Source organism: Nannobrachium achirus (assembly GCF_963921795.1).
Source record: "Nannobrachium achirus genome assembly, chromosome: 13".
Classification (NCBI taxonomy): Eukaryota; Metazoa; Chordata; class Actinopteri; order Myctophiformes; family Myctophidae; genus Nannobrachium; species Nannobrachium achirus.
Window position 1 is genome coordinate 18,733,350 of NC_137833.1, and position 143,771 is coordinate 18,877,120.

The 143,771-nt window shown below is 41.9% G+C and overlaps 2 protein-coding genes across 5 annotated transcripts; one reads left to right on the forward strand and one right to left on the reverse strand.

Annotated features, from left to right (window-relative positions):
- Positions 1-5,691: 5,691 nt before the first annotated feature.
- cpeb3 (cytoplasmic polyadenylation element binding protein 3) lies at positions 5,692-55,038 on the reverse strand. 4 transcript variants are annotated; one of them, XM_080740543.1, is made up of 11 exons: positions 54,930-55,038; positions 51,872-52,728; positions 46,763-46,847; positions 35,921-35,977; positions 31,890-31,913; positions 29,172-29,339; positions 27,415-27,504; positions 15,565-15,683; positions 14,870-14,984; positions 13,932-14,113; positions 5,692-10,198 (listed from the first exon to the last, which is right to left on the reverse strand). In XM_080740543.1, exons 2-11 carry the CDS (start codon positions 52,715-52,717, stop codon positions 9,971-9,973), a joined length of 1,914 nt encoding a protein of 637 aa, XP_080596669.1. In that variant the 5' UTR covers positions 52,718-52,728; positions 54,930-55,038; the 3' UTR covers positions 5,692-9,970. The 4 variants fall into 4 exon arrangements, with proteins under 4 accessions (XP_080596669.1, XP_080596668.1, XP_080596667.1 ...); XM_080740542.1 differs by lacking the exon at positions 54,930-55,038 and adding an exon at positions 53,221-53,905 and having other exon boundaries at positions 46,694-46,847; XM_080740541.1 differs by lacking the exon at positions 54,930-55,038 and having other exon boundaries at positions 46,694-46,847; positions 51,872-53,198.
- Positions 55,039-55,999: 961 nt separating this feature from the next.
- marchf5 (membrane-associated ring finger (C3HC4) 5) lies at positions 56,000-100,806 on the forward strand. Its single transcript, XM_080740139.1, has 6 exons — positions 56,000-56,389; positions 78,980-79,182; positions 92,480-92,610; positions 94,619-94,802; positions 95,562-95,728; positions 97,978-100,806. The coding sequence occupies exons 1-6, from the start codon at positions 56,346-56,348 to the stop codon at positions 98,092-98,094; spliced, it is 846 nt and encodes a 281-aa protein (XP_080596265.1). The 5' UTR covers positions 56,000-56,345; the 3' UTR covers positions 98,095-100,806.
- Positions 100,807-143,771: the final 42,965 nt, after the last annotated feature.

Consider the following 143,771-nt stretch of genomic DNA (forward strand, 5'->3'; position numbering starts at 1 on the left):
AAGGTGAAAAAGAGCAACAGACTGGCCCGCAGCCAGGCATCACTGCATGCATTGCATCAATGCATCGCTGAACAGCAGAATGAGTTGTCAAGGGCATAATGTAATAGTAGGTCAGCTCTTATGAAAGATTTAGTCTGTATAATGTTATGTCACATTTCCTGCATGAAGCGTTAGTGGATTAGTGTCTGCCATAAGCAAGGGTCCAACTTGCATGCAGAATTATTAGTGTGGTTGCTATAGACAACACACTATTGTTCTCAGTCTGAGAGGTTTTTGCCACCAAAGAACCTGCTTTTTTGAAAACATTTTGACTGACTGTTATCTGGCTTGTAAGGCCGGATACCCTGGAATATGGGCCTGTCTGATTGGACAATAAATGTCCGGACAGGAGTAACATCACAATATGTAATATAAATGGCAAGATAGAATTAATCAACTTTCTAGTATAAACCCATACATTACAATCTAATGTACAGTAATTGCGACCATAGGTATGTGAACGGTCACAGCTTGACCTTATCTCTGTCTATAACGCCTGACACTGTGGTTCCCCTGACACATCACTCACATCACAGGTGACATCACGGTGATGTCAGATACTCAGAGCAGGGATCTCCATATATGGGCATAAAAGGGATTATGTGATGTCAGCTACACAGAGCAGGGATCTCCATATATGGGCATAAAAGGGCCCCACTGGCCCAATGGTTAATCCAGCCTGAGACCACTTTACTACTTGTCAGAAACCCAGGGCCACTTCTGACCACCTCTGGTTCATCTCATAGGCGGGAGAAAGAACCGGAACCGGTTCTTTGCCGGTGGAAAAGGCCCCTTAGTGTTTTGAAGTGTTTCTTTCCCCTCCTATTTCTATTATTCTAGCCTTGGAAAAAAAAGTAAATGTTAAATAAGAGACGTCTGTAAAGAGAGCCTGAGAGGTGGTATAGTGCATGGTCTAATGATAATATCATTAGACCACCTCTGAGACAAAGAACATATTATGTTCTTTGTCTCAGAGGTGCCATGTTCAAACCCCCAGACTTCCCATAGATAGATTATGCGCTACTTTAGAATTTTCTATGCAAACACATGGGTGACAAAAAATGTCTTTATGAATGCATTGGGCACTCAAATATTCTGAGTTATGGTAGCTCTGTTGGAAAAGCTTGTGACTCATCACCAGAAGTCATGGGATCAAATCCCAGTATCAGCACCTTTGAGTCTGAGCAATTGATACTGATGGCTTGATTTTTCTCTCCTTTAAAAGGCCATTGTCATTGACAATGCATTGGCCGCTTAAAGTTAATTATTTAAAAAACTATAAATTATTTCAAAGTAATAATCTCAAGCATGCATGTACACAGTAAGGTGGAATCTTTGAATTGCGAATCAAGTTGCTCGGGTAAAGTATGTAGGAACAGCGAGGTGCCAAAGTTTTCAGATTCAAGTTTTAAAAGTTAAATATCTCCAAAACTACAAAACATTTCAAAGTAAAACGTTCAAGCATGAATGTCGGCAGTTACGTGAATTATCAAAAGTATGAATGGAGTTTCTAAGTGAACATGTTTTTTTGAGGCGCACAAATCTGCCATTGAGCCCCATGTTAATTTTTCGAATTTTGTAAAGACTATATCTCTAAAACCATGAAACATTGCAAATATTCATTTTCAGGCAAACATTTCCACAGTAAGCTGAACATGATAAAGTTTGAACGGTGTTTATAGGTGTAAGTTTGTAGCTTTAGTAGCCTGCCAAAGTTTGTACTTTTTCCATTGACAATGCATTGGGCACTTAAAGTTAAATATTTCAAAAACTACAAATTATTTCAAAGTAAAAATATATGTCCACAGTAAGGTGGAATCTTTGAATTTTGAATCAAGTCGCCAAGTTAAAGTATGAAGGAACAACGAGGTGCCAAAGTTATCAGATGTGTGTTTTAAAGGTTAATTATCTCGAAAACTATACAAAACATTTCAAAGTAAAATCACACTTTAAAATTGAACCTTACTGTGGACATGCATGCTTGAGACTTTTACTTTTAAATAATTTGTAGTTTTTGAAATATTTAACTTTAAGTGCCCAATGCATTGTCAATGGAAAAAAGTACAAACTTTGGCAGTCTACTAGAGCTACAAACTTACACCTAGAAACACCGTTCAAACTTTATCATGTTCAGCTTACTGTGGAAATGTTTGCCTGAAAATGAATATTTGCAATGTTTCATGGTTTTAGAGATATAGTCTTTACAAAATTCTGAAAATTAACATGGGGCTCAATGGCAGATTTGTGCGCCTCAAAAAAACATGTTCACCTAGAAACTCCATTCATACTTTCTATAATTCACCCAACTGTGGACACACATGCTTGAACGTTTTAGTCTGAAATGTTTTGTAGTTTTGGAGATATTTAACTTTTAACCTCACTGTTCCTACATACTTTAACCGAGCAACTTGATTCACAATTAAAAAAAATCCACATTACAGTGGACATGCATTCTTGAGATTTTTACTTTGAAATAATGTGTAGTTTTTTAAATATTTAACTTTAAGCGCCCAATGCATTGTCAATGACAATGGACATTTAAAGGAGAGAAAAATTGAGCCATCAATTGCTCAGAGGCGTTGGGATTTGATCCCATTATCTTCTGTTGATGAGTCAAGAGCTCTTCCAACTAGGCCACCCGAACACACATGCCCTGGGTGCCCAGTGCATCGTCAAAGAAATTTTGAGTTACATATATATATCTTTACAAAGAACATTCTAAAGTATTCCATCATCAAACTACAGGTAGACTGGGGTTTGAATATGGAACCTCTCTGCTGAAAGTCAGATCATTAGACCACTCAGGGATGGATTAATCCCCGCAAGGGCCCCTGGTCGATCATTTTTTAGGGCTCCGCCACCCTCCACCATAACCCCCCTCCCTCCCAACGTGCACTACCCAGCTTGGATTTTAAGCCATGATGATCATCTGTGGGCTAAGAAAGCACCTGTAGACAACAGAGGAGGGGCCCACACATTTGATTTTTAATTAACGTATACATTTAATAGTAAATTGTCAATGACCACGCGGCCCAGTTCCCCCAAGGGCCCCTGGCAACGGCCCCACCGGCCCAATGGATAATCCAGCCCTGCCTACAGGCTCACAGCCACAGGAAATTGGGCTTCACCCATGACACACTGTGAGCTTTTAGGTCTATTTTGGTGTGCTGTCATATGATAGAAGTAAGCAATTTACCCCGAGTGAGAGGACATTATGCTCTCATAATGTCCGCAGTGAGGGTGTTATCGGACGAGGCGCAGCCGAGTCCGATAACACCCTCACTCAGGACATTATGAGAGCATAATGTCCGACCCCGAGTGGTAAATAGCTTTTCTACCACTTTTTCCCGTATACATGAAAGAAAACACATAGTTGTAACTTGCAAGGATCTTAAGTTACAATCATTATTGCCTATAAAACTTCCGCGAGACAGCAGATAGTTCCACAAACAACATCTTCTACTCACCAACAGATGGCGCCAACTCCATACTAATCCATGCGTCTAGCTTACAGCTAAGCTAACGTCAGTTAGAAGTACCGTTCCGGCCGTAAATAGAGGCTGTTCGCTTCCAGAAAGGCATAGGTTCAGAGAAAAGGGGCTTTAAAGTTGGCGGATTGCATTGGATCCAAATAAATCGGCGACTATAGCATGCACGTTAGTAAACATAGGACCGTTGCCACCGTCATTTGTTGGTTGGGGGAAAGGTGTTCCGACTACCTCCTGAAGTCCCCGGATGTACACTGAGGCGCATTGATCTCGGACAAGTCCGCACACAACTTTGCGGCAGTTGTCCTCTCATAACCTCCGGAATTTAGCCAATCAGAATCCAGTATTTGAACACGTGACTCGAAAAAGTGGTAGAATCTGTCTTAACGGTCACAGGCTTTTTTCTTTCTCATGCATCTGCTAAGCACCTCACTGTAGGCAGCGGTCAGAGAGCAGAGGGTTGATAGAAAGATGGAAGAGGCCATGCAAAACACCACAAGGTTTCACAGCGTCATACAACTACGTTTAATTAAGATTGAGCTTATTAGTACAGAAAAGGGGAGGGGAAAGTAAAGTGGGATCTACAAACTTTGAAGCAGTAGTAAGCATTAGCAGCGTTTGAGCTCCCATGTTTTCAAATCACAGTTATACTGCAAAAGTTCAGACAAGCATAGGTCCAAGTCAACAATCTCAAAAGCCTCATCAAGATAGAACCATTATTCAAGTCAGGAATAAAAACCTAAAAAAATAAATTAAACAAAAGCACAGATGCCTTATTAAAAAAGTACATTTCAAAAGTAGTGAGTTGTCTGTGGAAAAACAAAATATCAAGCACATTGTCAATCTTTTTTTTTGTTCACCTATTTTGAGATCACAACGAGATGACAAGACCTACAGTGTTTACCTACCCAAAGAACCTCCATGAAGCAGTAGTTAATGTACAGTATACTATCCAATTCTAGAGTTACATGACATTACATAGGTATATCTATATGATATATGATAGAGTGGAATGGCTGTTATCACCCAAATCATCTTCGCCTATTTTTTCTACAACCAGACTAAAATTGCCCTTTCATAGTTTCTATTGCGACAGTTATGTACAAGATTCTTTTTATTTATTTATAAAATACAAGAATCTAGTAAATAAATACTTTGTGGTGTGCTGTACAGCATAATACTGACACAGGAAAGAGAAAAGTCTTGGGCTAGTTTAAATCAGGTTTGATATTATTTTAGCATCAACTGCGTATAAAGTGATTGAAAAACGATGTTCTGTTGGTGACCGTTAGATGAGCCACTGTAGAGGAACTGATGATTCACTATGGAGCTATAGTTTGAGTGAGGGCTAGGGGACGGGGTTAACTCCATAAGGGCAAAAAACTAAACAAGGAATAATTGGGTGGGGGTGGGGGAGTACAGAAAAGTAAGTGAGCAAATTGGACATTTGGGAAACGAGAAATGCAGAGAAATGTGAACACGTTTAGACCAGTACCTACTTCTGGGCAATCAAGACCAGTCACGTCAAACATGTCATCCCCTTTTAGATTCAGCTATACAGTGCATTGTAACACTTAAATTCATACTTGAATACAATCACACACTGGTGCACATGGTCCCTATGTTATAACTGCAGGAAGCAAACAGACTTGATTTGAGTGATTTGAGACGTTAATGGTTGAGGACTCTTATTCAGAAGTTGCTTTTTAATATCTCACATCTAAGGAAGTTGCAACATATCTCTTGGCCACATTGTTAAGTTCCTAATTGTTATCTACTGCACAAAATGGGGATGATTTATTGTGGCATTTGTGGTAATAGAATTCACATTTGTAGTAGCAGAAGCAATGTAAAATGTAATGTTCAGCTTCCACAATTATATCACAACATACTGCATATATGCTCCATTCTGCCATTTTATTGTATTGCCCATTCATTTGTTTACATTGCCAATCACTCAACAATGGCGAACCGCCATTGTGTTGTGTGTAGATTTTTTTGTCTATCATTTTCACACTAATGTCAGCAACTTCAGCGAATTAACACATAAAGCTTAGCGTTTCAAGAATCTAGACACTTTAGTAACAATATTACAAAGGTTTTTCTTTTCAGCTTCAAAAAATTAAACAAGGTGAACAAACGAAAAAATAAACTTTTTAAAGAATTAGCATAATAAAATTAATTTATTCCAAGTAAAAATACAAAATAATATTAATGACATTGACCAGATATGAAAGTCTCCCCCAGAAATAACTATTAATGGTTGAGAAATAAGTCTGTAAAGAAAATACGAAATAAAAATGAAAATATGTAAATATGTTTAAATTATTTTATTTTTTAGCAAAACCTTCTAAAAATAATGAAAATTTCTCAGTACAAAGGCTACATTACTACTGGAAGGTACTAGCAGGTAGAGTAGGTAAATACACAGTAGAAAATGATTTTAGTGAATCACAATGCTTGCAATGAAAATAATTCTGCAATAAAGATTTATGCCTCTTTTTCTTGTTTTCTTCTTTTTTACAAACAGTACAAACAGTATTGCACATTACAACAAAGAATCAAGGTTCTTAGCCTTAAAAAATGGGACTAATTCAAGTCTTGCGTGAAGAGAAGGCCACCATTTAATTGATGCACCTTTAGGGGCTTTTGATCAAGTTACAGGTGAAACACTTGTGTATTTTTGTGTTTAAAAATAACATTCTTTTCCCTCTACCTCCAACAGTTCACTGACTCTCATAAGTCTCTATTTTTTTTTTCTTTTCCTCCTCCAACGGTGTCAGGCTAACAAATCAGGGTATGTTGCTTTTACAAAACAAAAGGAGCACACATACTTTTAGGAAACATAAAAAAGTTCTCTTAAAAAAATAATGAACAGAAGATCTCTTTCACAATTCTGGTCAGCATAGTAAATGATTGATTATAAATATACAAAAAACGAGGGAAGTATCTTCAGTTTTCTTTCTAAGCACCTGATATTTCTAAAGATCTCTTTTGGAGAACACGGATGATATTGTTTTTTCAGATCACTACCGCTTATGCCAATTCATGCTTCGCACCATGGTGTTGCACACCTAAAATAGCAGCTCTAGCAGCTCACGAGTCGCATCCGCGGCACCTTGCGAGCTTGTAGGTCAGCCATTTTTGATGGGTGACAGTTGTGTGATGAAGTATGAATCGTGCTTTATTTGGTGGTTTTGGTGATGCCGTGCCTTCACGGTATTTCAACTGGTTGGACGATCACTCTAACCTTCTCTGTAATAAAGTAGACTGTACTTTTGCTAACTACATCATTATATTAAAGTTATAAAGCTCTAGCTCCTTCAGTTGTTCTTTTTTCCAAAAATAAATTTTAAAATAAAAGCAAAATAAGCATGATAAAAAATAAAAATCAACCATCTGTTAAATCATTTCTCTCGAATAATTAAATTAATATATATATTTTTTCATCTGAATAAACGTACTTAGAAAATATCAATTTCTCTCCTAATATATTTCAAAATTGAGGTATTGCAAAAGATCATATCAGTCAGAAAGCACGCTTTTTCGTTTTTCTTTTCTTAATAACAAAAAGAATTGCTGACTGTCGAAAACTGTTCAGATACAAAGAGTAGTGCATAACAAATGTCTATCATAAAGAAGAAACAAACATAGAAAACCCATCTGGGTGGGGAAAGAAATGTCACAAAAACACCCAGAATTCACTGTCATGGGGTTACTCATTATTACTCATGGTTAGCCTCTTTTTTTTCTCTTAGTAAAAAAGTATCTTCTGCTTAGTTTCAATTAGTTATCTTTCACAAGAAACAAACAAAACGTCTATCCTAAAGCAAACAGTTTGCGACTAAAACGATAGAGGGACTGCGGGGGGTGCCATCACGGGACAATCACAGCTCACAGACAAAGGGGGGAAAACGACACACAAACTTGCAATGATGTAAGATCCAGTCGGATTGTCCATAAAACTGTTAAAACCAGTGTAACTTAGCCCCCCACCCTTCCCCCAGTTCCACTGATCAATCCCAAGCCACCCCAACTTCAGCAGCCAATACTTAAGTTTCTAGGTATTGCATTCCTAACTACCAAATGCCTCCCCATCCCACCCGCATAGCCCAACCCTCCCCCAGTCCATTGAACTGCACCCTATATACCATAGCTTTTTGATAAAAAAATATGTCCACCATTTTAGCAGGTCAATAATCTACTTCAAGCTTTGCAGGAAAAAAAATAAAAAGAATCTGGATAAATATGGTAACCCAGCTAGCACGTCATGTTCTGGCAATGTTATTCCAGCCTCCTAGCCATGTAGTGACAATGTGTGCAGGCTAAGAAGGAGCTCAGTTTGTCAACCTCAAGTCTCCAGTAGCTTCAATGTTCTGGTTTTCCATCTCGTCACTGCCTTCTTTCTTTATCAAACTTACTCCACAAAAAGTATCTACCTTGCACCTTTAGCCCCTCGTGTGAGGCTTAATTATTAGCGCAGTCTCTTCTGTGGGTAGCTGTGTGTGTGTGTGGGTGGTTTGCTTAAGTTGAATACGTGAGCTCTTTGGTTATTTTGGGGGACATGAACTTGCGTTTTGTGAACTGTGGTTATTTCTTAATTAAGCTCACATTATTCTGTCTTATATATGTGTTGGATCAGACTTTGTGCATGTAGGCCTGTTTGTGTGTGCGCGTGTGTGTGTGTGTGTGTGTGTGTGTGTGTGTGTGTGTGTGTGTGTGTGTGTGTGTGCGAAACCTACACTATCTGTGTAATGTATGTGTGTAAGAGGCTATGTTTTTACTGGTGCAATGTATGTGTGTAAGAGGCTATGTTTTTACTGGTGCAAGTGTGTGTACAAGAGAACATATATACGTGTGCATACACTAGTTATGAAGTTTCACAGGACTTCTATGTCGGACATCAACGACAGTTAAAGCGAATCACAGTTCTAGGCATACTCAGACCTAACTACGTACGGTATAAAAAAATTGCACAATTATATCAACAATCACTGCAAAAACGTACTTCACCTATCATAGACAGTTTTAAATGGTAAATCCTACATTTAATTGGATTTATGATTATTACGTTTTTTTTCTTCCCCCAATCTTCAGGATGTGTTGACCATCTTTTTAAATATTTTTTTTCTTATGCAGAAACTATCTTCTTAAACAGAAACGATCTGCTCTGGCACCCAGTGGTACCAGTGGGTCCAGCTGCTGCAACTTATTTTTTGACCCAGTCTTTTCCTATTTCTGTCCAGTTTCCGTGCTAATTTGTACGTACATCTATAGAGTGTTGTGCAAACATGGGCAGAATTGAATAGTAGACATGATACTGAAAGAATTCTATTGCATGCAGCAACCTGATTGAAATAAACATGCAGTTAGGGGCGACCCAGCCCACTCCCACCCTCCTCCATGATAGCCATCATTATTAGGGGTGCCCCCTCCCCCTATGATAGCTCGTCATCCTAAACACTGGGTGCTTCTCTAGTTTCATTGTTGTGTGTGTGTGTGTGTGTGTATGTGTGTGTGCGTTTGTTTTTTTACACCCTAGCCTGAATAAAGTACTTATGGTATCTGTTCATACCATGAATTTAGCAGCAAAGCTATTGCAGCATTACATTGACATAACACTAAAAAATAATGTTATTATAAAACATAAAGCCCTACAAATCAAAAGCAAAATAATCTGATTGCGCTTATGAGGTATTAATATCTTCAGAGTCAAAATTGAGAGGGAGTATAGCCGTGTTATTTTTACTCTGGGCGTTACTGGCCCACACTACTGGATAGTTGTTAGATCTTGCTACATCTTATGCCATCTATTTAACTTTTCTGAATGCGTTAATTTTCATTTGCCTTTGGTAATAATTTTTTACTAGGGGCAATAGACCTACAATTTTTTTCTTTTCTTTTTTTGAAAATAAGTGCATGCTCCTTTTAGACAAAAATTTAAATTATCTATTTATAGACATAGATAAAAAAACAAAAATCGATATATATATCTTTTTAAATATGGGTACGGTCCCAACTCTGTCTCATCAAGGTGGGGTCCAACAGGACGTAGTGAGCCACCAGAGCAACAGAACGGGGAGCGGTACATAACCAGGTGTTAAACATATACATACCATCCTGTGTGCGTTTAGTGAGATTTTGTGCCAAAGTGCAAATTCTAAGCTGATAGACTTTCGCAATTCACTTAAATTTCCCCCCCCTCTGTGTATTTTCAGAGAGGGGGGGAACACTGTACAATGAGTTCAGCGCCGTGTCGTTCGAGTAAAGAAAGTCCCATGTATTGGATGTCATCCTTTTTGCTGTTTCACAAGGTGGTAATGGAGGAGCAGGGTGGAGTATGTGGGGGTGGGGGTGGGGGTGCAGCACTGTCCTGGGGTGTTGGGATTGTGGGGGCCGGATGCGGGCGGGTCCTCCAGGACAGGGCTGACGCCCGGCCCCTCTCAGCTCCAGCGGAAGGACACATGTCGAGGACGGTCGCCCCCCTCCTTCACCAGTGGCTTGTGGAACTCCCGGCCGGCCCGGGAGTGGATGCTGGCCCAGCAGTACTCGCAGTAGTACTGCAGGCAGGTGACGTTGGCACAGAAGAAGGGTGCAAACTTCCCCCCGCAACGGGCACCCTGGCACTCATCGCACATCTGGTCGTCCAGGACGTACGGTTTCACCTCCACCTGAGGACAGAAACCAAAGAGCGGAAGACACGTCCTGGATTAGATGTGTTACACATGGGCACCTTATTTGTTTCTTTGTCCCAATGCCCTCTTTGCGGCATTAACTCCACTATGGAATGCAATCTCGCTCCAATTTGACAAAAAAAAGAAGAAAAAAAAAAGAAAAAAGCAATCACAGGATATCCCTGCAAATGTATTCTAGAACGCAGCTTTTATATTCTTGTCCAACTGTGAATTGATTGATTGAAACCTTTATTAATTCTCGAAAAGAGCATTAAGGTTTGCCCTCATTTGCAACACACACACACACACACACACACACACACACACACACACACACACACACACACACACACACACACACACACACACACACACACACACACACACACACACACACACACACACACACACACACACACACACTCTTAATCAACAATTAAGTCCGATACAGATATAAAACACAGAACAGGTCATTTACAGGTCATTAAATTGTCCAAGGGCATTTTTCTTTTTTGCATTAATACTAGGTTATTTCATGGAACTGGCATATCAAAATAGAAGGCAGATCCCAGTTCAGACTTAACATGTGGAGCCAGTTGTTTCAGTGGGTGTGGGTGTCTTATCACAGCTGTAGTTCCAATATAACAGCAGTAACATATGGTGGCAATTTCCCATCAATGGCCTTAAAAATAATCTGATGCCAGTACCATCTCTCCTCTCTGAGAGGGAATACCAACCTACTTTGTCAGAGGACACAATGACAAGTGTCCTTTATTTTCACCAGTAATTAATGTTAAGTGCTCAGTGATAAATTGTGTCTAGGGGTAAAAGAGTGGATGGGGCAGCATTTCTAAAAGAAAAATGACATCACCATAATCCACAAATAACAAAAAAGAAGAAACTGCTTCTGAATGGTACTGAAAGAGGCTATAGCAGAGCAGAAACAAGAGTTGCGTTGCCATGGAGAATGGAGAAGCCTCTGTGTTTGAGTAGGAGTGATTCATGCTTACCTCACTGCAGCAGCGTTTACATTATTTCACATTGAACATTGTCCTCAGCTCAATTCTACAACAACTATCGTGTTAACAGTGGTTCTCAAACATTTTCATGTCACAGATCCCCCCAATTTTATCGCGGATCCACATATTACTTTTATTGATAGCGAACAGTAGGGCATTCACCAAATATTCGAATATCAAAGTCACTATTCGACGTTGTTCACCGAAGTCGAATATTCGCTTATTTAAATTGTTATTGTTTTCTCTTAAAAAAAAAGAAAAAAAGAAAAATTAGGCTGTGACCCCCAAAATAAAAATATTTGAGCTGGGGACCCCCATCCTGACAAGCACTTGGAATTGTAGGTATTACATTTAATGTGACTCGGTTCCGCAGATACATTTTGTGAAAATAGCAGATCTACGCCTTGCAGCGCGAGGCGTTGTGAGCATGTAGATCAGCTATTTTCACAATGTTTGCCACTTGCTTACTTAATATTTGACAGTTTGGCCAGTCCTGTCGAATATTCGACTATTCAAATACTTTGAGGTCGAATAATTCGAATACTAAAAATCACTATTCGTGAATGCCCTAGTGAACAGTAGTCTGACGGGAAATGGGGAGAGAGAGATGGGGATCGGGAGTCGAACCCGCGACACGCTGTCAGGCATTAGCTGCCTAGGTGCCTGGACTGCTCTACTAGCAGTCACCCAGGAGGATCCACATTTTTAAAAGATTTAGTGCCATGGATGCCCATGACAGACGATTTGTGTTGCTAATTTTAATTTATTTTCTGATTGAGCAGCGCTTTTCTGAGTAATCAAAGACGCTTTACTAAACAGAACCAAAATAAAAACTTTATTCTGAAGAAAATATATTAAAAAGTTTGTACAGTACATTGTAATTTTTCTTAAAGCTGAGCTATAAGATAGGGTTCCTCCTGGAACATTCTCAAGGACCCCGGGGGGTCCCCAGACTCCACTTTGAAAACCACTGGCATAATACACACTTAGAGACACAGTCAGAGAGGAATGAAAGCCAGGCTATTAAATGCCGTTATCAAATGAATTTAATGAGGCCAGCCAGTAATTGAGAGAGTCCTATCATTAACTCATTAACTGCCAAAAACGTGAATCCCTTAAAAATCCCGTTGTACCACCCTGCCACGCCCGTGAATCCCGTAAAAAAAAAAAATAAAAAAAAAAAAATGTTTTTTTTTTTTTTTTTTTTTTTTGGACCCCAAAAACGTTAGTAGGCATGATAGCGATCGCGAAATTGCTTGTTTAACCCCCATACAACCCCCATACAACTCAGGTAGCAGACCTCCAAGCTCACAACAGTGTAAAACATAATGGCTGCTATCTCATGAATGCCTGAACGGATTTCCATTCGGATTTTTTTGTTTGAAAGCTGTGAGCAATGTGGACACACGTGGTGCATTATCTAGGCATGGGTGTGCATGATCCGTGCACTATGAATTACATGGAAGTCTATGGAGACGAATGGCAGTTAAAGAGTACGAAGGTATTGTTAAATGGCAGCATATGAGTTAAGAACAATTGAGAGTTAATAAATAGAATGATCTTGAACTGTTGAATGTGTTAAGCGAGGACATTGGAAGCATAAGTGGTGATTTTTACACAGCAAAGTACAGTGTGATAATTTGTGTCAAAATGGAGCCCCACCAAACAGCTGTTTAGATTTGATTCACTCCACCTTTATCTGTCTCACTCGTGATGGGTGCTAAAGGGATATGCAAGACACATACTGTAGCAGACACATCAAATCCAATCGGTGTAAAGTATTATTGTTAATGAACCGACAGCGGTGCTAACTGCTCCTACATCTGGCTTTGTCTGTGTGTACCTTTATATCCTCCTTGTCTCTGTGTACTTATGTCCCGCGTCTTTATGTATTCATGTCCCGCCCCATCCCACATTAGCCAAGCTTCACTGGACGCTTAATGACATTAACTCATAAATAGCACCGCTCACTTCACACACACTGGATGTGATTCTTTTTAGGACTAGGTGTTACTTTTCCAGACTAAATGGTGGACATCCCACTTTGTTGCTCTGTAAGGCACTTCCTTTACTGCATGATATAAATAGTTTGATTAGTCAGTGCAGTCAAAATAAACCATAAGCAGCCACTGAGGATAGATGGTGACAGCCCAGAGGAAGTTGGCGATGGGAGCATGGAGGTGTGGGGGAGGCAGGCAGCCCGCCCCTGCCTGCAGACACTATAGGCCTGCTGGCTGACAACCAGTCTCGCTTGGTCACAATTCGCCTCACTTCCACTGGCCGTCAGGCCCAGGCAAGCTAGCACAGCCCAAGTGAATATACATGTATATAGGGAACTACTATAATTAAACCAGCCCTGTGTGTCTGCAACTTGAAACATCTGTCGGGACTCCAGCAGCCCAAAAAGCCCATGGTGATTATACACACAACCAGACTTGGCCTACCGTTATTGTGGGCTGAGCCCAGTAAGCAGGCTGGAAGCTGAGCTGTAATGAAAGCTCTGATACACGCGGGAGGAGGCTCAAGTGAGAGCTTCGGTCTACTCTACAGCATGCTGTAGGAATGACTGGGAAAACCTCAACCTTGAGTCGAGACGTTGTTTCGCCGTTTTTAGGAACCCTCCCATCCCCCCAATGCCAAACCCTCCCTCTCCCTTAAGTGATTCCCCGGAGGGCGGGATGCCGCTAAGGAAAGCGCATGAACTCGCTCACCCTCTTGTCAATGTCGTTGTGCTGCAGCTGAACGAATCGGGCGCTGATGGCGGCGATGTAGCTCTGCTGATTGGAGAAGGCCACGCGGCCCGCCCCCTTCGGGTACTTGAGCTCCGGGTCAGTGTCGATTCCGGCGTAGCAGACGCCTCCGTACAGCCGGTCCATTATCATAGCCAGCTCCACTAGGGGGACGAGACGGAAGGATGAGGGGAAAGTAGAGCAACAGTAAACAGTTTATATCTTGCAATAAATACATTATTGCAAGATATAAACCACTCAACACTCTTGAGATTTGTGATCCTCTCGCACTACCTCCTGTTCTTGTTTTGCTTATTGGCACCAACTTCTAGTAGTATAAACGTGGAGGATATAAAGGTTTGAATTGGGGTTTTTGCAGGTCACACCAAAAATGTGTGTGTGTGTGTGTGTGTGTGTGGGGGGGGGGGCAGCATGGCACTATGCATCACACGACTCCATCAGTCAGCAGCACTGCACTATTCATTAGAACAGCCGTCTCCAAATGCTGATATAATTAGCAGGAGTCACATTGCAGACAAGCAAGTGATGTTTATCTCCAGAACAGAAAGATTGAGCCATCTACCATACCATGAATACTTTAACATGACCACCGGTTTTGGCCGACTTCCTGGAAACCCAGGAGGGAAGGATTACATTCTCATAGGAAGAACTTTCATTACAGCCTTTGGGGCCTTCCACACACAGTCGACCTTATGAAGCCATGTTAGAGCCGGGGTTGAAGCAGTTAACCACAAATATCACAACGTGTAGTTAGCTTGTAGATTTTCAGCGAGGACATTTTATGTAGATAAAAAAAAAAAGAATGCACTAAATACAGTGCAACTCTGTGTGTTTTACTACGTTTATAGAGGGTTGTGGTAAAAAAAAGAAAAAATATCTGCTGGTACCAGTGCCCTTACCTGCACGCAGAGGCCGTGGTACACCGCCCACAAAGATTGTCTTGCGGGGGTCCAGAGGCTGTGATCCATCCATCACAAAGTCACTGTCACTGAGGTTCCAGGGGCGAATCTGGACCTGAAGAGGAGAAGAGACCAAAAACACTGCTCAGTTAACCAGATCCTGTGCAATAAAAAATTGCCAAAAAGTTACAAAAGCGTCCCGGACCGCTGGCCTAGCGGTCTGGGCACCTAGGCTCCATTGCAGCCTGACAGCGTGGTTCGATACCGACGACCTTTGCTGCGTGTCACTCCCTGTCTCTCGCGCCCCATTTCCAGTTTATATACTCTGTACTATTAATAAAGGCAGAAAAAGCCAATAAATTGTTATAAAAGCTACAGATTATTTGAGCTTTTGAGTTTGTTGTATTTGACACTGAGTCAGGATTGACATTCAGCACAACATGAACAGAGAGAGACGGGTACAACGGGTACTGAGACAAGTTGTCTCAGTACCCGTTGTACCTATACATACACCCTATGTACAATACCTATTGTACCCGTTGTCTCAGACAACGGGTACAATAGGTACTTGACCAGGTGGGGCATGCGTTCCCCATTTGCATCGAGAAGTATCTAAGGAAAGCTGTCAGTTTATGTGGAAATACTTTAAAAAAAGCATAATCCTCACTTCATTTGACTAGAAATCTGCCACTCACAGGTTTGTCCTTGATGGTGGGGCTGGAGACACACAGGTAGAGTTTACCGTCCTCCTCAATGCAGGCGTCGATCAGAGCCTGGACTGAGCTTTCCTCTTGAAACAGCAGGAAGGCATAGCCTGACACGCACAGAGACAGAGAGAGCAAACAAAGCATTTGGTGAAAAACAACATCATTATATTCATAGTAACGACTGTAAGAGTCACACGCTTGTGGACCGCGATGCTTTTATTTCTGTCCCCTAGACAAGAAGTCAGAAATAAATGCAATGTCTATACTATGGAAGTCATAATCTTATGACCCACCGTTTGGCATTTATTTCCTTCTGGAAATTATTCATAGATTATTAAGAGAGTGCGCAGCACGCGCATGTGTGTGTCTTCTCATGGGAACAAGCTGCTTTTTCTTTATTCCTTTTCTTGCTCGACTTGCCCCGCAAGCTTCCATGTGACACATGGAACACCCAGTACCTTGCAGCCTGCGCTGACACAGCAAACTGACTAACGTAAAAAAAGAAAATAAGAACCATGCAAAATGTAAATCCCCCCCCCCCCCCAGCAGGGAAGGGGAGAGAGAGAATTATAGGAGAGTCCCTGGGCACCATTATCATCAAAAAAGAGAGACCTGTTCCCAGTGGCGATCTCTTCAATATTTTTCATTTTTGAAAAATGAAAACCAATTTGAAAGGCTGCATTCATCACATTTCTCTACAGGGGGTTTTGGATAACAATAAGGAAGTGATACATTTGGCTGGCCCAAATGAGCCAACCAGTCAAACTTGGAGAATTGATGCATGAAACAAGACCAGAGAGAATGAAAATAATGATTTTCACAGTTGCAGTTGCAGGGCAACAGACCCATATAGCCAAAAATGCTATATCATATCACTGTGCACACACATCTGAAGAGACGGTCAATTCTTCATATTGCTGTGATGACTGATGAGGCTAGCAGAACTCTGGCAACAGCTTGTGGGCTCACGAGTGCTAAAGGAATATGAGCTGTGGAATGCATACATGCGTGCACATGTGCGCCTCTCAATTCACCATCGCACACTTGGAAAAACTTGCCTGTCTGTCCAACTTTTGCTCAGGTCGTTCAAAGCTTCCCGCAAGATTTTAGAATCCCTCTACTCTCTGTCAAGTGCATACTTACTCACTCACTCACATACACACATGCAACAAAGTGAAAATGCCAAAGAGGAATGTGCAACCGTCTTGTTGCTCTCCCAGCATTCTGGAGTAGAACTACTAAAGACAAGGGGAAAAGCCTGACTCGGCAGACCCAGCCAACTGTGGTATGTGGATGTGTCTGAGTATGAACTATGAATCTGTCCAGACAATTTACAATTCAAGCATTTAGCAGACACACTCAGAGCAACTTACAAAGTTCAAGATCAGAGTAAACAATTTTTAGTTTAATGGTCAGAATGCCAATAAATCAACTAGGAGCTACATTAACTAGGTTACACCTAAACAACATGATATCTATAATTTGTGGACAAGCAAACCGTATTATGTCTAGTAATCAACATAGGTCTGCTAGCATATGCCAAAAATAGGCAACAGGGAGTGATAAAAGTACAAGAAAGGGGTGTCGTGAGGACGAGTCTGAAGAGGTGAGTTTTAAGACTGCAGCAAAAAATGGGAGTGAGTGCACTCTGCAGTCTTGACAGGGGGGCGGGGGTCATTCAACAGCTTGGGAGCCAGTAGGGAGAAGAGTCGAGGAGGCTTGAAGCATTGGTCAAAAATGAAAGCAGGACAGAGAAGGAAAAAAGATAGAGCATCAAAGGGAAATGAAAAAGCAGGTGTCCAAGCATGCATGAAGCAGATTCTGTGTGTGTGTGTGTGTGTGTGTGTGTGTGTGTGTGTGTGTGTGTGTGTGTGTGTGTGTGTGTGTGTGTGTGTGTGTGCGCGTGCGTGCGTGCGTATATGCTTGTTTTACTATATTTGTGTAAGTAGTAGAATTTGAGAAATAAGACATTGTGAGGACAAGGTTCCTGGTCCTCACAAGAGAAATGGGTCTTTCATGGTTAAAAGAGTTTTAGAGTTAGAATTTTTAAAGCTTACACTTGGTAGAAGATTCAGGTTGGGTTTAGAAAAGGATTAGGCATTCAGAGGTCAGGTTTAGACTAGAGGTTGACGTTGGAGTTACTGTATGGCTGAGTTATACGTAGTTGTGTGCTGGAGTCAACGTGTTACAGTGAGCTTGCAGTTTGGCTATTTGTGGTTGCTCTTCACCTTAGGTTCTGGGTCAAAAATGGCATTTACAAAATTGCTATCCTAAAATGTCACAAGTATAGTAATACAAACTTGTGTTTGTGTGCCTCTCTGCGTGTTATGTGTCACATGACACAGCGATGTGAGAGGCCTCTAGAGCTACTGCAGGATGCTTCTACACCCATACCATAACACTCCAGCATCTCGTCACTGTCGGGCATAGAACTTGTATCTCCAATCTTTCAATTGGTGTGTTTTTTCGTAAAGCAAACCATTGCAAAAAAACGAGTGCAAATAGCAGATCTACAAGCAAACAACACCTCGTGGTGCGAGGCGTTGTGTGCTTGTACTGTAGTTCGGCTATTTTCACTATTTTTTAACTAACAAAAAAGGGAAGGTTTTAGACATACAAGATTTCCCCCCAACAACAATGATCTGCTTCTTCATGTAAGTAGGCTTCTATCAAAGGTCAATTGCTGATGGAAAGTTTTAATCCGAACTCGAGATTACGCATTTGAAACACACAAGAAAAAAGAGACACCATTAATGTTGACGTGAACGTGAAACATGATACACAGTAATGTCTAGAGAGTTTATTTAACCTACTTAACCTAAATATGTAGGGTTGTGAGTGGTGACTGTTTTTATCTGCATGTTTTGGAGTGTGCACCTGTTACATTACATAAGACTTTGAGTAGAGCGGCTTACAAAAAGGTATGATATGATTACAATGAAAGAAGTTGTTTTCTCTCTCTTTTAAAAGAATAATGTATGAATTTTGATTCTACAAGTTCAACCACATCTAACATTTTTATTCTTATCTGGTTCTTGACTATTAAGGGCTGTACACTCCAGTCACGACAGTTATTATATCGTTCAACATCTTCTTCGTTATAGTTGTGGTGTGGACCCTGCCATCCACTAGAGTTGGAACAATGGTTAAAACTATATACTGTAGTTAAAATTATAGTGCTTGGTATGAACAGACATGTACCTCTCCTATGTTTAATTATCAGTACTGTTGCTGCTAGGGCACCTGAATTACCCTCCGGGGATCGATGTGATTATCATGTTTCAATATAATGTTGCCCAGAAATGTATATTTCACTACACAATACAAAGAGATAGCACAAAACCTTATAAAATGAGGCCCTGACAGGAAAAGATAACATGAGGATAAGATAATGAGAGACATGTTTGGAATTCAACACATCTTCACCACCACCACAAAAAACAACAAACTCACCAGACACGGTGAGTGTTAATGAAACACTTACCAAGTAGACCACATTACCACACTTTAAAGATTACAGGCCGCCACCACCCAGCTGCCTCATGAAACCTCTCAACTGTTGGGTTGGAACATAAGATGGCAAAAAAAGGCTCAGAGGGGACCAAACATAATTTGGAAATTATTTTTCTAAATTATGTACAGGTATTTATTTTCTGGATACTCCTATGTAATTGTTTCACAGTATAACACAATAATTTCAGCCCAGAAGGCAGAACTAATTTCAAAGAACCACTTTAAATGACCAAATAACTTCAGCCCTTCTGCTATTGGCTAACACAGAGCCAACTCTTTCACAAACCTGCCTCAGGAAATGGGGCTGGTGTACATCCTCATTATACTGATCGATATGCCTCGCTATGTTACGCTATAGCCCCCCCCCCCCCCCCCCCCCCCCATCTCCCTCTGGTTACTAGATTACATGAAAAGACGGTTTGTCATTGGGGAGAAGTTAACGTCCCCCTACGTCTGTAAGAATTGCAGTCACCAAAAAAAAGGCATGAAGAAATTGAGCCAGCCACACAGTCTGAGAAAGGGAACAACGTGTTATATGACCCAGGGCAGCCAAAGGAGAGAGGGAGGGAGGGAGAGAAAGAGGAGGAGAAGAGAAGAAGAAGAAGAGAGGAACGTCAAGAAGTTAGAAAGGTACAGAAGGAGTCTCACAATCGCATCAGAGGGAATGGGAGAGACTGATATGTTTTGTGACTGTGACCATTTTCAAATGCTATAAGTGCAGGTGTAGTTTAGTCCTTTACTTAACTTCTACAAGACAGCAAAATCCTGCGTGTTAAATTGACATGAATCAACTTGAAATGATGGCATTGCTCATACATTTTAATACCACCAGTCAGCTGTCCTTCCAGCCTAACCTGGCAGCTCCTGTAGAATTGCACTTTAAAACATCTGGAGGATCAGAGACCCTGCCCAGCTCTAAGGCAAGCATCAGTTAAGTCCAGGCTCAATTGCTGCAAATATCTCATCTCTGTTTTGCTTGCATACTCTCTCAAACCTCTACAACTAATCCAGAATGCTGCAGCACGCCTGTTTTTCCAAACTCCCACTTCTCTCCATTTCTGCGTCCCAACACTGGTGATGACCTAGAAGGAGGCCATGGCCATCACCCCCTACCTGCAGGATATGATCCAGCCCGTCACACCTTCCCTATTTACATACAGTACTAAATAGTACATATTATGAAGATCAGTAAACAAAGGATGTCTGCTTGACACCAGACTGTGCTACAAGTAATGTCCAACACAGTGCAAGATATAGCTAATACAAAAAAGGTAATACAAATAAAATATAACGTTCTAAAGTAAAGTACGGCCCTAATAAGTGTACATACACTGTATCAGTGGTTTGTGGTTTGGTTAAATATTCTTGGTAGTGAATGAGGCAAGAGCTGAATCGCCATTTCTGTGCCACACACCAGTGTCAAGGTATCAACCTGCATTTGCTGGTTCCATCTGACATTCAAGGTGATTTCATAACGGGTGCACAGACCATATGCTGGTGCAGTTGGTGCACAGACCATATGCTCCTTGTGAGCATGAGGTCCCGGGTTTTAATCAGACCAGCTGGCCTTGGTTTTTTGCCTCTCTACACTGATTTACCTGAAATAAAGCATACAAAATAGTCCTGTGCGATATGGACAACATCGAATATAACCACATTGTTTATATTCACACATAGGTCATCATTAAAGCTTATATAATATATAACTACTATAAGTGGGAAAACCAAATAATAGCAGTGCTATTATAATATAATCCCTTCACTGTAAACCACTTAAAACCAGGAAAATAACACTTATGCAATATCAAGAAGCCAAAATCGCAGACAATATCAAGTCCCATATCAAAATATAATATAGATATTTTGCCCATCCCTACATAATCTACATAATCCACACACACACACACACACACACACACACACACACACACACACACACACACACACACACACACACACACACACACACACACACACACACACACACACACACACACACACACACACACACACACACACACACACACACACAAACAATAGTAATTCCATTACGAGATCAGTTGCTTTTACAGTGCATGACCTGAAAAACATCTACCTAAATAGGCCAATCCTTGAATGGCCTATGTCATGACAAGCTTGTATCTCTAAAATGCATCAAACATTTACATGACTATTGATCCATGGACCCTTTCATTGGTTATATACGGTCAGAAAACTGACGATTGTACCGTGTAGTTTCGTTTCTAGAGTCATCTGTCCATTAAGTCTGACTGTAAGACTGAACCTCTAGGATGCTGATATTCTAGCACAGGGGCTTTCAACAGGGAGTCCGGAACCCCTAGGGGGTCCCCAGAGTTACTACAGGGGGTCCTCTAAATCTTTGAGTGATAGAAAAGTTTTTCTCCTTTTTTATATTAACCATGGATGCTAACCCTAACATCCATATTCTGAGAACTCTAGCCAAAAATAGCAGATCTACAAGCTCACAAGCCTCGTGTGAGCTTGTAGATCGGCCATTTTCAGCAAAGAGGTTTGGTTTAGAGGGGAAAAAGAGCAGACTAAGTACAGAGTGAAAGGTCAAGTTTATTAAGTACTGACGGTTCAAATGGTTAAATATCTGAAAACACAAATTGACATGAATCCAAAATACACTGATGATGTGCTGTCAACCGATGAAACTACAGTACATGGAATCTATGAAAAGGTTGTGGGGGTCCCTGCTTCATCACTCTTTCAACTAAGGGGTCCTTGGCCTGAAAACGTTGAAGACCCCTGCTCTAGCATTTCCTCTGTGTCTCTGAACCTCTGCTTCTTTCTCCAGCAACCTTGCGCAGTGCAGAGGCTTTACGCCACGGGAGGAGAGCGCAGGTCTGCAGTGGCTCGTGCCTGAGATTTATAGGGGCTTTGCTGCTGCTGAGCTCCCAGCACCGTCCAGGGAGGAAGGAATACATAAACTGACAACATCTTCCACCCTAAAACAATGTCGTTCATAGAGAAGTGATAGGCAGACTGTCCTCATGGGGGTCGTCGCAGCTCAACCCATTACTTCTACCAGAGCGCCGGCTGGCGGCTTCACTCGTGATAAGGAAACAACAGGTTCACTCAAGAGCCACATGCAATCTCAACAAAAACTAAATGGCTTCATTTGCCAAATTACTGACTGATCAAAATGTGGCCAAAAACATAAAAAGTTCAGTTTTGGATCACTGAAAAGACAGTGATCTACTGAATGACCTATATCACAGCAAAGCTTTCCCTAACATTATAGCAATAAAACAACAACAACTACAGTCCACAGCAATGAAACTCCTTGCAACATGCAACTATTTTCAACCATTAATTGCAAAGGCATGTTGCACGGAGTTACATTGGTGTGGACTTGAAGCAGAGCAACTCATTTCATAATGAATTAAGTATCCTATGTACATTTTCAGTAAGAGTGTACAAAAAGTAACAGATGGGAGCTCAATATTGGCTGCTAATCGTAGTTGGCATAAATCTAGGGGGTGTGATGGGCCCAGACGGGCACGCCATTGTTGTGCTGCCACTGTTGTGCCCTCTAACATGTGAAAAGCAAGTCCAATTTTGCAACATATATTACTACTTATTGTTATACTCCTAAAATGTCTCCCCTGTGATTATAACCTAATCAAAAACATCAACAACTGTGAGATGAAAGCCAGTCCTTGATGACTCCATAAACTGTGTTAGTGCACATAGTGCGGGGCCTCATTTCGTGCAAATCGGTCTAAAAGCACCAAACTTTGCACAGATGTAGCCCAGGGCTTGTTCTAATGATTTAGCTAGGGCGCCCGAGCCGACGACCTTCGGGGTCGCCACAGCAGCCAAATCAAGTTGTGCTCCCATCGACTTTCTATGGAGGAGGAAAATACCCAGAAAAAGATCTGCTTTAAGTAGGATGTGAGGGGTCTAACTAGGGGTTTGTCATGATTCAGAATCCATTGCAAGCATTTGTTTTGCACAAAAACTGTGAATCACTAAACCAGGCACCGCACTACACTAACAGTTGCAGTGCATACCTCTCTGGATTTAATAGTGACAACTAAATCCAGGTTAATCTGCTCAAATTTAAGAACTAACGTGTCTACAGATTTATACCCAAAAGTGAGGGCACAGACCCTTGAACACAACCCAGTGGCTCTGACTTCTAAGAAATAAATCAGACACTCCCAGTAGAATGTGGCGTGGAAAGACCTTATATGCTGCGCGCGTGCACGCACGCACACACACACACACACACACACACACACGAACACACACACACACACGCACACGCCTTGTGTGCGCATGCATGCACTCACACATGCAAGCCTTTTCAAAAAAAGCCTGGATATAGTTACAGAGCAGAAGATCTGGGAGAAAGTGAAAGAAGAGAGAGCAGAGACAAAGAGCAGAGAAGGAAAACCTGCAGTGGGTTGTAACTCTGCCACTAAATGTAAATACAAGGATAGCCGCCGACAGCGGCTTACATGAAGAAGTGGGGAAGGGGCTTGAGGTCAGAATGTAGGGAGTCACGGACGTCTAAAAACAAATATGGTGCCCTGAGGCATGATCCGAGTATTTCTGGAGCAAAGCCGGAGCTCGAATGAGGAGGACGAAATGAAGCTTCACTAATCATCTCAAATTGGAGAACGCACTCATTGGATATAATCCTCACACAAGGGCAGAAGGATAAACCACAGCGTGGGCAGGTGTTGTAGTAGAAAGAAATTAACCCATTTAGGCCTAGAATTATTGAATGCTTTAACCAGTGAAAAATAGCAGATATACAAGCTCACAGCGCGGCACCGAGTGTGTAGAAAAAGTCGTGAAAATGTCTGCAAATCTTTGAATATATGCATTTTCAAAGCGAACGTTTGTAACTCAAATTTTGCTTCTGGGTGGTCCATGGAACTAAATATTTTGAGATGCGGGTCCATGGCTAAATAAATATCATTTTGGGGGTCCTTCACATGAAAAGGTTTGAGAACCACTGACATAGTAGTCTCTCAAGAACAGACTAACTGAGCTCCAGTTAAGTGAAAAGGACCTTTTCTTTGACGATGGCTGGCCAGATTGCTGACATAGAAACATAGGTTTTTCAAAAAACCTTAGGATTCAAAAGACAGTTATAAAATCTGGTCAAAATTCAAATTTTCAAGATTTTTCAAAAATAGCAGATCTACAAGCTCGCAGCGCTGTGAGCTTGTATATCTGCTATTTTTCAATAGTTAAAGCATAAAATAATGATACACAATAATGTGTACCCGTTCTAAATGGGTCACTGCCATCGCTATGGGGGGCTATGTCTGGTCCTCGTAAACCAGACACTTTCACTGCCTCACCTCCTCTCGATCACAGCGTAAGCCTGATGTATAGCTTTCCGCGCAACGTGGTTGTGCGGCGACGTACGAACGAATCTCTCACTTCCACAGTAATTCAGGCGAGAGCACACACTGACCCATTAGCCTAGAACAGCCTGCAGCCTGCTTGAATCCCTCTGGTGCCCGCCCGCCCCTCAACACAACCCCCCCCCCCCCCCCATCAACATCCGCACAGGACCGACAGAAATAGCTGCCTAACATTTTGAACTGATCGCCGAGGGTGACGCCAGGACTAGGTGATACGAGCCAGTGTGTGCGGCCGGCAGCTCCATGACAACCAGCGCTCATCTGCTGGTGACATCACTGAGCCAGAGAGAGAGAGTGGATAGAAGGTTGTGAGGATAAAGCCTAAAACAGATATGGGAACTAGGCAGTGAAACTGTACTTATGTTATCACATTACAGTACTGTATGTTTGTAAGCATCTAGTAGTAGTCAAGTATATACTGTAGACTAGTATTAGACTAGTAGTAGTCTAATATAATCCTTTTTCCCCCCAGATATACACAGTTGTCAAGTCAACTATAAAAACCTGCAGGCAAGCGGCCAACAACAGTGTACATAAGGGCAAATTACGATTGATCAAATTATAAGTGCGTGATTAAACGTGACTAAAACTACAAAACAAGAATAACACCTTTCTTCTATCTCCTAATCCCATCCTGTGAGGTGACTACTGGTTCTCAAAGTGGGGTCCGGGGACCCCCAGGGGTCCTTGAGGGAGTTCCAGGGGGTACCCAGCTAAATGAGTTAGGAACCAAATGGACCCTTATGGGTATGTAACACAGAGAGTGTACAAATGGCCATTTGGTTCCATTTGCCCACTTTCAAATGGGGGTCCGTGGGCTAATAAGTGTCAATTCAGGGGTTCTTGACATGAAAAAGTTTGAGAACCACTGCAATAGTGAATGGGCTTTGCCCTGGCCCACAACGTGACTCATGCCGTAACCAAAAAAAAAAACTAAACTAAACAAAACACTTTCATACTTGTACAGAGACACATAACTGGCAGTTTAATATGGACCAGGATGGAAACTGACGACTATCTTCCATTCGGTCAAGCTTGGAAGAAGGTTTTATGAGGAGGGGTTGATGACCTCTTGATGTGATTCCCACATCTGTAAATCACCCAATAACAGCCCACGTGATGCGATGATAAAATACACACATGATCTTGCAGATGTGTGCCCTCTCTCTCTCTCTCCCAAGAGCTCTCCATGTTAGAGCTAAGAAGTCTGCCGCAGGGCGCCTGGCCAAGCTCCCTCACTAGCTCAGTGGTTCCCAAACCTTCTAGCCTGAGACCTATTTTCACTACTTCCGAAACCGTTTCTTTCTTTCTTTCTTTTTATGAAATACTTTTGCTAAATGTTTGAATCTTTTTTTTAATTCATGAAATATTTTTCATTTTGTGGGAAACCTTTTTTAAGATCTTTTGAAATAATAATAAAAAACAAAATGTAGAAAATAAAAAAAGGCATTTATTTGCGACCCATAACATGGGTCTGTAACCCAAAATGTTTGGGAAAGACTGCGCTACTGTAGCTAATGTTATGAGTTCTCACTGCACTATCGCACTTTTTATTAGACAGAAATGAGGTGGGTCTTTTAGAAGACCTACAGTATATTAAAATACTATCACATGTGTGAGATGTCAAGCGCAAGAAATGCTTTCCACGTGATCTCCACACAAGTCGGTTGCTCCTCACTACATGGCATCCATCCTCTAGTCTCCTCATGCTCATTCATTTCCCTAAAAGGATGCTGCATTTTTTCCCTCTCCCAGGCAGCTTTGGATATTAGTGGAGCCAGGCCTATTCAAAATAATCCTCCTGGGCTAAAAGAAAAAGAAGAAATAAGAGCGGTATAGAAAAATGAGAGTAGGGGAGAAACTGGCAGAGGTTTTTTTGTGTGCAATGTATTACCATCTGCTTATGGAATGTCAGATATTTCCAGGCGTGTCTTTAATAGCTTCCCTAATATGACACATTGCAGCTCCACAGGCCAGGGGGAGTCAGGCCTGGAAATGTGCTTTCACACTCAGGTATTCATTCAAACAAACACTGTTCCACAGGTCAAAGTTCAAAAGGTTTTAGTGGGCTGTGGTAGAGTATATACATACAGTTTGTGTGTGTGTGTGTGTGTGTGTGTGTGTGTGTGTGTGTGTGTGTGTTAGGGCATTCACCAAATATTCGAATATTCGAATATCAAAGTCACTATTCGACGTTGTTCACCGGAGTCGAATATTCGCTTATTTTTATTGTTTTCTCTTTAACAAATATATAGTTTATAAAGCTTGGCTAGATAGGAAGTCATAAGAATGAGTTGTCAATGCCCCTGGTGGATGAATTTGTTAATGCTCTATACCAGGGGTTCTCAAACGTTTTTAGGCTGTGACCCCCAAAATAAACATATATGAATTGGGGACCCCCACCCTGACAAGCACTCGGTTCCGCAGATAAATATTGTGAAAATAGCAGATCTACATGCTCACAACGCCTCGCGTTCGGCTATTTTCACAATGTTCGCCTCTTGCTTACTTAATATTTGCCAGTTTAGCCAGTCCTGTCGAATATTCGACTATACGAATACTTTGAGGTCGAATAATTCAAATACTAAAAATCACTATTCGTGAATGCCCTAGTGTGTGTGTGTGCGTGTGCATGTGTGTGTGCGTGTACGTGCTTGTGCACTTGCATGCACGCATCTGTTGCAAGTATCTCTGTGACCAGCCTGCAGGGGGTTACTCAAATAAGCACACCTTTATGCTTTCCCTGCGTGAGTCATGGATTCAGTGTAATATGACCTTTTGCAAAACTCAATAAAAAAGAACACCAGAAGGGATATCTATTGCTATAGGCTTTGTTATTTTTTTTACTGCTGGATCAGGTTGAACAGATTATACGATGTGCTCCAAAAATATAGAAAAGAGTGGCTTTCATTACCTTTGGGAGGGAAGTAGGACTTGCTCTCTGCTTTGTGCGGCCAATCTACCACCAGGTGACCGTAGCGGCGGAAACTGTTAGTAATTTCATCTATAAAAAGCAAGAACAAAATGAAAACATGATTACAGTCGTGTAGGGATTCATCATGGCAGTGATTCAACGGCGAGATGCGTGTGAAGTAAGTGATCTAGAAATACAGCCGTCAGTCCAAGCCAAGCTGCATGCTGTCAGAACCAAGATAGACATGGCTTCTATTTGTTGCCGTGTTCCCATTGCAGCGGTAGCTGCTGGTGCGTGGCCAGACGTATCCGATATTGACCAGGGTCACTGCGCTGTGGAAACTCATGAATATTTCAGTTGGCTACGGGCATGTGTCACACATCGATTCAGTATGTTTTGTGTGAGTGTGTGTGTGTGTGTGTGTGTGTGTGTGTGTGTGTGTGTGTGTGTGTGTGTGTGTGTGTGTGTGTGTGTGTACAACATGCAAGTCTGTGCATTTAAGTTTGCAAACGAGTAAGCCTTCCATATTATTAGGTATGCTTCACACTTTGTGGAAGTAATAATGGCCACATCTTCTATGACAATGACTGTAACATGTGTGGTAGATTTCCGATTTGGCACACTGTGTGCCTGCAAGTCCACTTTAAACCATGAAATCACGCATTAAGTAAATTAACCCAAATTGACCTAAGAAACGGGGGGTACGAGTGGTGCAGGGATAAGGTTCCTGCCCACCACCGTGGTGACTGGGGTTACATTTCTCTACGATTGCTCTGGCTTGGCCGGACGCTCCATCGAAACACAATTGGCGCGGCTGGGATGCTGGTAGAGGAGGCCGATCCGTCACTGCACTTGCTACTCGTACAGGAGGAATCGCATGTTCCTCTGCACACGTTACGCTCTTCTGGAGGAGTCGTGATTGTCTACACTCTCCCCAGGAACAACACTAGGGGTAGGCACTATGCAGTGTCAGGGACTATTATAAAAAGATGTAAAAATATATTGAATTCATGATTATTTGTGCGTCAACTTGGTAATTTGTGAAGCAATAACATCAGCACTGATGGGTGATATGGACACCTAATATACATAAAGAATAACAATGAGTAACGACGGTGCGCAATCATAGAAAGTGACAGTCGATTCCCTTCAATTGCTTCCATTAGCTTTGCTACAAAATGCTAAACACAATTCTGTGGACATTTTTCAGTAACTGTGGTGTCGATTAAAAAACAACATTCAACTATTTCACACTGGGCTGGGATGTTCCTTCAATTCATACTCTGCAACATGATGAGTCGTTTGCCGAACAAAAACAGATTTTCAAGCCAACAGCAAATTGCAAGTGGCAACTTCCAACTGCTCAGTAAAAGACTGAAGCTATATTAGGCAGTTCCTGAGCATGAACTGTAAATGTCTGAAAGTATCAGTGTTGATTTTGACAACAAATGTTGATGTAGTTTTAGTCAAAGGCATTTGAATAAGATTTAATTTAGTTTATCACATTTTAGTTGACTAAATATCAGAAGATTTTATCCAACTAAATCTACATTTGATTTAGTCAACTAACATTCGGCAGGCCATTATGCTACCGTAATGCCTGAATTATACTTAGCTTAATTTCCCCCCAAAAAAAACATGTCTCTGTTTAGTTTTCGTCAGTGAAAAAGGTAGTCGACGAAAACATTTTCGTCATAGTTGTTAGTTAGTTAATTAACACTGGCTGGTATAGACGATTTTAATATTTCCATCAGTACCTTCATCTATGTCAGGGGGCAGGCCTCCAACAAACACCTTCCTGGAGTAACGCTCCATCCTCTCTCCGTTCTGACAGCGGGTCGGCGAGTTCAGGCCCGGGGTCAAGGAAGGGTCACCGTGGCCATCGTCAAGGAAACCATCTTCAAAGGGGAACAGAGAAGAGCGACCTGGGAAGAGAGAAAACAGAGGGCGAAGGCGACCAAGAGGGTCGGAGGAGATCGTTTGGGGGGTGGGAGAGATAGAGAGAAGTAAAAATGTGCAAAGGGGAAAAGAGCAAAAGAGGAGGAGGGTATGAAAAGCACAAGTTAATACTCAAAGCCATTGTCACAGGTAATTTAAATAACAGATCTACAAGCTCACAATGGGTATCGCGATGCGTTGTGAGCTTTTTGTGAGCTTGTATCGGCTATTCTTGGCTTGTGGCACCATCATACAAAGAAGTATAAATCAGGCTTCACATTACACAATATAGAGGTTGGATATGGAGGTCACCACCAACACCATAATGAACGACTCATTCTTCCAGCAGTGGGAGATAAGTACAGTATGCCCTACCTCGAGGTTTTAGCATATCAAATCCTACACCACCTTTTACGGTGTTAGTGCAACAGCCTCTGTCATGCGGTTACCACAAGGGATTCACCATATTCACCCGGTGGACATTTTGCTCTTATGCCATACTTGGATATGTTTTTGATATTGCAGCAATGTATTATGGAAAAAAACATACATTGTTAAGTGTTTGAAGACTGGAGATCATATAATATTCAAGTATTGACTGATGGAACATTATGTCTTTTATCTTGAAAAAGGGATATCAAGTAATTAAAGATGAATTCCCCGTAAGGGTATATTTTTCACTTTTTACTATAAATAGAGGAGAAAAGCTCCAAACGAAGCCTATACTGTATAAGAGTACCACAATATCAAATTGCAAGTTAGAACTGCAACAGGCATACAGTGAAGATATCAGTATGATAATGCAGTATTGCAAACAATGTGGCAACTGCTAAACTATATGATGATGACCTCCTGACCTGTAGGCCACAGGCAGGAATGGAAGAATGGTCGTCAAATAGCAAGTGGGCAAGACGACAGCGTTCTCAACCTACTGAGAATGACCAAGCCACACCCGTGGAAGCTTCTGCATGCTATTCTACCATACAGTAGGAGCATAGCCTCCTATTTGGAGGTTGCCACAGGCTACAATGTATCACTGCTTTCCCAGGGTAGTGTTTTGCTTAATTTATAAGCCGTCGTACAATGGTGTTGCACCAAAAACAGCTCTTAACGCATCTTGACCTTCATGCGCTGAGAGCTTGTAGATTGGCTATGTTGCTGCATAACCTCGTCTTACAACAAAGTATAAATCAGGATTTTGATTGCAGTGCTGTGGGCCAGAGGTGTAAATCGGAGGGCCAGTGGTGTAATTCACCCTTTGTCAAGTCCCGCCCATTGTCCTGCCCCTCTCCACACCCATTGGTTGCTTTGACTTGGAGGGACATTCAGTGGGACATTCCATCCACTGCCATGTTAATTCAGTTGCTTCATATTGTTATTCTGTGTGCTCAATTCTAATTTCAAACTTTGTTTCAGTCAATTGGAGCTGCTCAGTGGCAGCATAGTGAATCAGCATGTTTTTAAATGTTTTTATTTCTCCACAAATTATGTTTTAGCTAATTCAACATAAAAAAGGCGGAACCAGGGCGGGACAAGGCAGATAGAGCCTGCTGGTTGGTCAGTCAGGGACCAACCAGGAGGCTAACAAAGGGTGAATTATGATGTAGAGCCATAACATGAAAATTACCTCCTTTTTCCCCTTTATCATAGTTGATGAAGCTACCATTATATGCTCACTCAGCCAGCCCCACCATATTAAAACTAAGCATATTAACCCAGGACCAACAATGCATCGTTAAAAAGAAGAAAATCACACAACACCTTTCCTCCTTGCTTGAAGAAAGACAGAATCAGTTAAAACAAAAATATATCTGAGAAGAGCTATGTGTGCAGCTCCCATATTTGCCATTCAGGACATGAATCACTTCTGAGTCACCATACTTCCTCAATGGAATGTTCAAATTATTGTTTGGGAACAGCTCTGTGTTGCTCTTTTTGGCAACACAGCTTTTTAAAAGGTTTGGATTTTGTGTTTGGCAGCATCGAGAAAGTAATGGTGGTAAAAGCACGTAAATACTACGCCAGCGCATTGTTGCATTGCGTGTTTTATATCCTAATCCGGCCCTTTTCAATAGGATTTAGAATCTGCACAATAGACAAGCAGGCAAGTGAGCATGAATGAACTCACCAATTCGAATTAACAAGCACTTGTCACAGAAATTTCGATGGACAGTAAAACAACAATGCAGGAAGCGGAATACCTCAGAATAGAGAGAAAATAAAATGTACAGCTACATTTTTTCATCTGTCACCATCAAGCAAAAGAAAGAGATTATGCAGATTGTATTGTCCCTCTCCCTTTTTTGATTCATGTGTGTGTGTGTGTGTGTGTGTGTGTGGGGGGGGGGGGGGGGGATAATTAATATGATTTCACTCAATCACAGCACAGATGAGAAAGCAAATAGTGACATCAAACTAAAGCCGCTCCCCTCGGCATTGAGGAGATGCAGAGAGAGCTACTCTCAGCTAATTGTGCTCATGCCCCAACCATGATTTATATGGCAAGCATAACTCCCAGACAAAATGCCACACGTTACCTCTTCTGCGCCCATAGCTCCTGGCTGCTTGTCAGTACAGTGGGGGACAGATGAGCAGAGGGGGATACAGACAGAGACGGAGATAGACAAGAAAAGAGAGAGAGAGATGGAAAGAGAGAAGGGAGGAGAGAGAAAGAGAGGTAGGGGAAGGCACAAGAGGGAGAGAGATACAGAGACATGTTTTTTCTTTTTTGGAAATTAAAACAGAAACATCTCCAGGCCAACAGCAAAACCACAGATGGGCCACGCCTAAGCGTCGGCAAAGGGAGGAGAAAGATTATTACAGCCTGGCATCTGCCCATGGTAAACCTGCCGCACCTGTCCCAGGAAATGCTGCATTAGGGAAAGAGGCCCGAGATGAGGTTTAGACTGGCCCAAACTTGAGGTATTCATCAGCATGATTCTGCGCCCATAACGCAGATCATAATCTTGGCTAATGAACCCAGAATGACTCATGTTCATGCCAATCTCATTGTGAATATTCATGAATGGCACGATAAAGATACACCAACCTGGGAGTTGGGGACTAAGCGAGAGCTGGTTAGTCATTAGCATGGACTTGGTAAAACATTAAAGCTAGTCTCAGGGCAGGAGGCCATACCAGGCCAAGAGTAAGTGGAAACTTCCAGCAAGATGAGAGTCAAGTCAGGTACAAGTACTGTATAAAAGAATAATTAAAACAAACAAACAAAAAAATAACTATGGGGTCTGGGAAGTGGAGGGGATAACGCATAGGCCAATAGGCGACTATTTTCCTTTCCTTTTTTTAAACTTTATTTAACCAGTCACTAATAACATATTCGTATAGCAATGGTGGCCTAGCATGGAGAAGAAAACAGTAGAGAGGCCATGTTTTCCTAGATTTGTGGATACCAATTTACATAATCTGGGGCAAAGGTACACCAAGGCAGATAAGATTATCTGATAACATGTTTGTAGACTAGAGCTATTGTAAAATAAACAAATGTGATTTATTGGCAATTTAAGTTGTACAGCACTTAGGATTTTCACACAATTACATTAGCAAGTGGTTTGTTCAACAAAATAACTTTGCTTAAAGGAGCGCTTAACCCTTATCTTCATTTGTCACCACTAATGCTTATTATAAGATGCCACCATTTCTGCCTGAGGTTGGCTGTGGACAGTTAAAAAACATGCCTACCGATTACATCATCATGGTAATTCAAAACAAGATTTCACATTATTTTTGTATTGATGCAAGAACAATGGCTTCTATTTCACCATTCTAACTTTCCAGGAAGATGAAGGCAGTAGTTTCCGTTAGCTTTGAATCCCCACTGATGTTGTCATTGGTAGGCAGGTTTCTGAACTACCAGCAGCCCACAAATTATGCTATCTTATAATGAGCATTAGGGGCACCAATAGACCATATTCACACAGCGGCAAAATGACAACATGGCTGCCATATGAAGATGGTTATATTATATGAAGATATGGTTGAAAATGGGCGAAGTACTCCTTTATACTTTGCAGGAAAGATGGTAGCATATTGTGAAGGGATTGAACGTTTACCTAATGTCTCCACTCACAAAAAAAAAAGGAAAAGGATAAATTGCTGTCTTGCTGTGCCTCAAACCAAAGAGGCAAGATGTTCCATAACAGGCCACAATCCCAACAAACTGTGGGGGTTCTTTATGCAGAGGACAGAGGACCCACTCGCTCCTCACAGTCATGAGTCACAGAACAGACTGCTCCCAAAACCAATATGGGCCCTCCATTGTGATAACACCATTGTGCATCTCACCCCCTGGCTCTCTCTGGAAGGAGATATTGTCTGTGAGCCTCTCCTCTCTCTCTCACTAGGTTTTCATTAAGATGATATGGCTCCCCAGTCCAAACCAGGGCAGTCTGATGCTCTGCAGCTTTACCCTCTCGCCGTCTCGCCGCGCCAGCTGAGACAAAGGTGCTTAGCAACCGGGGCACGACAGAGAAGCAAGTGTGTTGGGAAAGTGTCAGATGCCCTGGTGAAAAGAAAACATAGCCAAGGGGGGACAGAATGAGACGAGAGCTGCGAAGGGGGAGGCTTTGAACTTGTACTGCGTCAGAGTGAGAGAGTGACAGACAGACAGCAAGACAGACACGCTGAAAGAAGCAGAGTGATAACTCCCGGATAACTGGGAATTATACTGTAAGTTTGTATATTGCTCTGCATGGCTTCAAAGCACTGTCACACCACGAGGAGGACAGGAGGCTACTACTGCCCTAGAAATCCAAACTCTGCCTAGAGGACACCTTCAGCCACATAAACACATGGCTACTGCTACACCCTCATCTCTCCAGAGAACATAGACCTCTCAACATGGAGCGCTCACCGACTACAGAGTTTGAGCGCTTCAAAGTCAATGGGGCGAGATGAAGGTGAAATATTAAGGAGAGCTTCTCAGTTTATGGGCAGATCTATGTAAGCAGGTCTCAGAACGGGCTGTCTGATTTTAGGTCCGATTGTGACATCACTATGGGGCTGTTAAGTCTGACATCATTTTGTAGGCAGAGGAGAACTTTTGGGGCCAAAAGGCCCCAGCGCCCGTTAATCTTTTTACTATTTTTACTATTTACTAATTTTTCTTCTCTTTGTTGTTGAAAGGAAAGTGGTAGAATTATACTTTAGTCGTTATTTTTGTCTCGGATCTGTTGAAATAGCGAGGGACAGATATTGATAATAAATCTGCTTGGAGGTCTGACTACAAAATGATGTCACGGCTTAAAAGCCCCATTGGGACCTACTGCTGTGGTGAGTGAGGGTTGGGGAGTGGTGGGCAGGCCTGAGAAGGAGGCAGGAGGAGCTGGGAGAGGGTTGGGGAGGGGTGGGCAGGCCTGCTGAGCAGGAGGTGGGGAGGAGTGTGGGGCCAAAACTGGCTCAATAGCGCAGTCCTCCCACTCAGGACAAGGTGGTACTGCAGCTGAAAATGCTCTGAAAGCCAGGCAGAAATGACAGGGGCTCTGTATTCAGGAGTGGTAATTTAGCCTCAAACCTTTTGAAAAACGTTTTTTTGGGACACAAACAATGTTATATACATTATTTTTTTAAATGCATGGTGTAGAACCTTTAATGATGAAATCAAAGCTTTGCTGTGCCAACACACCGTGAGCTACAGCTGAGAGAGCCAACTGTGACAGACTTCAGAGATGGGGGTAGATCTGTGCCTGCTTGACTGTGATCCCATGACGAGATAGTTTATCGTCAATCTGAGACACACTCTCTGGTGGTGGTTGGAGGTAAACGGTGAAAAGAACAAACAGAGACAGCAGCCAACGATACACGAGGAGGGTTGGGATCTACACTACTCCCTCATTTCCCCTTCTCCTCGACATTGGAAGATCAAACATGGCGAGTTAAGATAACTGAAAGAGGACCGCGAGCTTCATAGCAGATGTGTGATGATTATCAACCATCTGTTCCAGATAGCCTCAATCCTTCATTGAGATTTACTACTGATATAGATACAACCTCTAGTGTATGTTGCCAATTTTCATCACTACTTCTTCTGTGATGGATTAAGCCTAATTATTGCAACTCACGTCAACACTTTGTTTTTGTTTTTTTAACCAAAGCATATGCATTTATGGTACTTCATACAGCATTTGTGGACTTGGTGTGTACACAATGTCTCCCAGACCTACATTAGGGTTAACTAGCCTCACCAGACTCGCTCTCTAGCTCTCTGTGGCTGTTTGTCATCTGCTGGCCAGAGGAACAGTGGAGAAATCTTGTCTTACAGGTCGGGGTATTTTTAGAAGTGCCATTCAAGGGTCAGCTCAGCTGTGTTCTCCCTTTGCTAAGAGGTCTGCATCGGAGGGTTATTTATGGTGTCAGTGGGGCCAAAACCTGGCAGGGAATCTGAAGCTTTGCAAAGGGTGGGCATTGGTGCCCACTATGTATTAGCATCGGAGCCTTTTATCAAAGAATGTCTCCAGAGGTATGGGTGTTGGAAAGATGAAACCTTGACCTGTAAAAGCAAAGCAATCAAAACATACAACTTGATTGGATATTACAATGAAACTGAACTTACTATTCAATGGCATTATGTGATCTGCTCCAGGATGGTGAAAGTTCAGGCCCATACGCCCTGTAACAAAGAAAATTTAAGTTGATTTGCAAAGGGAGGAAACAGACTCAAAACAACCTGTTGACAGAGAACTCATTTCATTTTAGGCATTGCAGACAAAATGCTAGCTAACAGGAAATGTTTAAGAATAAGATGAATGAATGAATGGCTTTTCATTCATCCATTCAGTCTTCTTTCACAACACACTCAACACACCGATACATAAACAAAAGGAGTGTGGATTTTGACAGTGTGCATTCTCTCTAGGGCAACAATGTGTGCACACATCACAAAGCCATGTCTGTTGTTTTACTTCCTGGAGGTGCTGGCCTGTCCTCTTCTTCACCAAAGTAATTCCTGGTGCCCCAGTCTCCACCGTCCTACCCATACAAACAAGCAGAACAAACTATGCCAGCAATCCAGGATGTAAAAATCCTACCTAGTCGAGGACCAGTGTTGATTTGACTGCAGCTTTTGACTGAGTTTTAGCACTAGTCTTTTGAATAAATTCGACTAGTTTTAGTCGACTAACATGAATTTTGTCAGGCTTGAAGCTGAAAATAGCCGATCTGTTGATTTGTTGACGAAATTGTCAATATATTTATAACTTAGTTTTTATGTAGTTTTTGTCAGTGAAAAAAGGTAGTCGACTAACATTTTTCGGCATAGTTTTAGGTCGACGAAATCAACACTGTTCAGGACAAAATATTGCCATCTGCCACCCTTGACAGCTATACATTTTAGAGGGCCCTGCTTTGAGAAATGTCTGAAGTGGCTTTTAAACAAACACATGGCACCTAAGCGACTCTATCTGAGTCAATGATATATATTTTAGACATTTGCATTCATTTGAGCAACCAAACCACTAATCCATATAAACGGGATACATTTCACATTCATTTCCCAACAGTCCTTGGCAGCTAACAAAAGTTTGGTTCACCCACCCAGACACAGCTTTGATCAGCTAATTCATCCTCCGGTGTAATTACTCAACAGTCACAGCCAGGGCAGGTGTCTGGGATAGACACCATGTCTTACCACACTGTGTTGTGTGTATGCCTATATATAGCGTCAACTGTGAGAGACAGAGCGGCTGTTTTGTGTGTGTGTGTGTGTGTGTGTGTGTGTGTGTGTGTGTGTGTGTGTGTGTGTGTGTGTGTGTGGTTAGCTGCTGTGGTGCAAACTATGAACATGACATGTCAAAAGTTTCAAAACTCGGCTACAGTAGACAGAGGACATAGGCCTCCTCCTCTCATACAAAACAGCAGTGGAACTAGCGGTCTCTACAGCTCAACAGATGTTGATTTCCTCATTCCTCTCAGCCAGAAATAATCCAGGGAACAGTGGGGCTTAGGGGTAGACGCAACGCAAGCAAGGCTGTACACACACACACACACACACACACACACACACACACACACACACACGTACAGAGGTGCAGCACGTGACAATGTTTCAGTGTCACCCTGTGTCTCTCCCTCTGTAGTTCCCAGATGGCCATCATGAGTTAACAGAGTATTTTATTGGGTCAGTCAGTCAGGCCAGGCTGGCTTGACTCTGTAGAAACCATCGGTTCCATGTCCTGTGGGCTGCTAACGGAGGATTCATCAACTCACCGGAAAGTGCTAGAACCAATCACTTCTCTTTTTCTCACCCACCTCCCATTTTCATCTAACATCCAAGTCAGGTTTCTCCAACCACACTGGGGAATTTGCCTCACATACTGTGTGTTATTGGACAAGGTGTATATTTATTGTATGCTTTTAGTAAATTCTTGATCCAGATGGCTAAACGAATGCAACCATAATGAAAGCTTTGTTTCACAATTACATTACAGACAACTATGAAGGGTATAAGGCACTATTATACCTTATACCCTATTCACAAGATTTGTGTTCTAGAATAATCTGATAAGAAACAAGACCCATAAAGGCAATGCTAGTTTACACCCAACTGCAGCAAACTGGTTTATTGCATATTTTTTCCCAGCCATTGTTTACTGGCCTGCTCTAGCCCATGCCACCATAGGCTATTGTTTTATTTTCACCAGTCTTTCTAGCTCTACTGAGAATTATCGAAAAGCCAAAAAATATTCACCCAGTATCATAAATAAAGTGCAACTCGCCCACTTTCACCAGAAGTTAACCATGGGTTTCAGCTATGTTCGGTTATTGTGCTATATTAGTTAAAAGATTTTTTTTTCAAGCATTTCTCTCTCTTGAACCTTTTATTTTTTGGCTTCTGTGACATCATACATGTATAAAGTACTTGTTGTCAGTCAAATCAAAACAAAAAATATATAAAAAATGACTTTCTCTGGGTTTTTTATGAAGACATAAAGTCTAGTGTGAAAATCACTATATTTGCTGCTCCGGTAGTTTGGCGAGTGCACAGTGCACGCAATGTGCGCGCACACGCACTCTCACGCAGCACGCCCATAGCTCAGTCACACACATGCGCATCGTGTGTGTGCATGCACGCGCACATGGAAGAAAAACAGTGTGAAACACAGTGTTTCTGTGCTAAAAATAGAGGAAATCTGATGCAAAAACTCACTAAAGGACAAGTTATTATCAATCTTGTCGGCGACCCGCCTGTTGGTGGTCCTAAAACACCATCGTTCACTGGATTATAAACTTTTTCGTCGTGTGTAGCAGATGAATCGTTTCACTGGCCGCTATGCAGCTCCGAGATGAGGTTCCTCGCTGAATCGGGAGCCTGGGGGAAAGCTCCGCCGTCGCGATTATCGCGAACACTTCTTACCTTTTGTGAACATCCTATCCAAAAAGTAAAGGTCCTATGTCGGTCTTTCATCTGTTTACTTCCCTTGCGTGGAAGAAAATCGAAGCAGCGTTTTGAAATAAAGACTTTATATCGCTCATTTTGTCAGACAGTCCCATGTTTTTAGAGGTGGCCTCGTGGCCACGTGGTATGAACACAATGAAAATGAGTGGGGAAAATAATGCACTGGCTGACAAAAGGAGCGATTTAAACTCTGTATTTCAACATGCTGCTTCGATTTTCTTCAACGCTTGAGAAGTAAACCGATGAGAGACTGGTATGGGACCTTTACTTTTTGGATATAATGTTCACAAAAGGTAAGAAGTGTTCCTGATGGCGGAGCTGTCCCGCAACGGACCGATTGTGGAGGAGAAAAGTGATGAACTCATCTCGGAGCTGCATTACGCAGGGAAAGCTCAAATGCATACACGGGTACACGTGTGGATTACTGGATGGATCTTTGTGGATGTTTTTTTCCTCGTCTTAAAATGTAATACACCAAGCAAGGTAAGGGGCCAAGGACTGTGTTTTAGATATTTCATCCCCTGCCCCTCTAACATTCTCTGCACGTCCCTGGCCCTGACAGCAGCCGTTTGGTCTCGTGTTGACCCCCGCCTTTGTGTTTGAGCTGGAGCGCTTGTAATACACTGTATTTTGGGGAAATGACCAGTGTGAAGAATTCAGATTTTGTGATGGTGTGACTTATTTATAATGATTTAATATTTTGCTTTGTAAATATGGTAGAAGTCCCAAACTTTGTCACAGGGTGGGGAAGAGTGTCAGCTAGGGGTACTTTCTGTTAAGCACTTTTCTCGTCAATCTACATCGCTGGCCTAGCTGCCTAATTGATGAGTCTCGTCAATCTATGTGTGTGGCATTAAATGAGTTAAGGAGTGACATATACAGTAAGGTTAATTTTCCATGCAGCATGAATGCTCCTTGTATGGACATTTTGGCCTTAGTGTGGCGCTAGAGTTAAGGCCATGGGGTCACCAGTAGGCCTAGCTGCCTAATTGATGAGTCTTGTCAATCTATGTGTGTGGCATTAAATGAGTTAAGGAGTGACATATACAGTAAGGTTAATTTTCCATGCAGCATGAATGCTCCTTGTATGGACATTTTGGCCTTAGTGTGGCGCTAGAGTTAAGGCCATGGGGTCACCAGTAGGGCTAATGAATGTAAACAGAAAATATCATGACAATCCAGTTATCCTCTTTTGGAGTGAAGTGTTGGACGGATGGACAGACAGACTTATCCTTGAAGCTCTGTCTCCAGCAGGGCTAAAAAACACTCATACATTGAAGTGACCACCCCCTTAAGTGACCACTTCAATGGGTGAGGGGGGGCATTAACGGAAGCAACACCACTATCTTGTAAATAGCTGTAGTCCTGTGATTGTCTTTGCATCTAAATCAGCCCTTTTAGTGACGGAGGGAGACAGTTGCCATCCTGAAGCCTTAAAATAGCTCTTCAAATAGCTCTGGGCTTGTGCCATCTGCTTCCCTCCAGGGTTCAGCAGCGTGGCCTGTGGGGGCCAGGGTGGCGTGCTTCTGCCCGTTTGCTCTAGTGACATTTCCTCGACTGGAGGCCGAGGCTATTCTCAACCCTCCCTGTGATCACTGCACAAGTGAGCTTGGCCTCCAGAGTAGACATGCCATCCACTTTCCCTCAGCGCCGAGCCAACATTGCCTTCCTTCCACGCGTCTGATCATTTGCAGACTGGCAAACGGCCTCTGTGACCACTTCACAGTGAAATGTGGTTTTATTGTGCATGGTGGAGAGAGACTGGATGAAGAGGCTTGCTTTTTCTCAACATATACTGTCAAGCCAAGCTTTCTTAAAACTGGAGAGCCAGGATACCCTTGTAGGAGGGTGTAAAAAGGTCTAGGCAAGGGTCTAATAATAAGAGAGCTCAAGAACCCAGTATAAAAGGGGTTGAAATGATATAGATATATGAATATTATGGGCGGGTAAATAAGCCATAAAGCAATCTAAGCTACATGATGAGAAAGAGGAGTGGTCATTTCTTCAGAGCTGAAGCATTGCATTAGCATTGGATACAAGAAGCCCTGTTCTTAAGTTGTTAAACTTTTACTAGATCTCCCAATCTCTGATGACTGCTTCACACCTGGAGTTCTCCATGACTCTGCCCAGGCCACGTTCTGCTCCCTCTGTTCCACATTACAGCACATACTAAAGCTTCCCCGAAACTGTGCTGTGGAAAAAAAAGCAGCCTTGATTATTAGAAGAGGGCAGGCGTGCCAGCAGAGAGGTGTGGAAATGTTATCCCTGTAGACAATCCCTCTTCCAACCCCAGAACATCACACTCTAGCTCGCTACTGTAAAAATAAGAGAGGCAATTATCAACACTGTAGCAATAAAGCCAGCTCTCTCCACCGCAATGATATGGTCCGACACTGTGGTGGAGAAGTCCAAAAGTGTCGGCAACTTGTCGGCAAGAGATGCTTGCTGTCGATATCGACGTGTCGGAACCCATTGAACTGAGCATGTTCGGTCGTTTGCCCGACCTCGGTAGCCGTCGATATCTGTGTGGTGATGGTGAGGGAGGATATACTGACTACTGGAGCAGAAGCAAGCTTAAATAAGCTAGAGACATTTGCCCATCGCGTATTTTAACTAGATACCATATTCTCAATCTCAACTCTCAATTCCTATAGCAATTGATCAACTCCAAAGCAAAGCTAGCGCAGTGTTTTGTTTTGGTGAGAGAAAACTCTGGTGTTGCCAATTCTGTGAGTGAAACAAGTGACCAGGTCTATGAAAACAAGCACAGACGCGACCAGTTTCACCACTTGAGCCCTACATACTGATACAACTACACTTCTGAAACCTACACTTCAGAAACAAGCCCAAACAAAAGCAATCCGCAAATATAAATATTTACCAGCGACTTTACAGAAAAAACAAACCCAAAGTTGCTTATAATAAGCAGACTTGGCAACACTGGCAGGCTGACAGACCAGCGTTGGAGTTGGAAAGAGTCTCTTGGAGTTGGAAAGATGTAATATGTTTGGTGTAGTCACCTTTAGAGGAGCAATGTGTTTTTCACAAGCCCAGTGCATTACTGACTAGAGCTGAGTGAGACAGGCAGAACCTGGTCAGGGGAATAGCCTTGTGTTCCTATCTTTCAGTGTGGCCTACTTATAGTATTCTTCATAAACTCTGCCTAAAATGAGATTTTTTATGACAGGATGAGCCAAAGTTCATAACTGGCAGACATGTCAAAATAATGTAAAATGATAAACTGTACAAAGAAAGAAACACTTGGATACAATTGAATGCAGGATACAATTGAATACATTAGTAGGTTGACACATTTTATACTATAAGAGAAATGAGGCCAAAGTTTTATATTGACCATGCACTGGGCTCTGGGCTGGTAATAAATATGGCTAAAACAAGCTGTTTATGTTATGAATAACATCTCTTAGCTTGGGAGATGCTGTCAAACTGTGATTTTTTCAGCGACAAAACAAGTCCCGACTTGTTCTTTTGAGCTGGACATGGATCAGCTTATGTCATGCTGGCAGGAGTCATAGTTTTACCACCATAACAAAAACACGCTCTACTAGCAGTCCATTGGTTGCAGGGTGTGATTTAACCTTTCACACTGCCAACAAACACATCACCTTATCTTTACCAAGTCATTACTGTTTAAAGTACAGGGGCATCTTTGGCTGTCCATGATCACCTCAGGAGCCGTTAATGACACGTGTCTAAAGGTTAAAGAGGTCAAGTCCAGTGGGTCAGGAACCCTCAAGCACAACCAGCTGCTTTTGGGGATTGACCTTTCACCTCAAGTCAAGCCACAGAGGCCACCTTCTGACCCTGGCACAAGCAAAGAGTCTATACACTGACTGGTGTCTCTCCTCCTCCAAAACATGTAGGGTTGTTCCTGGTGGGAGCGTAGCGTTGTTCCGACGTGTCATAATTAGTGCCATTAGTCTGACGCTGGTGAATGCTAAACTGGTGAATGCTAACCCTAAGCCTTAGTCGGACTAACGGGACGTCGGACGTCAGACTTTCCCGTTCGTGATGCAACTTTGTGAAACAAAACATGCCTCTCATCTAAACCATAATCTTACTGTAGATGTTAATTGATGCATATACCGTACCTCAAACTTAACTTGGGGTTATACTTATGATTTAAAAAAAAGAAAAATCCTTATTTGCTGCAAAAAGGTGTGACTAATTCTTGATCCAACTAATCTAGTTCTACAAGGTTTTGAGAGATTCTAGAGAAATTAGCACAACATAGACTTCTAAGGTTTAACCACCCTCGTCTAATCTGCCTCCAACATGTGCAGTGCTTGCATTTCATGTTTTCCACCTGATAAAAAGCGTGCTTGTCAACTCTAATCCACTGACCGATGTTCCTGTCAACAAGCACACAAAGGCAAACACCATCACCATTTGCTGTCCTTTGACTACCGACTTAAATCAGGGTTTATACCATATGTATGAGAATTGAGAAGACCATCGTAAATTAAACCAACCTAAACTATAAGAATACCCCCACCACACACAAAATATAGTACAGTTACACTGCTTGTACCAAACAAAAGTCATTAGCTTTCTTAGAACAAATGATAGTTGTTGCCAACTTACAGTACAGGAAACTGAAATTGATTAACTTGATTATAAATCACCTGAAATTGAGCAGTACAACCATGTTAAACAAACCTGTCGTACATCTAAAGCAGTGGTTCCCAAACTTGAGCCAAAATTTAAATTACAAATTAGACATACGCCCGGGACCCAAACTAGTGAAAATAGTAGATCTACAAGCTCACAACACGTCGTGAGAGCTTAATGTAGATTGTCTATTTTCACTACTTAATTATTATATTTTATTTATGGAATTTCTTAGATGTGTTTGCTTGTTTTTATTGAAAATGTATACAATTCTTTAATTTCAAAAAATAAAATTATATATTTCAAAAGGTTTTCCATCTTTTGATAATATACATTTTATTTTTGGTAGGAAAAGATGATTGGATGATTGGAAGTCGTGGCCCATAAAAATTGGTCTGTGACCCAAAAATGGGTCGCGACCCACTGTTTGGGAAACAGTGATCTAAAGAGACAACGCAATGGAATAAGTAATGGACGCATGGGGAGATCATGTGACAGTCACCAGATGACGGACGCGCACATGTGTAACTGTGAAAATAAGACAAAGGGTTGGGGTGAGTTCATCCATCAAGTCCAAACGGGGACCTCGTTTTCACACTTTGAGGGTCTTGATGATTTAATGACACTTTTAAGAGATTGTGTGTAAGGAAGTAGGCGTGAGCTGCTGATGAAATAGAGCGGTTGAATGTATGGCTGCTAAAAGCTGAGAAAAACACTTGGCAAGGAACCTGTGACAGCTCTGACAAGAGTGTTAGATGAAAGCTCTTTGTGCGGAATGTCACAGTTGATTTGCATGTCAGAAACTATTTGTATATGTGCCGTCCAAGTGTGTGTGTGTGTGTGTGTGTGTGTGTGTGTGTGTGTGTGTGTCCGTTCTAGGGGAGGATCTGTGGTCTTTATGCGTGTGCATGCGTGTGTACATGCGTGTGCACACGAGGTGGGAATGGGTGGGTGCTAACTCTACACACGTGAGCTCAGCTGACCCAGTTCAGACACTCCATGCACTCACTCCCAGTGTGTGGCACTGCAGAAAGAGCCTGTTTGTTTAGGACCCCCCCCCCCCCCCTCCCCCTTTCCAGCATTCACCCCTCCAAAACAACGCAGCGGTTCCCTGTGCATACCATTCCGACTGGATTAATGAGTATTTAGGAGAGGATTGCGAAAATTAAGTGTCACCCTCACCCCACCACATACCCACACACAACACACTTTCAACCAACTCCTCCCTAAACAAACTGAGGAAAACAAGTTCAATCTAAAGATCCCTGCCAATCTTCCTGTCTGAAACAAGACTGAGGGACCCCACCAGTTCTCAAGTCTGATCACACAACGCATATCCACAGCCTCAACAAACGTTCACCCAACTCCTCCCTAAACAAACTGAGGAAAACAGGTTGTGTCTAAAGATCCCTCACCATCTCCCTGTCTGAACCAAGTTAGAGGGACCCCCACCAATTCTCAAGTCTGGTCACACAACGCTGCAAAAAAAGAAAACAAGCCCAAACATAGAAGAACTCGTAAAACACTCGAGGAGGAACAACTATTCTGGTCACAATGAGAAGTATGCAAGAAATGCCTCCGATGGAAGATTGGTGGGCAGGGCTCATTTGTTTGGGGAACATGCATTGCTTTGCCTGCTAGTCCAGTTGGTTACTATGGGAGACCACCTGAAAATGACAAGAAGTAATTTTCTTATGACAAAACGTTATGGGCAAAAACCAAGGACTGAATGAAGGCCAGGCCCAAGGTGTGGGGTAAGCCGATTAGCTGACTGACTACTAGCGTGGAGAGCAGGGTGGAACCTGGGCTGTGGAACTTAAGGCTCAATCTATCCATCGATAAATAAATAAAGGAAATTCCAGTACAAGACTTCCAGCAGCCTAAAGTCCTGTCCATACTTTGACCAAAATGTTCGTTGAGTTGGACTTTCCGACGTGCAAATTTCCGAACTCCCATTCGGTCTAATGCTTTTCAGAAGTCGCGAGTGACGTCATTTTGTAGTCGAACCGGACCTTTTGACCAAAAAGGGCGGTTTCGGTCAAAGTAGGACAGGCCTTTATGCTGTTTACATGATGAGGCAGGAATTAAGACCCAAGCCAGCCCCGTCCCCACCCATACCTTTCACCATCCCTCTTTTATTATCTATACTTTTTCTTCCTCTATCCACCACTCTACAACCGAATGGCAAAGGTTTCACAGGAGACTCAGGCCCCTCTCCGGGACTGACCAGAATGACATTTTTTTTTCCTGTTTAAAACAATGCTCTCTGTACACACGACTGGAACAACAGACCCTACGCATGAGAAAGCAGCAGGGCTCTGTTCATTCTATACCCCCTCCACTGCTTCTCCCTAACCCAGTCTTTCCATTGTTGAGCGACTGTAAAAACAACACACCGACCTGACAGGGGTGCGTTTAGCCAATTGGATCCAACGTTTTTACAACAGGCACGTGACCTATACGGGCAAAATATTAGCTTAAGGGGTCCGACATACACTGGATGGATGCCCTCAAAAGTGGTGTGAAGAAAGATTCCATTACTCATCTTTGCTGAAACCCTCCATTGTCCTTGAGTAGGACTAACAAAAAAAAGTATTCAAAAGGTGCTACAGTTTGCTTGCCACTGCCTCTGATTAAATGTTTCATGGGCATTAGGATAGAGACATAAGTCAGAAATTTGTTTTCAGCTCACGCACACACAATGATGCTGCTTCTAGCTTGTACGTGTTAAGACCACTAGTTTAGGGATAAATTGTACCATTAGGGCTTACATCAGTAGGTTTTCATTGTATTAGTTTTAAACCAATATATTGAAATGCACTATACCAGACAATCACTCAGCATTCATCGCGTTAATGTTCATAACAACATACTGGTCCAGTTAATATTAAAAAAACAAGTTATAGTCACATCGCTTCATTTTAGCAGAAGGAAATTGAGAAATAACAGAGGTAAATACATGCAAGTTGGCAATTAAGATCACACTAGTGTACACACACACACACACACACACACACACACACACACACACACACACACACACACACACACACACACACACACACACACACACACACACACACACACACACACACACACACACACACACACACACACACACAAAGATTTTGCAGGTAAGGCCAATGTTAATTACTGATTTTATGTTGCATAAAATTATGATCCATACTGTATTGGTAGAGGGGGCAAATAGAGCAAAAGAATAAAAGGTACCAAGAGATGATGCGCCCATAGAAGCCATAACAACCCAAATAAGTGTGGACATATATAAATATTCCTAACCTGCAAAATGATTCCTCCATATAATATCAGCGATTGTCATTGGTGGGCCACCAGCAGGGTGTGGTTTACCTTTGTCATGGTCAGTCCTTATCATATCCATTAAGGAATTCTCCAAAGAGTGCAAGCTAAATGCATCAAAGGGCCGATTCCGGTCCTGCAACACAAGAAGAAAACAGAAAGCAGATTGAGGTTCAGAGTCATTCTGGTGGTTGATGGCGCAAAACATACCTGAGAGAGTGTGTTCTTTACTGTGATTATGGGTTCTTCGCGGAGTGGGTGGCTTAGATACATAACTGTCACACCCATAATCACAGAACAGAAGACCCATCTCACATATTATGGCATTTATTTAATGGTCACAAACCACAGTATACCTGGTTTTGCTAAAAAAAAGAAGAGAAAGATAGCTTTGTAGCTCCCTTGTTGGCAGCTGGCATAGGAGCTAGCTGTATAACAAAATACATTTTCTTTAATGAAGGGCAAACTATGGTATCCCAAGAATCATCCTTGCATTTTTGAGCTGCTGACTATTGGCAGTTATAGAGCAACGTCAAAGGGTTTGTATTGTCCAACTCGAATATATGCACCGTGAAGATGACTGTGCATTTGCACAAGCATATATATTTAATATTAAATTGTTTTTTAATCAAGTAAATCAACTGTTTTTTTTGTGTGTTTTTAATCCCCATTAAAGACTATGTCTAGGCCTATAGTCCCTGTCCTTGCCAACCCCTACTTATGTGACATCGTCAGCCGCATAATTTCATCCGAGTTTCACCGGGAGGATGAGATGGGTGCAGAGGAACATGTAGTACCTCTGCTATGTTCGCTCCCTGCTGCTGAACAGTCATCTGACCAATCAGTAGGAGTCGCTAGTGCAGCAACAGAGAACGCCCTCCCCTGCTGCCGCTGCGCGTTTAATATCGTGTTTGTCAGTGGTATGACCAACAGATGACCTTATACAAACCCCTAGATCTGCATCAATTTCAGCCATGGGAAAAATGCATAATGCACATGCATATACCATAAATTTGTCGTTTGAAATTCTGGTTGGTTACCTTGCTCAAGGGCAGATCAGTGTAGCCAGCACACTGCATGTACCAACAGCACCCTGCTAAGCAGACAGGAACAAACTGCCACTCTAAACTCAACCAATCTAGGCCAATACAAATTAGGAGTTTGAAAGCAGACATTAGTCAAGCTTTGCTAAATTAGATGTTCAGCCTTGGGGAGGACACTGTAAAAAGATTGTGAGCATCTGGGACATCTCTAGTTTTTTGGACAGAGTGTCACTTGTCATACAATGAACTGGACAGTGGCCGTCAGCGTCAGTGGCTGGATTTAATCAAAATTGCGGTGGTCAGTGTTATTTGTATGGAACCGCATATCACTTCACAGCCCAAGTAAAAAGTAAAAACTCAGAGTGTGTGTTGTGTATATATAAATATTAGGGCTGGGATGCGATTAAAAATTAATCTAATCTTTAATCTAATTAATTACAGGCTCTGTGATTAATTAATCGCAATTAATCGCACATTGATATTTGATCTGAGAAGCATTTTTTTTCAAGTAAAACACATTTTGTTGTACGAGTGAATCAACCAGTGAGTTTTTTTAATCTAAATTTCGCATCCACTGGGCCAAGCAAAGCGCTCTGATCGGCTACTTCTCCCTTTGCGTTTGTTGTCTCTTCTTGTTTGGTGCATCGCTATGATCGGTATGCCCGAAACTGAAGGTTCTGTGGTGCAAAAACTAAGTGCGATTAAAATGCGTTAATTTTTTTAATCGCGTTAATTTTCTGTAATTAATTAATCGCAAGTAATCAGTTAAAGTCCCAGCCTTAATAAATATATATACATGTGTCTAAAATTCATTTCACTTTACTGTTTGACAAAGCCTCTGCTCATCCCTCTGATCATCCTCAGATTCTCCCCCCCCCCCTTCTTTTATTACGTGGGTTGTGAAGGGATGCTAAGGGGTTCCATGTGACAAGCTCCTAGTACCGTTGAGTGCCATTAGGTATGCGTTTGAATCTGTAATTTACAGTACCACTCTCAACCAATTTCCTGGTTCTGTGATGCCAAGACAGGTCCATTTGAACCCAGGGGTCGATACAGAAAGTCAATGCAATCAATGTCGGCGTTATATATTCAGTTTGGAGTTACACCACCCGCTGTTGATTACATATTTGGAACTCTAGCATTGGCAAATGAATGAATAAGAATGGCATTTGTGCCAAAGGTAAAGACTGCGAGAAAGTATAGCTGGCATGTCTGACAATGAGAGCCAGAGCTAGGTGCTAGCCTTGGCAGCTGTGTCCTGTGTCCACTGCCCTCGTTGGGGCCACATTGTTTGCACACCAGGGCTATTGTTGTGCATTCGGCTGAGCATTCAAAAGTGTTATTCCCCCACTCTGGACCCGGCAGTGCGGCATAGATAAAAATCTGCCCACTTGGTACAAATGGCAAACACTTAAAACGCTGAGCTTTTCATTCCCCCCTCCTGTCAGACACACACGCATAAACGCAGAACGAGGATGGGAGATGATGGCTTACTCATGGTGAAATCACCTGAGGATGACCACGTTATGTACTGACCATAAACCATGCAGCCCCCTTCTTGTTAGAGATTTTACTGTTGTTAATACACCACATATGTAAGAGGCACAGCATGTGGACTGCAGGTTGAGATCAGCCTGTCTTGAAGGCTCCTGAGTCCCTATGCTTTAATTCATCTTTCATGAGAATGCATTTAGGAGAAAAAGCACATGATTGAGAGCAGGCTTAAACAAGACAAATGTGTTTGATTTGTTTAATAATGTATAAGAGAATCAAGAGTCGAGGGGAAAGTCATAATTGGGTTAGTGCAGACCCTGGATTTATCGGTTATATATTGCCTGTGAAAATTGAGCATTGAACATAATTAAGCAGCAGTGAATAAAAAAAGAGAACCCATCTTGGTAAAGTGCATATTTTGTTCAAGCAATTAGAACGACTGCATAATTTGACACATACTGCACTGTGTTTCTGTTTATAGATTGCACCCCAGTGCAAAAAGTGAAGCAAAAAAGAAACGAGACAAGCAACCATAGTGTGCATGTTACTCCTGACACATTGAAAATGCAAATTATCCTTTTTACGTCTTCAAACTTGACAATACTCCTGCCATTTGCATAACCATCAGACTACATTTGACTGCAGAACCTGCCTGTCACTCAGCTAGCTAAACTGCCAACTTCCGATCTGATATGAAGCGATAGGGATCACCGGAGTGTGCACAACAATTGCCCCTGCCGTCATGTCAAATGAGGGTGTCTCCCGAGATGTTCATGTGACTTTGTTTTTTAAGCCTCACATGAACATGCTAAGTTGAATTCCACACATTCCTGGCACTTTAAGCAGCAGCCAACAACAGGCGAGTTCAAGCACATGTGAGAGCACATGGTAGTTAAAGATCTGCAGCGTTCATCTGTCGACTTTGAAAGAATCTTGGGTGGGGATCTACAGTATCCACGGCAGATACACCTGGCACCAGTTGTCTACTTGTCAGGGTGGTTTACTTCATTTCTCTGGCTTGCTCAGCTCAGCTATTTTGCCTGAGTTTCCCTTCAGCAAATACTGTAGGCCACTCTATACAGCCTGACATGTGGCCCTCTGACCTTGTGTCCTGGTGATAACTAGCTCTGTGAGCCGGCCAAGGCAAGAGAAAATAGATTGAGGCTCACCAGAGGAAACGGAGTAGTAAAAAGGAGAGGCAGACTGACACACACAATCATTATCTCCGCAAAAGAAAAAAGGGGGCTATATGCTTCAAGCTGGCTGGAATTTCACCCAGCACCGGGGCAGCGTTTCTCTGGCACATGCTGTCCTCTCTGCAAGTTTAATGTTTTGGCTCACACGCTGTAGTCCAGGGCTTCCTTTTAAACGGTTGAACAATACTGCTCTTTATTAAGCCGGTGACCTAAGAGGGTACCGTCAACAAACTAGCTTATTTTTTAAGATGGTTTGTTTCCAGGAAAACAGTCCATGACTAAACATATGGGGGATACACATGACTGATCATGTGAAATCATATGGAGAGACTCTGTGTGTGTGTGTGTGTGTGTGTGTGTGTGTGTGTGTGTGTGTGTGTGTGTGTGTGTGTGTGTGTGTGTGTGTGTGTGTGTGTGTGAGAGAGAGAGACTGATATGGTCTGTATAATTCTTAGTGTGGGCTGTGGGAACATACCGACTAAAACAAATTAACTGAAAATAATATCCTCCTGTGTTGCCCACAACAGAACCCACTGTATAATTTTACACATCCTAAATCCAAGTTGAAATATTCTACTTTCAAGGTGTGTTTAATAATAATCTTCCATTATAATAATCAGATGATAACAATGGCAGCATCTACACCACGTTTCATTGATTGCGGGGCATGGCAATGTTACATTTTGCTGGTCATTAATCGAAGTATCATGACAGCGAGAAGCACAGCAGCATACTGAAGATCATGTTTAAAAGCCGCCCACTTTTGCTGAACAAGCCAATCAACGTAGAGCATCGTGTCCTTTAAACCCCCAGAGAGTGAGCTGGCATCAATAAAGAGAACAACATTTAACCGTTTCAAGCAATAATAATAAACCGTGCAAAACTGCTGGTATGAACATAAGACGTGGCCAGTGTGTTTTGAATATGCAACTCGTTTTACAATGTAGGCATATATAGCATAATACATTTTTATAGATGACTTCCTGGTCAATCGATTTTGACTGCAAATCAAATAAGTGTTGACAGCTGTTGGCGTAGAGATTAATCACGTTTGGAAATGTGTATCGCCCACAAGTCCAGTGAGTCTAATCGACTGAAGATTTATTTTATATAGGTCCATCTTTGCCGTGGTGGTAATCATAATGTTTAAGTATGAAGGAAACATCCACCTATTCGAAAATGGCTCTGAAGGTCATGTCCTATGCTACTAAAAACATCGAAAGTTTTGTCTTTTTTTTTAAGAATCTGTACGGTGGATTGCTATGCTATATAAATCAACTAAAAGACAACCTCTTTTTAGTGCATTATATCATAGCCCATTTAAAAAAAATAGATCAGCATCAAAACAACAATTTAGCTGTAGGCCTACAACATTATGTCGGCATATTATAGCGAGGCCGTAAAGCTTTATATGAGCATAAGGTTACCTGAAAAGGCAGTATATTGTTGCCGTTGTCCGTCCTAAAGCCGCTGTCCTCCATCCAGGACTTGGGGGTGAGGGGACCAGCTCTCGGGAATTTGGGGGGCGCTATAACGTTGCTAGAATAGGGCTTTTTCATAGGGGAGATGGGGTTCAGAGGAGAAGGCACCCCGACGCCGACGGCTCTCCGCGGGTCCCTTCCTGCCTGCAGACCGCTCCAGGGGTTGGAGGCTGTGCTCCACGCGGCGTTTTGGTGATTATTCCAAGCGGACGACGAGCCAGAGGAAGACGAACCCTTGCCGTTCATGATGGTCTGATAAGCGTTCCTCTGCGGGAAGGGGCCTTGGTTCGGGCTAACGGGGGATCTCCTCTGCTGGGGCTGCTGGGGCTGCTGCTGCTGCTGGGCTTGCTGCTGCTGTTGATGCTGAGACTGAGCCAAGCCGAGCTGAGGCGAGAAATTACCTCCGAACACGGGGTTGACGTGGTGGTGGGGGAAGTTCTGGAAAAGCATCGTCCCGTTCACCGACGGTATTCCTTGAAAAAAACTATCGTCCACGGCGTTCGTGGTGGTTCCGGTGGACCAAGTGCTTCCGAACGACGGGGAGAGGGTGCCACCGGTCTCCTGCGGCTGATGAAAACTCAAACCCGGCAGGATCGGTGACTCCATCGGCACTTTCTCCTTGCTGTTCGGCGCTGAAGCTGCTTGGCTGTTGGTCACGCTCGACGGACTCTCCTCCGATGAAGGGGGTTCCGATGAGGGGGTCGGGGTAGAGGGAGGGTCTACGTTTTTTGGATCTTGCTGATGATGATGAGGCTGGGCTTTGTTTTTGTCCATCAGTAAATCATCCTGCATGGTTTGCTGAGCTGAAATGGAGAAGGCAGGATAGGTCGAGTTATTATGTGGGATATCGCCGGGTTGGTATAGTTGAACGAAGACAACTTCATGGATATATAGCCCAATAATATAGGCTATCCTTCCTATTATAGGGAACCAGGTAATGGCAAGGCAAATGCGTTATATCACCAATTTAACCGGGGAGGGTAAAATCAGCCTAATAAAGTGCTTCATAAATGTCCACAAGCTGTTAGCAGGCTATTTAACTCATTCTGCTCTGTGCTACACAGGACGAATGCGGAGCAGCACACGGTACCGACGATATTCACTAGAATTCGCCACGTCTCGTTTTCCCCTCACACAGCACAGGAACTCGGAACAGCTAGTAGACAGTATGTGAAACCGATTCTGTTTTGCCCCAAGAAAGATCCTCCCCTCAATCAATTTGCATACGTCAATAAATAGGCAACAGCTGTCCTTCGACAAGGTTAAATGCGTACTGTTCTACCTCCTTGACCCACCTCGCCAGGCACAAGGTGTCAGATCCGTTTCAACAAACTGACAGCCAGCCACTACGGTGTAATTCGCCTCACTTCTGCCTTCGCTACGACATGCAGAAGTAGTAGGCTATGTGACGCACTTGTCGGTGCGCCGGTGCAGTGTTGGAAAAAGTACTCACGTTTTTTACTCAAGTAAAAGTATCAATACCATCAGGTAGAAATACCCTGTTGCAAGTAAAAGTCTGGAATTCAAAATGTACTTGAGTAAAATCAGAAAAGTATTGGTATCAATATGTGAAGTACAAAAAAGCAACTAGTAACTAAGGTTTTCAAATAAATGTGGTGGAGTTGAGTAAAAGTACAATATTTGCCTCTGAGATGTAGTGGAGTAGAAGTAAATGTAGGCCTACTGAAAATTGGAAATACTCCACTAAAGTAAAAAAAATACCTCACAATTGTACTTAAGTAAATGTACTTAGTTGCTTTGCTTTATTATATTGAGAAGAGCTCTATTATTGTAGTGGCTTCTTCATTTGCAAACTAGATAATGTCCACAGTCAGTCCACACCGTCAGAGGTGTTGATCTAATAGAAGCTGCATTTTATAACGGCAGTGTGAGAAATTCGATATCCAAGACCAGTAGGCTAGGATATAACTGAAAGCTCCACCCTGTATGTCCACCCTGTATGTGTGTGTGTGTGGTCATTTAACCTACTTTACATGTTAGACACATTTATATTGGCCTGCCTAAATTGAACGTTTAGCTTGGTAATTCAATGTAATCTCAATGGAAACCAGCTTTAAAGATACAGGAGACGCTCCAAGCAAAGCTTTGAAAGCTTTAAAGCTGGTTTCCATTGAGATTACATTGAATTACCAAGCTAAACGTTCAACTATATATCTGTAGTGTGAATGAGGCATTAGCCATCTACCATGCAAATATTGCATTTTAAATTTCGTATTGATCTAAATCAATCGATAACATCCGTTTTATGTAATTTCACTGAATGAATATGCAGTAAGGCGATACATCCACCAATTGCAAGTAGTGGATAACCTACATTAAAATGTAATATAGCCTACCACATTATGCCATGTTTGATCATGAGCACATGAGGCTACACATGCGTTGTCGTCTAAAGCAGTAATAGCTACACTTCTCACTGCGTAGGCTACAGAGATATAAAAAATATACAATAAGTAAACCTTATAATAACAATGATGGCCACCGTCGCATTGAAACAGGCTACGTATAAAGTTAGTTGTTGGCCTATTAACGGAACCTGGGCTGCAGTTAACATGCAGCCTAAACATTGTATATGCTACCAACATGCATGCAATAGCATAATATCATTTACAAATATTCCGTATAGGCTAATAAGACTCCCTTTCGTATGGCAAAATGTAGTTCTAAATGACAGCTAACGGATAGGCTATAATACGAGTGGACTTTAAAGATAACAGCAATTGTTTTCTCTTCGAAGCGCTGCCTTTTTTCCAAGGTCATCAAGAAGTCTAATAACCCCAGTGGGTTTTTACTCGTCCTATTCCAAAGATATTGCCTCATTCTGACCATCCAGACGCCTGTTCTTCGCGGTGATCAAGAATAATACATTCATAAAGCTGCCTCGTCTTGAAATCCCTTTAATCCATAATGTCCTCCACACACAAACGAGAAAACAGCATGCACACACTCAAAACAGTGTCGCCTTTTCTGCAATGGACATTACCTTTATCGTTCACCTTTTTGGACTCTGTAAATAAAGCTATTTCTGTTTGCCTCGTCTGGGTTTTTTGAGATATGACAAACTACCCTTGTGCCGAGGTAGTCAGCAGTTGCCTCAACAGCTGATTGACTGTGGCGCATGGATGATGCAGTGGAGGCGATAGGGAGTTGTAGTTCAGTTCCTCTGCGTGCCATAGTCGTCACAGGCTATTCTTGAAAACTGGATATGGATAATGATAATGAGTATAATAGGCCCTAATAACTGTTGTCGACCATACCACCATACTAATATCATAATATAACATGAAATAGCCTAATATGTCACTGTCAGTCCTGTTAAGGAGTGAGATTTTCTCTTTCATTCTTTTTTGTCTCATTCAATTCTTTATCTCAGTCTCTCTCTCCCCCCTCCTCCCACGCGTGCCCACACAGACGCGCACGCACACACACACACACACACACACACACACACACACACACACACACACACACACACACACACACACACACAGACACACACTCCAGAATAAAAGCTATTGAGTGACAGAGACAGACAGACAGACAGACAGACAGACAGACAGACAGACAGACAGACAGAGGGGCTAATTGACAGTGACACTACGTCTACTAGGCTGTCAATACAATTTAACATCATGTCTATCTTGTTGCATACATTTAACAGAAATTAAGATGGGTTTACTTTGCAATCATAATAAGAGGGTACAATTTTGCATCCGACCAGAATACCAGGACTGGTAAAAAAGAAAGACAGTGTGTAACATCATTAAACATCTTACCGCAATAAGAAGTGTTCTGTAGGCTAGCCATATGTGTATCTTCATCATGATGGTTTAAGAAGCCTTTTTAGTACGTCTCGACAGACCCGTCAGAGCGCTTCGGAACATTAATTTGATATTTTTGGCCACATGAGGTAGGGAAACACAACGCATCGTGACTACATATCCCATGGTGCCATGGGCGAACGCGTGGTCCTTCGCCCTGTGACGACCGTTCTTGTTGTGATGATGTCAGCACGCAGCCCGCCTCTCGTCTGAGCGTTACGTATCAGTCAATGGAAGAAGTCAAGCAAGCGGTCAAACCCAAACCGATGCGTTTTGTATTAACGACAGTGTAAATGGACGTAAACGAGGTCCTTGCTTGAAACAATACACAAGTCATCGATAACGATAATTGCTCTTTTACGCTATCATGACAGCACAGAGATATTCTTTATAGATGTCGTTACGTGGCTGCTAGCTTGCAGCTGACGCTCCGTGTCAACACTAAAGGCCTCAGGCTCCCTACTAGCAACACTGCTAGCCGCCGAGTTGAGAGCGATCTCAGCTTCAACTACGGGTATTGTTTTCGAACCTTTAATTCAAACTGCTCCGTTCAAGTGGTTACTGGGTTCTCTGCGGTTATGGCGGAACAGGATGCAGAGGCAATGCAGCAGAATTTGGACAGGTGAGTTGAATTTGGGAGGCCAACTATGTAGCTAACGTTAGCTAGCCGTAGAGCTTGCTACTGTAAGCTAACGTTAGTGTACACATGTGTTTGTCAAACTTTGTCATGTCAAGGACCCCCAGTTTGACATGCATTAGGCGACGGACCCCCACTTGGTATTTCTATCTATGGGACCCCAATTTTTATAGTAAAATCAATCGTACTTTAACTCTTGTTTTCTAATGGAACCAATTGGAGGTCCATTGGTTCCATTTGTACACTTGAGTTTCAGACCCTGTCACCCATAAGGGTCCATTTGGTTCCTAACTGTCATTTAGCTGGGGACCCCCTGCACGGAACGCCCCCAAGGACCCCCTTGGGGTCCCCGGACCACACTTTGAGAACCAATGAATACAGGACGATGTTTGGTATTAGACAAATCACCTTATGTTGACAGCTGCAAGGGGGACAATAACATAATAGTGGTGATGTAAACACGTTCTTTAAACTTAAACATGAAAATGTGAATTATATGCTTAAGTCAGCAAGAGGGACTTGATGCTTGGAATTCTTTGTCAGATGTAATCAAATATGTATCTGAAACAACAGAATGTTGGAAATGTTTATGTAATGTTTATGTAAGGAACAATAGTATTACTTAATTTGTTTCAACACAGATATTAATTATGCTTGATATTCTTATTCATGTAACTTATGCCCAACTGAGTGTTTTGTCTAAATTGGCACGTTCATTGTTTATGAATAACTAGTTTATAGAAAGGGTACATTCAGATTCTGTATGGGTGGACTTTGAAGTTTGAACACTTCTTGTATAACGTACAATCATAGTGCAGCAGACCCTTTACATTTGGTTGGGTAAACGAACAGCTGAAGTTTGTAGTTGTGTTTCATTTAGGTGTTGCTGTGATTTCACAGCAGACCTTAAAGCATTCTCAACTTTTTCCACAGCATGTACAACTCCGGTACAGTTTGCTTCATCCAGGCACCCATACACGCCTTTAGCCGTAAATTGCAACACTAGATTTTTTTTTATAATCGGATGAATCTAGGGTTGCAATACCTCCCATAGGGATCCAATGCATCAAAACAGTTTTTTGCTATCTGATTGTGTTAAACGACTTCAAACTCACCAATATTGTGGCTCTATGGAAAGCTTGGAATTTAGTCTTGCTATCTGCAAAGTGTTTGTTTCTGAAAAATCCACCGTATAATTGTTATGATTTATTTTCTGTCAAGAATTCCGAGCAGACATGGTTTATTTTCTAAGTGCTGAACTTCGGAAGCGCTCGTCTTCTATAACGCCATGTCCCGCTGCCTCCTGCATAATGTGACATTTAGAACCAGGTGGTCACAGGACCGTTGAGGGATTTTCCACGAGCGCTTCCAAACTCCAGGACTTAGAAAAAATGATCACCTGAACCAAATTTCTTGGATAGAAAGTAGCTCCTAACATGTCTACTGTGGATTTTTCTGAAACAAACACTTTGCAGATAGCAAGAGTAAATTCCAAGCTTTCCATAGAGCCACAATATTGGTGAGTTTGAAGTCGTTTAACACAATCAGATAGCAAAAAACTGTTTTGATGCATTGGATCCCTATGGGAGGTATTGCAACCCTAGATTCATCCGATTATAAAAAAATCTAGTGTTGCAATTTGCGGCTAACACGCCTTAATGAAGCGCCCACCACAATAGACCTGGCATTCAAATGATAATTCTGAGACCCTTGTCAGAAGAGTTTTGCCTATAAGCTCTATTACAAATTTTGATTTATATGGTTTTTCTGGTAACCGGTACAGTGCACAGTGGGCCCCTGGTATTTCTGGGCACCTTTTCTTTTTCCCTCGCAGAACACTGGGCACCTCTGGGCCCTGGGCCAAGTAATCCACAACACAGGGCACCTTTTGGTGAGAGCAGTGGGCACCAGAGTGGCCGAATAATCTGGAACCCTGGGCACATTTTTGGAAGAACAGGGCACCTGAGGTGGATTTACATGTATTTGGGGAAAACAGGACACTACAAGACGTCTTTACTATAATTGTCAAGATTTGTTTTTTTATCCTTTAAGTAGTGTTCATTTAATTTGGCAATATTGTGTTTTTTCCTATCATCTATACTATAATTTTGCGAATGTCTGTCTGAGTGAGTGTCTGTCTGTCTGTCTGAAACAGCGTTTCTCCTCAGTGGCTGGAGCAATTGATCTGAAATCGCATCACCATAAGCATATGAACACACCTGATATAACTGTGAAGCCCGTTTGTCACTTTCACAAATCGTATGCTGTATATTAGCATTTTTATGCTGTATCTACTATCTATTCTGCATCTAGCATGAGGCACATCTATTCTGCATCTAGCTTGAGGCAAAATGTTTAACCAGCTCTGTGTGTGTGTGTGTGTGTGTGTGTGTGTGTGTATGTGTGCAGGCAGGCGGGTGTGTGTGCAGGCGGGTGGGTGGGTGGGCGGGCGGGCTGGGGGGGGGGGGGGAAACAGTATCTCTGTAGCCATTAAACGAAACGGGTTTCTTACATTGATGCTCCTACATCATGCAAGCACCAGTTAAAGTTACTTTTCATCCCTCATATACTTCGTGCACAGTGCACATCCCATAACCTACACACTGCACATCATTTCGGAGCTCATATCTTTGAACGGGTAAGGGCTAGTAAAGTTAATGTATGTAATCTCCCCTGTGTTAACCTGTTTTTCTTTCCTACACTGCCCTTGCGCCCTATTCTGTTAAATACATTTTTATACTTGTAGCCGATCGACAAGCTCACAACGTGTTGCAAGCTTGTAGATCTATCTGCTACTTCTGGCAAAGAGATTTGGCGTAGAAGGAAACTACGCAGACTGAATACAGTTGCAAGTCAGATCTGTTTTAAGTGGTGGAGAAATGTATTGAACGTTGGAATGTTCAATGTTAGGCTTGAATAATAGAAACAAAATTCCCTGCATTCTCAATTTGTGAATGTTGCAAGTTGTCATGACGCAAACAATGCCAAACACTAGGTTATACAGTCATATTCTTTCAGACTCAACCGTTTGATGGAATGTGGCCACTTAAGAAACAACGCATTGCGCTGTGACGAGTTGTGAGCTTGTAGATCAACTATTTTCCTTCTGTGACACAGTGCTGAACTAAGTATAAATTACAAGCGCTTGAGCGAAGGAAGGAGCACTTTATATTGTGGAGTTGTTTGTGATAGGTGGGAATAAATTGTGTTTTATTATGTATGGGTTATTTATTTGCTTCAACGAAGGGAGTTCATTGAGCCTATAGTATGTATGATCACATTATTTGGTGTCATGTCAGTCATAGTAGTCCTGGGGCCCAGTCGTTTTTGGAGCCCAGAAATACCAGGTGCCCAGGCAGAAAGTTTAGGTGTCCACTGGACCTATATCCGGTTTCACCTATTAAAATGATGATCTGACATTTGACGGGAGCAAAGATTAAGATCAATCACTTGTAGAGTATTTGGTACAAGACTACAAGCGGCGACAAAGTAACATGCTACAAGTAATTTTCAATGGAAGCCAGTGACTTGACACCCTGAACCTATGAGATGTGCTGAAGCACGTTTACCTTAATTCACACCAGCTGTCAGTGTGTTGACAGTAGTCCACATTTATCAGCTAAATTAATCCATTGTTCACAAACAAGCTGTGAATGACGTGCAACATGTCCATCTGTATTCCGCCCCAACTCCTCTGCTGTCTGGGCAGAGAGCAGCTGCGACTGAAACGGCCATGATTGTTTATTTATGATCTACTACTGCTAGCTCATACCCTTTTATATTATTTTATGTGCATTAGGGCTGTCCTCGACGCAGGATTTATCAAGTCGACTCGAGTCGCGGGGGTTAATCCGACGCGTCGACGAATCGTTTGTGTAAAAAGAAAAAAGAAAAGTTGTGCTTTAATTTTTTTTTTTTACGTTGTGCTTTAATGACTGGAGAGGAGGCGCGACCGCGACGCATTGATAGAGTACCGGTACAACAGCTGTTGTAAACCACATATGATTTGTGGATTCTCTGCTTTGAAAACTGTCTGGTTGTAATGATTTTATGCCTCTCCAAGGCTAAAGGAACAGGGCTAAAGCGCTAGCATGGTAACGATTTAGCCCCGTTCCTTCAGGAGGAAAAACAACACCAAAGTAGGCTAAAGGTAACAATAATGTATCACTGCGTCGATGTAGAACAGCACACGGCTGCATCGCAATGCAAGCAAATTGTCGTAATCTAAAACCTTTTAAGAAGTCCTCTACTCCACCGCAGTCCTCCACCACAGAGCCACACTCAGTGGCAGTGAGTGAAAGTGAAAGCGCATCGATTTGCGCTGCTGCTTGTTGGTCAGCTTTAACAACTAGAATAACAACACGTCGACGCATTTCCTTTCAAAGCGGTTAACTTCAAAATAAGAGCTGCTTGTTATATGAACAAGGCAACTTTCAAGTCACGTGAACTGGTTTTATTTTTAAGTCTAGTTGCAAGCAGTAGGAAGTATGGACTAAATAGGAAGAACATGACAGTCCAGCGCTCTCATACCGCACCGGTGTGATAAAAAATAATATATTTTTGATGGCTCGACTCAAACAATTGGCGTCGATTCCGGGGGCTTAAAACGACGCGTCGATTCGTCGATTTTTAGAGGACAGGCCTAATGTGCATACATAAATCTGTTACTGTTGAAAGCAGTGTTGGGCAGTAACTGTATAAGTAACGTGCTACTGTAATAATACTGTTTCCAAAGAATATATAACCAATTACTGTAAGGTTTTGAGTATTATATTAGTTACAATTTCCCCAAAAATAACTTGTTACAATTTTCAGAGACCTAGAGCAAGTAGTATGATTTGCATCTTGCATCATGATTTCGATTTTGTCTTGAGCTATCCTGCGATGCAGTGACGGGCTACAAGCCTTAAAGGGTTATCCCCACAAAGTGTCCACACTGGACGCTAGCATCCACTCCCATCCACTTCCAATTGAGAAAGATATCTTTTATCTTTATCTTGCCCAGTGGGAATGACCCTTTAGACATGAGTGGGGTGAGTTTGACTCATGTTCCCTCCCCAAGGAATAAGGAGTTGCAATGTCATCCCTAATCTTGTTTTTTAAGTCCATAAAATGAATAAATATGTCAGAGATATGTTCAATCTCTCCGTACCCATGATAAGCCAGAACAGCTATGTGTGCTCGTTCCGCCTGCATCGTTCCATTTTCATGCCACGGCAGCTTTCATATTCCTGATTTATACTTGGCAGGGTTTCCTGCAGCACTTTACAGGCCAGGCGCCCCGCCCGGCCAGAAAACCCCCCCGCCCCCCCAAGGGTATTTAAAAATTAAAAAAAGAAAAAAAAGTTTTTTTGAAAAAAAAGTTTTTGGACCTCCAACAATGTACTAGGCATGATCGCGATCGCGAAATTGCATGTTTAACCCCCATCCAGGCATGCAAACTTGTAGCTTTTCGGCGAAAATTGCCGTTTTGAATCCAAATTGGTCATTTGTGTGAATCGTGCCATCAGAGCAGCAGTGAGAAGAGGAGCGTTTATTTCTTATTCTCTGCTCCGCCCGTTTAGTCAGTACAATAGTGTTGAAAGTGGATGGGGAAGTTGGTCGGTTTTATTTTGTAACAAATCAAGCGCTCCCTTCTCTTGCATGCGACGTCAACTGCAGGCAGCGCTCAGAATGAGCCCAGCCAGCCACTGCACTGCGAGCCACAGAGCAGTGCGCTCAAACTTAAAATTGCAAAGCTTGCAAAGTTGCTGTAGCCTGTAGTGTGGTGTACTGTCTGTAGTTGTACAGCCAGTGACTGTGGACTTACGGTTTTTGATTCGCTTGCATCGCGGTCGTGTGCTAGTCTGCATCGATGCGTGACGTTATATAATCAATTATATCCTTGTTGATTTTACTCGACGATGATGCGCTAGCTACATGCTAACGCTAATGCCTTGACCTGGGAGCGATTCGCTGTTATGCCTCCGTTCTTTCTGCCTACAGAGACTAGTCACAAAAAGTCTCTCAAGAACAGACTAACTGAGCTCCAGTTACAAGTGAAAAGGATCAACCTTTTATTTGACGATGACTAGATTGCAAAAAGTCAGCCAGGAGAATCCACTAAATAAATCATCTGTGATTTATAACACTGTTTCCCAAACCCTGGGTCGGGACCCATTTGTGTGTCGTTGACACATTTTTTGGGTCCCATCATTTTTGGTTTCCTAATTTCACGAATAAAAAAATACAAATGATCTAAGAAATTATCTTAGAAAACAAATAGGCCTATTTAAGAAGTAGTGGAAATAGCTGATCTACAAGCTCACAGTGCGCATTGTGTCTCTGTCTATGACTGTCTATTAAAGACAAGTCCCTAAATATTAGGATACTCTTATAACTATATCCACTAGACCTTACCCGTTCGAAGATATGTGCTCCAAAATATGTGCAGAGTGTGGGTTGTGGGGAAAGTTACTGTAACTGGTGCGTGCGTGAGAATATGTGGGAGCATATGTGGGAGCATCATAATGTAAGGCATAATGTATGCGCTTGCTCCACAGTTTTTTCATACCCGTTGGAAGATGAGAGAGAGAGAGAGAGAGAGAGAGAGAGAGAGAGAGTTTCATACCCGTTGGAAGATGAGAGAGAGAGAGAGAGAGAGAGAGAGAGCACATTCCTAACTGTGAGAGAGAGGGGTGTGTGTGTGGGGCTACAGATCCCATGGCCTGGAGGAACGGACCGTAACCCTGACAACAGACTAAGAAAACGCTAATAAACAGCTTTAATTTGGGAGAAATGAAATTCGGGCTCCGTCAGCGTTGGTATAATGCTAATGGCCAATACCATGTGAACTTTGGGATCAGTTGCTGAAGCGAGGGAATAGATAAACGTAGATAAGCGTGAGCGTTAGAGCGTGAGTGAGTTTGGAAAATTATATGTTTGATAGGCTATATTATATTTTATTGTAGATTCAATGTTGAATAAATGTGGATGATAGCAAGTAGTTGTGTTTTCCATCATCATGGGCACATTCATGTGTTTTTATAGGGCAAAAATAAGAATTAATATTAAAAATTAAGTGAATTAATTACTCGAATTAATTAATTAATTATCAAAAATTTTCACGCGTGCGCCATGAGATCCCCCCCTGGTCGAGACTTTTTCCTGCAGGAAACCCTGCTTGGTTCCGAACCGAGCATAGCTGATCTACAAGCTCACAACACATCGTGCTGCCACTGCAACACGTGAGCTTGTAGATCAGCTATTTTGTCATTTAAAGAAAGTCTTTGTTTAGCAGTCCACAATTTGTAGACGGTAGACAGCTTTGAACAGCTCAACTTATCGCCTTGTCTGCAGCGCAGAGTGACAATTCGATTGGACGAACAGTTTCCGAGAACGGAAAAAACACAAATATCTGTCTGACCGCGGGTGTGTGGAGGATGAACTGAATTGCTGTGTGTTTGGAGTGTGTCACTGTCGCTGTGTATGCACCGGTTTCCCTGATTTGCCAACCTGACCTGTCGGCTTCATAGATTGGTGAAGCTTCAGGTAAGGTGTGTGCAACTTAGCCAACTTTGGTCAACCTGACCCTTAACTCTCTGGCTGAGCTTTGCTTCCTTTGTGCAGTGTCACCATTGTAAATGGCAGCACGTGCAATGGAACAGAAAGTACGAGAGCTGTGGTCATGGTGAAAGAAGCAAGCGAAAGCAAGCGAAAGCAAGCGAAAGCAGCGGCGCGATGCAAAATGTAATATGCGTGAAACTGACAACGGGGACGAGTACATCAGATAACCGGAGTATTGCACAATGGGTGGGGCGCGTATTCTCAACTTGTATCGTTCCCAAACTGCATGGCCCAGGGTAGTCTCGTCTTAGTAAATACAAGCATCCTAATAAATGAACATAAACAAACCGCTTCACAAGAACACTGTTGGACTTTGGTGTAACTAAGATATTCGCGAGGGTACATATTGAAAGAACCGTGATCAGTATTTCTGGATTTTTCATGCCGTGAGGTCCATTTTGTGACTGACAGGGAGAAACATTTCCTGTCCCCCGGTGGGAGGAGAAATGGGATAAGAGGAAGGTGATTGGTTGAATTCTACTGCACTCCCATGTGGGTCTCGTACAGTCATCTAAGACGTATCTATGATGTATCACTCCATATTTGGTGAAGGTTTTAGACCGAACCAACCTCCATTGACTACTATAATGTTTGAGCGGTGCTAACCGCTCCTATGTCTTGCTTTGTGTGTCCCTATGTCCATAGTACGTCCGATGTCCCTATGTCCGTAGTACCAGACTAACGTCACACAAGACTAACATCATAGAAAGTATGCAGAGGCCGACATCATCACAGCTGATGTCACGGACAGAACGGCCCACCCATACAAGGAGATATGCACGTGTGTCGTGTTTGATACCATGCGAAGTGAGCACTGCAATTCTTTTTAAATATTTCAGAACATATAAAGGTCCAGCTGTTTAGTGTTTGCAAAAAAGAAGTCATGGACAGACAAACACAGACACTCCTACCTGAACTACAGAGCCATGTGGTAAACTGTTTGTTGTACATAAAGAGATTTTTAAATGTATTTTTGTGACTGATGGATGAGGTATTATTTTGCCCAAGAGTACTACTGTAGTATAATATACTGGGAAAATTAACAATTCTGTCTCAGTGGGGTTACTGTCTGGGGTATAACACGGATGCAATTGCTGCATTAGGTGCAACTGCACAAGTGTGCCATTTCCCCCAAAATAGATTTTGGCATTTGATAAAGCATGCCAAGCAAACAGAAATAGGGCCTACCCTTAGCACTTGACTCTGTGCTTTCTGTCAATATCGAACTTTGGACTTTGAGTGGATTTCTCAACACAGTGGCAGACCACCAACAAGGAAAGAAGGGGTATGCATGACTGCATGCTTCATGAAACGTGCTATTGCTGTGCAGTGTGTGCACCAGTGTCATGTGGCTGGTCTCAGAGCAGTGGCAATAACCCTGACAGTGTTTGAAGAACAGATAGCTGCAAGATGTGTGTCATGTTCCCCCGGTTCTAGAGGGCTGCATAACCAGACTATCAATGACAAACATAAGGCTCCACAAGCTCTTATCTGTGCTGCCATGAGCAGCTAGCTACCCCCCCCCCCCCCCCCCCTGCAATGCAGTGTTTAAGAAATGCAGGAGGGAGACACATTTTAATCCTCACAGACTATTTCATTGGCTCTCTTGGAGCAGCTCCTTGTTTTACTCTCCTCCCATCGTGTTTGATTGCCAAATTATCTTTAACCTAGGATATATTTATAGACATGGATAGATATATCCATGGAGATACGATAGTAATATGATTCGTTGCCTAATTCAAAATAATAATAATAATAATCCCAAGTCTCAAAGTGACCTGTTGATAATTGTATGACCACCATGAGTACATTTTATAGGCTTGCATTTCTCAATATGAACGTGGATTCAAATTATGAAAGCATACATAACCTAGGTATTTGTTACATGTAGTTGTCTACATTTTTCTATTCATAGTGTGTTGATTTAACATTTTCAGGCAACTCCTGTGACAGTGGAAATGGAAGGGTTGTTTTGGATAAATGGGATCTGACCCGCCAACCAACCAAACAGTCAAATAGAAAACTGACAAGTCCCTGTCTGCTGTCTTCACTTTTTCCATACAGGTTTTCATAATACTCGAGGGCCACATCAGAGCTTAATATGTTGTTTAAGTACACCTAGAAGATTTAAGATTCTTAGAAGTAGATTAATATGTTGTTTAAGTACACTTAGAAGATTTAAGATTCTTTGAAGAAGCCTCAGTCCCCTGATTATTCTAAGGCAGTGGTTCTCAAAGTGGATTCCAGGGACTCTCTGGTTTCCTTTATGGGGGTCTACATTGAACCATACAAGTCTGTAACTCTTGACAGTGAATTAGGTGGAGACCTTGACATTTATGAGAAACACTGTTTCTGTCCTCTGCTCTGACTAAGAATTGGCTTTGTTTTGTTAATAAAGCTTTCATGCAAATGTTTTGTTTTGGCCTCGTTGTCATGGAGTTTAGGCAGATGATACCACCCTAGTGGGTATGGAGGCTGCTGGCTCTGGGTGGTTCTGATTATTGAATTGAGTCGGGCTGGACCAGGCTGGGGTTGAGCAGCGTGAGCCAGACATGGAAAACCTTCCTCTAAGACATTTGTGGGCCAGGATCCGGTGCTTGTGCTTTTGTGCTGGAGGAACCTCCAGTTTTCCCACAGTCACGTGACCGCTGCTGAGTGAAAGGAGCCTTTGTGGAGTGGCTTAGGCCCTTCTTAAAGAACGGGAGCCTGACTTGTGAGACGATTAGAAAGTAGCTGTGCTGTCACACTCATCTTTATACACAACGCCAATCACACAGTTTCTGGCCATTCTGTTTGAGCCCCCACACTATGTCCCCCCCATGTATCTCATCATGATGTCATTTGTGCACTCTTCCTCTTTTGAGTTCAAATGTGCTGCTAGTCTAGAGCAGAATTGAAACTAGACTAGGTGGCCGGGATTTTAGATAACCTTATAATCCCCAGCTGATGGCTACTCAGATGGTCATGACGAGCACTCTGGGAAGCAGTTAGGGGTTATGTGTCTTGCTCAGGGACACCTACAAAGGCTGAGGCGGTAGGCAAACCGGTGACCTTATTACAGTCAGCCTCTATATACACTAAGCTACGGCTTGGCTTCCCCAAATATACCGTACTGTTATATATGTGGGCCACGTGTGATTGATTGGATGCATGCTCTTATGTTTCCTCACTGCTTTGGTGCAGGGCTTGGTGTGACCCAATAGCTAAATGGTTAGGTCACACACTACATGGGGTCTAATGCCTGAAAGCGAGTCCCCAGTTCAGTTCATGGGCAGATGGACCACACACTGTGTACACCTATAACTCATTCTCTGCTAAAGATGTATACCTTTAAGCCTGGCATGGCAGAATTGTTTCTAAAAAAGAATGCCCTTGGCATTCAGAGTGAAGACGCTTTAGCATTGGGTAAATTAGAACTCATTGTGGAAACAAGGCTGTGCTGTACCGCTTCTAGCTCCAGTGGCCGGCAGTAAACCTCATGTTCTTTCAAGTAATTTCAGTAGAAATATGGATTTTATAGCAGCATATTTTTTTCTAGGCATTGATTTTATTTTGGGTGACACCATGACGGATTCTGTGAATCGTCAACACCGTTTTGTGGCATGCGGCTTATCAGTCTGAGTGTCCTGTTAGTGTTTAGTATGGCCAAGGCGACATGGTAGAGCTGGAAAAGATTAAGGTTTCGCATGGAGGATAGCGTTTCGATTTTGTTGTATTGGGCCCTGTCAAGCAGCAGGGCTTGGTTACTGCAACAGGAGCCAGTGAATCTACCGGAGAACCCAGTGGTTTTTGTTCTCCACTGCCGTGCTCCCGCTGAGACTCTGTCCACTCTTCCAATCAGCACCTCGTCCTTCCATTTCACTTCTCTCTCGTACCTCTTGTCTCACATTGTTCAGCTCGGTCTATTCCATCAGCCACTCGACAAGGCTAATGGTGTTACAGACTTGCTTGGTAATAGATGTGCTTTGGTACACGAACGAGAAGAAATGTTCTCGTCGGGTGTAAAATAATAGACCAATCCCCAATCACATACACACCCATTGTAACTGTTACAATGGGTGTGTATGTGATTGGGGATTGGTCCATTGCAAACAACAATCATTTTTGCTTCCCCATAGTACCTGATGTAGCCTAGCCATAATCTGGGGTAAAATATGGAAGTACATGTTTATATATTATTTCAAGCATCATCGCAAACAGGGCAGGATTCACAAAGATGAGATGAGGAGAGAAGAGGGCAAAACAGCAGGTAGTAGCAGAAGGGATGAGGTTGGTGTGAGGGCAGTAGATGGGAGGGGGGGTTAAGTTTCCATCTAGAGACTCGAGTTCACCACGTAGGTCTGCCCCGAGGCCCTACGCTGGCCGTGTCACCTGAGCACTTCGACCCCTAGGCTTCTCTCCTGCATCGTCATGTTTTATTCAGTGCCAGAGGAGTATTGGAAAATCAGCCGCCGCAGGCTGGGCAGGGCAACCTGAGCAAACAATCCAAGCCAAATGTCTGCAGCCCTTCCTGGAGGGTCCTGTCGACTCCCCTGCAGCAGTGCCAGTAATGGAGCACACCTAGAGCTGTGGACAGCTGACAGAAGGCCAGAGATTTGACATCCATTATTTAGATGTGGAAGCGTGCAGAATGAATTATGCATGTTTTATTACTCACTTCAGCCTTGTCCTGCCTCTTCTCAATCTTGCTCACATATTTTGCTGTGGTTGATGTAGATGATAGTGGGAGGAACCAGGACATCAAGAAAATTAGTGAAAGTGGATGTGGAAAGTTGATATGGCTATAAACCAATGTAAACTAGAAGAAAAGGCCTACAGGGCTTCTCCATTCAGAGCATACTTATTGTTGTTTGTATAAAGGCAGGAAATTGAACAGTTGGCTGCGGATATGCTTTTTTCTTTTTTGTACAAACACATTCCCAAACCTTTCTCATTCTTAGACATAGGGTTCAGCTCTATTGATATATCAGAGCCTTGACTGGACAGAGTCTTAAACTAACCTGTAGCATACTTCTGATTAGTGAATCCTGGATAGACTCACAAGGTTAAATGTGGGTTAACTCATATGCTGCCATTTAACAATACCTTCGTACTCTTTAACTGCCATTCGTCTCCATAGACTTCCATGTAATTCATAGTGCACGGATCATGCACACCCATGCCTAGATAATGCACCACATTGTGTCCACACAGCTTTCAAACAAAAAAATCCGAATGGAAATCCGTTCAGGCATTCATGAGATAGCAGCCATTATGTTTTACACTGTTGTGAGCTTGGAGGTCTGCTACCTGAGTTGTATGGGGGTTGTATGGGGGTTAAACAAGCAATTTCGCGATCGCTATCATGCCTACTAACGTTTTTGGGGTCCAAAAAATTTTTTTTGAAAAAAAAAAATATATATTTTTTTTTTTATTTTTTTATTTTTTTTATTTACGGGATTCACGGGCGTGGCAGGGTGGTACAACGGGATTTTTAAGGGATTCACGTTTTTGGCAGTTAATGAGTTAATGTCCTCACAAAAATACTGTGATGGAAGTGCTCTTTCTTAACACTTCGCCAGCCGAAATAGAATGGCTTGTTGGTAGATAAGATTAGCCGTGAAATTTTTATTATTATATTATGATCTGAACAGCATTCATTTTACAAGATCCATCAGCGCATTATCATGTATTCTCCATCCCCCCACCCCCTTCACGATTCCCCGTTGAAATCTCACCACGATCAGCAGTGAAATTCCTCAATCTGCATTGGCATAGAGTGGAGGTTTTGGCCGAGGCATCTTCTACTCGTGCGTTTCGCGTGCGCGATCCGTTCACGTAAATGTGGGCGCAAATAATCCAAGTATGACTCTACTGTCAATGTGAACATTTTCGCTAGCTTAGCCCCTAGCACTCCAGCTATGCTAACGCTAACGTCTAAACCATAAATGGATGGGAGCTGGGAAGCTATAGCAGGGAAAGGACCTGACGTCACTTCCGCTTCATGTCAGAGGAGACATGCGCTATCGATGGACGAGCGGTGACTAGGGAAGGTTAGACGATCGGCGATTTTCGGATAAAAATCATTTATTTCGTTTTTAATGACCCAGTACGGTAAATTACAGCCCGGCTGAGACTCCTTGCTTAGATGTCCGGTATAAAACGGTTTTAATATGGGAATCTCCATACGGCTGTCAAAGTGTTAATGAGGCAGACCGGTACTAAAGTGAGGTCGGTGTGTGTCTGTCTGTGAGTGTGCGTACGTACGCGTGGCTTCCTAGATGATATTGCCTATAAACTTGGATAATCTTTTCGGGTTTATTAACATAAACATCCAATTGTAACCAAATTCCAAAATGTGTGGGAGAACCCTTTGCCACCATCTTGCCTGGCTTTATTGAATTCATGCCAAGGGGTTTATGGGAGGTGTGTAGATTAATCATTGCTTCATTCGGCTTTTGAAATGCCAACTGTTCAAGGTTCAGTGTAATTATGGAAATAAGAAGTTAAATGTCACACGTGGATAGCCAGGCCCAAAGTGGTTTGAAAACAGTAGTCCCTCAACCAACAGATCTCCTAGCAACAGGCAGGTAAGGCATATCTGAATGAGAATGGAGCTTAAAGCGGGATATCTTGACATTTTAGATTTTAGCCGTGGATTTTCACTTACCGGACCTTGTCACATTCATATGTCTTTCGCCGAAAATAACTGTTCTACAAGCTCACAATGTGTTGTTACGACGTGTTGTGAGCGTGTAGATCTGAGTATAAATTACGCATTAGTCTAATTTAAACCAATAGGGCACAGCTAAAATCTTAGAAGCAAAATGAAAATGACCTACTAAATGTCAAGGTGTCCCTTAAAGCAACAAAAGTCCCAAGACATTGAGCGAGAGTCCAAGACAAGTCATCAATATGGCCCCTCGGCTTCTGCCTTTTATCAATTATTCAAGACTTAACCTATGAATATATTTTTTGGTTATCGGCATGTAGCAGCCTTCATTAGAAATATCGCTGGTTCCAGATTCTTGAGCTCCGCCATGTGGAGTGAGACATGGGTGGTGAAACTATCCAGCCAATCCTGCGCTGGCTATTAATTATGGAACAGCAATATAATGTCACAGTCCGAGACATACTGCAGTTAGGTCAGGGTACTAGGGATATTTAATATCCTCCCGAGATGTTGGGATGGACACAGAGGAATTGGTTTTAATTTGTTGCCAAGGCTCCTGCTCCCACAACTGAAAACCAATTAGTCAGTAAGAACATGGGAGACTCTTTTGTGAAGGGGATGCGCTTAACTTTAGGGTAAGAGGTGCTCTGATCGGCCTGCCACCGATTTCAAGTTGGCGATATTAAAAATCTCTCTGCATCTATCGGCAGTTTACCCGATCAGGAAAACCAATCTTTTATGACTGAGCTTCACCGTTTAAGTGATATAAAAGTCATTCAAATATATAATACAATATTACTTTGCAGCTTTTTGACATGCTCCCCTCCCTCTCACCAGGGCCGACTTAATGCAAGGCCTCTTTAGGTACTGCAGCACAGGGCATCAAGCGGGGGGGGTTTATCAAACGGCGGGGAGAAAGAAGACTCAAGTATCACCACAAAAGTGCTGATAATCGAGCAGCAGCGGTGCACGCATCCATGTTGCTGTGGGGTTTTTCCTCTAGGCAGAAATGTAAAGAGGAAATAACCATTGAAACTGTTTCATATATACAGAATTCATATGTAGCATATTGATAAATGTGTTTTTATGAAAATGGGTGTGGCATATTGGCAGGTCCTTCATTGAGATGATTTTCTTGTCAGAGCAGAGGAATAAACCACACCATGGGACATGTAGAATGGGTCTTTTATAGTAAATTTCTTTCATTAAAGACATTTTGTAAAATTATTTTACAAAATTGTTTGTATGCTGCTGTCAAGTATAAAAGTGGTATTTGGCAAGACAGAGAAAACAAAACAATCATAAAACGGTGCATCTATGGCATACATTGTCTTGGTATATGAGTGAGCAAGCAAGCTTTCAGTCAGCAGTGAGAGAGATATAAATATGATAAAATATGTCCTGGCTCTGTTCCAGGATAACACATCAGTCTGGATGTCATATACTAGAGAGACTCTGTCCCCTCGGTCTGATGAGGTAGACTCTGCTTCCACTGTATAGTCTAGCAGTGGTCTATTACACTATTACTCCTTCAAGGCGCAGAGGTGAACTGTTGAATTTTGAGTTGGAGAAACTGCAATAATGTCATTTATAATAGTGTTTCTCCCAGGATGGAGTTGTAACTGTGGCGGGCTGAGCTCCTCTCACTCGTGAAAATATTAATGTTTTATTTGGATTTGTCCTGTTTTTGGGGGTTTTATGGTGTATTTATTTAACCTAAATGTAACACAATCAATAACAAAATTGTTCCTTTCCCTCCACACGCTGTGGAGACAAATCAAATAGCCCCCTAAACCATAACCAAAACATTGGCGCACACACAGTGGTTATGCCACAGAAACTTCAGAACAAATAGGCATATAGGCTACGCAGTGTATGGAAATGCTCAGATTATCAAAACATCAGTCAGCGAAGTCAGCGTTGCACTCGGTCGGTTTCTTCAGCTTGCGTGGTAAGTCTGGTAAGCTGTTACCATAGGGGGGCCGTTTCACAGGAGACCCATAGACCCAGGAGAGCACGAAAACAATAACAATAATTCGTTGCATGCCGGTATGACGCAACTACAAGCTCACAAAGCGCCTCATATTAAAAATATATTCTTTTTCTAAAAATCAAGCTGTGGCAGCCAAAATCAAGGCGGGCTGCCACAGTAAAATGCATATAGGCCTAAGGGGAAACACTGCTTAAGGCAATGTCATGCAAACATCGCTTTCTGACGAAGTCTGACTCTGATGGTTCAAACATTGGTAATCAGTGGTCTGGGACTCAAATCCGGTCTCTAGTTGTGATAAAGGGTTTTTTTTGGGGGTGGGGTTATGTGACCTGCAGTAAAAGCACTTAGACATTCTTTGCTTGCTGTCCAGATGGCCATTGGACTGTTTGTTTGAGTTTGTCTGTTTGTATCGAGCAGTTCCTGCGGCGCTCTCAGATGTGCTTGACGAAGCATTCAGCATTACCGCTTGTTTGCCTATAGAGTTTTCATATTGATCTGGACAGATTTTGTAATTATTTTTATGCAGAGTCATTTGCCTACAGTTCTGCTGCAGTTCCATCTGGGCCATTCATTGAACAGTTATTCAAAAGACTTTGACTATTACCACCACTATCGTACTACAAATTGGCCTCTCCGATGCTTTCCCCTAAGAAAGTACTCCGTCTCACTCTCCACCTTGTGTTTTTGAAGAGATGACTTTGTTTTGATAACTGCCTGCTGTTTACCCCCAGGGGGACAAGTAACTTCTCCTCTCTTCTCTTCTCTTTTTTCCCCCCCAATTGCTTTATAGAAAATACAGTTATAGATGTTCTATCTTCTTTAAGATTTAAGGGAGATTTAAGTATGTATCCTTCATTTCCTCCTAAACCATATTTGAAACAAACTATGGTCATGTGTTGAAGCCAAGGCTGTGTTTTTGGTAAACCCATACCTTGTCTGTCGGTCTTCCTCGTCTCTGGTCCAAAGAAAGGCTTTCTCTCCTGTCCGAGAGTTTTTCACCTTACCCTGTATTTAGAAATGCAGAGGCTCTCTATAATCTCATCAGTCCCCTTTTTTGTTTTCCTTTCCTGATAACGCTTCATTTTCAAGTATTCAGGTGTTGGTTCACTGTAAACGAAAAAAAGATTTGAATGGTTTTCACACATGACGGTTGGTGTTATCTGTGTTATCCTTTCACAAATGTAGCGCGCAACAGAGGAGAATATCCATTTCAGATGTATTATCAAGGTAAATAATTAGGCTACGTATACACGAAGGTGATACCGAGTCGTAATCCAAAATGATTACTGTACATATGGAATCGCCTCATGAAATGCATGTAGACCACTGAAAATGCAACAAAACCACAAAGCGCAAAAAAGAGAGGAGAAGAGCGTGTTTATTTTCTTTTGTTTTTTTAATATATATATATATATATATATCCAGTGTCCACTTGTTGCTGACTGGGGCAGTTTAGGAGGGAGCTGTACTATCTCACTCAGTAGCAGGAACGCAACGCTGATTGGGGCCAACATGTATGTTTGTTGGGGGGTGGGGCTCAGCGAGGTTGTGCCATAATGTCATCTTTATGGAAATATGCGTATTGGGTTGTACAGACGGAGACGCGAAGCTGGCGTCTTCAGATTTATTCACTCTGGGAGCCGGCCAGCGACGGGTTCCAAAACGCCGTCTCTGTGTGTCAGAAAGGTGCCAAACCATTAAGAACATATGGGTGGGTGACGTGACGTAACGTTTTCGCTGTCCTCGGTGTCAAACATGTATAAATAAAAAATATATTTGTCAAAAACCTTCTGAATATTGTGCAGGACATTAAGCTTTATGTGAACTTACTCAAGATTAAAGCATTTCATTCCTCATTTCTTCAGAATGTTCAACCAAACATGGCAAAACTCATATGGTGTGACTGTCCTGACCTTGTTTCTCAAAGTGGGAACTTGAATAAAACTAAGAAAAAGAATTGCTAAAAATCATTTGAAAATGAATTTAGGCTAAAAAAATGTCTATTTGTGAGCCTATATCTTTTCAAAGTCAAAGCATAATGTTTTCAGTCATTTCTGATCAAAAACATTTTGTCCCCCAAACCAAAATCATTTGGTGTGACACTAGTTTGGACAAATTAAACAGGCAATTATTTGGACACCTATTGGCTAGAGAGGTCCTTCTTCTGTAAGGCTATTCAGCACTCCCAGCACAACTGCAAGACAGGTGTCTGAGGTGAGTTATGATTTTAACATTTTCATGAAATGCCATCTTGTTGAAACTTTGACAAACTCACCACTTTGGATGTCTGTTGGTGTGACACCTTTTCATTAAAAAAAGCTTAAGTTATTTGAAGTTTTGGTCATATTTCCATGTAGATCTAGGTTGCTTTGTTATAGCTAGCATGCTGTTAGCATGCTAATGTGTACATAGTAGCCTCAAGGTAAACCTAAATGCAGAAAAACGTAATATGGTGTGACACTTAATCATAATGGTGTGACATCTGCTTGTCACGCCATATGACTTGATTGTCACACCATATGATTTATACTGTATTTAACTACAGATATAACAATAAATAACAAAGTTCCATGTTTCTTTTGTACATTTAAACATTTGTTTTAAACATTTCTACATAAAATGTAATTTAGCTTCATTCAGTGATACTTCAAATTCATCAGACAGAGCAGAAACCCCTTCACAGAAACCTTAACATATTGTTTCAATCTAAACAATATTTTCTCTTTGTCTTAAACTATACATTCCATTTTCTTTTGTCAGCTGGAAAATGACAAGTGCTGAGAGAACGAGAAAGTACAGGGAGAAACTAAACAATGACCCAGCAAGGAGAGAGGAGCCAAAGGGGCGAGACTGCATTTTCTACGAAGAGCAGGAGGTTGTCTGTGGCATAGCAGAACCGCAACAAAGGCAGCCGGTTTGCTACCCTCACCAAATACGACTGGCTGATGTACAATACAGTCTAAATGTATAATCTAATCTGATCTAATACTTTTGTACTTTCACTCACTGGACTGGACAGTGGACAGTGTTAAGGTAGGACCCGAGACAAAACTAGCAAAAATAGCTGATCTACAAGCTCTCAACACGTTGTGCTGCGAGAGCTTGTAGATCAGCTATTTTTGGAGTTGCGCAACCCAGCACTCTATAGCTAGTGGAGATGTGGCGTAATGTCATGATTCCTAATTACATTTGCTCAACACAAAATGCTGTGTTCAAGTTCAGGAGACTTCGGAAAAAAGCAATTTACCTGAATGCTGAGTTCTGTTTCCACTAATTGGTGTTAATAAAATGTTGCCTTGGCTCCAAGTGTGGCTATGCGCCTTATTGTCTCTTTAGGATCCTTCTGCCGTGGGCCGGCAGAAGACTTAGGTGTGCGTAGCATTCCTGTGCACATCCTCATCATCCATCTACTACTACAATTCTTTCTTATCCCATGTTAAAGCCCTACAATAATATCCTGTTCAGAAATATTAAGGCCATGTTATCCTGGGTAATTGTTTAATCAATCAGTAAAGTTCAGTACTCACTAATAGGTAGGTTAAAACACAGTTTGCTTTGACACATGAAGATATGATCATACGGTGTGACACTAAATAATTTGGTGTGACATTCCAAATAGTGAAAAATCATACCTTTATTAATGATTAAACCAAAAAAATGTTTATGGATTACATAGAGAATATTATCAGGAAGAGTCACAAATATTTGTGTAATTTTAGAGAAAGTTTTGACAGAATACATTTAAAATATGTTGTAAGATCATGAACATGGGCCTCACACAGAGTGTCGATTATGAAAAAAATATACAGATATAATTAATTTTCAAAAAACTATAGTGGATCACTGGTTAGTTATGATAAAGGACTTTGATAAAGTGAGTAACTTAAGAAAGATGTACTCCATTTTCATTTTATAAACAATTATTTTCATGTCACACCATATGACGATTTTAGGCACAAGTACAACAAACTGCTGAATAAAGTCTGATTCCAATAAAATATCTAAAAACAAAATGTATTTCCATAAGGTTGAGAGTGAGTAGAACAAAAGTAAATAACTTTTATGCCTGCATTTTAAAGTTTTTTTAAAAACACATTTTTTGGGGCGTCACGTCACTGACCCATATGCAAATAGTTTGATAAGGCGAGGTTAGGTGTCTTGGTTGTAGACGTACATGTTGGCTACTTCCACTTAAATATAACAGCATGGGAGATGCAAGGAGATGGAGATGGAGATGCAAGGATCAAATGCAATCTTTTTAAAATGTATTTCATTCCACAGAACATGACAGATTACGACAGACAGATCTTTACTATGGTAGTAGGCTTAATGTAGACAATACACCCTTTGTTAGCCTTCTGGTTGGTCCCTGACTGACAAACCAGCAGGCTCTTATCTGCCTTGTCCTGCCCTGGTTACGCCTTTTTTATGTTGAATTTGCTCAAATATAATTTTTGGACAAATAGAACATTTAAAAACATGCTGACTCACTATACTGCCACTGAGCAGCTCCATTTTACTGAAACCAAGTTTGAAATTAGAATTAAACACACAGAATAACAATATGAAGCAACTGAATTAAAATGGTAGTGGATGGAGTGTCCCACCGAGTGTCCTACCAAGACACAGCAACCAATGGGTGCGAAGAGGGGTGGGACCACGGGCGGGACTTGAAAAAGGGTGAATTAGCTACTTTTAATCTAAATAAGCCGTCCTCAGAGCTGGAAAATAACATTGGTCTGTGTACAGAGTGGGCAGGGAAGTGTCAGGGGTAGGGATGGGGGCGGTAACCGCCGTACCGCGGTATACCGAGGCCTACCGCGGTGTCAGGGTCCTTACCGCGGTCAAAATAGTCTATTTTTTATTGAAAACAAGCTAGTTTTAAAACGGGGGAGAGGCGAGGACCGCATGCGCTCAATGCCGCTCTGCTCTGGGCCGCGTACCACAGGTTTGGAACGTCTATGGTTTGGAAGCCACATACGTCACTCGACTCGGAGACAGTCTACACAGACACAGCAGCAGCCTCGTAGTAGGGAGCACGGAGAAGCGTAAACTTTCTCTGACTGTAATCCACACAACACAAGTATGTTAATACATACCTTGTGTTGTGGCAGTAGTACCTTGTGGCATTTTGTTTTTTATTCATACGGATTACAGGCGGAGCGCGGACCGCGTGGACTAAAAGCGAAAATGAAACTATCTTTTACTTTTCCCACCGCGTCGCGCCGACATGCCCGTTGTGCCCCGTCGCCGATTTTATAACCTTTTCTGTCAAGTCTTGTCACTAAAACCTGTTTATATCAGCACTCAATCGCTGCGATTTCAGACGTGAGTTAATCACTGTACACGATCTGATTACCCGTCTCCGTCTCTCTTCTGGTTTGTTCACACACAGCAGTCTGTGTCTTAAAAGCCCAAGTAGCTACCGTTACTATGGTAACCCGACAGTGCAGATCTAAAAGCTCAGAACGCGTTGCGGATGCGACGCGTTGTGAGCTTGTAGACCTGCTCCTTTCAAAGCCAAACCTGCTGTGCTGTACGGGGAAGTATAACTCGGGCAGTCAGGCTGTGGAGAGGCGACTTTTGGGAAGACGGTTGCAATATTTTGGCTTATCGCCGAACCTTAATTAATAGATACGGGGTGCGGTAATTACCGCAATACCGGCGGTAAATGGGAAGACGGTAATCGCGGTAACAAAATGTCGATACCGCCCCACGCCTAGTCAGGGGTAGTTTGTTGTCTGATTACTACAGTAGGAAAGAGTTGTTTGTTTTATTTAAGAGCCATTGAATTGATCAGTGACGACTATTTTCAACTCAAGGTGAATAAAAATCTGAATGAACTGGTTTTCAATTATCTTATCTCTCTCCAAACACCTCAGGTGTAGGGAAGGCTCCTCTCTCCTCGACAATATCGTGATCAACAACTGCCACTCGCGCAATGTAAATTCATTGGACTATGACCGGGTCCATTCACACATTGAGCTGTTTCAGGCTCAATCGAATATAACATGGGAGCTGCCAGATACTGAGTTCATACATAACAGCTCATACACCGTTCAATGCCTGGGAAAGTCTCGAAATGTTACAGTGCATGTGTCAATGAGGCTTTTGATAGACCCTTCCTAACACATAAAAATGCACAAAATGGCAACCAGTCACTGAAGCATACTTTCAAAAGGCGTAGGCTGTGCATACCTTGTGTGCGCACGCACACAATCCTTAGGGTTATTTGTATCCATTTTCAGAGGGTGTCACAAATGCATTCGTACACCATTAGAGTTAAAGTATTAACATTGAGAATCTTTCTGTGTTTTGAGTTCAGGAGCTGCTGGGTGTGCTTTGCCACAGACGAGGATGACCGCACGGCAGAGTGGGTACGTCCCTGCCGCTGTCGTGGCTCCACCAAGTGGGTCCACCAGACGTGCCTACAGCGCTGGGTCGACGAGAAGCAGCGTGGCAACAGCACGCACCGTGTGGCCTGCCCACAGTGCAATGCAGAGTACCTCATCGTCTTCCCCAAACTAGGTAGGTTACATCCAAGTCGGAAATAGCAAAACACGCCATCTCTAGTTTACTTCCTGTGTCCGCATGAGGTGGACACCTTTTTTAGGAGGCGGAAGCAGGTTTGGAGATTATTGAATAGACTTAAGAAATGAATAGACTATTCATTTGCAATGGGGGAGTGAACGTGAACACAGCTTCTGAACCAGTCTTTAGCTCATGGTCACTGAACTAAATATTGGACCCGATTGTCACAAGCTACACAATCTTCCTAACATTTTCATACAAAAATGGAGACACAAATTCAGAGAAAATCTACTTATTATCAACCATTCTATGTCCTAGCAACACACTCTCGCGGGATCTAGCACCAGTAAACAAACGGGACATTGGCCAGATTTGCCCTCTTAGGGGGCTATTTGTAGGTTTTTTGTGTACCATGTCGCACTCTAGTGGCTCCAACCAGGATGCCATATCTTGTTATATTAAAAATCTTTGGTTACATCTCACAACATGGAAACTGGGGCTGGTGCAGCTGAAATGAAATGGGTGGGGAGAGAAAACCATTCACACTTTTAGAGCGTATCTGTGGTCATAAAATCAACAGGTCTGAACCAATTTCAACCAATGACTGGCACCAATCTCTATGTCCATCCATCTTTCACATAGAGCTGGTTCATTATGTTAGATGCTAGAGGGCGGCGCTACTCTGTTGAATCTAAACTAAGATGGTGGCTGGACGGACCGTGCGTTTAGGGGTGGGTCGGTATCGACATTTTGTTATCGCGGTAACCGTCTTCCCATTTACCGCCGGTATTGCGGTAATTACCGCACCCCTGTATCTATTAATTAAGGTTCGGCGATAAGCCAAAATATTGCAATCGTCTTCCCAAAAGTCGCCTCTCCACAGCCTGACTGCCCGAGTGATACTTCCCCGTACAGCACAGCGGGTCTGGCTTTGAAAGGAGCAGATCTACAAGCTCACAACACGTTGCATCCACGACGCGTTCTGAGCTTTTAGATCTGTGCACTGTCGGGTTACCAATTACCATAGTAACGTAGGCTCCGTACTTTTCACACAGCGGTGTGTGAACAAACCAGAAGAGAGAGACGGGTAGTCAGGATCGTGTAGGCTACAGTGATTCTGTAAACTCCATAACTCTATGGTAAACTCACGTCTCAAAACGCAGTGATTGAGTGCTGATACAGGTTTTAGTTACAAGACTTGACAGAAAAGGTTATAAAATCGCCGACGGGGCTCATCACGCAACGCGGTTGAAAAAGTAAAATCGTTCCATTTTCGGTTTTAGTCCACGCGGCCCGCGCTCCTCTCGTAATCCGTATGAATAAAAAAAAAAACTGCCACAACACAAGGTATGTATTAACATACTTGTGTCGTGGATTACAGAGAAAGTTGACGCTGTTCCGTACTCCCCTACGATGCTGCTGCTGCCCTGCTGTGCAGGTCTGTCTCCGAGTGACGTATGTGGCTTCCAAACATGTGGTACACGGCCCAGAGCAGAGCGGCATGGAGCGCATGCGGTCCTCGCTTCTCCCCTGTTTTAAAACTCGCTTGTTTTCAATAAAAATATATAATATTTTTTGTCTTTTTTGACCGGTTACCGTCCCCAACCCTACGTGCGTTACAAACGTTCTCGTTTTAAACTTAAACATTCTACTAACATGACAGTGTGATGCTGCCATGTTTCCTCTTGTCAAAACACAAGAGGCCGAATGGCCGAAAAACAAGTCAACTGATCTATTTCTGAGTGTGACGGCTGTGACCCTCTTTCATTCTCCTCTCGTCAAAACTCATTGATATCTTGGTAAACAAGTGTTATCATATTACCAATTACTATCTCACAAATTACAGTGTGACATTAGTAGTTGCTTTCCAGCAATCTGCACTGACTTTGTTCCGTCAATAAGTAAACAAAATGCCGTCGGCATAGGTTTCTCCGTTGCTGTTGTGGGCTACTTTAAAAGTTGTGATATTATTTAGTAAAAATAAGAGTTAAATAGCTCTATATTCCCATAGTAATCATTGCTACAGAGTATTTGTTAAGTAACTGGGGTCTCCCTGTCTCTTCAGCTCTCAGTGATCAGAAATTACATTTTCAGGTCGGGATACCAATTTCATCCAATCGGGAGGAGAGATAACTCGTACAGGATAAACAAGTGTAATTGGAAATAATGAAATGCTGACAATATTGTACGAGGAATAGTGTACAATTTATGTTGATATGTCAGATGCGCTCAAACCATCTGCTCAGCAAAGAAGACACAAGTTGTCATCGACTTTGTTTTAAAATGAGCACAAGAACTCTAGTGATGTCTATTCAAGCCAGTAAGGTAATTGCTGTGTTAGAGTGATGGCAAGTATACTGGTTTCTACGGTGAGAAACTGTATGGTGGACGGCTGGTCTAGACTCTGGACAGCCCTTTCAAAATGTCATGACAGCCCTCAATTCTCCATCTGTTGCTGTCACAGTAGCAGCATTATGAACCAATTTTCCCTGTTAAGTGGGAGTGTGGAGGCAGTCCGTTGAGGGCACTGTCAATAGGCACTCCCTGTAGCTGTACCACAAGCTCCAAGAACCATTCAGTTTGTTTTGCCTGAGTGCATGTTTATTTATTTCCAGAGCCAGCATAGGTTCTGTGGTGATCAGGGTAAATACTTCCTTTCAGCCTGACGAAGAGCAGAAAGGCCCCCTGCTTATTATTCCACCGCCGAGCGAAAGGCTGATTGACAAAACAGCAGTTTAGAGAAGTTCCTGCTCTCATTATCCCGACACGTCATTGGGACTCGAGGCTCCAATTGTTCCCAGGCACCACCAGCGCTGAGTCATCCGGTAAACACAACATCCGCAGCAAGGCTCATATTGGCAAGGCCACCGTTTCACACTGTGTCACATTCCTCTTCTCCCTCCCTAAAGACGATGTTACTTAGGGAAAAATAAATTAATACAATTAATAGTGTATTTTAAATATTGTTGTACCATCAGGTCAAAGTCAGATTGTTCTTTGCTATCAATTGCAAAGTCAACAGTCGTTAGCAGTTACAAAAAATATGTCATGCTGCATAGAAGCAGAAACGTGAGCTAATGTATAGCAATTACTGTATGTAATTACAGATTGTAACAACGTCACCGTCTTCAAATTATGGCCTACGTCATTAAAAAAAAATATCTTAATCCAAAATTGGGGTCAAACTGATCGATTTAATCAATTATTTAAAAATAATAGATTTGTCAAAAATACAGTTTTCTTTTATTATTATTATATTTTTATTGTTTTTTGTGTTTTTCTTTTTACATAGTACATAAAGACAAAGACATTCAAATTCACACACGTCAAATACAGATAATTGCCGATCAGAATGCCTAGCGTTGCAGCAGGTTTTGTGCTCATAGGCTATTTTAGCTATTTATGCAGTTTCACCATTTTACGACGAGGTATAAATTAGGGCTTAATTGCTTAATTAAATTAATCAAATTCGTCGATTAAAAAAATATTTTAGATTTATTTTTTATTTTTATGTTGATTGTTTGATATATTAAAAACACTATTCATCAATATTTTAGTAATCACTTGAATAAGTGCTATAGCTGCACCTTTCCAGTGTCTCCTCTCCAGTACACAACCGTTAATAACCAGATGACATTGTACAACCCATCTCCCCATCCATCCATGGCACAGAAAAAACATCAGAGGTCATTATTTGCGACAAAGTCGTAGTTAAGAAGATGTTAGGAAAGATCTTTTCCCACCAAAAAATGCCATCACCAATAATTGTGATTTATAATACTAATTTCATTAGAATATTAAGCAAAAAATAATCAGGATTATATATTTTGCCATAATTGTGCAGCCCTAGTTTGGTCCAAGATATGTTAACTTCAAGTACCTGAGATGTGGAATTCTATTTTCAATGTCTGGCATCAAAGACACCATTCTTCACTCCCCCCAATCTGTTACGTCAGAGAGAGAGAGGAGAATGTGCAATTTGAGAGTGGTAGCTGGCTCTTTGACAATGTCAGGGTTCGCAGGAGTTCTGGCTCGGCAAGTAAACAGGTTGGCGTGTATTTATAGTGACCCGGGCAGTGCTGTCAGTCACCTCACTTGCTATAAGCAGCAGATTCAGTTATGCCTTGGAAGGTGCCAGTGAGTGAGTGCTGGCATCAGTGATTTGCCCCCTACAAAATTAAGGTCAATTGTATGGTGTCAGAAGCAATCCTGATCATGGACGACCTTCTCCACCCAGCTCACCATCTTTCTCAGCGTGTCCCCTCCGACAGAAGCTACCGGTCTCTGGGAGGCGGGGCAGAGCAGCTTAACCAGAGCTTCCACAAAGCCATACACAGTAAAGACCTTGGTGTTAATTTAACCCTGAGCGTGCCTGAAGCAAATGGGTTCATTTACCGGTCCCTTTGGTTCCAGTTGTACCATTGAAAATGGATAAATTAACCCCTTTTGAGCATTGCTAACCGCTCCTGTGTGTGTGTGTGTGTGTGTGTGTGTGTGTGTGTGTGTGTGTGTGTGTGTGTGTGTGTGTGTGTGTGTGTGTGTGTGTGTGTGTGTGTGTGTGTGTGTGTGTGTGTGTGTGTGTCTGTGTGTGTGTGTGTGTGTGTGTGTGTGTGTGTGTGTGTGTGTGTGTGTGTGAGAGAGCACGTGAACACGCTTTTTATTCTTGGAACGGGTGGGATTCATCATCCGATACACCTGTGATGTGCATTGTGCAATTCACGAATATAAAGCCTTCATTTGTGCCGGGCGGTCTTTACTTAAATAGGTGGTGCCATAGTTTTGTACTTTTTCTGTTTTGTATGCGTCTATGGAGTTAACATTACTCTAATAGGTGGGGTTATAAAGTGCACATTTATCTTCCCTGTGTGTTTCTTCCTGAAAGCTAGTCAAAAGGCCCAATCGAAAAACACATCATTTAATGACATCATAAAATCATCCCCTCCCCTTTTACCATGCACCCAACACTGTGGGTGAGGCTAACTTCAGCTGGGTCACCACCCACCTGACAACCAGGCATACTTAATGAACTGGTGGGTTTGGCCACATAAATACATAATTTTAACATTTTCTTTTTTTGGAAAAAAAAAATCTTCCTCCGGCTCCTAGTATAATCATAATACCTGATCATCATATTTTAGGGGAGGAAAAAAATCATGGCACCCCATTTTTAAAAGACCTACTCTAAAATAGAGTAGGAACTTTACGAACAGCCTTGTGAATGATGCCCAATGGTTCAGTGCTTTTATACCGTCTGCCACATAATTTCCTTTTTCTTTTTTCCCCCCCTCCATTTCTGAGGTGAGCTATTTTTGTCTGCTTTCTTTGCAGCATTATTTGAGTCGAGAACCAAGAATTGTGGCCCAGAAGGTTAAACTGTTTATTGTCAAGCTCATCAGCTCTCTCTTCTTCCAAAGGGGAGCCTACTGTTTTTTTTGCGTTACTTCCTTGTGTCATTTAATGCTCTGCCGGTTTGGCAGACAGCTATAGGGAGGATTGTGTGATGGATGAGTCAATGTTTTGTTTGGAAAGGGAACCTCCTCTCAGCTGTGGTCGTTTGGCTGACTGATGGCATCCTCAGAAAGTGGTGTAGTGGGCTTACGCCACCATCACTCATCATTTACTGAGGCACTTCTATAAGGGCTTGTGTTACATTTGTGATTTAGCTGCGGGGGAAATGTCTTTCATGGCCCTTCACTTTTATACAACAGAAAGATTGAGAAAATTGTGTGGGAATAGGCTCCACGTCAAGTTTCTTAAGCTTCAAGTGAAGCTTTTCTCAGTGATCCGAGGTGGAAAGGTTCAGAGCAATCTTGGAGTAATCATTCAGAGGGCCAGAGAGAGGGGTGGAAGTGTGATGGGTTATTAGATTTGGGGGAAAAGGGCCATCCGCTTATCCCTCAGAAATGTCGATTTCTCTGCCTGTGTCCGCTAAGAGAAATTGGGCAACAGATGAGGAGAAATCAAATGGGAAAGGAGGGGGAGGTAGAGCCAAAGGGCACGAATGAGCTGGAATGAGGAACAAGAGGGCTGAGCTGTGTAGAAAGACTGTCAGTTAGATACACCACCCCATGATACACAACGGATGATGCTACCTTTGGGCCATCTGTTCCACATCCTGTTCATACTTTCAGAAGGACTTTAAAAACTTTTTAATCAATATTTTGATTAAAAAGTAATTCCAACATCATCAAACACCTCTTCTTTTAGAAAACAAAAATGAACAGTGATTCCTAGAACAACATCAGAAATAATTTTTAGGGCTCTAGCTCATAGCTCAATGGTAACGCTGGTCATTACATTAATCAAATTTCAATATCGCCTTGCATACATGGCACAATAATATATATCGTATCTTGACCCCTGTATTGTGATACGTATCTTATCGCCAGATCCAAGGCTTTTGGATTCATGTCAATTAGTGTTTTCAGATATTTAACCACTTGAACTGTCAATACCTAATAAACTTGACCTTTCACTCTGTACTTGGACTGCTCTTTTCCCACCAAAGCTCTTTGCCGAAAATAGCCGATCTACAAGCTCACAACGCCTCGCAGTGCGAGGCGTTGTGAGCTTGTAGATCTGCTATTGTTGGCTAAAGTTCTCAGAATATGGACGCAAGGGTTCAAATGGTTAATATAAAAAAGGAGGAAAAAAGTTTCTATCACTCAAAGAATTGGAAGACCCCCTGTAGTAACTGAGGACCCCCCAGGGATCCCAGACCCCCTGTTGAAGACCTCTGCACTAGACAGACGTTGAGCTGGAAGAGTTGGGGAACGGATGAAATTAGGCTGTGGGTGAAGCCGAGGGGAGCAGCTTCTCAAAGAGTGACGATGCAGAGGAGATGACTGAAGCAGATGTGTGCGTCTCATTTCTGCTGCAGGTGCTCTGTTGAAGTTGACTAAAAATAGCCCTGAGTGGTCATGTCGCCTCAGACTGCAGCAGACCAATCACAGAGCAGTGACGCTGGCACCTGGATGGGTTGTGTCTGTCTGCTGCCAAAATAGTACAAGTAAGGGATAATCCATGATGAGTCAGGCATTTATCCCAAAACAATGCACAACGTGGAGGCTAATTTAAATTACCTCTGTGGAGTGCATAATATTTTTCGAAAACTGTACGGCTCGTCACAGACTATTTGTTACATAGTATTTGGAAATGGAGTTTAACCTTGGTCAGTGCACCAACAGCTGTCTGAGGCAAGGCATTTTTATTTGTATAGCACATTTCAACAAGGAAATGTATACCTTAAGTTGCTAACATGATGTTTTTGGTGTAGTAGTATGTAAGCGTAAGCTATATAGTGGCTTTAATTAATAAAGATGGAAGACCATATCACAGCACATCTCTTTTGGGATTTGTATCCTGCAATCTGAAGAGGCAGGCTAGACATGGGCATTTTGTTCAGCTTTAGTGCACTTTTGAAGAGGGCAGATGGAGTACTAGTAGCGCTGTCTATTTTGCTGCATCATTGCTGCAGTCTTTTGCCTTTATTGTATTGTTGCTCTGCAATCTGTATTATGGTCCTGCAGATGCAAAAGGTATAATATAATGTTTATGACTTAAATAGTACACAGTGCGCCAACTCCTTCTCGTTTGGGAAAATACTTAAAATTCGGCAAGCTAACATCAATAGTTTTACATTGTGTGGTATTTTGTGTGACTTTTAATTAGCCTTCACACTCATGTCAATCTTGCTGCTTGGCGGTACACCGGGATGACAGCTCTCAGTCTGGATAATACAGAGGCAGAACCGTGGACGGGCCTCTGACGCAGCAGTCTTATCCTCTGTGCTGGGCTTGCTGATTTGTACGATCCTGATGAATCCATCAACTAGTGGATGGGTGAGGGCATTTCTATATTAACCTTTGTTTCAGTTGTGTTGATTGATAAAAAAGGAGAAAGAGAGGGAAGCTAGCTACACTGCTAATCTATGCAGAGAGCAGGGTGGGTGGCTACAGTATATGCTGCATTGGTTCTCTTACCATCAGCAGCTGCTATGGAGCCAGGACCAGCGTATCATGCCAATTTCGCCAGCAGTATAAATTTGAGGTTGGTGTGTCTTTGCCGCTACTTTTCCCCTCTGCTCCTGCTTGAGAGAGTTAATGAAGCCAGCTGGAACCGTGTACCAACCTGCATGCGCACTATGGAGGATTTGGAATGCAATTGCACTTCCCCCTGGTCTCTGCCCCCACACCTTCCCTCCCTCCTTTTTAATTATCTTAATTATGGAATCTGCTGCCAGTGGCTGAAATGAATTGCTCAGCTCTATGCCCTGCCAGTGGCCATTAAGGGCGACCTAGTTCCCTCCGACTGCAGTGGTGTAGTGCTTGGGCAGGGAGAAAGTGGAAGGGAGTGAGTGACACCCACAGCCCCAGCACCACGATCTGGTTCTCCCCAAATTTAGAACAAACATTCTAAATTATCATTCTACTTCTCTGCCACCGCAATGTGGATTTAATGGATGACACCATCCATTAAATGATGTGTATCACTGGTTTCTTTCAAATTGGTTAGAAAAACATCTATCAGAACATCACAAGGGGAGCTGGTTTTATTTCCCTTTGAAAGGAGCTGTCTTGCACTACCACCGTTTTGTTCCACCTTTTCTCCTTGGTATAAATGATTATTTGTTGTTGACATGTATTAATATGTAATATTTGATGCTCTGTTGATTAATTGAATAACACATAAGACCAGAATGGAAACCAGCCCCAAGGACTTTTTTTTTTGTGTTCTCCTTTCTTTTAGCCTAAAAGTCTTACTGTACCACAGTGCTGTTTACATTTCTGTCTAATAACGTTTTCAATCAATCAATCAATTCCAGTTCTGTGATCAGAATATGCCAGATTAATGTGCTCAAGTGCACACAATCTCTCTGGTTGGCAAACACCTGTGCTCTTAAGTACAACCCTGGAAAGTATCAGAAATTCTGGCAGTGCACAGGACTCAGGAGTGGCCACGATGTTCATGACTACGTTTACTTAGGAAATGAAAGTCTGATATTTTCCAGTGTGCAGTGAGTAGTTCAAAAGTGCCAAATGGTCCCTGCTCCCCTTTGTGTCTCTGCCTTCCTCAACAGGTGGACTGGATCTCTACTTTGTATACTGCCTCTAAAAATGCCCACAGAAATGGCTTTTAAATTCACAGCTTTTATTTAGTGCTCACTTAAGGCATGCACTTGCTGAAATAGAAAGCGTACCACTAACATTAACCTTAACCCAAATAACTAAATGAATCCTTGCTCTTTTACATGCTATTTACAAACAGTACTGCCTCACTTTATGTGCCTTTAACCCCAGAATACCCAGTGGGTCCAAGAATACTTAAAATAAAATGCAAGAATATTATTCTCTCTTCTCACTCAAGTGGTAACTGGAGTAGTTATAGCTACGAAAATGTAATTTATTTCTCAAGCTTCTTTTCTTCATTCTACTTAAACCCCTGACAAACCACATAATGGTTTGTGGTATTCATGTATGGAATATCAATCTACAGATCTTAAATAAACAGGTGCCATGAAGCCAATTTAGAAAGATTACTTGTATCCTTAACCATCACTTTTGTAAATTATATCAACTTGATAATTCCAATGTGTTGTCTGCAGACTATTGTATTATAGAGACCATGTCCTATGATGGCAAAATAATATGCCTTTGAAACCCTGTACTGCTTTCATAATTATGCTAGAAATGATTAAGTGCTTGCATAATATCTAGTAAAGGCTACTTCAAGAATCCTCACTATTGTTGTGCTGTTATGACATGGAAGCTCCCAAAGATTGTAAAATATATTTAAAACTGTACTGTTCTCTTGGTATACACCACACATCCACTCAGCCCCATGTTGAGAAATGAGAATATGGTGAAGCATGACTCATCTGACCATATCACTTTTTCCCCACATCACTGTTCCTATGTTTTTTTTTTTTTTTTTTTTTGCATCACTGAACTCTCAAATGTGCATTCATCTTTGTAATGAGGGGTTTATGCACAGCAACCCTACTATAACATCCCTCTATTTACTTGTTGAGGGGCTGTTCTTGGCATGTGATGTGCCGAGTGGGAATTCGGTGGGACCAGCCCGTTGGGAACGATGCCGTTGGGAACACATGCCCCTCCGCTTATGCAGTACACGTTGTTCCCGTTGTCAGAGTACCCGTTGTACCTCAGAGCAGTACCCATTGTTTTAGTACTTGGAGGCTAAACTGTAACTCTTAAGGCCCATTCCCACTGGGCCAGATAACAGATAAAAAAATCTCTTTCTCCAGATATTTTTCCATTCAAAGTGGATGGTAGATACAGATAAAAAAAAATATCTACCACAGATAAAAGTATCTGTGGCAAATATCTGTGGTAGATATTTTTTTATCTGTATCTACCATCCACTTTGAATCGAAAAATATCTGGAGGAAGAGATTTTTGTATCTGTTATCTGGCCCAGTGGGAATGGGCCTTTATTCTTATAGTGATACAGTATCCTCTACATTCTACTCTGTGTTTCAGATTCAGTGGCCAAGATAGGGACATTTCAAATGTGTTATGTTGTTGGCCATAGGTTGTCCTACTGTTAACCTCTTCATACTAGTCCCTCTGGTGGCGTTCTCTCCTGCTGACTCCTGGGCCAGTTAATAATAGGACCTGGATAGGCCTGTCTGAGTTAAGGAAATCTGCTTCCCTATCCCTCAAATAACGGATGATTTCTCTAGAGAAGCCCTGGAATGCTAGAGGGGAGGAAGCAAAGAGAATCTGCTTTTTCATTTTTTTGGAGCTGTGTGAAGCACAGGCTCCCTATACGTGGCTGTGTGGGTATGTGTGTCTGTGTGTGTGTGTGTCTGTCTGTATGTAGCCTGAACTTCCTAAACTTCGGCACGCCACTAGTCCCACAGTTTTGCCACCACACACTCGCGCCATATGTCAAATCGACCGGCTTACTCGGGAATCGTGGGCTATTACTTTTCTAAGAGAAAGGTTCTATAGTTTAATTGATATTAATTTATTAGTGAATTAATTTTCCCCATTGACTTATAATGGGAATCGCAAAAACTCACATTCAATTATTTGTCTCTCGCAAACCATAGGGGCTAGAGTTTCAAGACTTGGAGAGGAGGTTCATAATGATTTCAAGGATTAAATAAAAAATAATTGTGTCATTTGGCCGTATGGTGGCGCCATAACACCCCACTTTACGTTTTGGCCTGTAACTCTTGAACCGTTGGTCGGAAAATTAAAAATATTTTTTCCCTGGATTCCTTGGGCCATGACGCATCTCCCCATATAGGCCACGCCCATTTGCGCCATGATAGATTTTCCGCCATCTTGAATTTTCTCCAAAACACACTTTTTGCTCCTTTTCCTACATATTTTCTTCAAATGTCACAAAAATCGGTACACATGATCCACACACACACACACACACACACACACACACACACACACACACACACACACACACACAGCTCCACTTCACACGGGTGTGATTTTTTAATTTCCTAGTAGGGTTGTAATGGTGGTTTGAAGCCATGGTTGTTAACGTCCGCCCACAGCATTCATAATCAACAGTTCATGATTTATGTTATATAACTTTTAAATTAAACGATCAAAATAATACATACAAATAAAACGCTAACAAGCAAATACGAAATGGTAAATGTGTCATCTTGATGGATGAGTTTACATGAAATCATATAAAACACAAATCGGCATGTGTAAAAGGCTCATACAAAAGCTCAATAAAGACATAAATGCGACTTAATTAATCATGATGGACAAGGAATTTTGCTGTCTGTCTCCCTCAATGTTAAACATAAACTCACTCTCTCACACACACACACACCAGTGTTTGTGTGGAGGGGGACACACAGTCACAGGAAATGTGTTTTGGTATATGAGCAAGCATTAAATAATAGTTTGCACGAAAATGAGCGTGTAAAACTATTTTACCTTTATGTTGGATAGAATTTCAATACTTTGGACGCTCAGTACATACAGTAGTGGGACATGGTCAAACTCTGTATTTGCCCAACTTTGATTAGCGTTATGTCTCAACCGTCTACTACCAGTCGATTGGAAGTTTATGCTAAACATCATCTGATGATGATTGCCAAAAAGAAGACTTCTATAAATCAGTTATGCATCGTGATATGTGACATCAAAAGTAGAATGTGAATGAAGCCATGAATGCAGTTTTCTTTTCTCTCTTGAGAAGCATCAACTGGTTCTTATTTATTTTTTATTTTTCTCAATGTCTTGATGCCAACTGGGCATCACAGTTCTTTCTCCCGTCACTCGACCTGCCCCTCATTCCAAGCCAAAAGGTTTCCAGCACAACCCCATACCTGGCGTGCTCGGAGTGGCGTGGCATGCCGGAAGGAAGCAAGTTCATGTTTCAGTGTTTCCGCATTGCTGAGGTCACCTTCCTTATTGCAGCTGAGGGGAGTGACTGGAGAAAGCTGTTTGCTTTGTGCGATTTTTCCTTGTCCCCAAAGTCACCTTTGCCTCACTGTAGCACAATGACTTCAATGCAAGTACTCTGTGTGTTGGGAAGGAAGCTGACCCTTTCTGACTGAAGGCCACAAAACCCCACATTGACCAACCACTATCACTGTTTCAACAGCCTTTTAGAGTTTTGAGAAAAGAATAGTCTTGTTTCCTGCCAAAGCAACTGATACAGTAAGCCAGTTGCTGCTGTTGATTTTCCATCATGCTTATGGGAGAAGGGTGACTAGGTGTGTTTGCACACTGTGCACCACCACCACCACCCCACCCACTACTTCATAGATTCTTAGCAGCAGAGCAGCCATCTCATGACCCCTACTGGACACTTGGCATTCAATGGCAGATCTCCAACATCCTAAGCCCTTTAACACTTGCATGGCACTTGTACGTTCAATTGTATAGCATAATAATAAAACCACATCCAATCTGCAGATTCCTGAAATGTGGGCTTTTGTCAAATTAAAGCCAAGTTTTCTGTCATTAAAGTGGCAAAAGAAAAAAGCAAACTCAAAAAAAGAAAGTACTAGTAGAGATTTTGGTTCACTCAAACTACTGCTAACTAATTTGAAACTGAGAAAGTGGTGACAGATGGGAACATTTTACTTTATTTAATGATATTAAAAGAATGTAGAAAAAAATGTTTTAAGTGGACTTCCCCAGTACTGTATATGGAATTATGATTGAAATACTAATTGTATTTTGAGTTACAGGACACTGTTGATTTAAAATGTACTTGACAATTTGGTCATTCTTTATTCATATGGAGCTTGTTTTCCGTTCAACCTCTCTCTCTCTGTCAGGTCCTGTGGTCTATGTCCTGGACCTGGCCGACCGACTGGTCTCCAAGGCGGGCCCGTTCGCTGCCGCTGGCATCATGGTGGGCTCCATCTATTGGACCGCTGTCACTTATGGAGCTGTCACCGTCATGCAGGTGATCATAGCGTTTCAGTCTTGGTAGAATTTGTTTTTCTAATCACTGTTTCTTACTGTTATATCTTTGTTTGGATAATAATAATTATCTTTTTTAATTTGCACAATTTTCTATTGGCAAAGGGGAAGGTGAATTAATACAGTTTGCTTCCACCTTCATCTCTCTTCTTTCGTTGTTAATCACCTTAGACCAGGGATTCTCAAACGTTTGTAATTAAAGATTTTATCTTGTAAATGTTTTGGCGACCCCAAGCTTTATTTATAGCGCAATTTCAATGTGGAAATAATCAAAATAAAAGCACACGTTGTTGAACTTGATCATGCATATTTACTAGAAAATTAAAGCAACGGAATTGTTTCTGTATACACATTTATAAAACGAGGCATATTTAGAGTTTTAGACAAAATATGTTGCCAGGACATAAAAGAGCATGCGTTCACATGTGCTTTAAGAGAGAGACTTAACTCAGTTACTGCCAAATTAAATATGCCTTCTAATGGCATTATTGCCATAAAATCTCCATAGACTCCCATGTAATTTATAGTGCACAGATCATGCACGCCCATGCACAGATCATGCACCATGTTTGTGCAGGCTGTTCACAGTTTTCAAACAAAAAAAAAAGAACATGCAAAATCGCGATTGAAATCATGTTTACTAGATTTAATGGGGTCCAAAAAAAATTTTTTTTTTTTTTAAATTAAAAAAATCATTGTTTTTGAGCGGTGGTCACAACGCTCCTATACATGGCCGTGTGTGTGGGTCTGTCTGTCTGCGTGTCTGTCTGTAGCCTGCAGTAACCTTTTCTGACCACACATGTTAAGGGAGGGGCGCTGTTGTTCAGGCCAGACCAGGCACACACACACACACACACACACACACACACACACAGGGGGGAAGGGGGGGGAACCACCGCTCAGTTCACACGGGTGTGATTTTTTTTTCTAAGTAAAAGTCGCCAAAAGTCGTCTGGCAGGGAAGTCCATAGTGAGATAGTTGATCTGAAAGTCGTTTGGCACTGTATGAGTTAATGAGAAGGGTGTGCTTGTACATATGAACACAGTGCGAAAGAGATGGAGATCTGTATTTATTTTGTATCAATGTAAGCCAAAGATCCGGCCTCACAATCAGAAAGGTATGTTGATGCGAAGAGGACAACACTGAGTACTCGTTCGGGACTGATATCCAGAACTTTGCATGGGGCTGTCCAGTGAACTGTTTTTTTTTCTCTTTTTTTTTCTGAAAAAAAGCTAGCAGTTGCGTTCTATATTCAGCATGTTTATTTTGTCTCCAAGTGCCGCTGTAATTTATCTTGTTAGCAAGAATATTGTAACACACAACATACTGTGGTTTTGCGGGTCATCTTCATGGCCAGTCAATGGCCATATGCAAGGTATCTTTTACTGCATTTAGTTTTAGTAGTGCTGGTGTCACTACTACTAGAGTCTGCGTTTCTTTTGCCAGCATTTGGAATGCACTGCCAACCGCTTCTGACAACAAACCTATCCATTGCGAGTGTCCAGGTTACAATACCTGACCGGAATGAATCAAATCAGCTTTACATGCTTGGCCACAAAGCTTTAGTTACGAGACCACGCCGAGTACAAATATCAGAGTACACATTGGAACTCACAAAAGACCAGACGGCCTCCGTGATTTTACATGCAGCAGGATGTAGTGTGATGTGTATTTTCCTTTGGGTCGCAACCCATAGTTTGAGAACTGCTGCCTAATTTTTATATACCTTATTTTTCCCATGGGGGAAATTCCATTTCACCCAAGCTCATGACTGCTCGGATCATCATGATGGGGGGTTGATGGGAGGCAGTCAATTAGGGGTCAAGTGTCTTGCTAGTGACACTTGGTCATGTATTGGTCAGGGAAGCAGTGACCTTCTGATTACCAGGCATCCTCTCTCTACCCTCTCTATGGCCACCCCACTGTATTGATTTATGTACTGAGTCATATTTATTCAACATTATTCTGTCTTTTTCCTTACCTTGTCTAGGTGGTGGGCCACAAGGAGGGCTTGGATGTAATGGAGCGTGCAGACCCCTTGTTCCTGCTCATCGGCCTGCCTACCATCCCCGTCATGCTGATTCTAGGGAAGATGATCCGCTGGGAAGACTATGTGCTTCGGCTATGGAGGAAGTACTCCAACAAGCTGCAGATCCTCAATAGCATCTTCCCAGGTCAGGAATACTTTAGACACACGAAGGTGCCACTGCTAGCCGCTACGTCACATCTATATTAAAAATCTAGATTCAGAGTTGGTCGAAATAAGTCTGTCAGCTGAATGCTGTAAATGTTTAATGTTCTCTACAATTTCACAGCATGTACACGGCAGTGATGAGAGAGACTCAGCCCAGCTAGAAATAAGATGGGGAAACTTGTAACTTTATACTTCAGAGGAATAAACAAACACATTTCTACAGTTTTCTTTTAAAATATTGAAGAATGCTTCTACCAAAGCAAGTTCAATTAAAACAAAATGTATAATGGGTATAGAACATCAAACAAGACTGAGAAATATCATATTTAAAGGAAAGATTGAAAACAAATCACTTGGCTGACAGTGAATTCATTTTGTATCATGTTTTATAACTATATATACTCTCTCTATCTAACTATCTCTCTGTTGAAATTAAATGGTGTGAACCCTAACCGTATGTGCATGTTTACACACTGGCACACGCATACATAAAAAGGCAAATGCCAGGCTGCTCTGCTGGTACTGTCGGCCTCCTGGAGCAGATCGCTGCCGGCATCTTTCTCCACTCTTTAATTCTCTTATCAGAATTGAATAAAGAAATGCAATCCGTTGCTATTATCTAGGCTACACTTCAGCTCAATTCAATTCACTTACACTTACGATACTAAAAATAACAGCAAATATAAACTAGGTTTTATGCCATCCAATCCAACCAACCCCAATTTCTCTGGCTGCGCAGGGCTTGGCTGTCCAGTTCCTCGCATCCCAGCAGAGGCCAGCCCTCTGGCAGACCACGTGTCGGCTACCAGGATCCTGTGCGGCGCGCTTGTGTTTCCCACCATCGCCACCATAGTGGGCAAGCTCATGTTCAGCAGTGTCAACTCCAACCTGCAGAGGACCATCCTGGTAGGTACAGACAGACCTGAGGGTTGCAGCTATCCATTACAGCAGGGTTCCTCAATAGGCGGCCTGGGGCCATTTGTGGCCCGCGGGGGGCTACTGTCTGGCCCCCACCAATCCCAGTAATAATGGTGGTATAAGAGCAGCAACAACACTAGTATATCGTCGTTGTCTGGTGGAAATTTCGTATCTCCAAATTTGTATGTTCTTTCGCAAATCATACAAGGCCGTCACACATAAGTAGTGAAAACAGCAGATCTACAAGCACACAACGCCTCGCACCGCAAGGCGTTGTGTGCTTGTAGATCGGCTGTTTTCACTAGTTTAAATATTTTTTTAAATGATAAATGCAAAACGAATGGTTTTGGACATACAAGATTTTCACCTGACAACAACGATATCTGAACTGTCGCTGGAGTAGCGGGAACGCCACCGTCGCCCCCTGCAATGTTGTGGCCCTCAGCTTGGTACCCTTGACATAATTCGGCCTTGGGGAAAACTAATTGGGGAACCCTGCATTACAGTCTTAGTGGTTATTCCATTACTGTTTTGATTAATCTGACAATCAAGAAACACATTTTTGCAGAGATAAGAAAAAAAGAGAATTGAAGTAACGAATGATCACGAAAACAATTTGAATCGATTTTTATTTATTTATAATAATTGGTTACATTATTTTGATTAACCAATAACCACTTAAGCTCTATTTTTATGCTTAGAAGCTTACTACAAGCTCAAACGTGTTGTGCGCTTGTAGGTCAGCTATTTTCAGTATTTTGATTATCGATTTTATATATATATTATATATCGTCACTGTCGGGTAGAAACCTCGTATCTCCAAGTTTCAAATGTGTACGTCTTTTGGCAAAGCAAAGCCCTGCTTCATCATACAAGACCGTCTCACAAAACTAGTGAAAACAGCCGATCTACAAGCTCACAACGCCTCGCGATGGGAGGCGTTGTGTGCTTGTAGATCGTCTGTTTTCACTAGTTTAGTACATTTTATAGATGATAAATACAAAACGAACGGTTTTGGACATACAAGGTTTCCACCCGACAACGACGATATATTCAATCGATTTGTTCGATTAACGATTGCACCCTTCAATTAATGCATCGTAAAATAGCCTGTTCTCCGAGGAGAAAAGCCTGGGTACAACGTAACACAGATCGTGTCTATAGTGACTTCCGTGGGGTGTACTTCCGCCGAATCCGACTAGGTCCCACCCAGCGTGGTGAAATATTGATGCACGGGGTGCACAGACTCCAGGATCATACAGTGCAAGGGGGAACGCGTAACATATACCATAGACAGTAATGCCATACATATCGCTTTACAAACATTACTTCTACCCGTGGGCCCAACCACATGCTGTGCATTCATGCCAGTGAATGAATAAGTGGCAGTATGAGCCATGTATTAACTATGCAACCGCTTATGTCAGTCACACACAAGACAAACACACAGGCCTTCTCAGTGCTTCACTGAGTGAACGTGGACAGCAAGGTAACCAGAGTGGCAGGCGTTGTGTGTCATACGAGCTGCTCTGAACATGATGTTCTTCTCCACTGCCTGCTCAGAGAGACATACAGTGTGTGTGTGCATTCATTCGGGTTCCATTTGACCAGCTGTGTTGCAAACCAGTGTCTGTATTATACTCTGTGGTATTAGTATTCAAAGTGCAATAATCAGAATGTACATGAATGAAAATTGCCTGGACGTCACCTGGCACGTCGATGACGTAACCGGGGAAAAAAGGTTCTTCGTCTTTAGGAGGCGATGTGGTGGACACAAGGTGGTGGACACAAGATTGACGCGAGAGCCTCTATCTTTCAAATGGATGGTGGGGTATGGATCAGGATTATTTTCCGGCTCTACGACACCCGTGTGCGTCATTTGAACAGAATAGGCAGAATATTCTATGATATTTCAAAAGTTAGTGAAAAAACACTCAGCCTGGACCAAAGAGATGTTTTAATTCTGGAGTTAAGTCGTCCATGGCAGTGAATGCGAAAAAGAAATAAAAAGACAAAGCAGAACAAGTTATTTGAAAAAGTCAGTGCACCGGATTGGACACTGGATGCGCCACCATCTTTATTGTAGTTTGGATAACTACATTGCAATTACCCCTCTCTGCCGGGAGATATGTAAGACTTATGGATTGTAGCTTTTACTCTGTAATGTCAAGCAGTGGTCTCTTGCTCTTCCTCTTCCTTTAAGCCCCTCCCCCTCCTCTTGTGTGTTTTACCTACAGGGAGGCATCGCCTTTGTGGCCATAAAGGGCGCATTCAAGGTGTATTTCAAACAGCAGCAATACATGAGGCAAGCCCACCGCAGGATTCTCAACTTCTCAGAGCCGGAGGAGGCGTGAAAGAGTGCTTGGGATGGGACGGAGACATCTCTCACTCACACTTATTCCTGGTGGGAGGGGGGGGCAGAGGAAAACCCCATTGGACACACTGACTCCAAGCAGGAACTCTGGTGAAACTGGTGACTGGCCCCCGCCCCTCCCCGCAGCCATTGTACTACTGCAAGCATTGACACTAGGACTATTCACCACCATGCATTGTTTTTAATCTCTTAATGCTTTCGTAAGGGTGAGACGGATAGGACCTTTGACGTTAGGCCTAGGATTATTGACTGCTTTAACTATTGAAAAATAGCAGATATACAAGCTCACAGCGTGGCACTGAGTGCCACGCTGCGAGCTTGTAGATCTGCTATTTTTGAAAAATTGTGAAAAGTGTCTTTTGAATCCTTCTAAGGTTTTTTGAAAAACCTGTGTTTCTATGTCAGCAATCTGGCTAGCCATCGTCAAAGAAAAGGTTCTTTTCACTTAAATGGAGCTCAGTTGTTCTGTTCTTGAGAGACTACTATGTCAGAAAATACATATATTCAAAGATTTGCACCCATTTTACGACTTTTTCAAAAATAGCAGATCTACAAGCTTGCAGCGCGGCACCACAGTTAAAGCAGTCAATAATTCTAGGCCTAAATGGGTAAACTTATGACACAAGCATGCGTGGTTTAATCATTTATACACACACAGTTTCTTTATACCCCCCCCCCCCCCCCCCCAGGCTTGTGACATGTTGCAGTACCCAGAATGGATGTTTGAACAATCACATAACCAGTACTTGTATACTTAGTGTATTTTAAGAGGATAAAGAGGAAAATATATATGTATAAACATGGGGGCAAGTGTAATTATAAAGTTTTATAATAAATGATTGTTTTATGTTTATTTTGCAGATTTGAAATGTCCCCTTTGCCAACGTGAGAGAGGGGGATTATGGATGATTAAGTAGAGTAAATGACTCCAACCACAAAGCTTTCAGCAACAAGAATTGTCATTTTATCATTTATCTTATTAGCTCCCATGAGACATGAGTGCCAATCATCCTGTCTCCCGCAACTTGTCTGCGTGTACTATATATCCTATCACTAAAACCTATATAGCACAAAATAAATCATTTATTTAACAAGATGACTTCAGAATAAGGATGAGAAGCTACAAGTAGGCCAATTAGTTGTTTTAGACCTGAAGTTACACAAGGGTCTGTTTTTTGTTTTGTTTTTGTTTTTTAACACAATTGCCTTGTAAGTATTTACCTTCATTTCTGATGATTTATTTCTCCCTCTGTCCACAATGGACAATGTTCCTCTAGTGACTATTTTGAAAGTTTTGTTGCTGATGGATCACCTCACCTGTTTCTTTTGTGAAGACTCCCAGACCAGGTCTTTTGTGTGCGGACAGTTGTAAAGTTGGGGCGGGCACCGGGCAGGATGATTCTTGAGTTATTTATAGGCTGTGTGATGATGGGATCTTTCCAATGAAAAGCTTTTTGTTTGTTTTCTTGGGTTTCACATGAGCCACACACTTCACTAAAGCCTAACAGCTCCTTTCTAACAGGACTGTAAACTGGTTGAAAGTGGAAGGCCAACTTCCGAGTGATATTGATGAGTGGCCTAGAGAGGGGTTTTGTAGTTCCCCTTCGGTTAGATTTTTGAAGAAAAGTTAATGAGTGGCTCTATTTTCTAGGTGAGACTGGAGTGCATGACTTTGGTGGTCTGTTCATCTGGTATGCAAAACACCCCACCATTTAGCCACTACTAAAAATAGAAGAGGTGTTATTTATGTTCTTAATTCAATATAAATATCTGCTTTGTTTTTATGGTTAATTAACATTCACCTGTTCATTAACCACCAGTATTTACTAATTTGTGGCAAACACCGGAGAACCAAACCATACATTCACTTGCACTCTCTTTTCCAGTTGAGTACTTTCAGGCCATGGGACCATCTGAAGTTATGATGAAAAGTAAAAGCAATGATCATTTCTTTTTTTTTTTTTTTACTATAGGGGAACACACACTGGACGCGGGTGGCTGCGCAGCGTCGACAAAGGATTTTCACCACGCGGTAGCGCCTAGAAATAGAACAGTGGCGTATCGGCGCGGTGGCAGACCCACGCCTGCGTGCATCTGACGCCGCCGGTGTGGTTTAGTTCATTGAAAATAATGGGGGCAGCTGTTTTGACGAGCGCCTTCCGCGTCCGGTGTTTTTCTTACTTACGCCCCTACTGGGGTAAAGGCCGTCGACAAGGGACTTCCAGAGTTCACGGTCGCTGGCGTTATTTTCTATCTGCGACCAGGTGTATCGCAGTCTCTTGGTGTCTGCCTGGAGATCCCGCCGCCAGGTGTTTTTTGGCCGGCTCTGTTTCTCTTCCTTTGAGGGTTCAGAGTCAGAGCCTGTCTGGTGGTGTTTGACTCTGGCTTGCGCAGTATGTGCCTGATCCAGCTCCATCTTCTTCGCGTCCGGTGTGTGTTCCCCTTATCATAGAGTCTAATTCATAATCATAATTGACCATTAGTCACTCCTCTAGAAACCATGTAAGAAAGATAGTACCAGTCAACACTATAAGACTTGTGAAAAGGCATGCCATAAAACTGACCACTTGAATATTAATGTGTACATCTCTTAACTGTGCCTGCTTGACAGGTGTCCTCTGATCTGAAAATGTCTCTAGTCGGCTTCTGATGCGTTCTGTCAAAAGAAAAAAATAATCCATCTCCTGTATGCCAAAAGATGTATGTTGAAGTTGTGTAAATGTGTTGTACAGACGTTTGCTTTTGAATTTATAGTTTCATGGCCAATTCTGTGAATAAATGTATTTTTCCAAAATGTTGATGTGGGAGTGAGTAGGATGGGTTGCATGATGAAGTAAATGGACAAGAGTGCCATTCATCAGCTACACTGCTGGTCTCTCTGATTCTTCTTTCTGGATAAATTCTTATCCAACGATGAAATATTGTTATCGTTTTGGTTAACAAAAAAAATGTCTTGGGTCTGAGAGGCTACATTTCATCAAATGGTGGTCTGTGGCTCAAATGCTGAATAAATAATGGACTCTGTTATGAAAAATGTTGAAAACCACTGAACTAAAGGATAATAAGGACACCTTCAGGACATTGTGGTAGTTATTTCCTATAACACCGTCGGGCAGGGCTGTAAAACAAAAAGGGAGAACGATGTCAATTCCATGACATTTCCACATGACTGTAGGAGCCATTCATCCCAGCTCATATTTTATTAGTAGGACTACATTGAAGACACCCATCTGCATTCAGCCAGAGTGAAATCTCAGGTGACAAAGCAGGAAAAGACTGCTTCAATGATTGACACAGATACTGCATCATATTATGTAACATTACATTAGACTTGCATTAGGCTTATTCTGCATGGGGCCCATGAAAAGCTTTTCTGCTACGGGGAGATATGCCAATTCTTGTCACTGGTCATGTCTCCTTGGCCCTTTATCCCCTTGAAACAGGCAGGCTGTGATACAACCTGTCATTATTGCAGTTGATATGCTGCGAGCGTGCCCATGTCGGTGTCACCTCCGCGGCTATGAATAGAAGTAGGATGCTGAGGAGAAGGAGACATAATTATTTAGAGGCAGACCCAGGGCCAGACAGGCTGAATCAACATGTACGCATACTATGTAGAGAGCTGGGTTTGACCATCTCACTCACATGTACACATGACACACGTGTACGGAATAATCAGTGTCAATCTGATTGTGCACTGTCAAATGAGAGGCAAAAAAGAGGCATGGTTAGAACGCTTCACCATAACATTGAAGTATGTTGTTGTTCTGACAATGTTATCTGAAAAACAACCACAAGGAGCTTAGTATTCACTTCATCACTTTTAAGTGATATTTTTGCACAAAAACCCAAGGGAGAAGCATTTGAAAAGAGGTTCATTTTGAATAGGAAATAAATGTGCATCTCTAACTAAAAAATAATAATAAAAAGAATCCAAGACACTCATCTGTGCTAAAGTTAAAAAGACGAATTTGGTTGCCATTTCATTAGATGTCTTCCCTCTTGACCATGAAAAAAAAAAGAATATCCCTGACTTTCTTTTCTTTAAATAACTACACTTGAAGCACCACCTTTTACTTGCACAAAACTTTAAAAAAAAATAGCTTCTGAACAACAAAGCAGGGACGTACTTCATCTCAACTCTCTGAACTAAAAGTGTCTTCTACCTACTGTAAGCGCAACCTTCTCCACCAGTCACCCCATAGAGCAGACTGTCTTGAGTGTTGACTAATGACTTGCACTGTATGTTTCCCTGTGACCTTGAGGTTGGCTGTGTACGCCATGTGTATACTGCCATCAGTGTCCTAACTCTCTGTCCTCCAGCAATGTAGACTATGGTATCAGTAACCAACACCTCTCCCTCAGCAGATGTTTAAATGTGAAAATGCTCAAGGCTTTAGGCAGATAACCGGTAAATTAGGCATTACAATCCATAATGGCACTCAGGAGAGTGCTCTGCAGATTATTCTGGGCCTTAATCAATGCTAATTTGTGCAGCTCTGAACAGCCAATTTTGGATTTCCCCCAGACGGTTCTATGGGGAGGTAAGAAGTAATTTGTTAACAATATTAACCTTGACAAACACATATGTTCTGTTTGTGTACACTCATGTTAGTCTGGGAGCCAAATGGTGATTTTTGGCTGAACATGTTTTAGTTTTGTTTTTTTCTCAACTGATTCTTGTAGCTTGGGGTCACCTCTTAAAAATTCAAGAGGGTGCCCAGTGTGCCCTTAGGCATTTCTTGTTATTAAAGGAGTGGTTCACCCACAAAATGACTTTCTTCTATTCATTACTCACCCCATGGAGACATCTTCTTTTTTCGCATTCCTAAGACAATAATTTGATTACAATAAATGTATCCCCCGAATCAATAGGGATACATTTACTATAATCACATAAACCATGGGGTGAGTAATCAATAGAAAAAATAAATACATTTTGGGGGTGAACTACTCCTTTAACTCCACCAAATAGAGTTTTATGGTGTTTCATGAAAAATACAAAATTTGCTGTTTAGATTGTTTATCCATGAAAGTGGATATTTACAATGTAGTTGATTTTATATTTAGGGGATGTCTTTTATTAACCCCTTCATGCTCAAAATACCCAAATCTCATAAAATACAATTATCAATGCAAATGCATCAACTTTGCTTTCCAACAATCTTTAGTTACAATTTCCTGTTGTGCAGGGCTGTTTCTTTCATGGCCTATGTAGGTTATTGTGTTATGTATATATTTTAAGATATGTTTTGGGCTTTTATGCCTTTATTGATAGGACAGTAGAATGAAGTGGGGAGAGAAATGCGGAGTGACACGCAACAAATGTAGTCAGGATCGGGAATCGAACCAGCGACACGCGACATGTGGTATGCGCCTGGACCGGTATTGTGGTATTTTGAAGGAAAGCTGTTCGAGGAAGCACCATAGAAGACAGAGAAGCACAATAGGAAGCACAACCATAGAAAACAGAGAATCACCATGTGAAGCACCATAGATGACAGGGAAGTGCCATAGAAAGCACCATAGGACAGGGAAGCACGGTTTAGGAAGCACCATCGAAGACAGGGATATAAGAGTGTTAAAATGCTTATAAGTGCCTTATAATGCATTATAAATGTGCATAATAATGCATTATAGACCCGATCTTAATATACTATGTCTACTATGTCTTAGCTATATTTTTCTTTCTGAACTCTACTTTCTGACTATTAACCTTGTTGTATGCTGACTAGAGTTCATTTTTATTCTGCTATTCAGATTCAGGTTACGCGTCTGCTAAATGCCAATATTGTAAATTGAAGACTTATCGTGCACCGAGGTGGGAGAAGAGGCATAGCAGGGTCTATGTATTGGTAATCTAGCCGTGTGCTCCAAATTTGGACTGAACACATCAGAATGTTTTCATTAATGTTTTCAGGACCCCAGGAAGACTGTTCAGGACCCAAGGAAGACTAGAGGTGCATGCATGTGTCTCTAATGACACATAATTCCTTTAATAAACATAAACTGAGGTACAACCTAAATAGACATCTCCAAATGCACACATGTATGTTATACTTAGCCTGTTTTCTAGGCTATGGTTGGCTGGTTATTGCCTATAGGTCTAAATGTTGAGCAAATAGGCTACTGTTTGTTGCTCAAACCTGTGGCTGCAGTATTTGTTCCCACTTCTGGAAACAAGAGCTGCAGCAGAGCAATCTGAAACTAGAAAGTTGCACTCTGCAGAGCACAAATCTCCACCAGGTGGCATGCACTACCTCCCTCCATCTTTCAGGCTGTCACATGTGCATGACAATTAGGTAATGTAATCACAGGCCCAATTGTTGGACACAATGGACAGATGACAGCCAAGAGTTTGGAACAAAAGCATAGGCCTACTGTATTTCCATGCGACACACACTCGCCATGCCTTTGGAGTAATGGTGCCATATACTGTATAGCCACAAGGAAACAAATAGAGGCTGTCTCTCTCTCCCTGCTTAGTTTGAATCTAACCCTGTGACTGCTTAAATCAGCCATCCAACAGGCCACTTTTGTCTCTACAGGAGGCTAGCTGTCTATAAGAGGGTCTGTGTGCGTATGTCTGAGTAGCGTAATGTCTGAGTATGCATTAGCATTTTCTATTATACATCACCCAGGGCTCAAACCGTAGACACTAAAATGTGAATTAAAGCCGAGATTGTAGTGTTCTGAATAGGATACTGGCCTTGATCACTTTGGACAATGGTTAGGTTGCTCTAGGGAAATGATGTCCAGAACAAGTTCTCCATTTGTCTATACCAAGGGTCTTCAATAGGGGGTCCGGGACCCCTAGGGGGTTCTCCAAATATTTGTGTGATAGAAACTTTTTTTTACCCTTTTTTATATTAACCACTTGAACCCTAGCTAGCATCCATATTCTGAGAACTTTAGCCAAAATAGCAGATCTACAAGTTCACTTGTAGATCATCTATTTTCGGCAAAGAGGTTTGGTGTAGACAGGAAAAAGAGCAGACCAAGTTCAGAGTGAAAGGTCAAGTTTATTAAGTATTGACGGTTCAAGTGGTTAAATATCTGAAAACACAACACAAAATATAATTAAACCATATGAAATCTATGGAAAGGTTGTGGGGGCCCTGCTTCATGTCTCTCTCAACTAAGGTGTCCTTGGCCTGAAAACATTGAAGACCCCTGGTCTATACATTTGTTTCCATTGTGGTCCATGGTACTCACAATTAGAGATGGACGAAAATACATACAAAAGTATTTTGATACAAACGATTTATCACACTTTATCACACACAAAATACTGGTCTGAAAAATGTGTTTGATACTGACATGACACCAGGATACTGAGAAGTGTCCAGACTAAAGGACAGAGATACTGAGCAGGATACTGACACCAGGATACGGACACATAGCATCACAGATAATCAAATATTAAGCTTGTCTGACCAGTTATGGGTTATGCAGTAATGTAGTTATTACAATAGTAAACTATTTAATGCATTTGGAAAAAAGGCTTGATTCACTAGATGAGGCAAGGTGGTATTATATGAAGTCTGTCTCAAGAACCACCTTACTCTGCCTCTCATTTGTGGCTAAATTTGATTATTTCTTTTCATTTATTTATTCCACACTATAAACCTGTGTAAATGTTTAAAATGTGTCAATTTGAGAATAAAATGACAGAGCTTGCTCTGTTTTTAATTGCTGTGTAAAGCACTTTCTGCGTTCATGAAAGGTGATGATGAGTATGTTGTTTTCCATGTTAAATGTGGCTGAAAGCTGTATAACATCCAATGTGATATATGGGCAGTTGGCATGAATCAAGCAGAAAACTAGGACTCGGTTTTGGGCCAATTCCTCTTGGGAGACTCAATCGATAAATTCCATGGTGATCCATTAGTCCACATTGAGGATTAATGAAATTCCCTGTGCCGAATACATAACTAAAAGTATCCTAATATTCCAGAATTCGTGTTTTAGTACAGTAGAGTAGGAGAGCTCTACAGGCAAATGCATGTTTTATAGAGCAGGAGAGTTCAAACTGAGGTCAGAAATGACACTCTCCAGAATGATGGAGACAGCCTGCTTTAATGCAAACATTATCCTGTGTCACTGTCTCCAAATTGTACGATGGATGTGCTTGCATAAAACTTTCTTCTTCTTCTTTTTAAACAGGAATATGGGCTCAACGCCAGCTTGAGGGAAGCAAATTCCCTTTGAATGCTGGCAACTCGGGTTTATTTGGGCCCGCTGTCAGTAAAGCAGACTCTGAATTGTGAGGGCAATATGCTGACACTCATGCTGCTGCCATCAGGAACTTTCAAAATGTCTACATCTTGTCTTTAAAAATAAAAAGATAAACTGGTGCACACACATAGGGCAACCTCAGTGCTTAACTTTGCAGATAATTAGTTTAATTGTGCTCAGCATCAATTTACTTCATCTGCATTCATAGTGAACTATACAAGCCAGCCTTTCTTGGGTCCAACTGAAGGAAATTCATAATGCACTCAAGAAAGTGTCAACAGTCACAGATTTATGTAGCCTATACGACACCTGCTCGGATGTGTTTCTTCTGGGGGAACTACAAAATGCTACGTGTCACCTACAGAGTCAGTCAGTCAGTCAGTCAGTCAGTCAGTCATTCAGCAAGCAAACATTATGTTTACATCTTTCACTCCCTCTCCCTGCACTCCTGTTCTCCGGCTCAGTGTCAGGCTGGAAACGGGCCCGGAAAATCCCTCAGCAGTACACAGGATGTCTCCAGATGGCCTGTGACGGCTCTGCTTTTCCTCACCACAACGCTCAAGTTTCCTAAAGTGATCAAGAGGGCAGCACAGGTGCTTTGCTCTGTGTGCGTACATGTGTACTTGCGTGTTCGATATGTGTGTGAAAGGGAGAAGGGGAAAGTGTGCCTGCATCTTGTCCAGTGACGTACGTTTCCCTAAGCAGAGTGCCATGAATCCCCACAGTCATTGCACAAACAACACATCACAGCAATGATGATGACGCATTGCAGGGCACTGGAGAAGGAACCTTCCTGCTCCTTTGCCATGGGGATGGGCATGACTGGCGCATGTTCAGTATACAGTACTTCAGATATAGTGTGTGCGTGTGGGGGGGGGGGGGGGGGGGAGAAAAACATATTAAACACCATTATGTTATCCATCTAATATGGAGTGCATCATACTTCTGACATAACTTGTATTGTGACGAACCTTCTATAGTTGCGACCGTAGGTCGCATTTACTACCAAAACCTCCCCGGTCTGTCTGTCTGTCTGTCAGTGAGTCAGTCCGTCACACTTTTGCCCTGCTCATATCTCCACAACCGTTGCCCCCATCCATGCCAAATTTTGCACACACACTCCTTGACTGCCAAACTACAACCTCAAAGGACCCCCGGAGCCCCAGGGACCCCCAGGTCCCTGGGGGACCCCCAGATGTAAAAAATGACCAAATGTGCTCACACGTCACACTTTTTCCCTGCTTATATCTCCGCACCCGTTGACCCGATCCATGCCAGATTTTACACACACACTCCTTGCCTGCCAAACTACAACCTCCAAGGACCCCCGGAGCCCCAGGGACCCCCAGGTCCCTGGGGGACCCCCAGATGTAAAAAATGACCAAATGTGCAAAAATGACCAAATGACCACCCCAACGGGGCTGCTCACGGGGAATTCCCGGGGACCACCGACTCCTGGTGCTCCAGAACGGATGCAAAAGTGGTGGCGCCCCCAGTGGAGGACCCCCTGCCACTGCAGCGCACATAAAATGCCATAACTCGGGCTAGGAGCGTCCGGGAGAGCCGGGGCCGGTACCTATTCGTCCGCCAAGGCAACGCGGAGACCCCACCCCTCATTTCTCACATGGCCCTATTCTAGCGCCACCTTCAGGCCGATTTTTAAAACAAATCTTTGGACACTGCTCCTACAGTTTTTGCCCTAAAATCACGAATATCACTACACAGCATGTCTACACTCATGTCATCAACATGGATCAGGAAGATTTGGGCAAAACACATTTTTGCCCTATTTGTGGAGATAAGCCACCTACGGTCGCTTATCTCCCGATTAGGGAGTCTTACTGGTATTCTATTTCTATGTGGCTCGCCAAACGATTCATACAATAATCTCTCTGCACTAGACTGTGACGGTGTTATGCAAGAGTGTGATTTGATTACAAGATCTTTACCAGAGACTTTCCACATTTGCCCTCAGTGACACCGCTGAAATGACAGATAAAGTGGGTTAAAGGGAGAAGGAGAGAGAGTGCTTACCAACACCGGGATGGAAAGAAAAGGTGCACTACCCAATCGTCTCAAAGAGATAAACTTTCTAGTTTGTACAAAGACAAAATGTGATGTGAAAGCAGCACTATTGGGAAATTACAATAGCCTGAGTAGTTAACAGCATTGTTCACTGTATAAAAAAAAACTCAAACAAATCCTTGGTGATGTTGCCATGGAGAAGGGCTTCAATATGTAACCGTGACAACAGCTGAGGTATGAAGGCCTTGAGACGTGGTAGGGTGACATCTGGAATACAGATCACAGACAACAGCAATCAATCACAGAGCCATTTCCCTGGCTGCAAATCAGGACCGGTGTGTGCGTGCGTGCGTGCGTGCGTGTGTGCGTGCGTGCATGCATGCATGCGTGTGTGTGTGAGAGAGCCTGGATAAAACACACACACACGTACAAATGCAGTCACACATACAGGCCCACACCAACTACATCCCAGCCAGTCTTAATGTAAGCTGACCACACACACGTTACTGTATGGCAACATGACTTAATTTTAATAATCAAACAATCAAGTTATTTTTTGGATGGAGATAGTGTCTAATAATGGCATCGTTAAAGGTGGCGTTAACTGGAGCCTCTAGTCTAGTGAGGTTCTGGGTCTGAGTCAGTAGGTTGCAAATTAACCTTACTGTAGGTGTGAACCCAGGAAAGGTCTGTGCAAACTGCAGTTGAAATTATAACAAGGTACGCTTCAGAATACAGACACTACAGGGAGGAGAGACTGCAGCTTGGGAGGTGTCTGCCAGAATACAAGCTTGGCATTTAAATGAGAACGAGAGCCAGAGAAGAATAGCGAGGGAGGAGAGACCATAAAAATTTCTATTCAGCACAGGCTAAAACCCCCAGAAGCTTAGACCAAACTTAATGTCGGGTTTTAAAAAGGACCCCTTGAAACACTAGGGTAGACATAGCCCATTTCCCTGGCCACAATAGTTTACATTATGGTGCCGCCCACTCCCATTAATGAAATTGTTTATTCATGCTTCATCATTCCACAGTAATGTTCAGTCGGAACTAATTAAGTCAGATACAATTGTTTGGTCTGAATCAACGATGGCTAGATCGATGATCAATCAAATATGGATTTAATGCCAGTAATTAAGTCTACTGACAATCCTGAGTACATTGTGTAGCCTCGCATAGCCAGACACTATCACACTGCGTGGATAGAGTCTGGTTCTTCTCAATGTATTTTTGGAGCGGTGTGAAACAGTGCTCCTAATGGATAGCTTTGTTTGTCTCCCTGTCCCGTCCAGCATAAATAGCTGCAATGACAATGGTTGACCAGTAGAGGGCACTGTTGCGCAGCCTAGCCACACCAATACTGTACTGTAAACTACTGACAGACATGAACAGATTGAGAAGGGCATTCTTGTGCAGACTAGACACACGCACTCACACAGGGGGGTATAGCTGCTCAGATTCACAGCTCCACTTCGAACCGAGGTTTGATTTTCTTTTCCATGGGGCGGTTACAAAAAGATTCAAACGAACTCTATTGGTTAGACCTACAACCAATCAGAGTAGCGCAAAGGTGATACGCCCACCCTATTTTGTAAACTGCAAAAGATTACTTAATACCTGGCAGTTAATGTGTTAAAAAAGTTTCTTTCTTTACTCTGTGAAAGAATACATTCAAGCCTCGGGGTTGACCCAAAGTGTGAAATGTACTAATGAGCACAAGGTTAGGGAGTTTCGGATAGGGAGAAAGAAAGAGAGAGAGAGGGTGTGTTTGGCTCACCATCTAGCAAGGTTATTATAGTTAACAAAAAATAAAACTAGAATTGACAAAACATATATAGTTAACTAACTAATTAACTACGATCATTACGAAAAGGTTGTTAGTTTTAGTCTTATAGTGAAAATAGCAGATATACTATACAAGCTCACAATGCGTTGCATCCTAAATCGCATGTAGTGCATGCAATAGTGCACGTCAATATCATGTAGCTTAGAAGTCCCAAAGGAAGTACTAAAACACATAGGCTATAGTGCATGTGAGAACACTAAAACTAATTAAATGAAATTGAGGACGAAAAATCAAAACAAAACGAGCACAGGTCTCCACCAGGCCTTGCATCCTGGTGGTGCTACTGTATAATAGGCCAATGTAAAAAGGGTGGCATATGTTCTTCACCTTAGATCTTTCATGGCAATCGGACGCTGCATGCATGATTTGAAGCATTGTGTTCCAAAAATGTGTTTTGCTAAAGTCTACCTGCTGGTGGCGCTATAACAGGCCAATGTGAAAAAGGTAGCATTTGTTCCTTGACCTAGTGGGAATATGTGTGGCAAATTTCACGGTAATCGCAAGCTGCGTTGATGATTTGAGGCATTTTGTTAAAAAACGGAGCAATCCTGCAAACTTTGGAAGCCAATATTAGCCAATCAGGATGGAATATGAAATATCAGACGGATCGGACTTGATCACATGACTATAGAGATACTGTGTACCGATTCGCGTGATTTTTGGATAAAATCTCAAGGAGTAATATTCAAAAATGTGTTTTACATAAGTCGGCCCAAAGGTGGCGCTATAAAAGGCTGATATGAGAAATGCATAGCAAAGGCTTATCCTTAGCCTCTAGGGAGTGCGCTTACAAAGTTTTGAAACCTATAACTCGGTGGAGTTATAGGTAAAACCACAAATCGGCCTGTTATAGCGCCACCATGAGGCTGATTTCAAAAATTTGAAGTGGCATTTCTTCCTCGACCTAGTGGGAACGTGTGTGCGCAATTTCATGATAATTGCACTTTGCGTTTGGGATTTGAGGCATGTTGTTCAATACGGCTCAATCCTACAAATTTTGGAAGCCAATCTTAGCCAATCAGGATGGAATATGCAAAATTGGACAGATCCGTGTCGATCACATGACTGTCGAGATACTTCCTACCGATTTGTAGGATTTTTGGACAAAATCTGTAAGAGTAGTGCACAGAAATGTGTTTTGCGAACATCGGCCACTAGGTGGCGCTAGAAAAGGCCTATTTGAAAAATGTAGGGCAGAGGTTCTAGATTGGCATCCAGGGAATGTGTGTGCTCACTTTGGCAGTGACCGGGCAAACGGCGACTGAGATTTGGTGCACACAAACTGCGAGGACGCACGCACGGACGCACGGACGGACGCACGGACGGACGAAGGGGAAAACATACTCTCCCCCATGCCTTCGGCTGGTGGAGACAATAACGAATGAAAAGTTCAAAACTATAAAACAACCTCAGTCATTAGCAGGCGGAGGTAGTACATGGCATGCTGGTGAGTCTGCTCTGCTCTAAAGTTATTCAGAGAGCTCATGTAGGCTACTGGAGAGAGAAGTCCAAATCAGTTCACTGTGACACATAATCAGGTAATAATCACACTAACCGTCTGTGTACCCACATGAGCCTCTGTAGGCCTATAACTCAGGCATTCCCTCCTGTGTTCTCCTATGCTGCCTGTCTCTGCAACAGAGGGACTTTCTGGAGGTCTCCTGCTTTGTACTACTGTATTCAACCTATGTTCATATAATTGATCCTCACTCAAAAATAGCTTTTCTTTTTTTTTCTTTTTTTTTTTTTTCAGAGGAGGGCTGTGGGCAGGTCAGAAACCCATAGTCTTGTGACATCATCGATTGCCAATCCAGCTTATAGAAACTGCAGGCTTTCTATTCCTGAAAAGTTGCAATTTTAAAGTGGAAGCCATTGTTCTCGCGATAATAAAAATCTATTCTTTTTTTTCAAAAATATTGATAAAAAATTTTTTTTGGGAAAATGATGATGTCACAAGACTATGGATTCTGAACTTCCCACAGCTCTCCTAGGAGACTTGGACTAAGTAGAAAAGAATTGTGATATTTTATCATGACCATTAGTGAGGACCTATTATATGAAGACAGGTTGAAAATTGGTGAACTACTCCTTTAAGCAAATGCCTACGACGTGGGGGTGCAATTCAGGAATACGATGCAGGCCTTCCCATTTATGCCAAACCAGAGTGTGGCATACCTGTGTGTGTTAGACTCTAATATATGATTTCACAATAGAAGAGATTAAGAGATTAACCTAAAAATAAATTAGCACCTGCTTGCAATACAAACACATCTTACAGGTCTAACTCCTGGATTCCACCCGGTGCAGGTCTATGACGTCGTGTCTGCAACGTGGTTTTGAGCTTTAAAAATAGAAATGCACCGTCAAGGTTATTTGAAGGTTCATCTTTGCAATGTCATCCAAACCTTATAGCCATTCATGATTCAGCAAATCCGCTGACTACACTCAGGGAACCAAGCAACCCCTCCACCCACCTTCACTCTGCCTCTGTGGTGTCACATATTAGCTGTGATGTCTTTCTAACAGCATTAACTTGACACGCATGCTGCTGCTGACTCAAATCAACCGTAACGCCAGCCCTTCAAACAAGTCCAAGTGTGTGTGCAGACCTGTCATTTTCTGGGAGAATAGATGGCTACAGCTATAATACATACCGGTACTACTGGGTTTTGATTGATTGAAGATTAAAGACTTTATTAGAAGTTTGCATAGGAAAAGGTACAGTTTCCACTACAGTACAGAACTGCTAAATAGCAGATCTACAAGCTCACAACGCCTCACGCTGCGAGGCGTTGTGAGCTTGTAGAGCGTCTATTTTTGGCAAAGAGGTTTGGTGTAGAGGGGAAAAAGAGCAGACTAAGTAGCCTACACAGTGACTAGTCAACTTTATTAAGTATTGACAGTTCAATTGGTTAAATATCTGAAAACATAAATTGACATGAATCCAAAATACACTGATGATTATGCAGTCAAACAATGAAACTATATGGAATCTACGAAAAGGTTGTGGGGGTCCCTGCTTCATCTCTCTCTCAACTAAGGGGTCCTTGGCCTGAAAACGTGGAAGACCCCTGTTCTAATACATTTGGTTTAATTACTTTAATATCAGCAAATCACGTTACTATACTGCATTTGTATTCAGCAGGGTGAATAAAACTAAAGGAAAAAAGTTAAGTACCAGGGGCTTTTCGCTGTAGTCATTCCTCTCCAGAGAGCAGAACGGCTGTAGTTAATAACTTACCTCTGATCTCAGCGATGGCAGTGCCAGTACAAAATTCAGGTCTCAATCCTGGCACTGCCTTATTATCATATGAAAGAGGAAGAACAGAGACTCTCCGACCATAATATGCAGACAAGCTTTCAGGACTGTCAGCTGGCGTGAAGTAACGAGCAGAAACACTTGCCTTGATTAAAGTGGGGAAGGCTGGAGCGTCTTTCTCCAGAGGGTAGATCTCAAAGTTACTAGGGATGAACTCATTATACTTAACTTGAACTTGCCATTATGGTATTTGCCCCAGTTCAGAGAAAGCACACTCAAGGTTCAAGGTTGTACTTGTTACATCTTGTGTAGTAAAGTAAAGTTTGGTTTGGCTGCACATGAAGAAATATGAAGAACATGCAAACACAGGGAAACAAACACACACAAACACACACAAGCACAAACGCACGCACGCACGCACGCACGCACGCACGCACACACACACACACACACACACACAAAACATGTAGTGTTTTTTACAATTCAAGCATCAATTATTTATTCAAGTCTGAAGTAGAAAAACAAAACTAAAGAATTAAGAAAGCTGAATAAGGCCACGTTTAGACAACAACGGTCTCTAGAGAAAGCGGCAAAATGTCGTTGCGTTCTCTCATTTAATCCAGCATCGAAGACCAACAATGACTAAAACGATGTAGTGTGCATGCTATGTCGCTAGGTGGTGGTGACGCACTGGCAGTGTGTGACATCATGTCCACTCTCCTTCCTATCACAGCATTTGTTTACATAATCACCATGGCAGAACAGGCTCCACTGCTGTCGCTCGACAGCCATGACATCACACATTTTGCCAATTCCCTGTATACTCGCCCGTTCAGATAGAAACGCAAGGAAGATCGTTTCAAAGATTTTCACTCTGGGAAGAGGTTTTCCTTTTTGCGTTTCCAACCCCCGAAAATGCAGTTTCATTTTGGCGTTTTCTCGTGGAAACGGCGTCATCTGAACAGCGCCTAAAAAGCCTTAGGATAAATCCTTTGTTTGACGGCTACATAAAGTGTGTCTGAACTTACAGATGCTTATGTTTATTGTTGCTACTAGCCTGGGATCGCTTCCAACTTCGGGCTTTTGATCCGGTCAGGAGCGGAAACAGCCTACGTCATTTTGTAATCCATGACGGACTACACTTTGGCCGGAACTACCAAACCGGAAACAGTTTTAACCCAAAATGGTTCCCCGCACTCAAGGACACATTTTTAAGACCTACCCAATGAAACCCTTGATGCGGCGTAGTTTTGCTTATTTTTTAGTAGATCCATCTTTTAGACCAACTCGCAGCGAATGGCAAGACTACACTTCTCCAGCATTTAAATAGGGATTGGGGAAACAAACAAGTAGCCCGCTAAACTAGCCTCCTCCAACAAACAGGGGGGACCGAAACAAAGCGACTTCTACTGCTTGTTTCCGGTTTAGGCCACGCTTAGACCGGATCAGACGGCCCGTTGTAAACGAATACCAGGCTTTTCTCCGAGGTGGAAAGACTGGTACAAAAGAAGTGAAAACTCTTGTCAATATCCAAGTCTAGTGGTGCCAAAGGGCACTGCACCACAGAATAAATAGATTTTATTTATTATTGTGCTCCAGCTACCCAAAACAGGCAGACAGCAAAGAAGAAAAATAATAATAATAATGTGCGAAACAACAGAATCAATCAGATGTGAGTGTCACATATTATATACTTCTATACAGTACATAGAAACAAGTCCTGAAATCCAAGGACGGCCCTTTCCTAATTGACATCTACAGTAGGCCTATGTTTAGAAACCGTGGCATTGCTGGTCCCGTCTCAATCAATAGCCAGCACTGGGAAGCCATGTTAAACTGGGATCTTGGTATTGATCAATCAATCGCTAAGTAGCGCTGCGAATAGTGAGCTCTCTTGCAAACACCAGTCAATAGCTGTTAGTGGGGTCAATGTCAAATCTGATCGATGGTGTTTATTAGTAGCCAAATTGTTATTATTTTCAGTAAATTCAATAAACACAACCGTACTCCATTTACATAACTGTCTGGCTCTATATTTCAACAATGTGTTGCATCAACTGGAACAAGCAAACAATAGGCCTAACGTAAGAGCATAAACCTTTGTTTTCAAATGACACGGTCATTCAGTGTTTTTCAGGGTTCGCATCTACAAACATAACAGACCAGTTTAAGACTATACATCACAATCCACTGATAGCCACGGTTAAATCCTTTTAGGATGCCTGCTATTGCCGTCCACTGAGAGGAAAAAAATGGATAAGGTGTCCACTGGGTATCTACCACAAAGTAGTAACAAACAGGCTTTTGAAGCTGGAGAGGAAATGTAATCTGTAGGCTACTGTAGTGCTGCCCCAAATTCACTTTGTAGAAAATATAAAAGCTACATTTGATCTAAGCATCAAGTGATTTTGTTATCTCAGGAATGGTGAGAGCAAAGTGGATGACATTTAGGGGCTCCAGAGCAAGTGATTCTTTGATGTTTGGGCCAAATATAGTATATGACCGGACCAATTTCAATAAACCTCAGCTGTTGTGAGAGAGGAACTGTACCTTTCTCCGTGCTGAAGTGTAGCCTTTATGATGCAAAGCACTGATTGCAGAGAATCAAAGTATATGGTGAACAGATCCACCGACGATGCCATTGCTACATCCCTTCACACTACCCTCTCACACCTTGAGAGAGACAAATCCTATATGAGAAAGCTGACTATAGCACAGTGTTCAATACCATAATCCCCCTCGAACTAGACAGCTATTTTAAGAGTCTGGGTCTAAATGCAAGCCTTTGTAGCTGGATCCTACATGGGTTAACCCATTTAGACTGGGAACGCATTATTTTGTGCTTTAACTCTTGAAAAATAGCAGATATACAAGCTCACAGTGCGGCCCCGAGTGCTGCACTCCAAACTTGTAGGTCTGCTATTTACTTACATTTTGTGCAAGTCTTTGAATATTTCAAATCCTTCTAAGGTTTTCTGAAAAAAAATTCTATGTCAGTGGGGCTTAAACCTTTTCATGTGAAGGACACCCAAAATGATATGTATTTGGCCACGGACCCCATCTCAAAATATTTCGTTCCAGGGACCCCCCCCAAAGCAAGATTTGAGTTACAAATGTTCGCTTAAAAAATACATATATTCAATGATTTGCACACATTTTCACAACTTTTCAAAAATAGCAGATCTACACCGTGGGCCCTAGTAACTCAGTCCCACTCCCCCCTCCCTTGTGACGCCCCTGGGCATGGGTCCCTGCTTTCTATAGAGGCACCACTGAGAGCAGTATCCAGCCTGACCTCAAGCTAAGGCAATGCAAAGAGTTGTGCGTACACTATAGACAAACGCATCTGTGGATGTCATCTCCTCATCCAAGCTCTATGATGAACGTTGTGTCAGCAAAGCTTGCGGGATCATCAAGGAGTTTCAGATGATGCCGCATGGAAAATGGCTACGCAGTCTCAGAGCTACTGACAACAGACAGCTAAAGTGTTTCTTTCCCCGTACAATCAGGCACATGAACGATCTGACAATACATTTAAAAAATCGCACCCGTGCGAAGTGAGCGGTGCAAAGATATTTAGGGAGTATGATATATTGTGGACTTCGATTTTCAAGCCTTTTCTTTAAATAATGATAAATGCTTTTCCCTTTTAAATTGAAGATATTAAATAATATCTTTATTATTACACACATTACATGTATATGTTTGCATAGAAAATTCTAATGTAGTGCATCATTGAACTATGGGAAGACTGGGATTTAACATGGCACCTCTGAGGCAAAGAAACAATCATTAGACCACTATACCACCTCTCAAGCTCTCTTGGCACATGTCTCTTATTCAAGATTTACTTTTTTCTCTTCTTCTTCTTTTCAAGGCTAGAATAATAGAAAAGGAGAAAAAAACACTTTAAAACACAGAGGGAGCTGTACCCTGAGTGTCTGACAGGTAGTAAAGTGGTCTAATGATCTGACTTTCAGCAGAGAGGTTCCATATTCAAACCTCAGTCTACCTGTAGTTTGATGATGGAGCACTTTGGAATGTTCTTTGTAAAGATATGCATGGGTGACTCAAAATGTCTTTGAAAATGAACTGGGCACCTAAAGCATGTGATTAGGTAGCTTAGTTGGAAGAGCTCTTGACTCATCACCAAAAGGTTGTGGGATCAAATCCCAATGCTGGCAATACTGTATCAGAGCATTTGACACTGATGGTTTGCTTTTTCCCTCCTTTAAATCTCCATCGTCATTGACAATGCATTGGGCGCTTAAAGTTAAATATTTCAAAAACTACACATTATTTCAAAGTAAAAATCTCAAGCATGCATGTCCACAGTAAGTTGGAATTTTTGAATTGTGAATCAAGTTGCTCGGTTAAAGTATGTAGGAACAGCGAGGTGCCAGAGTTTTCAGATTTAAGATTTTTAAATTAAATATCTCCAAAAGTACAAAACATTTCAAAGTAAAACTTTCAAGTATGTGTGTCCACAGTTAGGAGAATTATAAAAAGTATGAATGGAGTTCCTAGGCGAACGTGTTTTTTTAGGCGCGCAAATCTGCCATTGAGCCCCATGTTAATTTTCCGAATTTTGTAAAGCTTATATCTCTAAAACCATAAAACATTTAAAATATTCATTTTCAGGCAAACATTTCCACAGTAAGCTCAACACGATAAAGTGTGAACGGTGTTTCTAGGTGTACGTTTGTAGCTCTAGTAGCTTGCCAAAGTTTGTAATTTTCCATTGACAATGCATTGGGTGCTTAAAGTTAAATATTTCAAAAACTACAAATTATTTCAAAGTAAAAGTCTCAAGGCATGCAAGTCCACAGTAAGGTTCAATTTTAATGTGTGATTTTACTTAGAAATGTTTTGTAGTTTGGGAGATATTTAACTTTTAAAACTTAAATCTGAAAACTTTGGCACCTCGCTGTTCCTACATACTTTAACCGAACAACATGATTCACAATTCAAAAATTCCACCTTACCGTGGACATGTATTCTTGAGATTTTTACTTTGAAATAATTTGTAGTTTTTGAAATATTTAACTTTAAGCGCCCAATGCATTGTCAATGACAATGGCCTTTTAAAGTAGAGAGAAATCAAGCCATCAATGTCCACTGCTCAGATGTAAAGTTGCCAGCGTTGGGGAGCGATCCCATGACCTTCTGATGATGAGTCAAGATTTTTTCCAACAGAGCTACCATAACTCAGAATACACAAGGGCCCAATGCATTCAAAAATAGATTTTGAGTTACCTATGTATATATCTGCATAGAAAATTCTAATGTAGTGCATCATTGAACTATGGGAAGACTGGGATTTGAACATGGCACCTCTGAGGCAAAGAACTAAAGACGACTATACCACCTCTCAGGCTCTCTTGCCACATGTCTCTTATTCAACATTTACCTTTTTCTCTTCTTCTTCTTTTCAAGGCTAGAATAATAGAAAAGGAGAAAAAAACACTTTAAAACACAGAGGGCGCTGTACCCTGAGTGTCTGACAGGTAGTAAAGTGGTCTAATGATCTGACTTTCAGCAGAGAGGTTCCATATTCAAACCCCAGTCTACCTGTAGTTTGATGATGGAGCACTTTGGAATGTTCTTTGTAAAGATATGCATGGTTGACTCAAAATGTCTTTGAAAATGAACTGGGCACCTAAATCATGTGTGTTTAGCACCTGAATCATGTGTGTTTAGGTGGCTTAGTTGGAAGAGCTCTTGACTCATCACCAAAAGGTTGTGGGATCAAATCCCAATGCTGGCAATACTGTATCAGAGCATTTGACACTGATGGTTTGCTTTTTCCCTCCTTTAAATCTCCATTGTCATTGACAATGCATTGGGCGCTTAAAGGAGCTATAGTCAACTTTTACTTGAAAAACGGATGCTAAAATAAAAATAATGTTTCGAAAATGTTTTATAAAAAAATAAGCTTCATATATGTGTTTCTATTCAAAAATGACCACAAAACGCGTAACACAATGATAAAATAATCATTTTGGCCATTGTAGGGCCGACTTTGTTTACATCCCTTATCAATCCATAGAAGAGGAATGTAAACAAAGTCAGTCTGACATGGCCAAAATGATTATTTTATCATTATGTTACGCTTTTTGTGGTCATTTTTAAATAGAAACACATATATGAAGCTTAATATCTTTTCTAAAATATTTTCGAAACATTTTTATTTTTAGTGTCCGTTTTTCAGAAAAAGTTGACTATAGCTCCTTTAAAGTTAAATATTTCAAAAACTACACATTATTTCAAAGTAAAAATCTCAAGCATGCATGTCCACAGTAAGGTGAAAATTTTGAATTGTGAATCAAGTTGCTCGGTTAAAGTATGTAGGAACAGCGAGGTGCCAGAGTTTTCAGATTTAAGATTTAAAAATTAAATATCTCCAAAAGTACAAAACATTTCAAAGTAAAACTTTCAAGTATGTGTGTCCACAGTTAGGAGAATTATAAAAAGTATGAATGGAGTTCCTAGGCGAACGTGTTTTTTTTAGGCGCGCAAATCTGCCATTGAGCCCCATGTTAATTTTCCGAATTTTGTAAAGCTTATATCTCTAAAACCATAAAACATTTAAAATATTCATTTTCAGGCAAACATTTCCACAGTAAGCTCAACACGATAAAGTGTGAACGGTGTTTCTAGGTGTACGTTTGTAGCTCTAGTAGCTTGCCAAAGTTTGTAATTTTCCATTGACAATGCATTGGGTGCTTAAAGTTAAATATTTCAAAAACTACAAATTATTTCAAAGTAAAAGTCTCAAGGCATGCAAGTCCACAGTAAGGTTCAATTTTAATGTGTGATTTTACTTAGAAATGTTTTGTAGTTTTGGAGATATTTAACTGTTAAAACTTAAATCTGAAATCTTCGTGGACACGTATTCTTAAGATTTTGACCTTGAAATAATTTGTAATTTTTGAAATATTTAACTTTAAGCACCCAATGCATTGTCAATGACAATGGCCTTTCAAAGGAGAGATAAATCAAGCCGTCAGTGTCCATTGCTCAGATGCAGGGGTGCTGATGCCGGAAATTGATACCACAACCTTCTGTTGATGAATCAAGAGCTTTTCCAACAGAGCTACCATAACTCAGAATATGTGAGCGCCCATTCTGCCCAATGCATTCATAAAGACATTTTGAGTCGCCCATGTATAAGTTTGCATAGAAAATTCCAAAGTAGTGCATCATTGAACTCTGGGAAGACTGTGGTTTGAACATGGCACCTCTGAGCCGAAGAATTAAGCATCAGACCAATATCCCACCTCTCAGGCACAGAGGCACTCTTGGTACATGTTTCTTATTTAACACTAACTTTTTTTTTTTTTTTCCAAAGCCAGAATAATAGTTATACATATGGTTAATATGTGTGTGTGTGTGTGTGTGTGTGTGTGTGTGTGTGTGTGTGTGTGTGTGTGTGTGTGTGTGTGCGTGCGTGCGTGCGTGCGTGCGTGCGTGTGTGTGTGGCCATGATCAATCAATAGCTAGCTGTTCTAAAAATACGTTTGCCAAATTCAACACTAGCAGTTTAGTATTCACAATCACCAAGTCAGCATTTATCTAGCCTGACTGCAAGCGTCAGACTCTTCACACACTACGTTTCACTTCGTTTTGCCCACCAACAGGGGGTGGTGATGTGCGGACTGATTTATCAGGCTAGCATTTATCAGCAGCGACAAGTTAGCATTCACAATCACTAGGTTAACATTCACAATATACATCATCAATATAAACCAATTCTATTCAATCATGTACATGATGTCATGTTTACATCACAATAGATGGTATATAGTAGGCGAACGAGGCATCTAGCTCTTTATGTCTGTGGTAGTTACTGGGAGAGGAAACCAAAGGACAAGGTGACCATGGTGGAGCCTTGGAGCAGAGGGGAAGCATGTGGATACTTATCTTTTCCAAAATAAGTAGAGCTACAGAGAGTCGATCTCCAGAGAGGCGAGAAGAGGCCAGAAGATGAATATTTTAGTTTTTCAAAGTCTGTTCATTTGTATTTTAAACTTGTATTAGCTGCCTGTCATTTATAACCTGTGAAATTATCCACAGTCTGTCTAAAAGTGTGGTTATTTTATTGCTTATCAGTGATATTCATCTAATACAATTTTGAAATTCAAATTCAATGGCCTAAAGGGTGAACCAATCGGGTGCCTCCGTGTCTATGACATTGTTTTTTATGACGTATTTTCTCCGGCCTAAACGCGTTCTAAATCAGGGTGAACCTCTGTGACTATGACATCATGGACAAAGCAACAGAATCAAAGTGTTTCATTGGTCTAGCTAACTCATGTCATCATCATTAGTGACATCATTTTTTTTTTCAAAAGCTCTTTATTTGTATTTTAAACTTGTATTAGTTGCCTATCATTCATAACCTGTGAAATTATCCACAGTCTGTCTAAAAGTGTGGTTGTTTTCTCATTTAATACAATTTTGAAATTCAAATTCATTGCTCTATTCAGTTTGGTCAATTCATAATCAAGTAAGCATTTGATTGGACACCATGTTTATTTTCTCCGGCCTAAAGGGTGAACCAATCAGGTACCTCTGTGCCTATGACATCATTTTTTATGACGTATTTTCTGCGGCCTAAACGCGTTCTAAATCAGGGTGAACCAATCGGGTGCCTCTGTGCCTATGACATCATGGACAAATCAACAGAATCGAAGTGTTTCATTGGTCTAGCTAACTCATGTCATCATCATTAGTGACATCATAATTTTGGTAAAAAAGCAGTCTATAGGAGCGGTTTGCACCGCTCAAAAATCTGGACAAATTTTATATTATTGCAGATGGGACTTACATTGCTTCAGTTATCAAATCAATTTCTCCTCCCTCTACTGTCTTTTTCTTGCAATTTAATATGCTACCTAAACTGCTTTGAACATTACATTTTCATGACATACTAATAAATACATTTTCTTTGCTGTTTTCAAATATGTCTTGTAAGAAGATGCAAGGACTCCATCTTCTCTATAAGTCATGGATCTAGGCAGCACTACCAGGCAGCCTGATGATGTCACTCACAGACACAATGAACTGCAGTGTGTTGCCCTGGAGACAAACTGTGCAGATGAAAGAGGGGACCTACGTGTGTTAAACCAGCCACTTTTGAAGTGTAGCCACGGGGTCGCTCTTTGTCCTTGAACCTGAAGGCCACTTTGTTTAAATCCTGCAGGAAGAGAGAGAGCACATGTTGATCACTGGTTAAAAAAACAACAGAACATTGCATACAACCTAAAGTTAAATGCCCAATCCATAAAACAGAAAAAGATAATTCCAGTTACTTCATGATTCTCCACGTGCTGCTTTAATGCTTATCATAGCTCAGAAAGAGCATGTTTTGTCGGAGAAAACTACTATTGCATAACCATAAAATAAACATGTTTAATATGTTTAATATTTCCCCTTTTTCTGTTGGGCCCAGAGTCAAAGGAAGAGGGACAGACCAAGTGGGCGTTCCCTTTTCTTTGACGATGGCTAGCCAGATTGATTCTGAGTGACATACATTCACCAGCATGTACAGTAGAGAGAGAAAGAGAGATTTGTGTGATTTTCCAGGATGAATGGCTGCCAGAACAACTGTCCAGCAGACAATGTAGTCACATGCATGCTGTAACCATGGTCAGATAGGCACCAATGGCTCAGAGATACTGGATGTTTAAGATCAGACTCTCAGTGCAGAGGTTACATATTCAAATCTCAGTCCTCCTACATTGCTATAGTACTCCTATTATATAGGACATTTTCAAGGTTATAATACACAAGGAGTAGTCAAAAGCTCTAGAAAACATTTGTATTGAGAGTTGAGAGAGTGTAGTGGTCTGAGGATACGACTCTCAGTGCAGATGTTCCATGTTCAAATCTCAGTTCTCCAATTTTCTTCTAGTAAGTAGTACTTTGTCATTTTCAAGGTTAAAATACAAAAGAAGTACTCAAAAGCACCGGTACAAACCTGCAGTGAGAGATGTAGTGGTCTAGACATTATTAAACTCTCAGTGCAGAGGTTCTGTGTTCAAATCTCAGTCCTCTGACATAGCTATAGTACTTTGACATTTTAAAGGTTATAATACAAATTTAAAGGAATGCTCAAAAGCTCTAGAAAATGCCTGCAGTGAGAGACAGTGAAGTGGTCTGAGGATCAGACTCTGAGTGCAGAGGTTCCATGTTCAAACCTCAGTCTTCCTATATTGTTGTTGTACTTTGACATTTTCAAGGTTAAAATATAAAAGAAGTACTCGCTGACATGTTTCACAGTTTTAGCGCTCCTTCAGCAGCCTTTGCCATAGATTTTGGTGATCAAGCGCAGTCATTTCTGGTTCAAATCCCATCCCTCCTATTAGGCAATCAGACAAAAGAAAATCTTGAAGAGTAAGAGAACATTGCAAACAATAAACTGAGTTGTAGACTAAAGGTCTAATGTTCAGACTCTCAGAACAGAGATTCCACGATCAAATCCCAGGCATTGTGGTAATTAATTACTGTTTTTTGGCATCCCATACTAGATAAGACAATTACAACACTGGTTTTCATGAGTTACTTACTAAACAATCAACTTCAATTTCAATCCAAACGCCATAATTCAGTGTTGCACAAAGACAATAATATGTCTTTTCTACAGCATTCCTATCTGTCCACTGGGGGGCGCAAACAATCAGCGTCCGTACGACGTCTGATCAGGACGTCCATACGACGTGGAAGTCAGTCAGACCGACCAACTCACAAAACCGGGCCGTCGTCCTACCAGGACCTCCATACGACGTCGCTACGACCTCATCCCAGAAAAGAAATTATTTCTGTTTTCTATTAAAAAAAAGAAGAAAAAATATTGAATATGTAATATTTTATAATTATGTCAACCTGACACTGAAATTCCCTTTTAAAGGGATATTTCACTTAAAAAAAACGTTTGGTAATTTGATCGTCTAAACCAGGGCAATTTTTGAGTTGATTGATTTTATCAGACACACCCCCTTCCTATACAAACCCATTGTAACTTAAAACTGGTGACTCCTGACTCTTCCTACGTGAGCTGGCTGAATTTCTACCTAAATAAGTGTGAGATGGTGTTGGAGGTTCCATATTCAAATCCCAGTCCTCCAACAGATCGTGGCTGTAATTATTTGGACCTTTTCAAGGTTAAAATACAAAAGATGTTCTCTAAAGCACCAGTTAACATTGGCTATGAGAGGTGGTGTAGTGGTTTTAAGATCAGACTCTCAGCTCAAAGGTTGCATGATCAAATCCCAGTCCACCTACAATTCATTGCTGGAGTACTTTGACATTTTCAAGGCTAAAATACAAGAGAACAATTCAAAAGCACCAGGAGATACCTGTTGAGGGCCCAAAGGTGCCTTGGCTCAATGGTGTGGTGCGCTTGATCGGTTGTCCTGGTCCTTGGTTTCAGACAGGTTCAAGTCCCATGCCCAAGGTACACGGAGGACCATCGGGAGGGGTGTCCCTCCCCCTGTTTCCTGAGAAGTAAAGGTGTAGGGTTATATCTGAAAGAACTCTGTCCAGCTAAACTTTTACAGGAAGAAGTTTTAAATGGTGAAACAAAATCCAAAATCCACTATAGTCCTTTGTGAAAATGGAAATTAAATCAACACACACACTTTGACAAGATATTTACCGTTTCACTATGGTACTGGGCAGCATTGCCATGGGACTGAAAAAGCCATTAGCAATGAGGTCACACTGTTGTAAACACATGCTGCCAAAATGTCTCTCTTTTCATTCCACCGAGGTGGACATGGTGTCACTAAATCCACTGTTTCAGACAGTAATGAACACACCAGTGACCAGCCATTTCAATAGCGCGCTGGCCTGCTCCTCTGTGACCCGGAGATGTAGACACGGGGAACACAAGCGTCATTGATGATAAATCACTCACTTGGGTGTTCATACGGGGTAGGAGTGTTAAATAAATAATGTTGGGGAAAAACAACTTCAAAAGTTGTAGTTGTATAAAGTTTTAGGCTGTGTAGGTCTTAAGTGACTTACAGACTATTCTCAATGTCCTCCGGCTAAGATACAGTACCCAGGGTTCAGTAGGTCTCTGGGGCGCTGCTCAGCATGATGCCTGCAGGGCTCGGCTTTTAGTAGAGGCTCTTTTATAGCCATTCCTTCACAATTTTACTTTTACCCTGAGGATTAGAGGACATTCAGAAAATTGTTGAAAATAGCATGACCTTTCCTCATCCTTTTATTCGTGTGTGTGCAACATGCCTGGCTGGATCCACTGAACTTTCTTTTCTTTTCTTCTTTAAAAAAAAAAAAAGATTTGTTTGGGGGCTTTCATGCCTTTATTGATAGACTGACAGGAAATGGGGAGAGACATGCAGCAAAGGTCATCAGGATCGGGATTCGAACAGTCCGCGATACGCTGCCTGTCAGGCATCAGAGCCAATGGGGTATGCGCCTGAGCTGCTAGGCCAGTGGGCACCCCCACTGCACAATTAATTGAAAACAATCGAGGTGTCTCCTTACCATTACACAGCAGGGGGTTAATAATGGCCATAACATAGTTCTAGTCATCTACCATACCATTGCATAACATAATATAATGGCCTATGGTTGTCATGTTTTGATACAAATATTTTATGACCAATAATCATTACGTTAAGTTACTGGCAGGGTCGCCCCACTGGTAAATTTAACAATATATGTAAAACTCTAGGTTGGAGGTGCACTCATTCTGCCCCTTCTTTTTTTTTTTTTTTAAGATTTGTATTTAGGCTTTTATTGATAGGACAGTAGATGGACAGGAAATGGGGTGAGAGATGGGGAGCGACACACGGCAAAGGCCATCCAGATCCGGAATCGAACTGGAGACGCCGCCAGGCGTCCATACCTATGTGGCAACGCCTATGCGCCTGGACCAGTAGGCCAGCGGGCACCCCCATTCTTCCCCTCCTTGACTATGTACTCCACCTGTCCACGTATGGTATCGCGATGCCCCAAATGCCTTAGAATCGAAGCTCCAAACAGCCCAAAACAAATTGATTATGATCCTGCTTGGCCTTCCTTCTCAGGCTCACCTTATCACTATATAATCGTGGGGTGGCTCACGGTAGCCGACAGTACAGCATCTTGCAATGGGCCTGGTACAAAATACACTAAAACACTAAGTGTAAATCCCTAACTTCCTTTAAAATCGGTCTGAAAAGTCACTTACAGGCAGCTGCTTCTCGAGACTTGTAATAGACTAAGCTACCTCGCCTTTTCCACTGTATAAGGCCTGTCCCAAGTCTCTCCAAAACCGAACTTTTCTTCGGAGAGTTACGACTTTCCGACGTGCAGATTTCCGAACTCTAATTTGCTGTAAGCTGGCCGAGCGCGGATGTTCTATGACCCAGAAGGGCGAGGATATACGAGCCGCTGAATCTCAGGAGGAGCTGGCCAGAGCTCTTATTTGCTCCCTTTGAACTTCAAAGGGGTTGTGAACTGAGGTAATTGATTGGGCCATAAAAGTGTCAAGGGTTCGTTAGTGATCTCTCTCTTATCAATGAAAGCATCAAAGACAACGACCTGTTTGACGTCTGTCATAGAGTGGAAGGGAGGGGGCCCGGCCTAGACTCACATGTTTTTGGCAGAACCACAGTTACTGGGGGCTTTACCCAGGCTTTTCTTTCTTGAATGAAATGCCTGGATCCCGAGGCTAAATTTGGTGTAATGCTTTTCAGAAGTCGCGAGTGACATCATTTTGTAGTCAACCATAGCCTACCTTTCCGACGAAATTTTGGTTTCGGAGCTGACTATGGACAGGAGGACTTAAGCCCATACTTACCTCCCCCTTTCCACATACTGTAAATATCGTTTATTTATTTTCTTCTATCTTTTATTTTTCTTATTTATGGCTATTTCTTCTTTTGCGTTTGATGTTATCCTCTGCATAGTACTGTGTTCTATCCGTCTGTCATTCAATGTGATATGAGATACATAAAGGTTTCCTGTGTAAAAAAGCTGAAGAGCTTACTACGATCCCCTTTTAGTTGACCTTGTACCAGTGAACTGCACCGTCATGAAACTGTACCTTCCCTATGCAAAGTACTTTTAAAGTCTTCAATCAATCAATCAATCAATCAATCAATTATCAATTTAGCCATAGGCCTAATCATGCAGCCCTTATCTAAAGAAAGTGGGCCTACATTAAGATACTCATAAACACAGTATCCATATCCCTGGCCTGCAGTACCAACAAGAAATACCACACACAAGTACCACTGACATTAACAATATTTATATATAATTTTATCAGAATCTTTATAAATTCCACGAAAGATTGATCAATTGCTGCCTGACTCCTCTTTGGACATGCAGCAGCATTTGGTGTTTGTGATTTGCTGTAGTTTAATATAGTGCGACATCTAGTGTCTGAATACTGCGTAGTGTATTGCATTTTGTGTCTGAATACTGTGTAGTGTATTGCATTTTAATGCACGACAACAAAAAACTACCACCCCAAGTTATCCATTTATAACATTCGATTCTGTGTAATTTCATGTCAAAATGATAATAAATGGTGGAATATCATATGCAGTAGGGAGTATGCTATGCTTCCATGAAAGCAGTGACCTATTATGAATTTACTCTGTTTGATTATGTTACTAATAATGTCAGTGTCAACTACTGTTATTCATAATAGGTCTATTTGTTTTACTAAACACTAAGTAAACAATTATAAACTGTGTAGCTGTTGTCACCCCCAAAATGAAAAATGTTCTATCCATTACTCACACCATGGGGTCTTGAGTTCAATAATATTTTTTTGGTCTCCATGGTGTGATTAATCAATAGGAAAAAAAAGTCATTTTGGGGGTGAACTACTCCTTTAACATAACCAACATTTCAGGAATTTGGGGAGAATTATAGTCTAATCATTGAAATATTCAAAACCCTTTTTTAATTTTAATTTAGATTGTTATGGTATACAGCTCATGAAAATAAAATCAAACCTCGGTTCGAAGTGGAGCGGTGAATTTGAGCAGTTCTAGGTCTAAATCAATAGAAATAAAGTCATTTTGGGGGTGAACTACTCCTTTAACAGAGTATCTACATTACAGTACTGATACTTTTACTTAAGCTATACCCTTGTGGGCTCAGGAGTGTGTGTGTGTGTGTGTGTGTGTGTGTGTGTGTGTGTGTGTGTGTGTGTGTGTGTGTGTGTGTGTGTGTGTGTTGGCTGCGTTGCGAGCTTGTAGATCTGGGTTTCTTCAATATTTCAAGTTAAAAGAGACTTCACCACTCAAAATGTATGCAATGATATTTATTATAAAAAGTGTACAAGTAAATAAAAAAATATAATAAAAAATATAAAATGAATGTGATTAAACATCAACACATCGGGTGCCCATGATTATTCACGATTTAATCGGCAGTTGCCATGGACACCCGGCATTTTACCTCGTTCTGCAGCTTAGTGGAAAATGTAATCCGAGTAAATGTAATCGGAGTATGTCTTGGTTTCACAATAGTATTATCTTTCACTCAGCACAGAAAACGGACAATCGCAGGCATCAGTTCTTTTGTAACAGCCGGTAGAGAAGGCCGCGTTTAAACACGAACATGATTTAAAATCTACAGTAGATTAGAAGATAAATGCACTTTTGTGCAAATAAGCAGAGGAGGACTTATTTTTCCATTCAAACCACCATGCCATTAAGAGTCTTTCATTGCAGCAAGTGATCCTGGTTAACATTGTGGAGAATGCGACTGTAGCCTGATTTTGTGTTCTCTCGCTTCACATTTGCACAAGAACACTTCACACACTTTATAAATGTACGTATATTTCCATAAGCAATGATACTCCTGTGTATCTTCACATTTGTCTCGTTTGCACGAGCAGCTGCATAATGACATGGTGGCGGATTTTGATCAAGGTTTACAGAGGACGTTTGCAAGTGGAAGGACTGTACAGGTGCGTTCTCACTGCAACTTCATACAGGCCCCCATGATGAGTAGACAGCTCCACCAGCCCTGGAGCTGTACTGTAGGTCAGGGGTCTTCAACGTTTTCAGGTCAAGCACCCCTTAGTTTTTAAAAGTTTCGATTAGAAGATAAATGCACTTTTGTGCAGCAGCGTAACACTGCTCTCTATGAGGGAACAGGATTTAAGTTTGACGTGTTGGCACGTCGTGGGCGTCAAATGAGTTAAGGAATGAATATGATTAATGCTTTGGTGCGGGCCCAATTGGAGGATCGGATCAGAAGCCTTGGATCAGACCCTGCCAGATGGAATTCAGAGGGGTTCGGAGCCTAGTCCCAGTTGATAGGGCCTGTCCTGGTGGTGCCTGCTGCTGGGTGGTGTCGGGGAGGTGGTTGGTGACCTGAACAGATAGCACAGGTGAGATAAGGAAGGAGGAGGCGTCATTTTGAAATTTGTCATGATTTAGGCTGATGTGATTGGAATGGGGGAGGCATGTTAGAAATGACAGCTGGTTCAGTCTCTCAGTTGAACTTACGTATACAATTCCATTTTTGTGTGGGTGCAGTTGTATAAGTTTGGGTGGGGATGGGGTGCAGCGGGAGTGGTTGAATTTGAAATGAGATGGTATAATATATTACAGTCTGAAGTATGCAGTATTTTACATTATATTATCACTTGTGCAAGATCCTTAAAGGAGTAGTTCACCCCCAAAATGACTTTTTTTTCTATTGATTAGTCATGCCATGGAGACTAGAGTTCAATCATTTTTTTTTTGTTTTTTGTCGCATTCCTAAGACAAAAATGTGATAACAATAAATTTACCCCCATTCATTCCGGATGGTGACCCGTTTCGAAACGGGTCACCATCCGGAATCAATGGGGGTAAATTTACTCGAATCAAATTTTTGTCTTAGGAATGTGACAAAAACCAAAAAATATTATTGAACTCTAATCTCCATGGCATGACTAATCAATAGAAAAAAAGTCATTTTGGGGGTGAACTACTCCTTTAAGTAAAAGAAATACTGTACTGGTATGTGTTATGAGGTAATGTATACATGTTGTAAGGCATACCTAGAGAGGGGTTTGGAGGCCACCCTCAGTAGATAAGGCCTGGTGGTGCCTGCTGCTGGGGGGTGGTGTTGGGGAGGTGGCGGGTGACCTGAACAGATAGCACAGGTGAGATAAAGAAGCAGGAGGCATCATTTTAAAAGGAATGTTTCATGAGTTAGGCTGATCTGATTGGAACAGAGGCAATGAATTAATGGGGAAGGGATGTTAGAAATTACAGCTGGTTCAGTCTGTCAGTTGAACTTACATTTAAACTTCCATTTTTGTGTGGCTGCCGTTGTAGTGTGAGGCTGGGTGGAGATGGGGTGCAGTGGGAGTGGTTTAATCTGAAATGAGACGGTATAATATTTTAGTCTGCAGTATGCAGTATTTGACATTATATTATCCCTGTGAACATCAGTGGTGCAAGATCCTTAAAGTAAAAAAATACTGGTATGTGTTATGAAGTAATATATACATGTTGTATGCCATACCTAGAGTATTTCTGTAGTTTTCTTTACTGTTATCAGCAAAGCATCATGGTCTCTGGCTGTGTAGTATGAACTGTACAGAGAGGGATGTGCAGTGAGGTGTTCATTATTCCGGAAGTAGGCGTGGTCTAGGTGTCCTCCTTCAAAATGGGTTGCTTCATTTATGAGTTGAGTGAATCCTAGTTGCTGAAGAGTTTGGGAAACGTGATTGTCGGGGTTTTGAGCAAAGCATATGTTGAAGTCACCGCAGATCAGAGTTGTTTTGAGGGGGTTGATTAAGCATACCAAATTGTGGATCAAGGCTTTATTTGCCTTGCTTTTGTAGACACTGATTATGTCAACGTCTGCTGAGACCATCATGGTGATTTGCATAGTGTCATCGTTGAAATCTGCTTGATGTTGGAATTTTTCTGGTCTGTAGTAAGTGGCCAATCCCTTACCAGGTCCGGTACTGTTTAAATGCAGTGAAAAGCCACCAATCTGCAAAGATGGGTCCTGGTTGTTGTTGTGTGTGAGCCATGTTTCACTGATGCATAAAATGTCAGCATAAGCCAGAACAGGGTCTACTTTAATTTCGGGTAGTTTGGGCACTAGGGATTGGCAGTTGAGAGCTGCGACTTTCATTGTCCACTCATGTGTGTTTTCCCATTCTGTAGGGTTCATGTTGATGGACACACTCTCCATCCTCCTCAGTTCCTGTAGGGCATTTCTATCTGCAAACAGGTTTTCCTCTGGCAGAGAGTTTATGATGTACAGTTGTTCTAATGAAGGGACTCTGCTCAGCATGACATATCCCATGGCTGCGTCGAAGATTGTTGTCAAGTCCATTGCTGCGTTTTTGGGTTTGGGAATTTCTTGTCCTTGGAATTTATGGCATGTTGCGGCATAGCAAAGTACAAGTGGGAATTGATAGACGGTTGCATTGCTGGATGCATGACTTTGTTTCTTTGACAGGCTGTATGTGAATTGAACTTTCTCTACTGGTGTACAGCCAGGGTACATCAACTGGAGTGCTGGTTGGGTTGTACGCTTGTTTGCCCCTTGATATTCTTCAGCGAATTTGACCATCAGTTTGATGATGTTTTGTTGTTTGTCTTTGATGACTGCAGCAAGGGTTCCTCTTGTGCCATTGGTCAAACCATCAAGAGTGTCCAGATTGTGAATTAGCATCACTCGAGCACCTATTTTGACCTTTAAGGTTTTGAGAAATGCTGAATTTCCAACTGTTCCTTTTGCATTGATCTTTGGTTGAAAATTTTGAATTGTAGGATGATGATTAATGGCTTCTACTTCCAGCAGTTCTGTTTGAAGTTCTTTTAGTCTGATATTGTTATGCTTGTTCACTGTTGCATTAGTGCAGCTAATGTATGTTGCACCAACTGTGTCAGCATGACCTTCAGGTCTGATTCTGGTAGATAGAATTCTTAGATCTTCTTCAGTCTGGTGACCCACTCTGAGTCTGTTCAGTATGTCAGCATATGTATGGTCCTCTCCTTGCCTGTGATTCTCTTCTAGTGTGATGATCTCAAACAGTTCCCAATGAGGTTGGATATGAAAGGGTAGTTTGTAGTCAGCACACTGGGGCTCAGCAAATATGTACTTTGCTTTGCATGGTTTGAGCTGCATTAGATCACCAAAGAAGAAAATTGCAAGGCCTCCAAATATCTTGTTGGGTTGGAGCATGATTTCACGAAGTCGAAGATCAAGCATGTAGAGCATATCTGCTTTGACCATGGAAATCTCATCAACAATGACTGCCCTAAGGTTTGTAAGCTGCATCCTTGTGTTGTCTCGTTTCTTGTCACCCAATGGATAGTGCTGATTGCCAAAGTTGAATCCAAATGTTGTGTGGAGTGTTTGTCCTTTGACTCTAGAGGCTGCTGTTCCAGTTGGGGCAGTGACCAACACATGTGGGCATTCGGGGTTGTCACCAGTTCTGTGTAGAAGGAGATGAAGCCATTGTTTCAGGATATTGATTACAGTAGATTTGCCGCAGCCTGCCCCACCATTAACCATCAGCAGTGGAGCTGTTGGTAGTGCATTTTTCTCTTTAAGTGCCTTAACAAGACCTCTAGCATATCTTATGCCCTTTTCCACAACCTTTCTCTGATAATAGTCAAGGTTTCTTGTCTTCGTCCACAGAATATGTTGTGGTTCTATTTCAATGGGTCGAAATGTTTTTTCCAAATGATTGCTTTCCTTTGGTAGTGCATGATTATCAGGATCAAGGTGAATAAAATCTGGATGAGGTAGAGGACCTTGCAGATTGCAGTCAAGAATTTCTTGCTCACCTTCAGGATTTAACATGTCCTCCATTTCTTGATTTCGTGCAGACTCTTCAACCGCCAGTCTTGCTTCTTCCACGCTGTCTAGGTGTTCCATGACATGTTGCTTAACCATCATGATGTCTTGCTGTAGGTTTGTGTATTCTGCCTTTTTTTCATTTTCATCAGAAATGCCGTCAATTCTTCCAAGTTGCTTGTCAATGTCTTCCTCTTGTCTGTATGGCTTATATAGGAGCAGCTCTGAGAACCAGTATGACTGTGTATGCTTGCTTTTGTTGAACTTGTGCATTCTCATAACAATAGGTTTGGTCCTCTTCCTCATGTACGGTGGTTCATCTGGATGTACTTGTGTCAGTTCGATAATTGGTGGAAGGGGTTTGTGAGATATTCCTTCATGGGAAGTGATGAAGAAATTTAGCTTGTCTTTAGGATTGGCATGTGATGGTGGAATTCCTTGAGAATGCTGTTTGTCTCCTGGGCCTTTCCAAGCAGGGTTGTACATTTTGAAAAACTGGGCCAAGCAAATGTCTTCCATATCTTTTGGCCTTCTTTCATATTTGGTGTGTATGTCATATTTCTCTACATATTCACCTTCTCTTCCTGGAATATTAACCGTTGCAATGCCAGTGTATTGTGGTTTATTGTCTACTCTAATGAGAAACTTGCTTCTCTCTTCTCTGCGGCTTGTGGAAAGGAAGACTGTTTTGACATTGGAGTCTCTGAAGTGGAAGTCTGGGAAGACCTTATAGACTGCCTCTGCTTCTCCCATCTGTCGGTGTGAGATGAAGGTATTCATGAGTGTTACCATCTTTTCCTTTAGAGTACTGGACTGTGTTTTTTTTAATGCATCAAGAAGAACCTTCATTGTGCCAGTATCATCCTTTGTGTAATACTCAGAGATGTAGGTTATGACTGCATGGTAGTCCAGTGTAATTTGCAGATCTGTATTACCATTCCAGGCTTCAGCCCACTCAGAATTGTAGGAATTGACAAATATTTCATCTATATCCCTGGCCATGATAAGACAGTAGCCTCCCTTACTGGTCTTCAAAGCTTCCAAGTAGGAATCAAAGTTTGTTTCATTCAGACCAGCCCGCTTGAGGACTTCCTTAATCCTCTTCTCTCTGTTTGCTTCATATTCATGTTTGTCATTTGGATTGATGGTGGGGAATTTCGCAAGGATGTCAGACACCGTTTCTTCATCAAGCAGTACCTCCTTTACTGCGTCTAGTAACTCCTCACGTTTCTTTTGGTTAGGTGCATTTTTTTTTAATGCATCTCCTACCAGTTTGCAGGGTGAAGCTATTACAGTGGTCCATACGGGGAACTTGGGGAAGAAGAATCTGCAGGTGGTGTTATATTTTCTGCAGGCTTTTGTGTGTCTGTGACAGTTGACTGCTTTTGCTATTTTAGACACGTTTTCTCCGACAACAGCAGGACTGAGAGTGACAGAAGTAAAGGTGTTTGCAAAGTTGATGACTGCTCTTTCCTCATAGTCTTGTAAGTCATCTAGGGTTTGGAATTTCTTGAAAGCTGACTTGAGGCCAAAGAATTTGAATGTGTTGAGAAGGTTATCAGAGGTCAAATTGGATAAGTGGAGTTTATTGAGAATGGGAAGCAAAGTTAGTTTCTCTTGTTCACTTACAGTGTCCTTCTTAACAATGACAGTGTGAAGAACTTCTTTGAGTCTTGTCTGCACGTCCATGGCTTCGTTCTTGGTAAGCAAATTGGCAATGTCATGAATGTTGTTTCCATCATGAACTTTCATTTCCATTTTATCCATATCCACCCACAGAACTCCATGATTGTGACCGGCTCCTCTGCCTTGGAACTCCAGCTTGGTTGAGTAGTATTCCACGGACATTGGATTGTGAGGATTGAGCATAATTTCTTGAATGAAGGTCTGCACTCTGTGCTTGTAATTTCTTGTGGCAGTCACAACATTGTTTCTGAGAATCTCGTGGATTGACTGAGCTGTCTGTGTTTGCAGGTAGTCATCTAAAGGAAGAGACAACTGACCGTCATTGAAATGGACCATAGTTATTTCTTCTTCCTTTCCTCCTTCTCCATCATTATCTTTGGTCACGTTTTGTAACACATATTCAATCTTCAAGCCCTTTTCTCTTAAAATTGCAGTAATATTCTCTTCCCATCGCATGTCTGCACAGCTGACAGTGAAGAAGAACTGGAACGGACCAAGGTTGTCTAATCTTGCCATCATCTCATTTTTTCCTTTCTTGTGGTAGCTAGGAGTGTTGGAGGTACTGTCAAACACAGAGAAAGCATTCTCAAGGTTGTACGTAGTTCCAGATATTGAGGTGGACTTTTTGCCTCTCATGAAGGAAATATTTATGTTCCTCTGAAGCTGTTTCTTTTCAATGTAGGAGACTGCTGCAAAAAGATAGCTAGGGTCATCTCTGAATCTTGAATCCACATTTCTTAGTCTTTGAATGAAGTAGTACTGATCAGTGAGGTTGGCTTGTCTTGGATGGTGTAAGTTGAATTTTCCATCAGGATGCTTCATTGGAAAAGCCATGGAATCCCAATCTTTACTGTGAAGGATATTTTCTGGGGTTTTTCCTTCGCCAGGTGCAAAAGTAATGACATGGGAATCTGTCTGATTGTTTTCATCATGAAATGCTTCTGGGAATCTTGCTGTTGCACAGACTGACTGGTCATAGTCAATTTGGAACTTCCTGATTGGATCATTCTCCCTGTATTCTGCCTCTTCCTTTTCTTCATCATTTTGTACTTCATTTCTGTCTTCTGTGTCAGTGTTGTCGTCATTGATGTCTTCACCGTTTTGTGAGAGTTGTTCAGTGATGGATATGTCTTCAATAGCATCATCAATAATGTTCTCAATAACGACATCAATTATTTCATCAACAATCGCATCTTCATTTATGTAGAGCAGCTGTGAACCGGTTGGATCTTCTCGTTCACACCTGTGCTGGAAGGTTGAGGGATCTGTGAAGAATTGATAGCCTGGATGCCCGAAGTCTTTCAATAATTGCATTGCTTGGAACAGTTGTTGAGGGTCTATAGTTGTGTGGTGAACGTAATTCTTTAATGTCTTCATGCGCTTCAGCATGACATCAATGGTAGTTATCCCAGCCTCAGATGGAGTCCTGGGAAGGGTTTGCAGAGTGTTCATCACATCATCATCTCCTATAGGGATGTTAATAAGTCTGTCTTTCACAGCTGGCATCAATGAAGTTGGAAGTCTAAATATCTTCTGAAACAAGATCTTTTTGGCAATTAGATTGTTTGCCAGTTCTGTCAGTTGGAGATGTTTTGGTACAGCGGTAACTTTCAGTCCATTAGCAGCTGACATGGGTGGCATTTGTCCTTTAGTGAGATATCTCTTACAGGTGTGACAGAGATACCAGTTTGTGTTTGAATCAATGTAAACACTGAATTTTGGATCGTCCAATTTGTTTTCAAAGATATGATCAAATAACTTGTCATTTTTTACATTGGATTTTATTTCAATGGTACTGCGCATATCGTTATCAATGATGGTAACTCCATTTTCAAACATCATTTGTTCACAAGACGAGCATGGAAAGACTGGGCCATATTTCACAGCCCTTCTGAAGTTTCGTAGCCTCTCTTGTTGTGTATGTCCTCTCTGCTTTCTGACTTGTTTATTTTGAGTTGCATTGTTTTTACGATGGAGTTCATTTTCTTCAGGTGTTTGCTGAGATCTAACCATGGCCATGTTTTCTACCTTCTTTTTGTTATCAGCTTGTTTCTGTTCTTGTGTTCTTTTAGCCCTCCTGCGTCTATTGTTTTCAGACATCTTTTTGTTATCAAGTCGTTTCTGTTGCTGTATTCTTGCAGACCTCCTGATTCGCTCATTTTCTGCCTTCTTTTTATTATCAGCTTGTTTCTGTTCAAGTGTTCTTTTAGCCATCCTGATTCCCTTCTTTTTGTTATCAGCTTGTTTCTGTTCAAGTGTTCTTTTAGCCATCCTGATTCCCTCATTTTCAGCCTTCTTTTTGTTGTCAGCTTGTTTCTGTTCAAGTGTTCTTTTAGCCATCCTGATTCCCTCATTTTCTGCCTTCTTTTTGTTGTCAGCTTGTTTCTGTTCAAGTGTTCTTTTAGCCATCCTGATTCCCTCATTTTCTGCCTTCTTTTTGTTGTCAGCTTGTTTCTGTTCAAGTGTTCTTTTAGCCATTCTGATTCCCTCATTTTCTGCCTTCTTTTTGTTGTCAGCTTGTTTCTGTTCAGGTTTTCTTGCAGACCTCTTGATTGCCTTATTTTCTGATTCTTTTTTGTTGTCAGCTTGTTTCTGTTCAGGTTTTCTTGCAGACCTCTTGATTGCCTTATTTTCTGATTCTTTTTTGTTGTCGGCTTGTTTCTGTTCAGGTTTTCTTGCAGACCTCTTGATTGCCTTATTTTCAGATTTTTTTTTGTTGATATTTCTTTTCTGCTCTGGTGTTTGTCTAGCTCTTCTTAGTGAAGTGTGCAATCGCTTAATTTGACGTTTTTGTTCTTCAGTTCGGTTTTTAGTTGCAATCTGTAAAAGATTATTAAGAATAGTGGTTTTGTCTTCAACATCAGTGTTTTGTTGTTTCATTCTGTGTGAATGGAAAGGGTCATCTTCTGAAAGCGAGTCTTGGTCATGAAGTTGTTTCTGGTGGTGTGTTTGTTTAGAGGATATGTCGAGGTGTTTGTCTTTGGATGTTTGTAGTGTCGTCAAAGTTTTCAGCTGTGTTTGCTGTCTTTCTTCTTCATTTTTTGTGTCTGTAATTGTTTGTGAAATATTATCAAGAAGAGTGTTTTTGTCTTTGATTAAGGTCTTTTGTTTTTTACTTTTCTCCATATGAACATCATCTTCACGTGATTTCCTTTTGATGGAATGCGATTTGGTGTGATAGATGTGTTGATGATTCTCTTGGTCATGAAGTTGTTTCTGGTGGGGTGGTTGTTCAGAGGTTATGTCAAGGTGCTTGTCTTTGGATGTTTGTAGTGTCGTCAAAGTTTTCAGTTTTGTTAGCTGTGTTTCTTCTTCATTTATGTTTGTACTTGTGTGTGAAATATTTTCAGGAAGACTGTTTTTGTCTTTGATTAAAGTCTTTTGTTTTTTACTTTTCTCCATATGAACATCATCTTCATGTGATTTCCTTTTGATGGAATACGATTTCTTGTGATAGATGTGTTGATGATTCTGAAGAACATGTTTTGGGTTAACGCTTTCTTCACATTGATCATAATCGAATGTGCGTGTTGTGCTTGCTGGTGAGATCAGCCATGGGATGTCATGCTTCTTGTATTTGTAGGTGCCTCCAATATATTCTCTCATTAGGGCAATGGTTTTCTCTCGATCCTGACTTGTTTTAGGAACAAGGTTTTCATAATGTGTCTCGTTGTAAGCAAGAAGTACAGGAACATGGGTGTCCAATACCCCACCAAATGTTTCAGGTTGAATCACATGAATAGGACTTGCAGCTTCAGGACTTGTGTTGAAGATGAGCAAATTCTTTCTACATCCTCGAGATATTGCATTGGGCATCATATCACCAAAAAAGTCCACATTCCAGCAACCAGAATGCTTAAGTTTGTTCCACTGTTGTTGTCTGAAGTGTGTAGCCAGCTCAGCAGGTATGATGCCTGGATGGTTGTGTTCTATTTCATGTTGAAATTCAGTTATCCATATTTGTCTGTAGTCATCTACATGTAGGATGAGATTGTCAAAGCAGTCTCTGTTAGAGGTCTTCACGGGTCCAATTTGAACTACCCGAACCCAAAAGGACCCGGGGGAAACGGACCCGGACCCATATGGCCCCGTCTATCATTTGGAATTTGAGAACCGTTACCCGATCAGCCCCGAGACGTGATGGATCCGATCCGAACGGCCCCGCCTGTTATTAGAAAAATTGGATCCGATACCCGAGCAGAACGAGAGATCCGAGACCCGAACCTGTCGCCCCGAAATGAAAGAATGCCAACGTTATTATATTAAGAGTTGTATCAGACATATTTCTTACCTAACGTCGCCACGGTGCTGCTGTTGCTGTCAGCGGCGCTGTGCCTCTCGCCAAAAGATGATCTTTTCCCAGACCAGTAAGTCAATGCGGACAGTTTGTAAATACAAATAAATCCATGTTTTTATTCCTTCTCCTCCTTTGGCTAGCCAATGCTAATGCTATCGTTTTCTGTCGCATGTGTTGTTCATTATATCTTTCTGCTTTGAGTGTCCATTTTGCTCTGCAGAGCATGACAACACGCAATGACAACTCCATTGTAAACCGTTAACCAAAACGTTACGTTAATATCTTTGATAATAATAACAATCCAACTGATACAGTCAGTGTTGTTGTGACTGAGTGAGTTCTACTTCTCAGTTCTCCCAACCAATGCAACAGATTACATGCTGCATCTTTAGTGCCATCGTGTGGCGTTATCTATTTGGTGCAGTTGTTGCGTTCACTTTCACTTCAATCTCGGCCTGTCTCGGCTCCACTCGGGTAACAGGAGATACCCGGGGAACCGGGGCAGACGGCCCCGGCCCCGGCCCGCCCCGCGGTAAAAGCTTGAAAACGGCCCCGTTACCCGGCTCGGTTCGGTTCGGATCGCGGGTAATTTCGGATCTCGGGCAGGTCCGAAGACCTCTACTCTCTGTCATTAATGTTGAATATAACGGCTTCATAGCAGCAGTTTCCTTTGGTGGATGTTCTTCTTCCAGGATAAACATCAATTTGATGTTTTTGAGCACTTCTGATTGCACGTGAAAGCAGGTCATCGGGTAAGGATGTCGAGCTGGCCATAAACAAAGGAAATGTGTTCTTCTCCATGAAGACCCTGTAATAGAATGGAATGATTTGTTTCTTGACACATTTTAGATGTCATGGCTGACCATGTAAAAGGTTTGGAAAGTCTGTATGCAGTTATTCATTGGAGAGTGACTGACCCTTTAAAGTAGCGTAATGTTTGCTCAGTGGATTTGTAAAAAGATTAGAATGTGATAGACTTTACACGTAATATATATATATATATATATATATATATATATATATATATATATATATATATATATACTGATACTTGTTTTGCTACTTGGCTGTCATATTTATACACAATACTAAAGAACAATAAAGACAATACTCAATAGCGTATGTTGTCTGTCTTTTAAATTGAATTGAGGTATTCATTTTGCCCATGATGTAGTAGGCCTATATTATATAGTTGCTAGTTACTTTGCATTTATAACTTATAATATTATAAAACATACATAATCCATAAACCTATTTTATTCCTTGGCCATTTGAAAATAGCCGATCTACAGGTTTGAAAATATCCGATCTACAAGCTCACGTTGCTATTTTCAAACATTTTGTACTTTTGATAACAATAGTTTAGTACTTTAAGCACATTTTGAATTAAGGGGATTGCACACGGTACGCGGTCACCGCCTGCTAGTAATTCATTTTCAATGAGAGGCGGGCGGCTATTTCGTCCGCGCAGCGAAGTTTAGAGGCGGCGAGGCGAGCGGGCGCAGTCCCGTGAAAATCCCCGCGAGCGTGCTCGTTTGTGCATGCGTACGCGGGCGGTGAGAGATGGATTGTGTTCATCTTTGTGAAATACCGCGCAGCGTTTACTCAAAGAGCGAGTGTGTTAGTGTATCACCGCGGCGCGGTCCTCGCAGATCCAAGCGGGAGCCCCGGCGGCAACCGCTGTCCGTCTGTAGAGCGCCTTAGGCTATTTCTGAGTAGGCCTATTGATACTTTTACTTGAGTAAAATACTCTGCTGTTGTGTATTGTTCTGTATTGGTAGGCCTATATTATTCACCTTTAATTGCTGCTTGGTGCATTGAATGACTCTCACTGTAATAAGGAAAAGAAGAAACAACTGGCCTATTGGCAATTTCTACACTGTGTTAATCGTAAACTTTGTCAGATAGCCAAAGAGAGAGAGAGAGAGAGAGAGACAGACACACACACACACACACACACACACACACACACACACACACAGCGAGCATTCCACAGATTCCAGTGGCTTAGGCCTATACGTTATATCTCGTTGTAAAAATGACTTATCAACAATGGAAATTCTTAACACATATTATTGATTATTATGGCAGATTCGGGTGGGACAAGTGGTTCCTTTACTTTACGGACATTAATCCTGCGTATAGCGTTTTCTATGGACAGAGCTCCAAGGCACAACTATTGCATGTTGTCTCTGCACTGGAAGATGACGTAGGCCTATGTGTTTACTGATTTGCGTGTCGCATCGCATGCAGTGGAAAATGTACTCTAATGTTACACCATAACTCGTGCCCTATCGAAATTGGCTACCCCACACGCGGTGGCGGCGGCCAGATCAAACATTATCGTCGTTTCTATCATCTGTATTTCTTAGACTCCGCAGCGTTTTGCAGTGGAGAGAGTTGAACAGAGCGATGGACATGAAATAAGTGTCAAAGTGAGCTTTTATATTACTTCAAAGGTGCAGAGATTGTTGACAAAATGTTAGGCAATGCTGTAGCACTACAGACTGTCACTGTACCAAAACAATATCGCATCGTCTTTTGGATAATGATATGGAAAGCGAGCGCATGCAGTTTCATTCTTTGTGGAATACACAATCCCTGAGTAGACTTGAGTACAGTACAGCAGAAACGACGACGTGTTTCTTTCATCCCCCCCCCCCCCGCCACACACACACACACACACACACACACACACACACACACACACACACACACACACACACACGGAGCCTTGAATAAATGTGCACTTTCTAGCCGCGAATGTGTCTCGTTTCGGCCTTCCCTGACAAGAGTTTAATGAGCATAGTGTAAAAATGGCCAATATGTTGTTTGTGGGGATGGGGGGGCATCGTGAGCTTGCAGATCCGCTATTTCCGAAGGATTATTTGATATTTTAGACATTTGAAAACTTGTGAAATGGGACATTCTGCACAATGAGTAGCTTACTTTTTACTATGGTAGGCCTACCCTACTGATACTTTTGTAGGCTACTCAAATAATGTTACAAAGTAGCCTACCTACTGACTTCTACTTGTAACTCAAGTAGGCCTACACTTGTATGCCTACAGACAGGAGGTTAATTGGTTTTAGAAACAAATATATTGATTAATTAACACTTGCATTGTGTTGCTTAGGCTCTGCATATCATAACCTGAAAACGGGGACTGACTAACCTCTTTCTTGCAGAAAAAGCCTCATTTGTTCTGGTAGCTGCAGAGACAGGTCCTTATCCAAATTACTATGGTAGGCCTACCCTACTGATACTTTTGTAGGCTACTCAAATAATGTTACAAAGTAGCCTACCTACTGACTTCTACTTGTAACTCAAGTAGGCCTACACTTGTATGCCTACAGACAGGAGGTTAATTGGTTTTAGAAACAAATATATTGATTAATTAACACTTGCATTGTGTTGCTTAGGCTCTGCATATCATAACCTGAAAACGGGGACTGACTAACCTCTTTCTTGCAGAAAAAGCCTCATTTGTTCTGGTAGCTGCAGAGAAAGGTCCTTGTCCAAATGTCCTCCTGAGTCCTGATGTGGTTGTGTATGAGTGAATACAAGTGTCGATGCTTGCTTTGTCCCAGTGGTGTTTGTTGACTTTAAGATAATGTGTCGTTACTGAGGAATGTCAACAATGTTGCCAGGTCTGCTCATTATAAGTGACTTTGGTATTCTTTTCCTGTAAAGTCTCTAGTTGCGGGTTGCTTTTATTTGGGCTTGTTTCTGAAGTATAGTTGCTTATGTGGCCTTGCTTTCAACATGTTTTTATAAAATAGCGAATGTAATAGAGGTCAAGTGGTGAAACCTTTGGGCTCGTTTTCATAGACCTGTTTGCTTGTTTCACTCACAGAATCTGGCAACCGGACTCCCGGGGAGCCTGCCTCTCCTGGCTTCTCTCTCCAAAACAAAGCACAGCGTGTGTGTGTGTGTGTGTGTGCGTGTGTGTCTGTGTGTGTGTGTGTGTGTGTGTGTGTGTGTGTGTGTGTAGTGAGTGTGGGGGGTGGGCCGTGTCTGTGTGCGTGTGTGTGTGTGTGTGTGTGTGTGTGTGTGTGTGTGTGTGTGTGTGTGTGTGTGTGTGTGTGTGTCATGCTGTTTGTGTAGTGTGTGTGTGTGTGTGTGTGTGTGTGTGTGTGTGTGTGTGTGTGTGTGTGTGTAGTGAGTGTGGGGGGTGGGCCGTGTCTGTGTGTGTGTGTGTGTGTGTGTGTGTGTGTGTGTGTGTGTGTGTGTGTGTGTGTGTGTGTGTGTCATGCTGTTTGTGTAGTGTGTGTGTGTGTGTGTGTGTGTGTGTGTGTGTGTGTGTGTGTGTGTGTGTGTGTGTGTGTGTGTGTGTGTGTGTGTGTGTGTGTGTGTGTGTGTGTGTGTGTCATGCTTGTTCGTGTAGTGAGTGTGGGGGGTGGGCCGTGTGTAAACTGTAAACTGTGCCTGTGAGTGAGTGGTGAGTGTGCCTGGCCTGCACAAAACAGCGCCCCTCCTTTAAGTGTGTGTGGCCACTCAAGGTATTG

Bases quoted from the DNA above. Each gene is read 5' to 3' on its own strand.
- cpeb3 (XM_080740542.1), bottom strand. From the start codon at position 52,717: ATGCAGGATGATTTACTGATGGACAAAAACAAAGCCCAGCCTCATCAT. The intron at 31,914-35,920 runs GTAAGTTCAGTT...ACTGACAAGCAG, and splicing joins TCACATAATGCCATTGAATA to CCAGGAGCTATGGGCGCAGA. The intron at 10,199-13,931 runs GTGAGCGAGTTC...TTCTGTCCTCAG, and splicing joins ACAACGACATTGACAAGAGG to GTGGAGGTGAAACCGTACGT.
- marchf5 (XM_080740139.1), top strand. From the start codon at position 56,346: ATGGCGGAACAGGATGCAGAGGCAATGCAGCAGAATTTGGACAG. The intron at 79,183-92,479 runs GTAGGTTACATC...TCTCTCTGTCAG, and splicing joins CATCGTCTTCCCCAAACTAG to GTCCTGTGGTCTATGTCCTG. The intron at 92,611-94,618 runs GTGATCATAGCG...TACCTTGTCTAG, and splicing joins GAGCTGTCACCGTCATGCAG to GTGGTGGGCCACAAGGAGGG.